Raw genomic sequence first — 128,967 nt, 5'->3', positions numbered from 1 at the left:
AAGTCAAGAGAAAAAAAGTCATAATCTTTCTAGAATAAAGTCGTAATTATTCTTCAGGCAAAATCTCAGATAATCAGTTTCAACCTGTGTCAAGATGAGAAACGTGGAGCATTTCGTTCCATTTAAGGGTGATTTCACACCTATAGTTCGATTGTTTTGGTCTGCAACAAACCAAAATAGACAGCGAAGACCATTGGCATCGGCACCGGAACCCCCGACGAACCAAAATTGGCCCAATTGACGTTTCATCAATGTGTTTATATCTTCTGGTAGAAAAGCGCCAATTTTGACTCGCTATGGAGCAACACGTTCGCACATTGCTACTTGCTCTGATCTTCGTTTATTACATTCTCTGTATTGTCCATTTTTGGCAAAATATCCAATTTGAGAATGAGTCGCGGCTGCGTCTGGAGAACAATCTGCTGATGCACTGGAGTCGGCGAAGACGTATAGCGCGTCATTTCAGGCAGAGGAGACGCGCTATTTTCATGAATGTGGTCGTGCTAACTATGAGACGAAGATTGCTCCAAAGACCTACAAGGTAGACTATGTCCATGGCATTTACTGCAGAATGTGGTTTGGACCCGAGTTCGCGTTCTCACGGGAGGGACCGCACCAGAGTCTGACATTTGGTCAGATTCTGGTGCGGTCTCAGTCTGCTTGATTTGGTGCGGACCCGAGTGCGATTGATGCTTTCACACCAAGGAAAACGAAACAAACTAGAGTTTTTGGTTCGAAATTGATCGTTTGGTGCGCACCAACTGCTGTTGGTGTGAAAGCGCCCTAAGTTCCATTTTGAGCGGGGCCTCACAAACAAAGTGTTTGGAAGAAAGAATCACACAGACTTGGAGACTCTTTTGTGGACTGGCGCAGGAAATGGCTGATAGTGGTCGACTGTAAGGACAGCGCCGGTTACATCTGTGCTCTATTTGATACATTAGATAACAATACAAAAGAATCACATAATAATATGACTTTATTCTCGTAAAACACAACTTTATTCTGGTAAAATTCTGACTTCATTCTCATAGTTCATAATTCTCGAAAGATGAAACTTTTTTGTTTCTTTTCAGTTTGGTCCTAATACTCCATGTTTCCCTGGTCAAACACACCTGATTCAAATGGGCAGCTCTGCTGAAGCCTGATAATGATCCATTTATCTGAATCATGTGTGTTGGAGCAGGGAAACATTTAAAGCTCCTTTGTCAAAATGGTAAAGGAAAAGTGTTCACTTGCTTGTAAAAATGTAAACAAAATAGTTTCTCCAACTTGAGAACTTAAGTGTGGGGAAAAAAGGTAAAAGAAAAGTGCACATTTTTTGACTTGCTAAACTCCAGCATTATATGATCTTGAAAATGTAAGTTTATAATATACAATTATATTAAGTATAAGTACTTTGTGGCAGAAAGAAAAGTATAAGCTTTAGTATTAAAGTATAAGTGTAAGTCTTAGTATTAATGTACTTAGTCTGAGACTTTTGTTTATACTTTTCAGTATAAACCAAATATACTTCACTATACTATTCTAAAGTATATCAAATAGTATATCAAAAGTAAACTTTAAGTATACTGCCTCAGTTTAAGTACAAAATAAGTATACTGGTAGTACACATGACATGAATAAACTACTTTTTGCTAAAGGAGTATCTGCGCCTTGACATCAACTGGCTCTTCAAAAAAAGAACAGACCATAATGTCTACCACTGCAGGCTTCAACTGAAGAGCAGGAGAAACTCAGGGTGAGTTGAAGAAAACCTGCCAGCGAGCAGGTTAGGTTCACGGACTATGTTGCCAGGGTAACTGACTTAGAATTAAGCTGAACTGGGTTTTTGAAACCGAAAAGCCAGCGTTTCCTTTATCTCAGAGTTAACTAACTGAGAGTTTTCACTAAAACCTGCTTTCTGAAACGGGCCCTGCAGTGAGAAACCCTGATTGCAGCTAACGACGACTGAGTTCCATTTAATGTTGCATGTAATCAGTGACACCTGTGCTTCTCCTGCTGAAAATGGCTGCTGTTATTACACCTCTGTACCTGCACAGCTGACCCTATTTAACTGATTAGACCTTGTGTCGAAACACAAGCCAGTGATGGAGTGTTACAAGTGTTACAAGTTGTTGTTTAATATTATGACTTTATTCTCGTAAATTACGACTTTATTGCCAGAAGAGGACTGGGATCACACTGACAAAATGTTCCCATGTGTACTATGGAAACACAGCAGTATCAGCAGAGAGCGATGGACAGGTGTCTTGGGCTAGCTTTACTCGACAACGGTCTGAACACAAACCGCAAAAGTGGCGTTGCGTTCCCACTTTTTATTTCGCGTTTAGACGAGCGTCTTTGGGTGGAAATCTGCACGCACACGGTGACGCAAAAGTGTGTGAAATTTGATGTAGTATGCATGCCAGGTGGCGCTGTGAAGCACTGTCATACAACAACACCAGGAGCGTGCGCGTGGGAGTCGCCCACAGTCGAAAACCAAAACATTAACTCGGCGTAATTGCTGAAATGACTCCTGGATAGGTATCAGAGCAGCTAAGGCAACTTGAATGTCCGACTGATGGATAATAATTCAACATGTTTGTTGTTGTTTGTCTGTACTGCACATGGATCTGATCCGTCAACACGTACAGGAGGATAGCCAGCATGAGCAGCTCAGAGCACACTTTTGCATTTTCAACCCTTCAGACGGGAACGCGACGGTGGAGAGTTTTTAAGATTTCCACTCTGGAGGGTGGGTTAATTTTTTTTTTGCGTTTTTAAGCCCCAAAAACGCTGTCGCCGTCTAAACGAAAGTCACATCTGATAAAATATTTGGTCGGTTTCACCCGGGAGCGTTGTTGTGTAAAGTCAGCCTTGGTCCCTCCAGGAGATGTTATCCTGCCCAAATGGCTACTGGAGAAGAGGGAGATGCTGCTGGTATCCACCCGAGGATAGAGGATGACGTGGTGGATCCAAACTGATGGAAGGGAGAATCCCAGCAGAATCAACCTATGAACAACCATCAACCACAACCAGCTGGACAATGTTACCAGGGAAATGGAAAGGTGCAACATCTGTGTCCTTGGTGTCGCCGAAACCCATTGGACTGGTCCAGGTTACGTCACCATAACAGGAGGGGAACTAGTTGTCTACACTTTTAGAAATAAAAGTGCTAAGTAGAACCATATACGGTTCTTTGACTTGTCCTCATAGGAGAACCCTTTTTGGCTCCAGGTAGAACCTTTTTATAAAGGTTACACCAAGAACCCCTTTAAAGCCCTTTATTCAGGTAATTAGTGTGTTACCAAGAACCCTTTAAAAACCCTTTATTCTGGAAAGGGTTTTCCAGAAGCAAATGGTTCCAGGTAGAACCTCAGGCCTTGTGGAAGGACCATTTTGGAACCGTTATTTCTAAGGGTGTACCCAGGAGGGGACATTCATAGGGCTGGAGTGGTAGTTATGCTGTCTAAAGCAGCTGCTAGGAGCATGTTAGCCTACAAAGCAATAATCTACAGACTCCTCTATGTGACTCCTTCAACTTATCCTTCATGCATGTGTATGCTCTAACTACAGTCGCCTCGGATGAAGAAGTGGAAGCCTTCTACCAACAACTACAACAGTTGCTACAAGACTGCCCAAGCCAGGACATGGTGATGGTAGTGGGATACTTCAATGCCCAAGTAGGAGCAGACAGAGACCAGAAAGAGGTGTGTGGTCCTTTTGGTCTGGGAACAGCCAACAAGTGCGGGGAGCGCCTAGTGGAATTCTGCCAGGACAATGGATTATTCATCACAAACACTGGCTTCAAGCACCACGTAAAAAGACGCTACACATGGCAGTCACCCGGTGGAAGATACAGGAACCAAATAGACTACCTTCTCATCAACAGTAGATGGAAGAAGTGTGTCACCAACAGCCGATCCTACCCTGGACCTGACTGTGGATCTGATAGAGATGCTGTTATTGCAATTCTAAGGCTCAGGATCAAACGGAATGCCCAGAGGAACAACCTACTAAATATGGCATCACTACAGATACCTGCAGTGTGTGGAAAACTACAACATTGAAGTCATTGAAGTGCTGAACCTGTTGGAAGAAGAAAGAACACCGGATGAGTTATGTACGGATAAAATCAAAGCAGCAAAGACCCTTGGTAAAGCGCCCAGAAGAGTGAATCACCCATGGATAAGCCAAAGAACACTGGACCTTATGGACAGAAGGTGGGAACTGAAAACACACCGCAGCACCACGGTAAACGGTGACCTACACTACAGGGAGCTGGACAGGGAGCGTCCCTTGCTTCCCTCTGGAAGCAAGGGACGACAACGCAAAGTGACTAGAAGAACAGTGTGCTGACATGGAGCAGGGCCTGAAACGCAACAGTACCTTAAGGAAAGCTTACTCCACCATCAAGAAGCTGCAGCGAGGTTTCCAACCAATACAATGAAACATCAAAGCAGAGAACAACTGCATATTAACCAACCTAAAAAGTGTACTTCAAAGATGGAAGGAGTACTGCGAGAAGTTCTACAGTGATAATGCAGATGATGGAGACAACCACAACACACCTGAGGAAGAGGGTAGCTTGTCAGTGTGAGTGTAAGTGATACCTTACCAGAAATCCTGGAGTCAGAGTTGGAAGAAGCGGTCCAACAACTATCAAAAAAAAAGGCAGTAGGTGTAGATGATGTTCCTGCAGAGCTACTGAAGACCGGTAACCCAACAAAAACAACAAATGACAAAACTACTGTGTAACCTCTGCAAGAAGATCAACAGCACTGGACAATGGCCATCTGACTGGGTGAAGTCTGTCTTCATCACTATTCCTCACACTTCCTTCATACTCAGTTTTCTGTTGTATATGTTTAATTTGATTTTCTTAAATAAAAAAACTGTAGTAGTAGAAGTATGCCCTGCTGAAAAACAGGCAGGTAAAAACAAAAGGTATTTGTTTCATTACTCCATATATGTTGACTTATGTTATGCATAACGTGTAGAGATCCAATAAACCGACCGAGAAACAATCTCCTGATATTAAATCATGCTTTTCTCTGAGGCTCCGCCCTGATGCTGCTTAATCACTCCCTAATGAGAAACACCTGTCCTGACAGCCAGAGTGCTTATAAAGCTGCTGACACAGCACTTCAGAAACACTCTGAGTGTGAGAGTGTGTGGGGTTTTCTGATGTGTGTAGTGATGTGTTATGGACCTGGTCCACTAATTGAGTCGGTGATGGAGTGGTACGGGTTGTAACGCCACTGTAGTGCAGGAAACATGTATTCATTTCTCTTTTCTACGTAATAATCTCAGTGGAATTGATCACATTAATGTTGATTCTGTTCAGTCCATCTAAGTCAAAATGACCTACAACCTAATGAATGAAGCTTCTGAGTAAGCTCAGTGGAATTCAGCTGTCTTTAATTTGATTATTTACACCTGTGATTTTCCCTCAATGACACATCCACATGACTCAACACTGACTCAAATCCAGTATCATTCTGCTGAAATCGAATAAAACTGGCAATATATTTTAAAATGGCTACCCGAATGATAGAAGTTAGTACATTTAAATAACAGCATGAACGTCAGAGTCCTATTTTGAAGCTCCTAAAGTAAAAAGTAACTTCTGTCACAGTGCTGTCCTCTGGTGGCTCTGATGAAACACTGCACATTAAAATCTATCAAAAACAACATTATCCAAATGCTAAAAATTCAGTATTGTCTTTTTCTCTGCTACCACATACTGAAACACACACATTAATGAGATTATGTTGCTAATCCTAACCTTTAAAACACACAGTCGATCCCAAACATAAGAAATGAATATCTGGAAAACCTCCGTAGCACCTGTTATTCTAGGTCCACAAACTGTTAGAGGGAAAAAATGAGAACAATATATCATTAAAATGTAAATGTAATGGTTTAAGTTTTTATTTTTTATTGTCCTATCATCTGCAGTACCGTAATGGTCCACCATGGGGCTCACTCCATGAGAACTGCTGCTCCAACATAGTTGTCAGGACAATCATAGAATAAATATGACACATTACTGTCTCACACAAACCTTAACTTAATAACAAAAATGACCACACAGTAACTGTATAACAGCTTTTTTTTTTTACATGTTGTCATTTATTAAATATCAACACATTAAATTAAAAATGACATTTGACCTCACATTTAAAAAAAAACAACAACCCCAACCTTCTGCATTTTACTTTGGATGTTTGTTTTTTCTTCTCTAAAATGCCAGAGTTCAGCTCAGCTGCTACGTAAAGTACTCGCAGACGTGTAAGAAGCTGAACCGTGGCATCAAAATCAGTCATGTCAGTGCATCGTCGTTTTTAAAAAAAGCCTGAGAACAGTCATGGCACACACAGGTGTGAGATTCAGTCTGTTAGATGTGACGAGTGAGGAAAATCAGACGGACACCGAGTGCACGGACAAAAACACTGTTTCTCTTTTTCATTTCTGTGTGAATAAAATAACTGTGCATGTGAGTGAGTTCATATTCGTTTTCTTAAAACATTTTTTAAAATCTCATTTGTTGAAATCCTCTTCACGTCCTAATGGCTTTTAATAAATAAAGTCTAGGGGAGAAAAATCCAGTGTCTGTTGCCCTCTCACTGACCTGATGAGGTATTACACACATGATGTCGCCTACATACATTCATTCATTCATTCATTCATACCATGTTTTCATTTTCAGACGAGCATTACAAATCTGGATCATGTGACCACTCAGGTGCGCTGACCACGAGTATGCTGGTGTAGAAGTAGGATTTTTGGGAAGAGACAAACATTGAGAAGAAACTGAAGATAAAGTGTTAACGGAGCTTTTTCGTTCAATTTCTGTTTCAAAACTGAGCGCTATAAAATGTCAGGGGACAATGGAGAGCAGGTGCATCTGCATCAGAATGTTTGTGTTTTTATACGTAAGTGGATAAATATGGATGTAGCTGTAAAAACAAAGCTGCAGGCAGTGTGTGTGTTCAGTTACCGTGCAGCCCGTGGAGATCAACCAATGTTCGATGATTGATGTCAGGCTGAAACAATTACTCGATTAATCTATTACTAAATGATTCCCTGTTATCAGATTTTTCAGCTTCTTAAATGTGAATGTTTTCCTGATTCTTTGCTCCACGTAAAATGGAAATAATTCAAACGGGAATCATTTTGGTTTGTGGACAAAACAAGACATTTGAGAACATAATTTCCAGGTTTGAAAAACAGTGAAGGAGAAAATGATCACCCATATCTTAATCTGCATCTGATAAAATAGAACTCTTAAATGCTAACATAGTAAAAGAAAAATGTGCTCAACTCCAGTAACTAGTTATTGAAAAACTCTTATAGTCTGTTTCTCCGATGCACCATTTATGACAATTATATACAGTATTTTCAATAAAAACAATGCATAAACTAAATATTTAATATATGAAACTGGTCATTGGAAAACAAAAAAATAAATAAACCTAGGATTTAAAAAGTTTAGTGACTTAGCAACAGGTACTATTATACGTAGTATTAAAAAATGGCAAATATCTGCCTGTTGACTGTCTTTAAGTGAAGAGAATTTCAACAAATAACAAGATTCAGTGTTTTCCCAAACAAATGATGAACTCAAGCTTTGAGATACAGTGAATCCCATAAATCCTTTAAATGTTACTTTTAAACTGAAGGCACAGATTGGGTTTGATTTAAAAGTCTGAAATCAAACTCCAAACACACGATGTTCCGACGACATGAAAGACAACGTTGGTGGCATTAAAACGACTCTCCGGAGAAGTCGTGTGAAAATCGACTAAAAAGTGTTTGTCACAGTCTGCTTTGTTTGTGAGATTTAAAATGTTCTCTCAGTGGTTTTTGTTTTTTATCCTGAGTAAGTCTTTCACTCAGCTGATCCAGAGTCAAATCCCCGCACCAAGTCACGAGGAATCACATTCCTCTCGGTCCAACAATTCTCTGGCGTCTTTGCAAGCCTGTGCCATGCCCACAATGCAGCGCTGCATCAGAGGCTCAGAGGAGCAGCGGCGTGTGCTCTCCCGCCGGCTCCATGCGCTTGGTGAGCTGCCGCGCCCGGGCCAGGAGGCGGTTGGGCAGTGGGGGGAAGTGGTGGCTCGGGTCCAGGACGTTGGTCTTACGGTGCTCACGCTCCTGCATCCACATGAGGTACGGGCTGGGCGGGAAGAACGGCCGAGTGCGCTCGCGGTAGAGCTGCAGGACGATGCCGCACACGCCGAACACCACCCACACTGTGATCATGATGTAGTCTGGGTGAAGGAAGGAGGAAACAAATGAGACCAGGGCTACATCCACACCTATACTACTACTACAATGATCTCTGAGCATTTTAGGTCCCTTTTCAGAGGTATTCTGTGTCCATACTAATACACATACAAATGTGTATCACATGACCATTCAGGTACTAGTACTCATGTACTGGTGTAAACAGGAAGTTGATGCTGTTGTGGAAATTCTCTGCTGCTGGTGAAGAATGAAATGGAATTCTGCTGGCTAAGTTACTTAGCTAGTTATTTTCTTTGCAAAGAAAAGGTCAATCTGCACAAGAGTGATCCTAGCTGGAGAAAAAACCCAGAGCATAGTGTGACCTCCACATTTATACATGAACAACTCCCCTTTTCGCATTCCTCCAATAGACAAAGGAGCCTGCCTTTCCAGGCCGTGTTTTCACACATCTTTGTCTACTGCAGGTATCGGGGAGCCGACTCCCTGCGGATGTTGTAGGAAGGTGCAAGTTCAGTCTAGACATCCTAATTACACAATATACAATACACAATACACAAAAGGACCTGGTATTATGTGTTAGGAAAAGGGTGATGGGCGGTTGTAGCTCTGAGACAAAGAAATTGAATTTGCCATTACAATGCTTTCCTCTGCAGTTGTTCGCTTAGTTTCAATGAGTATAAGTGATGAGTGATGACCATCAGTGATGATTTTGGCTCCGAGCCAAAGTCAAGCCATATCTGGCTCTTAGGGACTTCTTTCTAGCTCCTATGGACTTCTAACTGACCACATAACACCAGCTCTAGCCTTCTACTGGCTTCCTGTCCAATTTAGGATAGGACTATGTCCACCTTATTTATGTGACCTTTTAACTCTCCAAGCTCCAGTCAGAGTGACACGGTCAGCTAATAACCGCTGCTTCTGTATGTTCCGAGATCCAGAAGCAAAAGTAAAGGTGACCCAGCCTTTGCCGTTTGTGGCACACCCAGACTCTGGAACAAACTGCCAACTCATATAGAGACTGCTGGAAATGTCACTCAATATCATGTGGAATGAGAGAATGAACGTGTTTCTTTTCTCTCTTTGATGATTGTTTCATCCTCTTTTAATCCATTTAATTCATTTCCTGATCAAGCCTGCGAAGCACTTTGGTCAACTGGGGTTGTTTTGAAAGTTTTGTTGCTAACTGAAGGCTTAAGCTTCTCTAACACACTTTAAAGCTCACATAGAGTGGTCCTGTTGCACATATATGTTAGTTATGGAGGTCTACATACATACATTAACTTGTTTTATGGTCAAAAACCTCCTAGTTGCTTAAACGAGCCGATAGAAATCCCCTTTTTGACGGTGTTTCCCAGCCGTGAGATTTGAGACTCAACTCTCTCACCCAGAAGACAGAGTCTTGTGATTGGCCTGTATATTCAGCACACCCGCTCTCAGAAGTGCAGCTCCCCCCTCTGGAACTGTGGATGCACTGCTACTCATTATCAAAACATTGATTTAACAATGTTTAAAAATAGCTTCTTCACGACTCCCCGCCGCAGTCCCTTTTATGACTTTGACCCGGAGTCAGACCCAGAGTCAGAAGACACTGTCGCTCGTGAAACACCTCCACAACGGACTTTATTCTTCTTCTGTGGTTCAATGTACGCAACCGGATGTATCCGGACTAGTGCCCGGAGCAGGAGGATCTGCTGTTCCGGAGAATCGATGTTTACGTAACCGGACCGGGTTTTGTCAGAGATCTTGCTGAGCCCGAGATTACAGATCTCACAGTGTTCTCAGCAATGGCTGAACTGTTTGTTTAGAACCTTCCGGGCTTCTTAAACAAGGTAATGACGCAGATACACACTAAAAAACAGCGTTAATTGGAACTTCCGGTCTAGGTCCTCTTTAAAAGAAAATGGTGAGTTAAGGGATATTGATCTGCAGACACCCAACATGTGTCTGGAGAAGAATTCTCATATGGCTGACGCCCAAGTATTTGAGTTTATTTTATAGCTCTTAAAGTTCACATTATTGATTTCAAGTGTGAACTCACCGATGGTTTGGAACGGCACGTCAGTGAACATGGCACTGAAGTTGTTGTTGAGCAGGCGTTTGAGGATATTCAGTGTGATGAAGGAGAGGCTGGTGTACATGTACGCGTTGACGGCCAGAATCACGGCGTAAGCGCCGACAATTCCACACGTGCTGATGTTACCCTGAAATGTTTGAAAAGCAGAGTCAGGTTTGCTCCTTGAACACAACCGATTTATAAGAAAATGTCAAATACATTTGCAATCATAATAAACTAGCAAGGAAATAAGTAAAATGAACTCTAACAAAACAATGTCACTGCTACAAATCAACCTATAAATGAGGTAAATTTAACATGAGTATTTTCAGAGATATGCTGGCTTGTTTTCTTGCCGTCACATGAGGAAAAACTGACTTGTTTTGTGAGCACAGCTCAGTGAGCACGAGGAATCAGTTAGCTGAGAAATGTCAAAACAAGGACTATTTCTTGGGCAGATACTGGAATCTTTGCATCATAAAACAACATCTTAATATTTGTTTAAGTTCTGTTTAGTGTACACTTTTGTGAAATAGTGAGCTTTAAAGTGAAGCTAAGGTCAGCAGCAGCTCTAGTTTAATACATATGATGGACAGTAAATCTGTTGCCAAGAATATTGAACTTATACAAATAACAACAGTGAAACTACATAAAGATCCAGTGTGTAATACTTAAGATAATTGTACAGTTGTGTTACAGTTGACTTTGCTTTACACAGGCCGCCATCTTGCATCGCCATATTTCTATAGAAGGAAGAAGAAGAAAGTGTATAAATGCGTTACCTCTCTGGGCCAACGCACAAAGAAGAATGGCACAATGATCATGATGCAGCAGAATGTCACCCAGAAAACCACATCTGATTGTCTGAAGACATCAAGGTCACCTGGAGAACGATGGAATACGCCTGTGTTAAAGAACTTTACCATGGATTTGGTGATTTAACGTGGAAAACGAAGCATGACTTCTGTTTGGGGAACACAGAATTTAGTTTTCTTACCCAGAGGAGTGAAGAAGACAGTGGAGGCGATGAGAAAGCCAAGCATCAGGCCGACCACGACGATGCAGGCCATGACGGAACCAAATCGCCACCAGCTCATCACCAGGAGAACCCCGCCCACCACGCCGATCATTGCTGACACAGCCAGGCGAACTGTGCAGGGATGGGCACAAACATTGTTTTTAATTTAGATTACGGTGCAGTGAGTGTGTTACTATACTTCAGCTTTAATTTTGTGAACAGTCAGAAGTAGACTCACGATCATAGTTCAGCTCGGTGGTCCTTGTGATCAGCACAAAGAAGAAAAATGCTGCAAAGCTGAACCCCATGCAGAACAGCTCTGTGGGACAAACAGGAACACGAGACATGAAAGTGACAAAGGCTGTAGATGTTACAGCAGCCTAGGGCTGAGTGTTTCTTTGTTTTATAACTAAAACAAGATTTTTTCAGGTTCTTAAATGTAAACATTTACTGGTTTCTTTGTTTCATTTAACAAAAACACCAATCAACATTCAAGTCTATAAAAGCAGCTGCTGGAAACCACGAGTTGCAGAATAAAATGGTTTTGCACTTGATTGAACTTCTCACGCTGGCATTTATTAAAGAACGACTGGCAGCATCACGGTCATGGGTCGGCATTTGGAACAAATACATTTACGCTTCACACAAGGATCACATGATGGGAAGACCATGCTCAGTCAGCACCAGTAATAATGTTCATTTCTAAATGCATAAAGAAACAGAAAAGCACACACTGGACTGGCTTGGAGAGCCAGAGTTTTGCTTGGTTTCTGTGAGAAAGTTTACATTTACAAACATGACCTGGGGCCTCATTTATAAAACTGTGCGTAGGACCGACGTCAAAATTGGCGTACGCACGAAACACAGAAAGTGCTTACGCACAAAAATAACCTGATTTATAAAGCAGTGCGCATGCACGTCCTACGCCGATTTCCCTTTATAAATCACAATCCACTCTAAATGTGGCGCACCTGTTTGCGGGTCATAACACGCCCATAATTGCCTATAAATATTCAGAGAAACGCCCCTCATAAATATTGATTCATGACTGAAATCATGCCGAAATCAGAGAGAAAGGCCAAGGAACGTAATTTCACCCAATGTGTGAGGTGGAAGTACTTGTCGGGGAGGAGGAAGGCTTTATTGTTTGGTGTTCTAGAGTGGCAGCATGTGGCGGATAATGTCAGTGCTGTTGCCTCAGAAAGTCGGAGTGTGACCGAGGTGAAAAAAAAGTGGTCAGACAAGTAGACGCAAAAAAGCGCCTAGTGTCACAGGCAGAGCGTTTGTGCCACAGACGGGGGAACGGGCCAACCGGAGCTCACCCTGCTGGAGGAAAAACTGGCGGGGAGATCATCGGGGAATCCCTCCTGAGTGGAGTGGTGACGGAGGTGGAGGGGGACATCGATGCAGGTGTCGTGCAATGTAGGTATCCCCGACAGAAAGTGTTGCCGCGGAGGCGGAGAAACAGTGGTGCGCTTGCTTTCACCCAAGTAAATTAAAACAATTGCATTGTTTAATGATTCATTTTATGTATACTTCACATACTACTCTATAACCTCTGGCAAAGATATGGGGGAAACACATTATATCAGACTGTCTGCCATAATTTGTATCCCCCCATATTTTTGGCTAGAATAGAAGAAAGCTGTTCATAAAGAGGTTATAGAGTACTATGTGAAGTATGCATAAAATAAATAATTAAACAATGCAATTGTTTTAATTTACTTTGGTGAAAGCAAGCGCACCACTGTTTCTCCGCCTCCGCGGCCGTGGCCAGGAGAAACTTTCTGTCGGGGATACCTACATTGGCACAACACCTGTCGCCAGAAACCAGAGTGTTGTGAGCACTTGGAGCGGGACTGGCACGGCGTGGTTTCTGCGGGTGCTCCTCTTTGGGCCCAATGCCGCACACAGATCCAAAAACCAGCACGTGGGAGTTGGAAACGGCTCATCAGCCACTCATCACTGTTGGCCAGTGGATCTAGCTCGTCTCAGAAGTTCCGCTCCCTCCGTATCTTTCCGTTTGCCACATCCTCTAACAGTGCCAAAGCAGCCATTGTGCGCCGTGACGCATTGTGAGTACCTGCCTTTATATGCCCATCGATTAGGTATCTGCTACACGTGTGAGAATTACCCTGATATCAGTGTAAACATAATTTGCCCTACTGTTGTGTTACTATTGTCCTAAATCATATGTTTCCTGTGCACTCCAGGGAGTTTGTTTGTTTGTTCATTGTAGAATTTTTTTTTTTTTATCCATTTCTTGCAAATAAACTGTTCATATATGAGAGGTAATATAACTATTTATTTTACATGATCAGTTTTCACACAGTTTCTCCTGTTTCTTTTTCTGCCATCAGTGGCGCAGTTTCTCCTTACCCCAGGTATGTGCGTACGCATGGGTCAGAGTTGGCGTGGAGGACCGCACATATTCCCGTCAAGTCCTCTTTTTATAAATCTCAAGGTTTGCGTAGAGAGTGGTGTACTTTCTTTTGTGCGTACGCAACGTTTATAAATGAGGCCCCTGGCCTTTTCCTCATGATCCTAATCCAGCTGTACTAAAAAAAAAATCACTTTGCTATCGCTGGTAATTTGAACCATAACTTACATTTCAGAAAAATGAATATAAATGTTATCAGCTGCATTAAAAAAAAAAAAAAAAAACTCCTTACCACACTTGAAGAATCGGTGTCCAAAAAAGCAGACAAACAGCCCCACCAAGCCAGTGATGGTGAAAAACACTTTTGTTGATGCTTTTCCTATAAAAGTAAAAAAATAATGATAATATAAATCAAAATGACCAACTGTTTTCAGAACAATGCAGCTCAAGTTCGATCAAATGATGCAGATCTGGTTCAGTTTAGGGTTAGGGTTCCAAAAGGGTCCTTCTACAAGGGCTGAGGTTCTACCTGGAACCATTTGCTTCTGAAAAACCCTTTTCCAAAGAAAGGTTTTTTTCAAGGGTTCTTGGTAACACTAATGGTTCCAGTCAGAACAATTTTGATCCAGAGAACACTTTAAAACCCCTTTCCTGAATAAAGGGTTTTAAAAGGGAACCTTTCTGAGGGTTCCACCTAGAGCCAAAAAGTGTTCTCCTATGACGACAAGCCGAAGAACCTTATATGGGTCTACTTAGCACTTTTATTAAGAGTGTATGTTGACAGCATGCAAAACCATGAAACACATTCATTATCTGGCAGTTAGCATAGCTGTTAGCCACGAATGTTTCAGACCTTATTTTTTTAAAAACTTACAACAGTGCTAAATATGCAATAATATAATATTGAAAATCCAACATAAAGCCATTAGATTGAAAGTGGCTTTAGGGGCTCACCCAGAGTTTGACAGCCATCCAGGGTAGAAGCAAAGCTGCAGGCATAGGTGTGAACAGGGATGTATGAGGCTGAAGTGTTCCACAGTGGGTCTCTGACAATGACCGAGTAAATGATGCCCTGGCCCGGGATGGAGTTGAACACCACCCTGCTCATATCTGATGACAACAGTGTCATGACCTGCAGGGAGACTGTGTGATTAAAAAAACGGACGGGCTGTGTGTCAGCTGACCCGACACTGCACGGTTTAATCACGTGTGCGTTTAAGCTGCTTACGTGTTTGCCGTTCTCCATCATGCCACCGATGTCAGCCACGGCCTGAATGCCACTGAACAGGCTGCGCTCCGATAGGTCGTTCTCGGGCAGGAAGTACTGGTAGATGTCATAGTGCAGACGCCAGCGCGTGTTGGCTCCTGTGGATTCATCGCAGAGTGGAGGAGTGCTGCCTCTGATGGAGAGCAGGGACAGAAGGGACAGTCAGGAAATCTTCACCTTTCTTTCACCTCCATTTTGCGACTGCTTCTGTCTGAGAGAATCTTTTCCAACTGAGCGAGACAGTGAGCCTTTCACTCACTGTACGTCAGCAGTGAGTGAGAGGCTCACTGTCTCGCTCATATGCACTTAACTCACTAAACAAAGAAAGTATTAGAAATCTAAGTGAGTTGACAATGGTCCATGACTCCTCTCCTGAGCTGATTACCAGAAACTGCTCCACTATAGTGAACAAGTGTGTCTACAAAATGTAATATGATGAGTTGCTGTCTAATGTCAGCTAATTTACACAAGAAAAAGACAGCAAATGTAAAAAGATTGAAAAGGATATCATACGTTTCTTATGAGGTGTCGTTCTATGTAATTCAGTGGTTTCTTGGTGCAAAGTGAGGTGTTCCACTTTGATTCAGTTCACACAATGACTTCACACAGGAAATGAATGTAGTTCAGAAGAAGAAGTAGTGAAGAGAAAAAGTAGTGAAGAGAAAAAAAGTGAATTACAAACTTAAGCTCTTCCAAAAGGCAGAGAAGGTGTATAATCTCAGAAAGACCTTTTCCAGATTAAATAAAACTTTTAAAAACTACCCAGCATTAAACATGTTTCTGTATCATCAGCTGATACTAAAAATATGAAGGCAGTCAGCTACAATGAAACAAATGGACTTTTACTCACACAACAAGTGACGCAAACAGCACTTAATGACAAAGCCAGTATTTGTCCAAATCTCTTAAGGTGATGACCTGAAAACTAAATCTGCCATGCACGCCGTTTATAAAGTTTCTAAAAAGCAAACACAAAAGCCCTCAAAACATTTGCAGCTGAGAACAAACCCAGCATTCGTACATGTGCTGTGACCACAAAGAAATCCACTCATAAGACACCGAGCTGGTGAAACGGTGATGAAGAGCTGAAAGCTATGGAAAACATGTCAACAGAGTCTGTGCAGCTACCGATTGACGCTATAGAACACAATTCCCATAAGTGAAGGAGGCATTTGATTATTTAGGACACTCATCCTAAATGAGAATGAAGCAAGAGTTCAACAACAGCAGAGAAGGAGGAGCAAGTGAGGCAGTTTGTGGTTTGTCAACAGGTCCTAGCAGATATACAGTGATGTTCAAAAGTTTGGGGTCACCTATACAATTGTTTTATGTTTTCCATTAAAATCACACTTATTCATCAAAAGGGTTGCAAAATGGGTCAAAAATATAGTCAAGACATTGACAAGATTAGAAATAATGATTTCTGTTCAAAATAATAATTTTTCCCTTCAAACTGCTTTCGTCAAAGAAACAAAACTGTTTTCAGCTGTGCTAACATCATTGCAGAAGGGTTTTCAAGGGTTTTCTAATCATCCAATAGCCTTCTAACGCGATTAGCAAACACAAAGTACCATTAGAACACTGGAAATGGGCCTCACCTATGTACATATTCCATTAAAAACCAGACGTTTGCAGCTAGAATAGTCGATGATAGTGATTCATTTAATGTTATATTCCTTAAAAAAAATAGCTTTTCCTTCAAAAATAAGGACATTTCTAAGTGACCTCAAACTTTTGAAAACTGTAGTGCATACAGTATCGAGTAAAATATTTTTACTGCAGTTTTAGCAATGCAATAATGACCATACAGTATAATTATTTATGGTTGGAAACATGTATGCAGTTTAAAAATAACACATTTTTCATAAAAAACCCTGTTTCCACGGAGTAAATACAATGATATTGGTAAAAATAATAATAAAAATAATGTGATTGTCCTGCTATTTCAATGCCAATGGTTTGACAGACATAAAGTAAAAACAACAAAGCTGTTGGTGCACTGTATGCGTAAAGAGTCATTGCTTCCTCCAGCTAAACAGGCCTAACAGGAAGTTGGGTAAGTCCATGTGGTGCATTACCTCTCATATCCTGTGTTTGCAGGGGCAAAATGAATTGTGGTCTCATAGAGGTTGTAGTGAACGTAGAGATTTGGGTCGACGTCCAGGTTGGACTCCATGTTGCAAGCTCCAGGCACCGGGTCTGCAAGCAGGTGAAACAGACATTTATCATCAGCTGTGTCAGTGGAGGACGAGAAGACGGAAGAAGAAAGAAGAAAGAGAATACGGCATGTCTGTCTCACCACACAAGGAAGAGGCCAGAAATGTGGGTAACCAACTTCAGACGTGTGTCAAAAATAGCAGGTCTTACAAAACAACATGCATCATCCTTGTTCATGATTTTTCATGCAAGTGGATTTTTTTTTTTTTTTAAATCAGACATGGCATTAACATCTGTACAGACTGATCTGAACACATGTGGACATCTTTAAGTGTATATATGAATGCTCACAATCCTTCCTAAATGTGTCCTCAGATCTGAATGCAAAAACCACATTCAGAAGTGGTTTGGTGGCATATTTAAGGCCGACCCCTCAAATGACCTCTGAACTGAAGCAGTTTACCAGTATTTGTAACACTAATCAGCGCTTATATTAAGAGATGCAACTATCGATTATTTTCACAATTAATCGCTTGGTCCATAAAATGTCCAAACATTAAAAAATGTTGATCAGTGTTTGTCAAACCTGCAAATTATGATGTTCGGAAATGTCTTTTTTGTCCACAAACCAAAATGATTCAGTTTTAATTATTTCTTTGTTGTATGGAGCAAAGAATCTAGAAAACATTCACATTTAAGAAGCTAAAACAATCAGAAATCTTCAAACGGATTAATCGATCATCAAAATAGTTGACAATTAATTTAGTAATCGATTAATAATCCAATATATTGATTTATTTGTTGCCGCCTCCACAATATTAACACTGATCACCGAGTGATTTATTTTTGTCTGATTGTTGAAATTTCATTTCATGTTACAGTCGCTTGAGTAGAGATTTCATTCACTCAATCAGCGCTCCTTTTTTTTCTCTCATGCTCAACACTCACACACACAAACACATTGAGGCTGACACATCTGTACAATCAGAGTGTTTAAAAACCTAATTTTGTTCTGATGAGCATCATGTCAGTGTGTATTTGAATAACGGGGCAAATCCAAATAAAATATCATGTGGACGCACAAGACACATCCAGGGCACATTTTCTGTCAGCTGTGAAGAGCTGTACCTACATTATTTAGACCAGATCTCTCAGGATAGATGTAAATACCAGGTCCAGACAGGGCCTAAAACCCACCAGTGCTAGAGAGGGGTAGAATGACCCCGATGCTTGCCACAGTGTCACTGTTGGGAGAAAACAGGAACAGCGAGAGGGATATTTGGGCGGGCAGCAGAGATGAGAGGAGGCCAGAGTCCACTGCTGTCATAGAGAGATCCAGACTTGGCAACTGAAACACACGCACACACACACATAATAAATATAGAGCAAAGGTTTGTCAGCAGACAAAGCACAAACAAAGCACACGTGAACTTTTCTTTATGACCGGGATCGCTTAACAAACATGCAATTGTGACACGATCATGTGCAGCTGTACTCTCTAAGACCTCACCACATGCTAATGTGTTAGCGTGCTGATCAGTGGCAGTTGCTGGTCTTTGAAACAGGCAAATTTTGTGTTGTCCCATATAGAGAAGTTGTTTTAATGTGGAGGTGGCTATGGAATGAGAAAATCATCCGAGGCAGTTGAATCACTGTGATAAACAGCTCATTCTGTATAAACTAGAGATGCAGTCTAATCGCGTAAATTTAGTAGTGAAATGTAAATACAACACAGTACATATTTGATTACATTTTAGAGCAATCGCCAATGATGCTAATGTTTTAGCAACAGGCTTTAATGTTTACAAATGTTTACAGTGTTCAAAGTACAGCACGGGCGAATGGGAATGTCACTCAGTCATAAACCGCAGCACTGGACTGATTCAAAATAAGGACAAAGTAAAGATTTATCACAGCTTAAGCAGCTATGATTGACGATAAAACTCTGTTCTCTCACCATATCACGACACACTCGGGTCTTTGTTCCAGCCTACACCCTCCACAGACTGTGATAGTGACAGTGTCAACAAGTGCTGCAGTGCATGTGAACACAAAGGTTCAGCAGAAGCTTGACTTCAAAGGATAAGTTTAGTATCTTTCTTCAGCTCAACAAAACCAATAACGAAGACCAAAACAATCAATGAACAGCTCTAACTAACTAGTAACAGTAACCCTGACATTTTATGTTCCAATCCAATCTTATTGAAAAGCACTCATAAAACAATACATTGCCAAAATGTTGCACAGTAACAACATGGGTTTGGCAAAAGGCTGTACAGTAAAAATATTAAAATTCACATAACATGTAAAACACAAGTTAAAAAAAGTATAACAAGCCAATGATTTCTTAGTTTTTCTTATTTTGCTGCATTAAAGAGCTCTTTCTTATGACTAAAAACATGCATATTATTGCACAAGCAGGAACTCCACTTTCATGAAAACACAGCTTTGGATTTTGGCTCACTTACAGTGCATCATCCTGCTGTTAAATGTCCAGCTGTGTCCAAATGCTGATTCAGTAAGTTTTAGGAAAACACTTACACTTACTCTTGTATTTATGGCTGAAAACTACTGAGGACTGGTATTGAGGCACTATGGGATGAACAAACAAGCTGTTAGTTAGTTATGTCTGTTTGTCTTTGAGCAACATTTGATCAAAAAGGAAGAAATTATGAGATTTCAGTGGTGACCCACCACACTCTTAGAAATAAACGTGCTAAGTAGAACCGTATAAGGTTCTTTGCCTTGTCCTCATAGGGTTCTCCTATGACATAGGAGAAGCCTTTTTGGTTCCAGGTGGTTTTAAAGGGTTCGCTGGATCAAAATGGTTGTTACTGGAACCATTAGTGGAACCCTTGAAAAAGAAATGGTTACAGGTAGAACTCAGCCCTTGTAGAAGAACACTTTCTTATTTCTAAGAGTGCAGATATGTATCCAGACTCAGGATAAGACAGGATTTGAACACAAATTGAATTGCACAGCTTTTTTGTGCACAACCTTAAAAAATTGCATCAAATTCAAAGTCAAACATAATGACATATCAACAATTGAACCTAACGTGTTCTTGATGTGTGTTTATGACAGAAGGAGTCAAACACTGAAGTGTGTTTAATAATAAATAATATAATACATTTGTTTGTACTTCTTATCTGTACTTTGCTACATTATTGTCTGTGTTAATATGTAATTATCAAGAGAACATGATCCGACAGATCGAAAAGCTGTGTATGTGCGTGTGTGCGCACAGGAAATAAAGGAGGTCGATATAGATCTGTTAACAAAGTCAGAATGGACATATAGAGTCTTGACTCCACTGAACATACAATAACTCTGTTGTGTCACACTCATCTTCTTCAGCGTGGGCAGTGTCAATATTCGCTGTGGTCGCAACTGAATCCAACGCAACACAGAGCAAACACCGACTTCACACCATGAGAAATCACAAGAGTGTAGTAAAGACGGTAGTTATTAGTCGCCACTAGGTACAGCAGTGATTCAACACACAAGACAAACTTTTGTATTTCCATTATAAAATACAGATAAGTAGATCTGACAAAAATCCTGTTGAAATAACGTGCCAGTCAGCATGGACACGAGAGTCAAAATATAGACAACAAACATCTCTCTTGCATTGGTACCTTGTGGTTGACAGCTTTGAGAGTGATTGTGATAAAATAAAAAGGAACAGGGAAGTTAAACAGATAACGCTTACAATCTAAGGAAAGTGAAGTATTTCATTTTGTTTCTCCTTCATGTTTTTTGACCACATAAAAAAAGATTGCAGTCACATGATTTTTGTTTTTTTGTTTTCTTTTCTGCTATTTCAAACAGAAGAAAGCAAATTGAATAAGTCTAGGTGCCCGTCAGGGCGGCTCGGACTCGAGATTGCTGGGACCATGGCCAGAAGGTTGTTTTCCTCTGGGTTGCCCCTGTCCGCTGCTCATGACCAGTAAACTGTACATCAGCTGACTGCCACTGCTCTCACAGGGTCAGACGACTCCGCTCACAAAGCCTTATTCATCCATCGGGCTTAAACCAACTCCCTGATTATACTATGAAGCATGCGTTTAATAAACACACTTTTTGTCTGCGAATAACACATCTTAAAACTGCCATCAACCCGACATCGTCCACAAGCCAACGATATTGTAGTGTCAGCCTCAGTGCAATCTGTGAAACCACACTGTTACACAGACAGTTATCTCAGCTGTTGATATCAGCACTCTCATCACAGCTTAACAGAGGTTTATCTACAGCCTGTATGTTCACAATCACAAGTACAACCACCCATGAACAAATACTTACCCAATCTAAAGAAAAACACTAAAACTTAATCTGAAAAAAACCCCACAAAAAGTCCTGTAGGCCAGAGCGTCTAATTCAATTAAGTGGCCTAACAAATCAATGTAGGCATTAGAAAAAAGCAGAAGAAGCAGCAGTTCACCTTAACTCAACATTTGTTAACATCATAAGCTGCTTTCAGACACTACAATCCAGGTATTTTCACCAAATTGTTTGTGAGAACACAAATGCCAGGTGATTCTAATGGGGCTGGCTCCATACTGAGGGTTTTGCAAAAGGAAATTCACAGATGTCACTTGAAACCACACACATATTGGACAATAACAGTTTCAATCACACTGGTGACCACTCACATGTGCTGTTCTTAACCTTCTATCTTCCTTTAAATAGGAATATCTTTTAGAGGATTATTTAAAACCATAATAATACTATGACTCATAGTGACTGTTAGTCTGTGTCCTGAAAAGATTTGATTAAGTATTACTGCGTATCCATCAGATCAATGCTGTAGAATAAGTGAGGAAAGTGAGCACTTTCTCACCCTGTTGTAGGAGAGCGTGACGTTGTGGTGCTGTGTGTGAAACTGCAGAGTGATGAAAGCCACCTCCGGAGGAATCCTGGACACCACGGCCTGCACCGTCTCATTCTGGGAGATGTTCACGTTCTGGAACGTTCCCGGCAGGAAAACTACCCTGTCTGTGAAAGAATGAAAAAAAATGCAACAAAGGTTAACTTGATTGTAACGTGTAGCATACAGATAAACCAATTAGCTAATACGCCCTTGTGTCTCTACCTCCACAACAAGCTGTGGTCAGGGCAATAAAAATGTTGAGATAATGACAGAGTAATAAGATCATCAGCAGTTTATTAAATCAGTTATTATGAAACAACCAATTAAAATAACTCCCGCCAGATTCTAAACTTAACTGCAGAACAGGCTGGTCAAATGTCAAACCAGGGCAGATGATACCATTAGAATATTTCTCTCCTTCTCACATGATCTTTTCAAAGATAACAAAGTCTAACTGTTGCCCAGCCTGTGGATGCGGATTTTATTCAGTATAACAGATTAGAACAGATCTTTAGAAGTCTTTAACACGGCAAGATACGGTGTTAAGCTTGGTGGAGGTATGCACTCATCCAGGGCCATTTTATAAACATTCTTACAGTGTTTTTTTGAAAAAAATTACAAAAACTACAATATTAAAATCATTAAAACATTCATGAGTCCCATCTGAATTACAACACAATCTTCAGATGTCATGTGCAAAATCACTGCCCCTGGCCGTTTGATGCAGAACTTTCAATGGTAATCTACTTTCATCAAAGCTATTATTCTTTACCGTTTTATATAAGACAGAAAATGATTAATTAACTATGGATGAATTCATTAATAAGCATTAAGTTTCTTTTTAAAAGTGGAAAATGTATTAAAAGCCCTGACATTTGATCTGTTTGCGCCATCGGGGCCTCAGATGATCTATGTTGAAACAGCAATAACACAAGAGTTCAATCAGGACAGATAAATAAACACAAGGGCAAATGTACATAGTACTCAGAGGGGTATTTCCCACAGCATGAATTAGTAACTTGGCCTGATCAGTTTTTAAACCTAGTCATCGGTGTGACACTGCACTTTCCCCGCTGTTTATCTCGTAGTGTTCACCCTGATTTATTTGAGTGTTTATTATCTTGTAATAGTGACAAGCACAGCACAGAACTTTCACAACACAACCTATGGACCCCATCTAAAATACCTACAACTGATTTCTACTTTTACTTCTCACCATGTGATGTTGACAGGGTTCATACATCACTGTAGTATAGTATTTGTCTGAAGACTTCCATTCTTCTGTTACATGTATGAAGCGGTAGATAATGGATGGATGGATGGATGTTCTGCACAGATGGGATCACATGTATGGTCTCTCATACGGACAGAATGAGTTTGTATGAATATTATAGCTGAGGAACTAATGCATACGATTTGATGATGGTGACACGTGCTTTCCAACACAAGCACTTTTTTTGCTGGTCATTCTATAAAACAAGAATTATCTGCCACTTCATTATTTAGACATGCGCATGATTTACACATACATGATACATGTTTATTACAGTATAGTACAGTACAGCATTGTTTTGGCAGTGCTGATATAATTATCGGTCACTTTATTGGCATACACATAGACTTAGAGCAATAGCATGACCCTGGTTCTCTTAAAACTAATAAATGTTATTGTTTGTCCCGTTTCATGTCGTTAAATATCTGCTGAGAAATAAAGTTCATTACACCAGGCTTATTCATAACATGTTGCATGAGGTCACAGCTTGTTAATATACAAGACCAACTTTCAGTCACATCATTTTCATCCGAATGCAACTGACCACAGTATGTTTGCAAATCTAAACACAACAAAGCTAATGGTGATGGAGTCACATACATGTGCTATACAAGTGATATGCATTTGTGCCCTGAAGTAGTATTTTTATACTGCTTCCTGTATGTGGATATGTGCACATATCCTCTGAAATGCTGTCAGTCAACCTTTATCTGTTATCTTTTAATGTTTCCTCTATCACCCTGCCACGGACTGCTGATACAAACGAGCTTGTGAAGCTAAATTTAGCATATTTACTGATAATATCCCTATATACATATACATATATATACATATATATAAATACACATATACAATACTGTGCAGAAGTCTTAGGTCACCATTAGATGTGTTGTTTTAGCAATGCTATAACGACAATAGAGGATCATTATTTCTCTTTCACTTTACTGGAACACATCCAGAAAATATGTATGCAGTTTTTGTTGTTTAAAAAAAAAAAAAAAAACATTCCAGAAAAACAAAACAACAAAAAAACATCATCTACAGGTGTCAGGTATTTAACATGATCTCCCCTTACACTTGAACAATAACACAGCTCTGTTAATACCGGAGTGGAACCTTAATTTATGTTACTGGTAAATCCTGTGTTTGTCCTACCATTTCATTTAAAGAAATATCTGCTGTAAAAAAAACATCTGTTAGAATCTGACAGACAAACAACAGAGCACTTTTGCACAGAACTGTATATATATTTATATACATATAAATGTATATATTGACATATATAGTATTTTGAACAGATGGTGAGAAGGGTACCACTCTGTGATTGGGACCACAGAAACGAGATGACAAACTCATCCATTCAATTGTTGAGGAATGGCCAAATGTTTCCTCTTGAAAGATTGCATCAGTGTCATCAGTGCGTTTTGCATTCCCAAAATGTGTCATCTGTTAGTTCTGAGGCTACCCCCACTTTTCAAACAGTCAATGGGGAGTGGAAACAGTGAATGTGTGTTGTGAACAAATATTTTTACAAAGACAAGCTGAACGTGTCCATTTGTTACAGTGACTGTATCATCACCTCACTTGGCTCTTGCCACCTCTCACTTTACTAATATATAGAATATTATGTATGTTATAAATATAATCATTAAATGTACATTGAATGTAATGCAAGTAATTTAGCGGATTAATTTTATCTTGCACATTTTTTTTTACAACACTGAATGTCTGTTTCCTTTCACGTGATTACAAATCCAGATGTTGTTAAACTGACTCACATATCTCTGGCTGACTTTCAGCGGAATATTAAAGCCGTGAGGCTGAGTGAGTTGTCGAGATTGACAGAAGCTGTTGGCTGTGCTATAATGTGACGTTCCATCCATGTTGCAGTGCTTTGAGTTGTATCCGCCACCGTAGTGGGGCTATGGGTTTGTGATATGTATACATTTATACGCATAGTTGACGCTAGCTAGCTAAAATGAAAATAAAACATTTAGCTACACAACGAGGCTAATGACGCTTCAGTGATTTCAGTGAACGCACATTAACGCTGAGCACAAGAGAGTGTCTCTCCATTTCCTATTCAACAGCACGCCTCATATCCATGTGTTTAAACGAGTAAAACATACAAATGAGAAGTTAAAAAGTTGAAGTTAGAGATTTTTAGCAACTCACTTTCCACTTGAGCGTTAACTTCACCTATCGAGTGAAGCAGGAGCAGCAGCAGCGGAGACCAAGTCCAAAGAGACATTTCCCTCTTTACTTCGTTTACTCTACCAGAAGACGCTTCACTCTGTCGGTCACAGAAGTCATTGATAACCCGACATTCTCTTGTGTTTGGACATTAGTTCCTGCAAAGAAAAGAGCGGCATACTGACAGAGCGGAGACAGCGCCTGCAACACAGGACTGACAGACACTACAGTCCGACACAGACTCACGCGAGAATCACGCCCTTTTGTCTCGCGATGGTTCCTCCTCCTGTCCTCTCCTGACACCAGTATTCCCCAAACTTTTCATATAGGGGACATAAATCACATAAATAGTGACAAGATCAAATTAATCGATCATTGACTGATAAGTTACTTTAAAGCAGTACAAAACACTGCTGAATTTTAAGAGATTTAGAGAGAGAACCGTTGGCTATTAAAAGCAAACAATATAATGTGGGAGGGATACTTCATATTATGACTCTTCGCCGTTTCTATTCCTGTTTTATAGTTGCTGTGGCCAATATACAACTAACATGGGAATAGTGAAAGTGAGAAGTGAAGCACTTGGTTGCCCAAGAAAAAAACAAAGACTGCTGTGTAACACATCTGAAATCAAATTACACCCATATTAAAGTAGAGACAATTTCATGTTTATGGATTTATTTTACCTCAAGCCCTTCTTTTACTCATTCACACTTTAAAAGTTTGCAGGCACCACAATTCCGTGCATGCTGGCAAAACAAGCAAACATAACACAAGTACCAACAATAATTTAAAAAAAGAAAAGAAAGAAAAACGTGTGCACACTGGTTCTGTCTGAATCACCAGACAGGAATGCAACACTGTAGCATAATGCAGTATTATGCAGTCAGGGAATGGGGAAGATCTTTGTTTTAGAGTCTTTCGGGAGAAGGAGAAGTGGTTTGTGGCAACAGAATGTACATAACTGTACACAATAGTGGCAGCAGATGGATGGGGAAGGGGGGCTGGGCAGTGATCTGGGCTCTAACTTTTCCGTAAGCTGACATCGGCGCTGGTCAGCAGCGGCGACAGCGACGTGCTCTCTGAAGCGTCTTCTCTCTTCAGAACAAGGAAAGCCTCACGACTGATTCCCAGCAGCTCTCGAAGTCCAGTGTTCTCTAGCTAAAACACAGACACAGAACCTGAATCATGACTGAACAGTAGCAACACTACTTCATAATATCTTATAACAAGTGCATTAGTGGATCACACAAAGTTTGTGTAGGTTTGGACTCACATACTGTATATGCAAATTTACTTCTCACTGAGGGGGAAAAAAAACACACTAAATACAACTGCTAGCTGCTGTATTATGCATGTCCTCAAGTTTAATTTAATGGCTCAAATTGTCATGTGAAATGTGTGGCTTGTAATGTCAACCCACAGGTTATCATTAAGGTTTAGTTTATTAAATGTATTTGTATCAAGGACGGTGTACATAGTACATTAATCTCAGTAAAAGAAAATATAGCTACCAGCTGGTCTTTTAGCTTTACTGCTCCCATTTTCTCTCAGTTGTCAGAGTGTACTCTGTCCAACCACTACATTACAAACAGACAAAGATAGCAACTAGTCTGTGAAATATGATGATTGTACATTCTGCAAAAAACTATTTCCTTAATTATTAATCCATTGTAGAAATTGTTTTTTCCTTACCTTGTATTCGTCACATCAATTATTTATTTATTTTTGATAACTAGGCTCATGTTTTTGGACTTGTTCTCTGTGACTGTGCAGTAGGAACATTTGCTTTTACCTCTAGTTGTTTAATCCTCTCCTCATCTTCACATATACGCCCCTCGTCCACCTCTATTGCCTTCCTCATCACAGAGGCCATCTCATTGATCTTGTCTATGTGTGCTTGCATTTCCTAAAAAGGGTAAAGAGTAAAACATCAATATAAGATAAAAGACCAGAAGTGTCTCTGACTTGTACACAAAAACACGCAGTTGAAATGTTATGTGCTATTTACAGTATAATTAGAAAGTTGAGAGAAAATAGGGCTGGTGTTATAACAGTAATTTACAAAATTATTAGTCATCAATAGCAAAAGCTGGTCTTGACTAACCGTGGTGTGCTGCTCCTTCAGCTGGCTTACAATAGTGGGGTCCTCCCTCTTGCTGGCCATAAGAAGCCTGAACACCTGCTCCCTGTATTTGGTCATGATGAGCTCTAACGCAGACTGATGTTCCTCCAACGATGTCCGTAGTTCTGCAGAAAGAGTGAATCGAGGTTTGGTTTCAGAGGGATACAACAGTGAGGAAAAAATAAATACTATCTATTACAAAACCAAGAAATGTCTACTCTTATACTTGAATAGAAAGTGACCAGTATGATAGAGCTACACCTGCATTATATGGTAAAATAAAAAAATAATATTGCCATTATCTTGACAGGTTTTGCAATATAATACAAAATTCATAAGTTTTTTGAAATTTTTTGGAGTCAGTTAAACAATTTCTCTGGTTCTTCGGTTTCCTACCACAGTCCAAATACATGCAGATTTGGGATTAGGCAAATTGAACACTCTAAATTGACCGTAGGTGTTAGAGTGTGAGTGAATGGTTGTTTGTCTCTATGTGGCCCTGTGATGGACTGGTGAACTGTCCAGGGTGTACCCTGCATTTCGCTTTATGTCAGCTGGGATTGGCATCAGTGCGCCCCGTGACCCTCGATGTGGAGGATAAATCGGTAGAAAATGAATGAATGATAACAAACAAATGCAATATTTTATGAAAGATGAAATGTATAGTTAAACTTCTAACCACAGAACAACAACTCTCACTATATAAACTGTTCATGTTAAAAAAAAATAAAAAATAAAAAATCAGCAACATGAAGCCAAAGTCCATGTGCAGACCTTTATTTTCCTGCTGGAGATCTCTGATTTGACGATTTTCCTGTTGGATTCCAAGGACCAAGCTGGAACGAGGCCGATGTCGTGCAACTTGGTTCAGTGAATCAATCTCCTCCTGGTACTGTAAACAAGAAATAAACAAACTAAATTCCAGTGAACAAGTGATAGTGGAAAATGTTTTACTTTTTTTTCAAACAGATTTCACTCCATTTATTGCCAGCATCATGTGACACCCTACCTGTTTCATAGCCTCCACTCGCTTATTGAGGGATGTTGTCTGTTCGATTAACATCTCAGCAGCATTGTCATGGTTACGAAGCCTTTCCACTAAAGATTTGGCATCTGCCAAGACGTTCTCCAAGGTACAGTTCATGCCTGAGAAAAGATAAGTCATTATTATGAGGACCTATGAAGGTTTATTGACAACAGCATTCTAGATTTAGTAAAGAGGGGTGCGCTCATGGTGACTGCAATAATTATAAACTCAACCCTTAGACGCAACAATTATCTGCATTATAAATGATCAGTATTGTAGTATGTCATAACGTTATCTTATCTTCTATCACAGAAGAGTCGTTTTCTGACCTCAGGTTAAGATTGACACTAAATTAAACATCTTTAAACATCATACTACACTGTGAACAGTATGCATTATAAACGATATAATGTGTTCTACTCACAAACTTACGTAAAATACAGAGAACTGACCAAAGATACATTGAACGCTTATATGCTAATTGGCTATATTGCTAATCTCGACACACCTTATGACAGCTTCTGCGTTAAGCTTGCATTACTGTGTTGTAGGTGATATAACCAGTAAATTGAGGTCGGGACTTCTGTTCGCGATAGCAAGTGTAAAGGCAAACACACACTTCGATTCAGTAAACCAACATGAAGTAACATTTTATCAAGTCTATGCTATTGTTGCTGATCACTAACCACATTCAGTCATTTAAGGCATATGTTATATACATGATGGTCTAACAACTCAAGTACAATGCAAAGGGTTTAAATATAAGGACACTGATTAAAGAATAAAGTGCGTTACCTGGAGAACTCAAAGTGCAAGACATGAGGATTTAGTTAGCCCGCTGCTTCCTGTTGATGTTTGGCAGCTAGCATTAGCTAAAGACTAACATTAGTCCTCTCCGTGGTTAATAATTTAGCGCTTTTCACTTTTAAAGCATTCTAATAACTGAGCAGGTTAACTTATTTAGTGGAACGCTCTTCTTGTTAGTTGTAAAGACGGGTTTGAGCTGCTACAACTCTTGACAGCTTATCTAAGCAATGAAAAGTAGATACAACGCTTCCAAACGCCGTCAAATTCTGCTGGCAGGACATTCTCGCGACAACGATAGTGAGATCTGGCTAAAACATAAAAAAAAAAAAAATGGCGGACAGGGTAACGCAGCTCCAAGACGCTGTCAATTCGGTAAGGAGTTTTTGCTGTTTTTAAAACGTTAGCGCAGTTTAATGACCAGCAACTTAAAAACAAACCACAATGGTTTCTATCACTTGAAGGTCGTAGCTACTGTGAAGCGGTATGTCCCATAGGTATCACTATTAACCCGCTAACGTGTTACATCACTGGCTGGGGGTAACGATAGGGGCCTGTTTCATGAAACAAGATCACTTTTACATAACGTTGCACAGTACTGAGCAGTTTCAAAACCTACTAACCAACTCTGCATACTATTGTGTTCAGCTTGCAGATCAGTTTTGTAATGCCATCGGCGTCCTGCAACAATGTGCGCCTCCTGCATCCTTCAGTAACATCCAGACAGCCATCAACAAGGATCAGCCCGCAAACCCAACCGAAGGTGCGTTATTATTCTCTCCTTTAAAGCTATGATGTAGTTTCTTCCTTGTTGTGTGATTTAATCTAATTTGCCAGAAATAAAAATCACTTAGATTATGCAAATTGTACTGTTCGGTGTCACAATCTGAAACAATATGGTTTTGAAAAAAAGCCACATTACAAAAAACATCATACACCAAAAATATCTAATTGATTGCTGAACTGAAATCACACATTTTTGCAACCTCAGCCATCCTAGATGAACAATCACAGTTGGTATGTTATTGATGAGTTGACCGCTAAAGAAAAAAAAATGCTTTTACACCTTACTCCATTAAATCAGAACATAGCTAAATATTTTTATCCCAAACATATGATATCATGTATGGTATGTTCATGCATTCTCAATTTAATTCCTTACTGCTGCATTTACACACACAAGTTATCTTCTCCGATTAACTTGCTCTGTAATGTTTGTATTTTAGAGTTCCACTTCTTCTCCTGATATCACTGCTTTACCTGTTGCTAGATACGTAAAAACGATAAGATGTAGGTTGTCATCTGTAGCCATATTTCGCAATTGAGGAATAAACACAATCTTACTCTGCTGCGTACCCTTTCATATTGTTGTTTAAAATAGTTTTGAGTGACACAAGTCATTCCTCGTACCTCTTAACTCAAATTTTTGAATTCACTGTGCAGAATATGCCCAACTGTTCGCGGCCCTGATTGCCAGAACAGCAAAAGACGTGGATGTACTAATTGACTCTCTGCCCAGTGAGGAATCCACGGCAGCTCTGCAGGTCAGTCTTCACACAAACATGCTCGACTCTCATTTTTATCTGCACATTATCCTTAAAATGTCAGTGGCAGTCCATCACAGAGAGACAATTACAAGTTCAACATTTCTGCAATTTCTCCTGTAATGTTTGATTTATGTGAAACTTTTCTTAGTATGTTCAAATTCCCAAAAATCTTTTACATGACCAGAAGAACAAACAAAAGCTCAGTTTGTATTTATAGTGTTTAGTCTGCAGAGGGAGCCAAATGAGGGTTTGGACAGTTTCTCTCTGCATTGATGGTTCTAGCTCTGTGAACCAGTGATTGGTGGTGGTTAGTCTATTTTCTATGGAGGGATGGAAACCTAGATCCTACACATGCAATCATGAACTTACAAAATATACTCAATAATCAATCAGTTTACTTTTTACAGAATGTATGTACAATAGTTTCAGAATATTATGTTTTTTTTGTTCAGGGTTAGAATGGTTACTGTGCTGTGCTGTTTCTTTTGCTGAAAATAGAAATATGCATTGGTTCAAATGAAAATGATCCTTGTGCACCAACTGGGGAAACATGCAACTAACATGACTCAGTGGTTGAACAAATATTAGAATACCTGTGTTTCACCCTACATGTAGAGAGTTTAACTTTTTTTTATAAATCACAACAACAATGATTCCTTTCTATCCAAGTTTCTCCGTATCAGGGGACAGTGAGCCAGCACAGAAAGATGACTACAAAGAAAGGTATTAATAAAACACAGGAATGGTGTTAAACTCTTTCACTGTACTGTATCAATACACTGAGTTTGGGAAACCTTCCCTGGGGCCACATTACAAAAATCATCATCTGAATCCTATTATATGTATATGTATATATACATATACATATACATATACATATACATATACATATACATATACATATACATATATATGTATACATATAATATATGTATATAATTTACAATAGGGTTCTTCAAGCTTTATGTGCTCGGGCCCTAGTAAATAAATTACATTGGGGAAAAATAATTCTTTGTTCAATAAGAATTGGTATGAGCTTATTATTTGGGTCTGTGTGGCACAGGAAATATAGAGACAGAGGAATGGATTTCAATCAAACATAGATTAAGGATAAAACTGTCCTGTCGAGAGATTAATGGTTTGCATCTATATAGCTTTTCTAGTCTTGATGACCATTCAAAGCTGCTTTACACTACAGTTTTTGCCTTTCACTCCCACGTTTATACATCACATCACACATAAACATCTATGTGCTCATCTCACTCATCTTTCATACCCATTCACATGCAACGTATAGACTAGCAAGATGAAGGACAGCTCGCTCTACCACTGAGATACCGTCACCCTTGAATGTGTGGTGCTTTAAGTATTACACATGCCACATTTACTGTGTGAAATGTACTGCGTGAGTAATGCGTTTCCTGAATGGGTTGTTTGTTCACTTAAAAACAAAAAAAATTCTACCTACAGTTTTAAGTGTAAGTGGGAAGGTTCAAGTATAAGTGGGAAAATCATGATTTAAACATACAAAATCATTAATGCTGGTATGAATTGGCAAAAAAGTCAAGTCACATCAACTTTATTTCTAGAGCACATTTAAAAACAACCGAGGTTGACCAAAGTGCTTTACAGTGCACATGCACAGCAACATAAAATCAATAAAAAAAACTTAAAAAATAAAATAGTTTAATAAAATAGTAAAAAGATCAAATCTAGATTGGAAGTATCTGAGTTGACCATTCTTATTCTGAAGTGAAGGCCAAAGAGAAGAGATGGGTCTTTAAATCTGCCCCCATCATTGAAAATTTCAAATCACTTTTGAATTCCATGGATAACTGGTTCCTAAATTTAGGGTCAGCTACAGAAAAGGGCCGATCACCCCGAGTTTTTAATCTGGATTTTGGCACATCTAAACCAGCCTGTTATTAGACCTCGGAATGGGGTGTGAAGAAAAAGAAGTAAGATGGTGCCAAACCGTTGAAAGCTTTAAAACCAATATTAAAGGTGCCATATGTAAGAATGTGGCCAAAAACGGTTATTACACTTAAATTCAAAATACAAAGGTTTTTTAGGTTTCGTTGTCTCCGGCATGTAACTGGTAACCCGTGGTTGCTCGGCAGCTGAGACTCTACTGACTGGTAGACAGCGGAAGGTGGTGCCACATGCCAAAACATGATTTCAAAACATAAACATGATTTGCAGTCTGCAAAAGATTTTTTTTAATGTGAATATTTTGTCTGAACTGTTGTTGTTGGTGAGTTCAGTTTGTTATATGAACATTATTCCTGAGTCTCTGTGACATATTAGCAGGATTTTACGGCCAGTTGCTTGAGATTTATTACATAATGCACTTTTAAAAAAAAAGACAACCTTAGTTTTCCTATTAATGGGTAAAATTATTTAATTATAGATGCAGTTATTGCCACATATTTAGATAATTAAATCAGAATAAATATGTAGCCTTGTTTTATTAGACAAATAAATGTACATTTTAAAAGCATTGGTTATTCACTGACAAAAAAAGATTATTGTAAATGAATGTGTGACTGTGATCTCCCATCAGGCAGCCAGTCTGCGACAGCTGGAAGAGGAGAACCACGAGGCAGCAGCTCGCCTGGAGGAAGTGGTTTACCGTGGTGATATGTTGCTGGAGAAGATCCAGAGTGCTCTGGCTGACATAGCCCAATCTCAACTCCGCACGCGAAATGGTGCCCTAAGTCAGCCTTCAGCGGCTGAATCCTGACCCACACCATGCACAAAACATATAGGACTCTATTTTGTACCATCGGAGAATCAACTGCTTGCCTGAAAACATTCAAACCCATACTGAAAGTGTCTGAATACATGTTTAAATGTGTAAGAGATTCTTAGCAGGTGTAGGAAAAGTAAGGCTAGTTACACAATTGATGCATATGCTGTGCGTCTCTATTTTTATTTAGGCACACGTGTTAACTCAATACTGGCCGGGTGACTCTTTCTTCACAATTTTGCCATCTTTATATGTTTCATACGCCCAAAAAGTAAAAGCACTCCACATATCAGTTCTGTTTCCATTAACAAAAATTCAACTCAACATTTTATTATGAAATATAAGCAGCACTGACTGATGTGGTTTCATACCGAGGAGTGTTTTCTTTTATGTAGGTACAGAGGAGTATTTGGAGTCTTTAACATTTTGTATTTCAAAATCAAATTCATAGCGGAAGCTGCACAGAAGCCCTGCAGCATTTGAGCTGGAGACATGCTCTCGGTTTGAATGACAGATGAGGCGAGTCTCACACATGGATGGAGAGGAGTAAGAACATACAAATAGTGTTTCATCCTATTTCCTCATCTTCCTCGTCTACTTTTGTATGTTTTACAGACAGTATATGCTGTAAATCAAGTTTTAATCTGTTTTTGGATGAAATTTTAATTGTTGCTCTCAATAGTGACAACTGTTTTCTGTAATTTTTTTGCTGCTTCTTTATGTAAATAAAACTTTTGGCAAACATTGCGCACATCATTTTTGTAAACAATACATTTTCAGTTCAATTACACAATTGAACGGAACCATAGGCAATTTAAATCGAACCCCTTTTAATAATGATCTGTTAAAATAGGAAATATTGTTTGCATTTATTTATTATAAAATCCTGAGATGTCCCATGCAGGGATGTATTTGAAAACATAAAAACAACACCTGTACATTGGCTATTGATGTCGTTCCCACATATCAACAGATGTGCTGCTGCCTTGGCTTCGTGGTCTGGGGGGTTTCGAGAGTGAACTTTGCAAAGTGTAGGCTGCAGGCCAGAGAGCCCATAGCACAAATCTAAATATAGTTGCTGTGTCACACAGCTCAGTCGGTGCCATTGATGTGAGAAAATAGAGAAATGTAAAAACTGCCTTGTCTGTAAGACACCACACCCAGAAGTGTCAGACAACAGGATACGCCCACCTTTGCATGATGTCAACACTGGTTTTAACAGTAAAAGCATTTAACCTGCTCAAAAAAGGAGAGAAAGGAGTATATTAATTTGTCACTGCATCCACATAGATCTCTCCACAAGGAAATTCCAAATAAGTTGAATATGTTCAGCAGAAGCCTGCCATGTTGGGATGATTGACGGTAACAAGCCATCTGATCTAAATTTGAAACATTCACCACAGGAGTGGGCAGGGACCCCCCCCCCCCACAGAGATCTTTAAACTCTTTCACAAAAGGTTTATAGCTTGTAGTGTTTTTGTCACTGTTTATTTTACATGTATTACAGTTTAGGCCCTCTGCACAGCAGCCATTTTAACCGGACACAACAAATAGTCAAATTTATGATTTACCTATTTAGCTTCCTAGGTTTCAGGGCGTATGCTCGTTCAATGTCACACTGTCCTGTCTTACATGCAATGAACAGACCCATCATTCATACAGTATGGTCAGTAACACCTGTCCTTATTTTCAAATGGCTGCTGTGCTGCTGCTACTACTGTTTTTATATTTAAATAACATACATTTGAATATACAATAATCACATTTATTTTGCTCAATGTCTCATGTTTAGGTCTATAAGTTTAAAACCTGCCATCTGTGTCTTGATAGCAATGTGACCTTTTATTGACCTTAGATATCCTTATTGTACCTCATAGGACATTCGCTTTTACCTATTGAAATCATTTTAATAAATGCAAAATATAAAAAATAAATGTGCACCACAATCATAGTAGCTTTTTATTAAGGGTTTGCAACGAGAATAATGAGTAGAAATATCGCTAGTATATTCTCATCTCATTGCTGCAAGTGCTTCACACATAAACCCGACCTCAAAATGCAACCCCTATCATTGGTCGAGCCACATGTCAATCATTATTCCATCCTACACCCGATTGGCCAGTGGATACAAACGGACCCTTTCCTCGACGCTGATTGGCTCATCGCCACGTCGATCACAAAGCTACGCCGTTGCGTTTCCCAGAACGTGTGATGATAGCAGCGGTCCCAGGAAGCAGCGCTGCCTATTTCATGTTTATAACGATAAAGACGGGAGAAGCGTTGGGTTTCGAGGTCAGGGGTTACGAATAAAGACGGCAAAATATTTTGGAATAATTTCAGGTTGGCTTGTCGTGGACGTCAGAGGAATTTTGTGATGGTTTGGCGTTAATATCGGCGGTGTATACTGTTTAGCCTGACTGGTGTGTGTTTGTATAAAGGGTTTCGCCAGTTAACGGGTCCGTGTAGCTGCACATTAGGCAGAAAAACACGGAATAACATTAATATTTCTTCACCTGTGTCGTGTCTGGCGGCGAGCCAATAATTGACTCTGGAGCAGGACACGGAGGTAAGTGAACACATTTTCTCCCCAGAAGCTGTTTACTTTTATGCGGTCGTGTTTTAATTTGTCGATGTAACGAAAGATGCCAGACGACAGACACGTAGCAGAGAAAATAGCTAGCTAACAGAACCTAGCGTTAGTCTCACCCGTTATCTGTGTGTGAAATGTAAAGAGACGCGCAGCGAGTCTTATCTACCGTCTGTCATCATGTCGGGCAGCAGTGGCGGAGCTAGAGGTGGCAGAGAAGTGTCAGCAGAGGTGGACACTTCTCTACCACTGGACATACCACTGTCATGAAGCTACAGACCGTTTTTAAATCATGAGACTGCAGGGTAGCACTGAAAAATCTGTACATGTATTAAGTTTTGTCCACTCAATAATGAAATGCGTGTATTTCATGTGGTACTGACCTTGATGGTACATGGAATTAATGTACGTTTTGTAATGCATCCAAAAAGTAATCTAGTACAAAAAGTACAGGCCGTGTTTTCATTATTACCAATTGAAAAACATAGAGTTTAAAGGTGAAGTAAGTAGTTTATAGTGACATCTAGAGCAGAGGCTGAAATTTACAACAACAAACTGCTCCTCTGCTTACCCCCTCCCTTCCCTGAGTGCTACGGTATCCTCAGCCGGTCAAATGTCGTCCTCATCGTCTTTCTCCGTGGTGCGGGCGTACGTTCCTTTATCCGCTGTAAAATACGCGTGGTCCTCCTTTCTAAACGCGTAAAAAGATCCGCTCTCAGCCTCGTCTTGGCGCTCGAATTGTTCTCTCGGGTTTGTCTATACAGGCTCCCGTAGAAACATGGCGTCGTGGCAATGCAATAGCGGCCCGCGAACATGTTATTTTACATGACTTTTTGAAACACTACGAAAATGAAACAAAAACTACTATACAGGGACTAGACAATGCAGGAGCACATAATATGTATACAAAAGTGGATTTTGGGTCATCTAAACCCATCAATACTACACAGTGTCCCTTTAAGATAGGTTCCCATGTAAAGTTTTGACAAATCTGTACATTAAAATGTGCCTTTACCTGTTTCCGTCAAAGCGATTATTTAAATTTAGGCTACTGAGAGAAGCAGTAGGACCACAAAGTGCCATAGCTGTTGATATGATGTGCTTTTCATTACTGCTTCAATTTGTAAGTGTAATGTTTGCTAATTGTGCTAAGTCAAGGAATATTTTTAATTGATTTTCAATTGTAGCAAAACGCGTCAGTGGGAGGCACATTGCAGTCCCGTGGTTTCTAAGGCCACATTTATACATAGCAGGGTATTTAGAGAAACAAATATTTCCCCCTCTCCGTTTTTCAAAAATAACATTGTGCAACAACATCGTTTTCAAAAAAGTTGTCATTTACATCAACCCGCATAAATACGCTGTCGAGTGCCGCCAAACCTATGGGCGGCAGTGTAGGGAGAAGGATAAAGCCATGCAAGCCAATCAGAATCCTCAGAATCAACAACAACGAATAACACGAGCGACTTCTAAACAAACTGTAAACATAGGGCGCTCACATGACGTCACTTTCTGGCGCATAATGTGACGCTTGAGAACCTAAAAACCCAGTTTCTCTCAGTTGACACAACAACACATAACCAGCTTTCTCAGGAATCTCCACTTTTGCCGGAGTTTTTAGAAATTGTTTTCTGTGATTAAAAATGGGGGTTTTTGTATAAATGAGAGGCCAAACCGCATGGAGATAACTGTTGTTTTCCCTTCGTTTAAACGGAAAGACAGGCATCAACCATAGAAAAACCCTAATTGGTTGACCTCTTACTATGAGGTGTGTGTGTAAATCTCCACCAGTCAGCTCCAAGTGTAGTTGAGTACCTCAGAAATGCAGATATATGCCACAGTGACATAGCTACCAGTTTTAATGTTGTGGATGATCAATTATTTCCATAGTAAAATGTTTAGAGGGGTATTATGGAATTACCGATACACACTCTTCTATAGAATTCCCATTATGTGCATGTTTAATGCCTTTTATGATATTATTAAGCAGGCTTTTGAATTTTGTTAGTGCGCATGCTTATGTGCCCCCATTCCTCATGTGGGTGTCATGACTGAGTCCATTCATTCAGGATGGAAAGAGTTTCCTGTCCAGTTACTCAAAGGGTGGAGTGTGTCTGTAGGTTTCCACACATGTGTAAACTGAAACAAACGGAGAAACACCAAAAAGTTCCACTCCAAAGCTTCTGCCTTGAGTTTACTTCATTTCAAATGCATAGATTCAAACCTAACTACAAGCATTCCACACCTGTATTTAGAGTCTCAGTCTGAGTGTGCTAAAATGTTACGATCTCAAAATAGTTGGAGCTTATTCAAAGGCAGTTACAAGCATAGTTATTTGTAGTTAGCCATAGATGGACTGAGTATTGAAAAGTCACATTTTGACCCCAAAATTTGAGTCATGACTATATGTAGATTATAGATTGTCAGGTTTGAACCCACTTTATTCTCTAAATAATGAGGTTACTTTTGTATTGCTGTCCTCACTAGAACATAGTGATGTAGTCTTGTTTGTAGTCTAACTGAATCATGTTAGTCTGAGCTCAAGGCCCAGCCTGCTCAGCTGTGATGTAACACCTTTGAACTGTTCAAATGTCGTTTCATTTTCCACTTTGGTTGGAAAAATGTGCTTCAAACTCCGTCAGACTCATGACTTAACTGTGTGCATCAATTGGTCTTTTATTCTGAAGACCAGTATGTCACAATAGGAAGAACACAGTTGTAACTCTTGAAATAAATGATGGCTGAGTTCCATTTAATTGCCTTCTGATGTAGACCACTGTCACAGCAAAATATTTTTAGTTATCAACAGCTAAAACACTGGTGTGACTGGTGACAAAGGCTGCAGTATATTTTTACGATTTTTGACTGTGCAATCTTCCATGGAAATTAAAGCATCTAGCTCATGCACAACTGTGTTGCAAATTAAATTAAATTTGTCACAATCGTTTATTTCCCCCACTGCCCAAGTAGTAGTAGTAGTAGCACAAGGAACAAACCACTAACTGACATGTGGTTTTATTTGTCACTACAACAATTCTACGTCTCAGAAAACTCAGGGATTCATGCTTCTTGCCCCTGCCCACCCCTGTGCTGTCCCTGTATTCACTCCTTCAGTGAGGTCTGACAGTATTGCTTGACAGAGAGCACCTCAAACAGCTCGAATCTGAGCTCACAGGTACATGATTCTTTATCCCTCTTCAACCCATGTCTGATTCCACTCCTATGCGATTTAATGTATATGCTGGAGTTAGTGATATAACCTGCTTATCTCTACATGCCCAATTTATAGCTGTAATGGTATTGGTATGTGGAGGGTCCACAGGAACTGTCATTAGTCCACTTGTGCTGATTTGCATTTATTTTATTGATTGATAGTGTTGTGTTGTGTTTTAAATTGAGCTTCCTTTGAGTGGTGTACTGAAGGAAATTTTCTCACAGCGCTCTGCCCTAACCTCTTGGAGAGCACAGCCTGCTAGAAGTGATTCAGTTATTTTTCCTCAGAAGTAAGGAAGTGTTTTGTTGTTGTGAGATCACTGGGGCCGGGATGGGAAAATGGCTGGTGTTTTAGACGAAACATTGCTCCTATCTCCAGGCTGCAGGGCTGTTTTTATCTCTGTGTGATCTAATCAAGCCCATTCATACCTTTCTCTAAAGCTAAAAATGTTTGGATAATGAATTGTCCACATCCACCCTCTTCCTCTTTCCCTGTGTTACCCTGTTGGTAGCCTTAGAAAATAGTATTTTATACTTAAGACAACGGGCTTGCTTCTGGGAGGCTGCCATCTTTCTGCAACATGTTTCTGCAGTAGCCTGAATGGTCATGTTTCTCGTTTTGAATCGGAAGCTTACTCCACAAATGAAGAAAAATGGCCCCATCCACATACCCCCAAGGCATAAATAATTGGAGAAGAAAGAGTGAATGGCAGAGAAAGCAGAAAAGTGAATAGAGTTATCAAAGTGTTTCCATCCTTTCTGGAATGTGAGGGCCACTGTAGTTCCCTGACATGCATGGGAATGGGACGGCTGAGTGTTGCACTCTGCAGTTTTACCTTTACATGTCACTAATTCTTACACACTGGACCCTTTTAAAGAAGAAGATTAGCTCTCTCCACATACTAAAGGGCAGAAGTGCTTCTTTGATGTGATGCAGTGTTCTTGCTCTGATTTTTCATCTTTTCAGCGGACAACATTTCCATCCATCCATCCATTATCTACCTCTTTATCCTTTACCGGAGGGTCGCGGGGGGTGCTGTACCTATCTCAGCTGACATAGGGCGATAGGTGGGGTACACCCTGGACAGTTCATCAGTCCATCAGTCCATCACAGGGCCACATATAGAGACAAACAACCATTCACTCATGCTCTCACATCTACTGTCAATTTAGAGTGACCAATTCACCTAATCCCCATATTGCATTTGTTTGGACTGTGGGAGGAAGCCGGAGAACCCAGAGAAAAACCATGCACCCTTGTTTCAGACAACATTTCTAGGATCTTTTTTTGGTTTGATATTATCCACTGAAAGATTCACAGGAATGCCTACTGAAAAATATGTGTGGACATAGCACGCTGCATTTCTTGTTATGATACACTGCACAGACCATGAGCCAAACATAGCATGATTCCCTGTCTATGTTAGGCGATCACAATAATATTTCTGTCCCAAGGATCTGACTCTTCTTAATGTGTGCTCAGGCGATCTGCTCCAGAGAGGCACTCACTGAAATGTAAAAATGGATTCCTTTTACCATGTGTAGCGGTTCATTTAGAATCGACATTTAAATCAAGACTCTTTTACATCATCAGGTCAGACAGAGTGACTTTCTATGTTCAGCACAGAGTGAAATATCAGATACTTTGAACCAAGAGTACCTGGCTGGTACATACCATTTGTCTAGATGCAAGCATTCAAATTCAAAACATTTTTGTACAACATATTCCAAATCCGTAAAATTAATGTTGTTGTAAAAATCGCAGACTAGGGGTCTAATTGGTTGGGTTGATAGTGGCCGATATTATAAATTGCCAGTTGGTTGCCTTGATTTCTAAAGACTATCATTGGTCATATAAAAACAGATATGGGTGGACTGACGATTGAAGGGAAAAAAGACTGGAATCTTCAGAAAATGGCAAAATGATGTTCATCAGCACATTCTTGAAATAGGCTGTACTTGTTTGTTGCACAGTTTTATGGTAGCTGTCAATAAAATGTCCCTGCCAAGTTTTGCTGCTGTTGTGAGGCAGCAGTGATTTCAAAAGTGCAAAACTGTTGAGCAACACTACCCCAGGAAAGTGAAAGTTGGTGTGTGTAGTGTAGCTAAAGTTTGCAAGCATTTGATAACGTCAACTACTGGTCATATCACACCAAGTAAGGCTGCAGCAATAAAAACCCCACCCCGAGTGTATTGGGCGTGTTTTATTGGTAATGAATTGAACTTTGGTAATTGGATAAGTGTTTGGATAGTTCCGTGTAGTCTTCTTCACTGGCTGATGAAAAGCATATTGTTGAGGACTGAATCTTTCTGTCTATTTTTTTTAATTGACGATCAACTCCTCAATATTCTCATCATGCTAGTTGAAGCAGTGTCTGGACTGATAAGCTCTTCTTCTTCAGGATAGTGTGGCCATGACGGGAGGGACTGCAGCCGCCCTTCCCATGAGCAACCACACCAGAGAGAGAGTGACTGTGGCAAAGCTGACGCTGGAAAACTTCTACAGCACTCTGCTCACCCAGCACGAGGAGCGGGAGATGAGGTAAAACCCTGCTTTCACAGCCGTCAGTGAACACAACCCTCATACTACACATAAACACAGCTGACCCATCCCACCTAAGGCTCTTTATCAGGAACATTTCAGGTTTATGTTATTGGCTATTGTACAAACACTTCAAAATACATAACACATACCAGTCCCTGCCAGGTTCACTCGTTGAGTGTCGCTACTTCATATCTTCTTGCGGTGAATGAATGAGGGAAACTTGGGTGGAAGTTACCTGGCCGAGGAAGAGGGCGTTTACAGCGGGATAATGGCAGCGAAAACTACATTAAGAGATGATCCATCCACATTTGATACATAGACTTGCACTTTGTTCTCTATGTTGTGAATAAATGGAGAAATCCTGCACTTTTTTTGTTTTCTTCAGTTAGACATCGTGATGTATCGCCATATAATTGTCTTTCAATTTATCGATTATCACAGAATCATTGTATCGCGGTCCATGTATTGCGTATCATATTGTGAGGTACCCTGTGATTTCCACCCCTACTATCAACTGCTATGAGTTCAAGACTACTTATCACAGTAATCTCGTGATGCAACTCATGCAGGGAGTGTAGCCAGACATGGCTGCTGAGAAAGTCTGTCTGTTTCGTACTTACAAAACAGCTGATAATTGTTATGTTGCATATGTAACTAGAATACAATGCGACTGTGGGGAAAAAGTCTGTTGATCGGTCTTAGTCAGGAAGTGAGGCAGCAGCTCTGTCGCTGAGTCACTCTGTCTGAATCCTTTGACTGTTTGCATATGCTAACGATGCACGCCGGTTGAGAACAATTATTATTATTTTATTATTTATTTACATTGTGTGTGAAGCAGGGATGGGGGCGTGGCATCATGATGGAGACCCTACATGAAACTGGAACTCCTGCAAAATTCAATAGCTGCTTCATTTACATTTCTCAAGTAGATATTGTGTTACTGCAAGCTTATTGTACTTTTAATCAAATAAATCTAAAAGTCAAGTGATTAAAGTTTGCATTGATTTGATTCCCAATCAAGATAAACTGGTCGGAATTGCTAATACATATTTAAACATTTGATAATTTATCACAATTAACTGTTGAGCTGATTAATCATGATCGACAAAATATATACACTACCGTTCAAAAGTTTAGGGTCACCTATACAATTTTTCCAAATTCTCCATTAAAAGTCACACTTTTAATCATCAAAAGAGTTGCAAAATGAATAGAAAATATAGTCAAGACATTGACAAGATTAGAAATAATGATTCTTATTCCAAATAATAATTTTGCCCTTCAAACTTTGCTTTCGTCAAAGAACCAGCAAAACTGTTTTCAGCTGTGCTAACATCATTGCACAAGGGTTTTCAAGGGTTTTCTAATAGCCTTCTAACGCAATTAGGAAACACAATGTACCATTAGAACACTGGAAATGGGCCTCTGTACACCTATGTACATATTCCATTAAAAACCAGACGTTTGCAGCTAGAATAGTCGTTTACCACATTGACAATGTATAGTAGGGATGGGACTTTCTGTCGACAAATCGATCGACAATCGACACGTGCGCACCTCGACAAAAAAATTACGAGTAAAAAAAGTTGAAGTGTCACAAACACGTAAAGTTCACAACCACGGAGGTTAAAGAAGCTGTGCACGAAAAGATGATCCTGCTGTCCAGCTTCCCTGCGCTCTGACACGAGGTCACCGGCTCGTTCTCTCAGTGGCTGTGCGCACGTCCAAGCGTGTGTGTGTGCGTACTGTGCGAACAAGGTTGCGCTTAAGTTTAGGACGGGGGTGGGGGACATAACACATGCGCTACACAAATGAAGACGGCATCTCACCCAGTCAGGATCACTGTACTTCACTCTGGTGGACACCTAACGAGCGCAGGTTCAAAATCCTGAGCCGTCAGCGAGTGGCGACACACACGTTCCAGCGGAGAGTCCGCTTTTTTTTCTTCCTTTTTTTGCCCCTCATTTTTATTATCGCTGTTCTGATGGTCAATAAAAAGTAGTACAGTGTAGAATAGTTTACACCCCCGCATTGCTGCTGTTGAGGCTGCTGTAAAAAAAAAAAAAAATAAGTAGACAAAAAATTCGACACGTGGACCTCGACAATCGACTCTAAAAATGTGTGAAATTCCCATCCCTAATGTATAGAGTGTATTTCTGATTCATTTAAAGGTGCCATGTGTAAGAATGTGGCCAAAAACGGTTACTACATTCAAATTCTAAATACAGAGGTCTTTTAGGTTTCGTTTTCTGACGTAACTGGCAACCCGTGGTTGCTCGGCAGCTGAGACTCTACTGACTGCAATGATTGGTAGACGGCAGTAGGTGGCGCCACATGCCAATACGTAATTTCAAAACATAAACATGATTTGCAGTCTGCAAAATATTTTTTTTATTCAAATATTTTGGCTGTACTGTTGTTGTTGGTGAGTTCAGTTTGTTATATGAACATTATTCCTGAGTCTGTGACATAGTAGGAGGATTTTATGGCCAGTTGCTTTAGATTTATTACAGTATGCACCTTTAATGTTATGTTAATTGAAAAAAAGTGTTTTTCCTTCAAAAATAAGGACATTTCTCAGTGACCCCAAACTTTTGAACAGTATATATATCATTTTTTTACAGGCATATTCAAGAGTTTTACCACAGTCCAGCCAGTCACATGTAAATTCAGCTGTTGCTTTATGTATCAGATATCACACCAGACACCAGTGTAAAGCTAACAATGCAGAGGTGTTTCATCACAGGTGTGTGAACACAGCAAAGAGCATCTAATAATCTGCCTCCTGTGCTCTCATGTTACCTGAGAGCTGATCTCTGGTGCAGGTAACATGGTTGATTTCCATGGCTGTATAAACTGAGAGAAGATTAATTTTCAGTGTTTGTACTGTATGTTCCCACTTACAAATGTCTCCTTCTGCAGTCACTGTTTTATTTATATTTTTATATGAATGATGTTTTATAAATAATTATAGGCAGAAAAAGTTGGAGAAGGCAATGGAAGACGAGGGTTTACCAGACGAGGAGGTACAACTTTTCCTTTATTTCTCTTTTTGTCTCACTTACAAATCTCATATTTTTTTCTATATCACCATGACATTTTTTAAACATCTGAGGGTTTTTTTGTGTTTTGCAGAAAGTAATGCGGCGCTCCCAGCATGCCCGCAAGGAGACAGAGTTTTTGCGACTCAAAAGGACGCGATTAGGCTTGGATGACTTTGAGTCCCTCAAAGTGATTGGACGGGGTGCTTTTGGAGAGGTACATTAAAACTATTAATTGAAGAAATGTTGCTGGTGCATGTGTTGAAAACTCAAAGGTATCAGGATTGGGTGTCTGTGCCTTTTCAGGACATGTTTTTTCTCCTCCTGCAGGTACGTTTGGTGCAGAAAAAAGATACAGGCCACATCTATGCCATGAAGATTTTGAGAAAAGCCGACATGCTGGAAAAGGAGCAGGTAAGCATTTGTCAGTGCTTTTGTTCCAGCTATGTTTACAAGGCACCTTGTTAGAACCACTGCTGCACCTGCCGTTATGTTGTGTGCAGTCTTAATTTGTCCACCCCCTTTCTGTAGGTTGCTCATATCCGGGCAGAGAGGGATATTCTAGTGGAGGCAGACGGAGCCTGGGTGGTCAAGATGTTCTACAGCTTCCAGGATAAGAGGAACCTTTATCTTATCATGGAGTTCCTGCCTGGAGGTATGTTTACACCAGTCGACTTCAAATAGCCTCTGTGGCACACTGTCGGGGGTCCATGAAAAGCTTCTTGTTACGATTCCACCTGCACCTTCTCCTCAATTTTATTATTAGTGTTGTTTTTGTGGCTGCTGCTCTTTCCCCTCTCCTCTGACTCTGCAGGGGGCGTGGCTGACCCAGTTCCCAGACACCGGTGATCGTTTGCACCTGCGCGGCTCCTCCTCACCTGCACCAGATGTGTAATCAGCGGGGCTTAAAGGCGGAGCCATTTCTCCTCACCGGTGTCAGATCGTTTTCGAACGTACATGGGTAAAGTCATGCTGCCAGCTCTCTCGCTGTACTTACCTCACAAGAATACTTACCCGTTCGTCTCCGCTCCAGGTCGTCACGTCTCCTGCTGGTCTTCAACTCCCTGGCTGTTCCGGTCTCCCTATTCTCCTGGGATCTCCTGTGCCACGTTCGTGAGTTGTTTCCACTCTGGATTTCCGCCGACCTGCCGAGTCACCCCCGCAGTAGCTGCAAGGACAATTTTCCTCCTTTCTCTCCACCTATCCCCTATCGCTTCCCACTTTTGGGAAGTCGTTTTATGTTATACGTTTGTTAATAAATTTATATTGTTTTGAAATAGCTTTCCGTCTCCGTCTGCTTTCGGGTCCACGCCACTTAATCATTACATAACGATCTGACCAACATGGACCCGGCGGACTTTGACGCATTAAAACAGGCTATTTCCGCCCAGGGCGCACTCATCGGGCGCCATAGTCAGATGCTTGCCGAAATCTCCCTTTCACTCCGCGAACTTTCGGCTAATGCTGCTAGGTCGGCTAACCCTCCCGTAGCCTCCGCCACGTCCGTTTCCGCTAGCACGGAGCGGGTAGTTGCGGCTAGTAGCGCTAACTTAGCCACTTCCGCTAGTTCGTCGCGGGAACCTTTTGTCCCCATTCCCGAACGATTCTCCGGGGAGATTGGTAAATGCACAAGCTTCCTTTTTCAATGCTCGCTAGTCTTTAGCCTTCAACCACGCACCTACCCCGATGACAACGCCAAGATAGCCTTCGTGGTAAATTTGTTGTCGGGGCGAGCCGCCCAGTGGGCAACGGCCACGCTATCGCACGCAGCTCCCGCTTCCGTTAGCTACTCGTCGTTCACCACCCAGTTGTGCAAGGTTTTCGATCACTCTCCTCGGGAGTCCGACATCTCCACCAAATTAATCAACACTGAACAGGGCAATTCGTCGGTGGCCGATTTTTCTATTCAGTTCCGCATTCACGCTGCGGAGAGTTCGTGGAACGACGCGGCGCTGCGCGCTATGTTCGTTAGAAATCTGAATAGAGAAATACGCGATGAACTAGCAACACGGAACGACGCCCACGATTTAGATTCACTCATTGCCTTGTGTATCATGCTCGATAACCGCATCCAGGAGAGGGATCGAGAGAGAACGGCGAGTAGCCGGCGCGTCACTAGCCACTCACGTCCCCACAATCCGGTTCCCATTCCTCTGCCCCCTTTTTCTACCTTTCCTGGTTCACCTGAACCGATGCAGCTGGGGCGTACTCGACTCACCTCCGCGGAGCGGACGGTGAGGGTGAGAAGCGGGGCCTGCCTCTACTGCGGCGAACTGGGCCATCAACGGGCAAACTGTCCAGTACGGCCAAAAGACTAAGTCCGCCAACACACGCAGGAGTGTTGGCGGGCGGTGCCGTTTCCTGTCCCGCAAAGAAGCGCGTGATCCTCCCTGGTCAACTCCGGTGGGACCAGAAGTCGGTCACGCTTTCCTGTCTGGTCGATTCAGGCGCGGACGACTGTTTCCTGGACTTAGACACTGCCCTCCAGGCCGGGATCCCCACGATCCCGCTCGAGACTCCGAAGGAGATCCACGACCTCGACGGCAAGATCCTGGCCACAGTCACTCATCGCACCAGACCCATCGCCCTGGTCCTGTCCGGCAACCACCACGAGCTGCTTCAATTGTTCCTGATTCCTTCGTCTTCCTCCCCGATCGTGCTGGGCCTGCCCTGGTTGGCGCTCCACAATCCCCGGTTCGACTGGTCGTCTGGGCAACTCTCCAGCTGGAGCGTTCCATGTCACTCCCGCTGCCTCCGCTCAGCACTGCCCGCTCCTTCGACCTCTCCGGTTCCGGTTCCCAAGCCACCAGACCTTTCCACGATTCCGGCGGCGTACCACGACCTCGGGGAGGTGTTCTCCAAGGACTTGGCTCTCTCTCTTCCTCCCCACCGACCATACGACTGCGGCATTGACCTGCTTCCGGGGTCCACATTACCTTCCCGACGGCTGTACAATCTATCCCAGACCGAACGCTCATGCATGGAGGAATACGTCAACCAGTCTCTGGCCGCTGGTCTCATTCGTCCCTCTTCATCCCCTGTCGGAGCCGGTTTCTTCTTTGTCCAGAAGAAGGATGGTACCCTGCGCCCTTGTATCGACTATCGTGGTCTCAATGAGATCACGGTCCACAACAAATATGCTCTGCCGCTTATGGACGCTGCCTTCAGTCCCCTGTGCAAGGCTAAAGTTTTCTCCAAACTCGACCTTCGCAACGCGTACCATCTGGTTCGTATCAGGGAGGGAGACGAGTGGAAGACCGCCTTCAACACGCCTATGGGTCATTTTGAATACCTGGTCATGCCGTTTGGATTAACGAACGCTCCAGCAGTCTTTCAGCACCTAGTCAACGACATTCTGCGTGACATGCTGGACAAATTCCTGTTCGTGTATTTGGATGACATCCTCATCTTCTCGGAGTCCGAGCAGGAACACGTCCAGCATGTCCGCATGGTGCTGCAAAGACTGCTGGAGAACAAACTATATGCCAAGGCAGAGAAGTGCGTCTTCCACGCATCATCAGTTCCTTTCCTTGGGTTTATTATCGACCAGGGTAAGCTGTCTCCAGACCCGGCCAAGATCAGCGCGGTGAGGGACTGGCCGACCCCCTCCAACCGGAAGCAGCTGCAGCGGTTCCTAGGGTTCGCGAACTTCTACCGGCGATTCATCCGGGACTACAGCAAGGTGGCTGGACCCCTCACTCGACTCACCTCTCCGCTGCAATCATTCTGCTGGTCCGATGACGCCGAGAATTCCTTCCAGAGACTCAAGGTACTGTTCACGTCCGCACCAATCCTCTCCCACCCTGACTCTTCCCTACAGTTTGTCGTCGAGGTCGACGCCTCCGACACTGGAGTTGGAGCCGTTCTTTCGCAACGCTCGCCTGCCGACCAAAAACTGCACCCATGCGCTTTCTTCAGCCGACGCCTTTCCCCTGCCGAGGCGAACTATGACGTGGGGAACAGGGAGCTGCTGGCGGTCGTGTTGGCACTCCAGGAATGGCGACATTGGTTGGAAGGTGCGTCTTTTCCATTTATCGTTTGGACAGACCATAAAAATTTATCTTATTTACGAGACGCTAAACGTCTCAACTCCAGACAGGCACGTTGGGCCCTGTTCCTGGGGAGATTTGTGTTTACCCTCACCTTCCGACCTGGGTCAAGGAACGTTAAACCAGACGCATTATCTCGACTATTCTCACCTGATCCACCTTCTCTGTCTCCCGAGCCAATCATTCCCCCAGCCTGCATCGTGGGAGCTGCTTCCTGGCCGGTGGAGGAGAGGGTCCGTCTGGCCCAACGAGAGGAACCAGACCCAGGAAACGGTCCTCCCAACCGGCTCTTCGTCCCGGGCGCGGCACGATCTGAGGTATTACAGTGGGCACATGGCTCTAAGCTCACATGTCATCCCGGCCACAATCGCACTCTCCGGTTCCTCCGCCAGCGATTTTGGTGGTCCTCCATGCCTCAGGACACTGCCGAGTTCATCCGAGCCTGTCCCGTCTGTGCCCGAGGGAAGACCTCGAACCGCCCTCCAGCTGGTCTCCTGCAGCCGCTCTCCATCCCACGTCGTCCCTGGTCCCACATTGCGGTGGACTTCGTTACCGGTCTACCACCGTCTCGCCTAAACACCACGGTCCTGACGGTGGTGGACCGGTTTTCGAAGTCCGTCCACTATATACCGCTCACCAAGCTCCCAACTGCCATCGAGACGGGGGACCTCCTAGTCGAACACGTCTTCAGACTCCACGGGTTCCCGCAGGACATCGTCTCAGACAGAGGGCCTCAGTTCGCTTCCCAGGTCTGGAAGGCGTTCTGCTCGGCGCTGGGGGCGTCCACCAGCCTCACGTCGGGCTATCACCCCCAGTCTAACGGCCAAACAGAACGGGCCAACCAGAGCATGGAGAGTGCCCTTCGTTGTGTCGCCGCCCGCCACCCCGCCTCCTGGAGTTCCATGCTTCCATGGGTGGAATACGCGCACAATTCCCTGGTCTCCGCTTCTACCGGCATCTCTCCATTCATGGCGACCCTGGGCTACCAACCACCCCTCTTCGACTTCCAGGAGGAGGAGGTCGCCGTTCCTTCTGTCCAGACCTACCTTCGCCGGTGCCACGCGGTGTGGAGACAGGTCCGGTCATCCCTTCAACGATCTTCCATCCAGAGCCAGAGGCAGGCCAATCGCCACCGCATCCCGGCTCCAGACTATCGCCCAGGACAAAAGGTATGGCTGTCCTCTAAAGACCTTCCCCTGCAGGTCGAGTCCCGGAAGTTGGCACCTCGTTTCATTGGGCCGTTCATCATCGAGCGGATGGTCAACAGGTCCGCCGCCCGCCTGAAGCTTCCTAGAGCTTTACGAGTCCACCCGACCTTCCACGTCTCACTCCTAAAACCAGTGGAGGAGTCGGACCTGGTCCCACCCTCCAACCCTCCTCCTCCACCCAGGTTTATCGACGGGGGGGAGGCCTACACAGCCAGGCGTATCCTGGACAGCCGACGCAGGGGCCGGGGTCACCAGTACCTCGTCGACTGGAAGGGGTACGGCCCGGAGGAGAGATCTTGGGTCCCACGCCATTTCATCCTGGACAAAGACTTGATGAGGGACTTCCATCGGACCCACCCGGATAAGCCTGGCCTAGCGCCAGGAGGCGCTCTTTGAGGGGGAGGTACTGTTACGATTCCACCTGCACCTTCTCCTCAATTTTATTATTAGTGTTGTTTTTGTGGCTGCTGCTCTTTCCCCTCTCCTCTGACTCTGCAGGGGGCGTGGCTGACCCAGTTCCCAGACACCGGTGATCGTTTGCACCTGCGCGGCTCCTCCTCACCTGCACCAGATGTGTAATCAGCGGGGCTTAAAGGCGGAGCCATTTCTCCTCACCGGTGTCAGATCGTTTTCGAACGTACATGGGTAAAGTCATGCTGCCAGCTCTCTCGCTGTACTTACCTCACAAGAATACTTACCCGTTCGTCTCCGCTCCAGGTCGTCACGTCTCCTGCTGGTCTTCAACTCCCTGGCTGTTCCGGTCTCCCTATTCTCCTGGGATCTCCTGTGCCACGTTCGTGAGTTGTTTCCACTCTGGATTTCCGCCGACCTGCCGAGTCACCCCCGCAGTAGCTGCAAGGACAATTTTCCTCCTTTCTCTCCACCTATCCCCTATCGCTTCCCACTTTTGGGAAGTCGTTTTATGTTATACGTTTGTTAATAAATTTATATTGTTTTGAAATAGCTTTCCGTCTCCGTCTGCTTTCGGGTCCACGCCACTTAATCATTACACTTCTGGATTAATCAATTGAAATTATATATGGTGGTACTCATAATTCTTTCACCCACACTCTCGTCTTCTACCGCCTTATCCTCTAAATGAGGGTCACAGCTGACATAGAGACAAATAACCATTCACTCACACTCTCATGCCTACGGTCAATTTAGAGTGACCAATTTACCTAATCCCCATATCGCATGTTTTTGGACTGTGGGAGAAAACAGGAGAACCTGAAGAAAACGCACACATACACAGGGAGGTCATCATAATTCATTAATTTTAGTCCATAAAATATCACATAAAATGATCACACTAATGAAACTGTTATTTCCACTCAAACCCATTAAATGATTGTCAAAATGGCAGTTAATTTAGTAGTAGATTAAGATATAGTGTTCATTTCTATGATATTTTTTAAAAAGCTTCAGAGTACAACAATTAGTAAATTAATTTCCATGTTTCAAATGTTTCACTTGTTAATAGATTACTTTCTAACCAAACAATTTATAGTTAAATAATGAGTAGGATCTTCTTGAAGATCCTTGGCAAAAAAAAAACAGAATTTTCCTAGTGAAATGTACATTATATTATCACTTGATATACTCTGAAATAAAAGTACTGAACATATAGAATACAAGAATTTAAAGAAAATCATAATATTCAAAAGTGATGACCTTTGATCTTGTTACCAGGCGACATGATGACCTTGCTGATGAAGAAGGACACTCTCTCAGAAGAAGCCACCCAGTTCTATATCGCAGAGACAGTTTTGGCCATTGACTCCATCCACCAGCTGGGCTTCATCCACAGAGACATCAAACCTGACAACCTGCTGCTGGACTCCAGGGTGAGACCACACACTTAGCTTATAGTACATGTTCCCTTTGCACTGTGAATTTCTGCAGATGATCAAACATCTCTTTGCTCCCAGGGCCATGTGAAGCTGTCAGACTTCGGCCTGTGTACAGGACTGAAGAAGGCTCACCGCACTGAATTCTACAGGAACCTGACGCACAACCCACCCAGTGATTTCTGTTAGTCAATCATATAATATCTAAGTTTACTTGCACTGTAATACACTTCAGAGGCATGCTGCTTTTATCACACTGAAAACATGTACTCCAAACTGCTCATGCTCGTCCTGTGTGTTCTTCCTTGCAGCCTTTCAAAATATGAACTCCAAGAGGAAAGCAGAAACCTGGAAGAAGAACCGCAGGCAGCTGGTAAGGATGTGACATTTTACTATGATGAAGCTGGTGTTTCATGTGTTTCACATGTTTGCACACATTAATAACGTGTTTTTCTTTTTTAACCAAGTCCTCTAATAAAAAAAAACAGTAAAAATCTGTGTAAGATTAGGGAGAATCAGTGACATCTAATGGTGGGACTGTGGAGTGCAGGGGTTATATATAAAAGCCTTATGCTATGCTATGAAAACCAGCCAAATGTATGGGTAGTATATTCAATTTCTGCCAATAAAGACGACTACGTCTTACACACTGGACTGTTAAATTGTAACACAACTTTCTTTGTCAAAGCTTTACTTTCCAAACTGTGACTGTGTGTGACTTTTAGGCCTATTCCACTGTGGGGACGCCTGACTACATTGCTCCTGAGGTCTTCATGCAGACGGGTTACAACAAGCTGTGTGACTGGTGGTCTCTGGGTGTCATCATGTATGAAATGCTCATTGGTAAGCAGTCAGTTGTCTGAATGTGTTTTTCACTTGGAAAAACTAAAAGAATAGAAACCACCAGGTTGCTGTACACAGGAACAGTGCACCTCAGAGAATATGTTTTATCGTCTCTCTTCAGGTTACCCGCCATTCTGCTCAGAGACGCCACAGGAGACGTACAGGAAGGTGATGAACTGGAAGGAAACTCTTGTCTTCCCACCTGAAGTCCCCATCTCAGAGAGGGCCAAAGACTTGATATTAAGGTGTTTATATTTAACAGATATAGCAGTTATTCAGCACTTTGACAGGATAAATACTGTACTTCGTGATCCCGCTTGCCCCTGCACTGCTGCTGTATATAATTAAAGCTCCCTCAGTAAGGTCTGGTCGTATTACTTGACAGAGCCCATTTCAGAGGAAGGAAGCAGCATACAAATAGCTTTACATCGTTTCTGTGCATGAAGACCGATCAAAATCATGATGAACTACAGCTTTAAGATGACTTTTTCTGTCAACAACGTGTGTGCAATGTGTATATTTATATCCGCGAGAAACGTGCGCGGATATTATGGAATCGGTCCTGCGCGTCCGTTTCCGCGTCCGCAGATTTTAGCCGTTAACGCGATAACTGGAAAGGCGTTTGAGATTACATTTTCTTATTTTTTTTATGGGTCACATACCCCCTGTAGATGATCCCTATTGATTTTGAGCTGTCTACCATTATTATTAATTAATGAATTAGTTAATTAATGAATTAATTAATTCATTAATTCATTAATGAATTAATGAATTAATTAATTATATAAAAAACATATTTTCACCTGTATCTTCCAAAGTATTGCAGGTATTGGCTTCAAATTTTGCATGGGCATCACATACCACCTGAGAATTATCCCTATCTTTGTAGCTTTATTAGTCATTAGCAAATTAATTAATTTATTATGCTAAAAACACATTTTCGGCTTTAACTTCCAGACTGATGGAGATATTGCCTTCAAATGTTGTACAATGATTCATGTAACAAATATCTACAAGTACAATCATTATTACTTTGGCTATGATTGGTAATAGTTACATAATAAGTTAACTGGTTAACTTATTAGTGAACACAGAAAAAATAGTTAAGGCATTTTTTCTTTATTATTGAGCTCATTTGGACACATTGAGGATATCATGGGTTTATTTAGCACTTATTCATAATATTTATTACATTATAATATACATTTATTAATTATCATATAAAACATGTTAATACAAATTTAATAAACATAGTGTATGCTTTTTCATGAAATTTGGACATATGGCAGGTGTGGTTAGCATTTTAATATTCATAATATTTAACAAGGTATAATCTAGAGAGAAATTAGAGAGAAATTCAGGTATTCTGTGTTCAATATCGAGTTTATATGGATACTTTGAACATGTATAAAGTGTCGGCCCCCGACAGCGTAGGATAGTTTCAGCCTGCTCTGTGTGTGTGTTTCAGGTATTGTGCTGATGCTGAGAACAGGATTGGAGCAGTGAGCGTCGAGGAGATCAAGAGTCATCAGTTCTTTGAGTCAGTGGACTGGGAGCACATCAGGTACAGGAAGCATTTTCTTCTGTCCTTCTTTTCAACAACCAAGGCTCCTCCAGGAGTTCTTCCTCAGTCCTTGATCCGTCCATGATTCCCTCTGTCCTGCCTCCACAGGGAGCGGCCAGCGGCCATCTCCATTGAAATCAAGAGCATTGACGACACCTCTAACTTTGATGACTTCCCTGAATCAGACATCCTTCAGCCAGGTCTGTCTTGTAAAGTAATTTGCATCATTATTGTGAAACCTTAATTGATTTTCAACCTATTGAGCCATGTATCCTCCATTGAAAATATATATTTTTGTTTTTGTTTTTGTACAGCCAACGCAACAGAGCCAGACTTTAAATCAAAGGACTGGGTGTTCCTCAACTACACTTACAAGCGATTCGAAGGTTTGACACAGCGAGGCACCATCCCCACATACATGAAGGCAGGCAAGGCCTGATGTGCTCACATGTGGAGACAGTGGTGTGGACAAAGAAAAAGAAAAACACAGACGTTTTTACGGACACAGGGTCGGGCCCTGGAGCCCTGCTGGTGCTGAAGGCTGCACTGTTAGCCTCTCAGTCTAAATTTAAGCTTCATCACAAGTTATCTACTGTAGGTCTGCTCAGCCGCTGCAAGAACACCCAAGAGCATTACCGCATTACCTCGGTTGTTTATATCGTATACCTGTGCTGTTTTAGCCATAGCTCTCAGGCCACTTCACTAACTAGGACACTAACTCGACATATCTGCATGTTCAGCAGCATATTGCTTCTGGAGAGATCCCCCCCCCCCACCTTGAAAACAAATCACTGCTTTGACATCTTTGCATTAATATGTTTTAACACTAATGGTCAAATTACCTCTGATGCAATTATTTATCGATGTTGAAGACTTGCTCTAAACACTGTAGTTAAACTCTGGATAATTAGTAAGAACAGAAACCCATCTCATCATAATATCTGCTCATTTAAAGGAAACTTCCAGCATGATTTCTAGTGTTTTTACCTCTGTTTCAGTTCACAAAAAAATCACGAATATCAGTTTTGGTCAAGAGATGCTAAGCTCGTGATCAGGTAACTGGCAGCACAACTTCTTCCAACTTAGTTTTCAGTTAAAGTGCAGCTGGTGGTCAGGAGAATGTGTGGGATGACAGAAGTATTGGTGTCGTTTTCATTTAAAGAAGAGCAGTGTCGGTTCAGACTAGAACACCTCCATCATAAAAAGATGCTTTGATCTGCTAACTTTTTTATAATCTTGTGAATTACTTTTCATTGGCCAGTCTTTTATTGGCACTCAGCCAATTGCTGCTTTGCTTTGATAAGCGAATGTTACCGTTGTGGTACAGTAAAATAAACATGTTCAACTTTAAACCTGATAAACACGGGCATGTTGGTGTCATCATAGAGAGTGCTTTACTGTGCCAAGGTAAGCATTTAGCTAAAAGAACCATTATGTCCTAGTGCAGCCTCAAGGACATGCTAGCATCTGTCGTATACTCACCTTTGTTAGCATCTGTGTCAGTGTGGCTGGTATAGTTTTCACTCTGTGTGTGCAATAATGCCAATAAGTGCTCCTGGAAACACCCACGGTAGTAGGAACTACCACAGAGGTGATTTTGATTATCTGTCCATCTGTGGTCACTCATGATACACTCATAAAACGTAAATGTAAGTCAAGCTAATCAAGGGTTATTGTGGTCGAGTGCTGTGCGATGTGGTCGGTGATTGCTGAATGGCTGAGGTTGAATTTAAAAATGTCTGGTTTGTCTGACTGACTGAACCTAAATACTGTTATGAAAGTGATATTGAAAAGGTCTAGGACAGTAATAGTTGAGTAAAAACTCAAATCATGCTGGAAATGTTCTTTAACCATGATGGTTGGTGACACAGCTCCGTGGGGCAACTCCTCCTGTGGTGTTGCTGTTCTCGGACCATATGTGGATGGAGTTTAATCTCTGGGTTTCTGTCACATTGCCAAACAAATTGCAGTGTGTCACTTCCCTTTTAGAGCCAATGGGTGTGTTTAGATCGGGGTCGTACCTTTGTTCCCCGGGTCCTATGTTGCCCGTTTTTCCCAAAAAAGGTCCTATGTTTCCCACTTTGTGGAAGCCTGGGTGTGGAGCTCCAGGGTAAAGGGTAAGGGTTAGGGTTGGGGTTGGGGTAAGGGTAAGGGGTAGGGTCCTATGTTCCCCGGGTCCTTTTGGGTGAAAGCGGGGAACATAGGACCCTTTTTTAGAAAAAGGGTCCTATGTTCCCCGGTCACATACAAACCGGGGAACATAGGACCCTTTGGGTGAACCAGGGAACATAGGGACCCTTTCTCTAAAAAAGGGTCCCTATGTTCCCCGGTCACATACATACCCGGGGAATATAGATATGGTCTAGTTTAGATCAGTGCTAGCATAAATTATATTTCGCAGTTTTAATAGTAATCTGTCCAACAACCTAGTCGCTTCCTTCTAAGACAGAAGAAACATGTTAAGTGCCTTGTAATATCTAACCCGATCTTTTAGAGATGTTATCAGAACTAAAACAGAACAATGTTGACTTGAATCAGAAATCATAATAATAATAATAATAATAATAAGTTATGGTGGGAAAAAAATAACTCTGTCTGATGAGACATATTTACAACGTCCTCAAAATGATAAAAGATGTGCAGAGACAAAGGCAGTTGAGAGAAGCTGTTTTTTATTGTTTGAAACTTGTAAAAAAGCTATGACATCAAAGCAAGCGCAGTGAACTAAGCGTCTTTGTTTGGTAAGACCAGGTCAATGTGATGTATAGCTTGTGGTTTATGTCTTCGAGGTTCCTAAATGTCTTAGTTGATGTTGAATTTGTTTTCCATTAGCTGTTGAGTTTTTTTCCTCCAAAAGAAACAACGAAAGAAATCCGCTCCGAGTCGTCTCGACACACCGTGCTAAAAATACTTACCAAAGAACTCTGACCGTCACATGTAGCCGTCGCTTAACTGCACTTAACTTCAAACTACCTGTTCAAAAAAACTTCTCACAAGAAAGACGTCCTTGGTCATGGAATAATTTTTGTTTTTTGTCAACACATCTGTTGAGTGTTCTGTTGACGTACACGCAGGGACAGGACACACACTGATTACTTACCCACTTTTAACCATTTAACTGTTGCAATCACAGGAATCCCACATGAAGCTGTCTATTGAGTTGTTTATGGTGGAATTGTTTTAGCAAGTTGAAAAATAAGTGTTGTATTATCATATCATGTCTACCAGCCCCTGTTTTCATACATGTAATCTGTTTTATTTCAATCTTAAGTAGTCCTGCTGAAAACCTGTTTATTCACCAACGAGACTGACCAATAATGTCCAAGTTATGCTCGACTGAGGGGAGAGAGACGTGTGTCTTTGTTTTCATTTATTTATTTTCACGTTTTCATTGGAAGGTGTTGATAAATCCGATTTTGTGATAATGTCCGCCGTATTTTAAGTTTATGAGTTATGTGTTTGCTTTCCCTTGAGTTGAAAGGAGCGTCAATTTAGGATTGCACTTTTGTAAAGTTGATGGAGTAACAAGAAAAGAGATTTTGAAAAAAGGTCAATATAATAAGATATCCTACAATGTCCTACTTGGCCGACAGTAATAACTCCCTTGAAGAAAAATCTGATCCTAAAGGGATAGTACATAATTTTTGAAGTGGGCTTGTATAAAGGGTTGTATGAAGTACATGTAAACTACTGTAATAGTCCAATTTTAGCTGGACTAACACATTTTCATCATGTAAACATACTGACTATGTTGAAGTACCTCAAATTTAAATCTAAACATGACAGATAATGTCTGGAAAAATAATAGTCAAACAATCTGGATCATTTGGGATATAAGACAAACCTATCTGGCAATTGTGCTGTCGCCATAGATTCATGGTTGCGTGTAATCAGTGAAACACTCTTGATAAAGACTGGGTTGAAAAAAACGGTGCTTTCTTTTGTGAGGTGATGTCTGGGTATGTATGGGTAGCCGTTTTAACATTTAATAGCTAGACTGGATATGTATTACAGATAGCTGTAATTCAATTCATCCTATCCACAATGACATTCTTCCTATCCACAATGTCTTTCTTGGAAATGATCGATTACAAATGACGTCACTTCAGTGCGGTTTCATTACAATTACCATAAATGTTATTCTTCCTATCCGCAATTGTCATTTCAGATATCGGAAATGGGAGTTTCTCCTTGTTAGAATTCTTTTGTCGAAATCCAGAATGTCATTGTGGATATCGGAACTTGAAAGCCCAATACACATGAATGGCAAAAGAGACGTAATTTGTCCGAGGAAGAATGTCATTGTGGATATCTGAAATGACAATTGCGGATAGGAAGACTGTCATTGTGGATATCTGAAATGACAATTGCGGATAGGAAGAATGTCATTGTGGATATCTGATTATATTATTATTATTATTTTTGACTAGGAATAATTGAATTACATATATCTGTAATACATATCCAGTCTAGCTATTAAATGTTAAAACGGCTTGCCATAGATCTGTGATGTAAGAGAGAACTTGTTACACTTGGTGTAATCAAAAACATGTGCACATAAAAGGAAAGAGGGTTAATCCACGCAATTCTATGTGTATACAGGATGACTTGAACTCCATTACTGTGCCACTTTATCAGAACGTAGCTCAATGATGGTGACATTCAATTTTCCACAAGTTTTATCATCTAATTACAACAATGACACTTTTCACCCTGTGTGTTGTTACTGATATAATTACATCACATAACCTGTCATTTTAGAGAGTATATTGAAATGCATCTGGGCTAATCCTGAAAAAAGTGTCAGAAACTCCAAAGCACCATTGTTTTGCTGACAACAAAAAAAATCTCCCCTCACGACAGAGCAAGAATTCAAACTGTCCGCAGGGTGAAGGAGGAACAACTCAATAATATGTTCATTCACAATGGCAAGTTTTTCAGTAGATGAAGTGCTAAAAAATAATAAAATCAGATACTCACAATCCTAACACTCTGAGGTTTCCTTTTTATTATAATTATTGGGGATGGATTTAAACATGGCTGAATGGACCACACCCCCTAGTGGGCTGTAAAGGCACTGCAGGTACTAGGAGCTTTGAGGGGTCATTAAAAACCTAAAATAGTTCCCTGTTCATTATTGTGGATGGATTTGGATAAATTATTGATAATTAATACATTTTGCTTTCTAACATGACTTAATGTGTGTTGTCAACAACTTTTGTAGTATAGATATGCAGAGACCTGATTCAAATCTAAATGGGATGTGTAAAGTTTGGGAATGGCTGTTCTAAATTGACACCACATTTTACCATTAAAACATTTTCAGAATGTTAATCCAACAATCTTGTTCTGCATATTCTAATAATTATCGTAATCAATATTAGCAATATCTTTTCAATCCCTGATTGAGACAATGACGAATCAAGTGATGCAATTTGATTGTGAAAAGATGCTTGAAATCTAAATGATTTATTCAACCAAACCTGAATAAGTTTTTTTTTGTTTTTTTTAACACATTCACTAAAAATTATTAAAATTCAAAATAATAGAGTAAAGTCAAATTTTTTCATGAAACATTGTGTTTTCTTTAATAATCACTCAATTGTTTGTTTTTTAACTTGAACATCTAACTGAATACTAAAGATATGTATTATTCTCTTCAAGTGTTTTGTTGTTTTTCCTGTAGGAACCCCCAAATGGCCACTAGAGGAAGCTCTTAGTGCAAATCAGTGCGGCTCCTGTGAGAAGAGCATGAATGGGATCGCAGCTGTTGACAAACCTGTTCAATCCCCACGATTTGTGCTACACATTTAAATGCATAAAATCACATTTAAATGCGAACAACTGGAAAAAAAACACTTTTATTTTTCTTCTTTTTTTTTTTGTAAGTATAATTATCACTTTTTGTCACACACACATAATAATTATACTTTTGCAGCACGTGGTTACACCATACTCATAAACCCCGCTTAACATGCATGATATATTCAAACCAAACCAACCACTACTGTACATTTACACGTGCATTAATTACACGAGGTGTACAGCCTACACTTTAAATGTGATGTTTGTGCAACACACAGATACAATGAGGGCACCTACATGTCAACATGGCCACGTGTTCTCACGTGTGGTCCCTGTCACTGGACATATGGTTACGTGGCTGAATGACCAACAATTCATTTCCTCCCCCACCACACAAACAAAAAATCTACTTGTGTTAACCGGGTTTCTCTTAATCCCTTATCTCGATTAAGGAAACCAGGTTTCTGGTTTACATTAAGAAAGCAGGTTACCGGAGAAAGCCGACAACACCCGAGTGAGTGGGGGTGACGTTGCCGTGTCACGACCCTGTTATTTTCAAAACATCCGCGAAGCATCAATTACACACACACACGGTTATCTGATGATGTCATATCAAAATCACTGTTACTTCAAATTATGTATGAGAAAAAGTTTATTTATTATCCATACTGGATAAATAATAAAATATACGAGCGTAAAAACAAGCAGCAGCAACAAAAAAATAAAATAATATTTGTTAATAATCAAAGCAACACAAATATTTGTGTTGACTGGCTGCTTGCTCATTAATAAAGTCTTTATTCATGTTTTTTTTCGGCTTGTGTTTCCTGTGATATTATCATGCTTCCGGGGTCGCCAACTGCACGAGGACACTACGTTCTCAACAAACGGGCTTTAAATGGGTTAACGAGCCAACCGTCGACACGTGACCTTCGAGTTATATAATATATAGGTCAACACGTTTCTCGCTGGCACGTGCGGTCTTCCTTCTTACATAAAGTCTCGTGCAAAGGTCTCAAATTACACTATGTAGGTAAGCGCCACAGATCGTAAACGCTTGGAAAGATGGATCACTTCGACTTATTTCTGTTGTGGGGGAAATTGGGACAGCATCACACATTGGAAAACAGTTTAAAAGTTGGAAAGGCCATTATTTTCTGCCTCACATGAGAGTTTTATTTATTTAACTCTTTATGCCAAGTTAGAGCAAAAGTACACCAAGTTTTTTGTGTTTTTTTTGTATTTACCCAGCATAAATGCTGAGCTAATTCAAATTGCATGAATTGGTGACATTGTGGATGCCAAAAAGCAACACAGACAGAGGAGAAGACATTTCTGTGACAAAGGCACAAAATATCACACACACACACACACACACACACACACACACACACACACACACACACACACACACACACACACACACACACACACACACACACACACACACACAATTTAGATTCAATTTAATTCTAACAACTTTATTATTCTGTTGAGGACTTAATTTGTGTAAACGCAGTGTTTGCCATACACATCACATCAACACCTCAACTAAGGCTGCAATGATTAATTTTTCAGCTTCTTAAGAAATGGTTTGTGGACAAAACAGGACAGGTTTGGTAAACACTGTTCAACATTTTCTCACATTTTACACACCACATGTACTCGATTGAGAAAATAGTCGACAGATTAATCAATTATGCAAATAATAATCAGTCACAGTCCTAACCTCAACATATAGCACAGAGTAATCTATATATTTACTACGTTTATTGAATCATGATGGCACACGTTAATCAACAAATCAGGAGGTGTGTTTTCAGCCAATATTTGAATAGAATAATAAAAGTATGAATTAATATTAAACATGTGATATGCAAAATACCATTGATTATTTACAGCACCTCATCAACTTTCTGTATTCAACAGAGAAATAAATACTCACAATAATACTCCTTAAAAACTACTGGTCCTAAAACACTGTGTTACAGTGGTGTTGTATGTTGTATGGGTCTTCTAACTGTAGTTTAATACAAACATTATCTTAATGTTTGTGTTTAACTGTAGATTAAATACTAGGAAATGAGGACAAAGTGAGAGGTCTTCGCTTTGTTGAGTCCACTCTGTATTTGGAGCACTCATCGTAATATTCTGTTAGTTAGAAAATGTTGTGTTGAGTGAAAATATGTCGTTTAAGTGTGTGAACTGTCTGAAAGCAGCTTTTCTTGTTAAACACGCACATAAATTAACCAGGTAAGACAAAAAAAGGTCATAGTGGAGGAGACAAGTGTGTGAGCTGTTCCCTTTTCTCCGTGTTTACTATGGGTGTCTCGGTCTCTGCCTCCACAACAATGAAAAAGAAAGATGAAAAAAAACTATAGCTGGAGAAGAAGGAGGAGGAGGAGAAGAGGAGAGGAGGGTGTCGGAAAAAAATGAAGTCAATTATACAACGCGCCGGCTCTCTTCCGCAGCCTCCTCCTCTCATCACCTCCACTACTACAGCTGCTGGTTCCACACTCGCCGCGGCGCTCGGTAGCCTTCAGCGGACACCGGCTCCTGTCCGTCGGCATGTCGGCCCGTGGCTCTGAGGGGACGGCGGACCAGAGGCCAGTGGGTAGGTGCACTTTAATAACTATTATGCACAATAATGTGCTTATTTCTGTCATATTTGTTCAACTTCACGGGTGTTTTATTTGTTTCTTCTGTTTTACACTAGAGTGGGGGGAGAGAAAAAAAATCAAAGTAGGGATATCAATTTTGTAAAAGTAGTTCCAACTTAAATACGCACAAACTCACAAACACTCACATTGTAAGTAACACGCTTTCGTGCTAATTTGTTTGTTTATTCAACTTTAAAGTGACATTGAATTGATGACAACACACACGCGGTTAGTCCTGTAGTAACAGTAGTAGCGACTATGACGGCAGCACCCAGCCTAAAGTACCGGTAACTTGCCAACCTGTTGTCCCCATGTTACCCACCGGCTACCGGTGAAGCAGCACCGTGGCCGCGCATAGCGTCTACGGTGGTGGAATCCTCTCCATTCATCAATCTGTAATACGTGCTCGTGTCCGACGGGACGCGCGCGGAGGGTTGCCCTGTTCCATGTCTGTGTCGTGTGGAAAGGGAGGGGGTGGGGGTGTCGTCACGTGATGTTCCATTGCCGTCATAAAATATATCAAACCAGGACCATATCGTTCTCTTCGCCGTGGCCGAAGTGTTCCCGCGTTCTGTTTGTACTTCTTTAAGGTGTCCTCGTGCAGCCTAGTTTGGCACTTGGTTCCATAAGGTTTGTCAGAGTGTCACGAGTACACTGTGGCTTTTCGGCTTCGTCCAAAACTAGGTCAGTAGATCAGTGGAGCAGCGCTGCCTCCACCGTCCAGCAGAGGGCGTAGTGGTCATAGGAGCCAGGAGCTCCACAGTCATGTCAGCACACTAAACTCCAGCAGAGTTTTCTCTGAATGCTAAAATATTTTTTGTGTCAAAAATTTCAAAACACTGTTATCAAAAGTCTCCATATATATTTTGTCTTCCCTACAAATGCATACACGTGTGTAATATATATATATATTTTAACTGTTTTAACCCTAAAATCTGACTATATACATATATATAAACTATATGCAAAACAAATAATGCCCGTTTAATGTAAGCAATTCATAGAGAAAGATGTCAAAGAAAAAAAATATATGCCTATAGTTTATATTTATTCATATTTTATCATGACAGCCTTTTAGGGTTATCATTCATCTTAACAGCACATAGTGTTTTCGCACAAACTGCTTTAATCCACATCTTAATTCCAGATGTTTTTAATCCATTGGCTCAAACAAACCTCACTGAAATCCAGAATTGTTTAAAATATGCTATTGAAAAATGTCCAGGAACTACTTTTTGTGTGAATGCATAGCAGAAGACAAACTTTCATCTAGTCTCATATTGTGAGGCTATTGATTATTGTCTATATGCTTTGAAAGTCCTGTATTAGTTCCTATACTGTATATTTGTAACCCCCTGCCTGAAAACGGCATTTGCTTATGCAGTGTATAATTATGCATATGTAATCATGTATTGAAGAAAACCCTGCCTATACTATATACATTATCTTTAATGACTGTAATTCAATCAGAACTAATCTACAACATATGCTGAATTATAACTGTTATAATATAAAACTGCCCTCTCATTTACATTTATCCAGAAGCATGGCTGTGTTCCTAGAATTTAGTATAAATGTCTTACGTGGCTCAGATGTCACTAAAAACAAATATATCACACCATATTGATGTCATACTGAGGTGTGAAGACACACGTCCTCCTGAGTATCTTTGTGTGGCCCAGTTTTTCAAAGGTAACCCGTAGCGTAGCTACGAGGGTTTTTCCAAAGAGAATACTCCCTCGGCTCCTGTATGTACAGATATCACCTTTTAATAACCTTTAATCGTCAGAGTTCTCTGAACCTGCAACAACGTAGACAGAAATACAGTTCACTGAATGAGAACACGACACTGCTGCTGTCACAGGAGAAGCAAAGGCAGAGAAACACATGTGCAATAGTGACACAGAAATGTGTTAAAAAACAGACTGAACAGTGAATAGTTTTCACTGTGTAGCCATAAACACACTAAATGCTGTTTAAACGGACAGTGTCATGAAAGAGCAATATAATATGAAATTGCTACTATATGTGTGTATGTTTTTAGAGTTTTCTACATATATTTTGAACAAAATATTTTTGATTAACAGATGTGGCAGTGGTAGGCACTGGAAATGTGCACTTGCAATGACAATAAAGCTGTTCAGTGAATTGTTTTTCAAATGAAATTGACAAAATGACAATACAATAATCTCAAATACTGCACTTTTATCATTCTATTTGTCCTTTGTGTGTTTTGTGGTAATGCTCCATCTTGTTTTAAAAAACAGCAAATACTGAATTTGAGGCTTGATAAAATAAAATATATATATAAAGATGAAATTGGGCTTTTGGAAAGGTAATCAGTGTATTGTGCTGGCCGCGTGAAAAACCATTGAATGCAGAATGTAGAATGAAAAGATGCGCACGAAACTTAAATAATATATATACATATATATGTATATTTGTATATATGTATATACTGTATGTATATATATTAATTAATTCATTCATTAATTAATTAATTAATGAATTAATTAATAAAACTACTATTCTCTGACAAGAATAAAACTATCAAATTAGATAGATGGGTAAATAGAAGCACAGTTGTTTATTTTCAGGTCCTTATAGTTTGTTGTGGGATTAAATGTTAAATTAAATTGATGCTATTTCTGCTCTGATATTAAATCGGGTATGTATTATATATATATTCCAAATTAGGTCAATAAGTTATTCAAGTGTTCTTAATTGCATGCCTATTAAAAAATAAGGGCTTGGCTAAAATGAAGTGCATGTAGGTCATCTCGTGAGGGCTTTCATTAGCTCACACTCTTTTTGTTTCACTAATGCAGTACATCATCAGCCGCCCCACTGGCTCAGCCTCTCATCAGCATTCATGTCATAAAGCGATGCCTGCGGCTCTCGTGTGCCTCGCCGTGTTTATCTATTAGTGCATCTCTTAGCTACAGAGCATGTTTCAGCCTCTCAGGCGGTCACAGGTGCCCGGTGAGCATTTCCTGGAACATATATGGGAACGGTGTGACGTTGTAATAAGTGAGCAGTGAAGAGCTGTGGGTGGGTGAGATGGATAGTCGGCACGTGCTCTCACCCACGCTGCAATTATGTGTCAGCGATGACCCACTAAACCTCTCTGTGAAATGATGCTGTCATTTAAAGATGCAGTATGGAACTATGGATGTCCTTTTTTTTAACAGTAAAATTCACTTATGATGTTTTTAGTCTTACTCCAACCTATTTGTAGCTGTCTTGCTTTACGAGTGCAATGTGGCTGTTGCCTCTATCTGTCCTGACATACAATTAATCACTTCCTGTGTGTAGGGTGAAAATGTCTCCCCATACTTTGTTATTCTAAAAACAAACAGACCCAGAGACAGTTCTGTGGAGCTGATGGACTTAATCAGCTTTGTGTGAAGTCATTTGGCAATGGTTTAAATGTAACAGGTTTTTGTTTATAATAGTATATATTTTTAAAGTTACACACTGCAGCTTTAAGTTCACTTCTTTAAAAACTTCATGTGTTTGACTTGAATAAAATAAAGACATTTGCATATTCATTTTAAAATCCCCACAGCACTGTGTATAAAAGTGGAACAGAACACTTTCAAAAAACTCACTATGTTTGCATTATTCCTTGATACATCTGTATCTTACACGTGCCTACTACTACACTGGGGCTGCTGGTGAAGTGAATGGTGTGAATCACAAAAATAAATTCCTTAACCAAAGGAAAACAGGCAATGGATGCTGATCAGCAAAAAAAAGTTAAAAAGAAGGAGCTGAACTATCATTGTCTGAAGAAAATCAAAGAAAAAAATAACACCTTGCCTAAAATAACCCTATTCAACTAAAACAAAATACATATGGGAACAGCAGCCATCACCTAGTGTTTTCTAAACATAAAATAACCTACAGAGATGTGTCTATAAAATCAGAAAAACCTGATTTCCTTAACCAAAAAACAAACAAACAAATTTTTCTAAGCACAAATGTAAATCACAGAGATTACGAAGCACTCTCAGTCTGAATGAAGAAAGGGGCAGTTTGTGGTTTCCTCCTTCCATGGGCTTGATCACGGTCCTGTCCACACAAAGATTCAGCCCACTCGGTCCAATGGCAGACGAGGAACCACACAGCCTACTTTGCTTACTGAAAAAACTAACCATTAATAATCTGTCATTTATTTTTTTATTTTATATACAGAATATAGTTTTGCTCCATAAAATGTAAATCAGCGTTTCTCAAACCTGGAAATGATGATGTTTTCAGATATAACTCTAATATAACCTCATTTAATCTATGAAAAAGTTGAGGAAGAATATTAAAGTCGATTCAAAAACACGAAAAGCCACTGAGTTTTTCTCTGTTCTAGATAAGCACAAAACCAGGAGACACACATTCATTATTAAAAGTTTGCTTCTTCTTCCTCTTCTCATCGTTTCCAGCAGGCTGCACACACTGAGAGCTACAACGCCGCCCTTCACAGCATCGTCTGTCACTATTATGCCAGTTAGTCATAGTCAAGATTGACATTGAAAAGCACTTTTTTTTTGGCCCAAATGGATGTCACAGTTTTCTGATCCTCGGGAGAGAAAAGTAGGTCAATGTTACAGCATGATGTAAGTGTTAGGTTAGATGATCTTCGAAAACCCCGTTTACTCTCACGTGCCTTTCAAAGTGACAAACAGAGGATGCAGCTGGAGGTCTGATGATGTATAATGGCTGCATGAGACAATGACTGCAGCAGATGACCAGACTGAACTCAGTGTGTGTGTGTGTGTGTGTGGGTGTGTCTAAGAGAAGAATGTTGGCTGTCCTGCACTCAGAAAAAGTTTTTTTTAAAAACAGTTATGGGTCAACTTTTAAATGCCTTATGCCCTATTTTGCTGAGCGAGTCTTTGGGAAATAACTGCTCCTCGCTCTTGACTGTTTGTATTGTGTTGTGGACAAAACATTATTGCAAACACTAGTGGAATTTTTTTCCAGGTTGTCACCAAACTTTGCCCAAAATTACATGAGTTTTAAAAAATAAATGATATTTCAGGGGTAAAAATTAACTAACTATGATGACAAGCATTTACTTTTGTACACAGTGAAATCAATTAATTTGGTTCTGTTCTGGCAAAGGAAGGGCATAAATTTAACAACTTCAGTCTCATTTGAATATTTAATTTCCAAATTTAAATACTACTTCATTGGATGAATGATAACATTTTAATTACAGAATTACTAAAAACTTAAAGGTGCATTATGTAATAAATCTAAAGCAACTGATCGTAAAATCCTGCTAATATGTCACAGAGACTCCAAAGCCAAAATATTCACATTAAAAAAATCTTTTGCAGAATGCAAGCCATGTTTAGAAATCATGTTTTGGCATGTGGTGCCACCTACCGCCGTCTACCAATCATTGCAGTCAGTAAATTCTCAGCTGCCGAGCAACCACGGGTTGCCAGTTACAGTACGTCTGAGCTACAATGGTGGAGAAAACGTAACCTAAAATACCTCTGTATTTTGAATTTGAGTGTAGTAACCGTTTTTGGCCACATGCTTACATACGGCGCCTTTGATTCTTCACTTTGGAAAAAAAAGATTGTATGCTATTTATTGTGTATTTTTTTAAATTCTTAAAGAGCATTCAGTTTATTATTAGGTTCCTCGTACACTACAGTGACGAGGAACCTATTGTAATTGTAAAGACGCGTACACAACAGTGACGAGGTACACAACAGTGACGAGGTACACAACAGTGACGAGGGTAGGGACCTCGTACACAACAGTGATGAGGAGCCTAGATTTAAATTGAAATTGTAAAAATTATTATTATTATTATTTTCCGACGAAGAACTCGAATTTCACCCCCTAAACGTGCTTGAAAACGGACAAAAAAAGTTGCACGCACATCAGAACTCGCAAAAAATTTGATAAAATAATAGACTTGTGACAAACCAATGCAAAATGGCTCAGTAGCGCCCCCACAGGTCAGGTCCCTATGGAGCTGGAAAAAGTTTAGTTGCGCCCAAGTACTTGAAAATCGGTGGGTATATTGCCCGGCCCGAGATGAACAAAAATTCCTCCTGTTATTATTATTATTGACACAAAATTTAGATTTTTAAATTATAGTTTCTCAGCATCTAATCATATATTATTTTCATTATCAATGAGTGTTTGATCCAATGGTAATTTAAGTAGGCTGAGCAAACTGGGTGCGAGGACCCGATTGTTCTTCAAGGAATTCTTATTTTTCACTGCGGGGAATCTTGAATTTGACCCGCTATCCGATAAAATAATGGACTTGTGAAAAACTATTGCAAAATGGCTCAGTAGCGCCCCCACAGGTCAAACGCCTACGGAGCGGGTGGAAATTTAGTTGGGAACCTTGTCCGGCTCTTGACAACTCAACAGGAAGTCGGTCATTTAGGATTTGTCGTATGTCTTGGCGTTTCGCAAGTTTCGTAACTGAACTTGCTAGTTTTGCGGATTCAAAAGGGCGTGGCCACCGAGTGCGCTATAACTTTGCCATGCATAAAACAATTGCCATGAAACTTCATAGGCGACATGACACCCCGCCCCTGAACATGTCTGCGAATTTGACCCAAACGCGATGTCGGCCATCTTGGCTTTGTTCTTCTCCCACCCAAAGAGACTCTGTATTATTATGTCTTTTTTTCTCTTTCTATATTTACATCATTACAGTGTTCTAATGCATCTCTGACGTGCTATTACATCAAATGAATTAAAGGTGAAGTAAGTAGTTTATAGTGCCATCTAGAGGAGAGGCTGAAATTTACAACAAAGAACTGCTCCTCTGCTCACCCCCTCCCTTCCCTGAGCGCTACGGTATCCTCAGCCGGTCAAATGTCGTCCTCGTCGTCTTTCTCCGTGTCAGACAGACAAACTGTATTTTTGTTAATGTCACAGTTGTGCATTTGTCGATCCAACAGATTCATTTTCAGTTATTAAACTGAACTAATTAAAATTGAAATGAAAATAACTTTTTATTGTCTGCTGTGTATCTGTAAACAAACCTTGCAGATGAGTTCCTTCATGGTGATTTATGAACAGTGCATCTGTCACACTGACGGATCTCAAGGTTGACATATTTATTTTCAGTCTCTCACGACTATGTGACTACGCTCCTTTTCATGTACCAGAGGAGCCAGGTCCGAGCCAAATGGGATCGTCAATGCCAGCTGTCGAGTTGCCAAGGAAACGAAAGGGAGTTGTGGAGGAGAGATCAGACGCCCAGCTACAGTAAGAGGAGTGATGCAATTCTGCTTTATGTTGGAAAAACAAACACCTTTATATTACTATACATCCCTCCTCTTAACACTCACTCAGTGTCCATGCACTCTTACAGGGAAAGCCTTGACTTCCAAATGGACGACGACCTCAGCAGGTACATACACACACACACACACTGTGGTCTGAGAGGATTCAAGCAAACAGTTCTTTCTTTTGCTTAAATTCAAACATTTCTTTCTTTGCAGATCTGAAGGAGAGGATCAGCAAGTCAAAATGAAATGCTTCAGGTGATTCTACTATTCAGTGTTTTTTACTTCACCCCATATTGTTTTTAGTGGCCCTGTGTGTTGTGCTTCCGCACTTACACTTGCCAATATGACTAACAGAGGCCGACAGAGGCTTGTAGCGTGAATGGGGTGAAGTCTGCCTGATTGCCTTGTTTTAAAGGGACCATATTACAATATATATATATAGATATATATTATAATATATATATAATCAACTTTTTAATCATTTAAATCCTTATATTTGGTACTCTGGAAGCCCTATCAGTCGGCAAAGTGTGAAAAAAAAATAACTCACTCATGTTTTTGTGGTCCTCTTCAGTCTAAGTACAGGAGATAAAACACGCAATGTTGACTTCCGCACACATTGAGACGTCACAATGCACAATTGTTGTCTCACGGAGCTCTTCTTTGTCCGTAAAACACGCAAGAGTGCTGGCGAGGGCAACAGTATCCGAAAATCGGAAGTTCGCTAAGTCTGCGAAAAGTTCTGTTCTTGGCTCCACAGTGCAGCACAGAGTTCTACATAAACTTCCAGCCTCAGTGGATTTATCTGTTCAGTGGATACATGTTATATATAACATCAATGTGCCTGCTAGAGCCTGCAATTGATCACTTTTCCAAATGCTAACTGCTGTTAGCTCCCAGTAGCCTCTATGGCTGATGTCATTTCCTGTCGCTTAAGTTTCGTTTTACTTTTTTTTAGGTGGACCTAAAGAGATACGACTAAACAGAGCGTTCTGAACAGGGCTGTTTTGGCAGGGTGATTGAACTGCTGTGGTGCTTCATCCTTATGGTATTTTAACCAAAGCATGTCACAGACATGTTCATTAGGACACCAGGGAACTAGGTTAACTTTGATAAATAGGGCATAATATGTCCCCTTTAATGTGAGATGTCTGTGTGTGTAATTACATAGGATTAGATTAGAGATTGTTCACAGAAGATGCAGTACTGAGCAAAAACAATGACTTTATTTTAAAGTTAACAACAGTGTGATAGCTGAATAATTCATCCCGTTTCTGAATCCACTCAAAAACAATATGGATTGTGATGTAAAGACATCATTGCTTTAACCTTATGTTTGTGAAATGATTCTAAACAAGTGCATAGTGGTCTAAAACAACCAATTAAGTTGTTTCTTTAAAAATATAAAATGCTAATTTAAAATTCAAATGCAAATACATTAACACTCAATTCATAGAAACCTGTATTTTTTTTTTATCAGACCTTGCCTTTTAATGAAGGCACTTTCTTTGTCATCTCTGCTATAACTTAAGTGACAAACATCAGAGTGAAGATGGAAATATTCAGTATTACTAGTCAGCCAGTGTGTTGTCTTTGTTGTTTCACTATTGTGTGTATTTTGAACTAATGGATGACTATAATATTCACCCCTGATTGCTGTGCGTCACACACAACGCACAAGCAAACCAAGTTAGAGCCAGTTTTGATTGAAAGGCACCTACTGGCAGAACCCACATACTGTCCATTTAACTTATCACTCAGGAAGGAACAAAACAATCTAACATTGTCTAAAATTTTATTGGCATCATTTATTGTGATATTTTTGTCCACAGGGAGCCTCATCGCCAGATTGAGAAGCGGCGCAGGGATAAAATGAACACTCTCATTGACGAGCTGTCCGCGATGATCCCCGCCTGTCAGCCTGTGACTCGACGAATTGACAAACTCACTGTGCTGCGAAAGGCTGTCCAACACTTGAAAACCCTTAAAGGTGATTCCGACTGAGTCTGCAGTCCTTCATATTATTACAATATCATTATCTGTCGTTATTTAGTTCCTATCGCCTCCATTTTTCATCAGATTTCAACAATTCATATTCATATAATTTATAAGTCTTTTGCTGTGGTTTCCAGCTGGGACGAGCAGCGCCTTCACAGACACCAGCTACAAGCCTTCCATTGTGTCTCACGATGACCTCGAGCACCTTCTGCTCAGCGTAGGTGCTGATGTGTGACCCACAAAACCTCCAGCACCTTGTCTGTCTACACGTAAACACACCGTATCTTTTTTGTCTTCCAGGCTGCAGACAGTTTCCTGTTAGTTGTTAGTTGTGAACGAGCCAAAATCCTGTTCCTCTCCGAGTCCGTCTCCAAGATCCTCAACTTAAGTCGGGTATGAAGCGCTGATGTCGTGCTGCATCACTCACTGATGTTATATATGGCATTTGAGAGAGGTTAACTCAGGACTTTTTGTTTTCTCTGTTTTCAATATGTTAACAGATTGAAGCAAAAAGCATGAACGGAAAAAAAATAGTCCAGTAATTGAATAGAAACTGCTTTGAAACCACAGACTTCCTCCAACACTTAAAATGTATTAACCCCCTAAATTATAATGGTTTGTCTTTAACCCTTTCACAAGATTTTCAGTGGTCTTCAGAAAGAAAGAAATGGAAAGACATTTTTTTTTGTTAGAGTTCTTTCTACGCTTTTGGTATATACACTTGTTGTGATACACACCTTTTAAACCTGATAAACCACTGCTGCGTAATAATTTGGTGAGAGCGACTCAAATATAATCCCGGGTCAAGTTCTCTGAATAAAGGGCTTGTTGGGGGTTAGATCACAGATGCATGTTTTAAAGGCGCTTGGATGAGCATCAGTAAAGGCTGAAGATGTTAAAAGGCCAGTAGGCTTATTCTCGCTCTCTCATGCCAGAAAATGTGTGAGCTATGGTCAGGAAACTCCCTCACAAGTAGAGTTGAGTTGCCTTTGTCTTGTCATTTTGAAGTTTGGAGATTGCTGGTTTTAAAGGGAAACATCTATGACCTACTTAAAAAAAAATGTGCCATTTTGCCTACATCCAAGTTGCATGCTACTCAAACTCTGTTGGCATGAGTGATGGATGGTGGACTTTTTCAAGGAAATGACCCAGAACCTGCTGAGTGCCAGAAGCGATTTCTGTCAACAGACCAGAGAAGTTGCTCATTAATCAGCACAGTCATGATTTTAATGAGAGTTCAGGTTAAATTGACTTTACTTTGATTGACTTCTAATGGCAAGATTGACACTTGACAATACGCAAAAAAACAAAACCGAGAAGAACCAGCAACTACCAGATCTAACCACCATTAGTACAGTTCTGCATTAACAATACGCTTTTTCATTTATCCAGTTAGATTTGTAAAACAGTGTAATATTCCCACCTAATTTCACAGTTTTGGGAAATCCATATAGAGGTTTCAACCTCTGAGCTCAGCACCGCTAGAGTCTTCACACAAAGAATAAGTCATAATAGAAGTCTGCAGATTTAGCAAACATATGAGCTGTTTTATTGAAGCTCCGAGAACACTGCAAAGTCTGACATCATAATCAAAGTCACATCTATATATATATATAAATATACATAGATATTTTAGAAGTCAGTTTATAGTGTTTGGTTGCTAGAATGATATCCACACATGCTCTATATTCTCGAGCACAGTTTTCAGCAGGGAAACCTGTATTGTGTTGCACCTCGCATGGTAAGATTAATGACTTTGGGTGGTGTATGTAGGGCTGATGTATGAAAGGCGAGGCATCTCCATATCTGCTGTGTTACATTTTCGTACAATGTGAAAGAATATGAAACTGAGCAAGCAGCACATGGTGAGAGCAAACTGAGACGATCAATTTAAACTAATTTATGAGGATGGCGAGTCCCCTCCAGGTCAAGGGCTGGGGTACCTCAGGGCACGATACTCAATCTACATTGTTCATTGTTAATTGGACACTCCATATAGGGCACATCAAGTTAGTGATGGGATCGGCAGTTCATTTGAGTGTACTGAATCACTTGAATCAGTTCATTTAAAATGATTCGTTCAAAAGATTCATTCTTTGAATCGTTCAGTGCTAAGCAGGAGCCCAGTGCCCTGCTACGTGACTCACCTCCTCCCTGAGTGCAGTACGTTCGCGCCGCGGGTCATAGAGTGAGTGACAGCGCGAACAAGTCTATGTCCTCAGCCACAGTTCTCCACTTCTCTGTGTCTCAGTTCGTTCGCGAGATTCACGTCCACAGCCATAGTTCACCAGCTCTCTCTGTGTGTCAGTTTGTTTGCGAATCAAGACTGAGTCAGTGTACTGACGACACGAACGAATCACAGCAGCACGGCACACACAGTTCTTCTTACTAGTCACTCCCTCCCCGCTCGGTGCACGTTGGCTGGCGTCGTTTGCCGAAGATTCACAAGTGAGTGACGGCGTCGGCAAACGACTTCACGAGGGATTCACAGAACGCGGCAGTTCCACTCCGGCCGCCACGATCGCTGCTGAGTTCAACTGAACTAAGAAAGGAGCGAATCAGTTCATGAATTGATCCCAGTCAGTTCGTTCGCTCAAATGATTCGTACTTTCAAACGAATCACTCCTGACTGACACAACACTGCATCAAGTGTACTCCTTTGTCTTGCGTCCCAAGCCTGTTTGAATGGGAGTGTTGCGTCTGCAAGGGTATCCGTGTAAAAAAATCTCTGGCAAATGAGATGTGCGGATCATCAGGGAGCAGCTGAAAGAGAATAATGAATAAATAAATTGGGAAGGTGAGTCAATAAACATGAGTTGCTGGTGTTCACAGTTGGAGCTGATCGGGCAGAGTCTGTTTGACTTCATTCACCACAAAGACATCAACAAGGTGAAGGAGCAGCTGTCGTCCTCTGACCTGCATCCTCGCCAACGCCTCATAGATGCGGCGAGTAAGTCTCATGGTCACGCCATTCACGTCTGTCTTCATGTGGAAGAGGTTGGAAGTTGGTTGGCATGTTCACTAATGCTGTGTCTCTGTAGCCGGAGCTCAGGTGCAGGCCGACGCCCCCATCAGGGCCTCTCTGTCCACTGGGGCTCGACGTTCCTTCTTCTGTCGCATGAAGCACAGTCGGGTAGCTGGGAAGCACGAAGACAAACGCCCACTGCCGACTACTTCCAAGAAGAAAGGTGAGCACACGCAGAGATTCATACTGACTTTATTCTTACTCAGACTGTTTCCAGATCGGGATGTTTGCAGGAGTTGCTGAAATGTATATTCCTGTTGACATGTTACTGACGAACATAATAATTTGCAGCAGGTTTACGGCTGTAAAAACTTAAAAAAGAACGTTCTAATCTGATTCCGACTCTGAGCAAACACTTCCAAACGATTATCTGTTTGACTCCACTTCAAATACCAGATGGATTGGTACTTTACTGCTGAGGGATTTACAAGCTTTTCTGCTGTTTTCCATTCTTTTATTCTGAGGTGATTACGTTCACAGGAACAACAGCACTGTGTCAACAATAATATACTATAGTTTCTGTGGGTGGAGCCTGTTTCTCTGTCTGGGCTTTAGTGATCAAGATAACTTTGTAGTTCTGTTTATTTAGCAGCTGCCTGAACTGTAAAGTCATGCATCTCCTGTACAACAGTGATTATTTCCTCACAGGAACTTACTGTATGAGCATATTGTAGAGATTTCACAAATCTGGATTTGTGTCAGACACACACACTGAAACTATTCAACTTTGTGACCATTGTCACGTTCAGACTTAGTGAACCTGTTTGTAGAAGGAAGAGTGTGGAAAAAGAGTCAGATATTTGAATAATGAGGTCGCTGTTACAGACAGCTACGAGCCAAATGTAAACAAATGTAGTGGAAGATGTGTTCTGGGCCTTGATTGCTTAAGAGCAAACAGACTGATAACGATCTGGTGGACAATGGGTGTAACCCATTACAAAGTAAGTCTCAAGACGATGAGATCTCAAATACAATGGAAACACAAACACAAGGCGATAACGACATGAAGTACTGTTCTTTGTTTTCCATCACCCATCTTTCATTGCTCAGGCTCCATAAATTTAAATAAACAAGTATATGCAGACTGCCTGAAAATTGTCATAACTTTTCTCAATGTGGGTCAGTTGTACTGATGATGCCCTCATGGAAAGAATTCAGGGTTTGATCAGGACTTTTTTTTTCTAACTCGGAAACGTGCCACAATTTTGTCCTCCACAGGAAGTAGGTCAGTGTTACATCATTATATAACCAAGAAGAACCAAGATGCTGCAAACACAAACTCTCACTGTAGAAGTATGGTGGTGGAAACAGGACGTATGGCAGCACTCAGTGGCAAACATCAGCAACTGCACCACAGCATGGTTAAACTGCCTGCTCTGTCACACATTAATAATTTATCCTCACATTTTTAATAAAGGTTAAATGAAAGGATACATTTTTGGTAAGTGGTTGTTCTTTTCATGTTGCAATCAGGAAAGATTAAATGACATTACAGTCTTATCTTTTTTTTTTTTTTAAGTCTACAGTGGTGCAACTAATTCAAACAAAGTAATGTATACTTTTTAAAAAAATATTGAAATTAACTAATTTAAAATGGAAAATAATAATTATTTTAAAAAGCAATTATTAACAGCAAAATGTAAAAGTTTTTTGTTTTTTTTACAAGGGAGCCTGTATGTTTCTGTAAAAAAGAAAAAATTTCAAGGCAACTTGCTGCAATCAATTTTTGAGTTTACAGCCCAACAAAAGAAAGTTAGTTTTTTAAAAAAGTTCCCTCAACTAGTATTATTTTGTTAGACAAACTTGTAAGTTAGAGTTGTGCCAACTCAAAATTCTCAATTTTATTTTTTAATACATTTTTTACATTATCTTAACTAGATTGGTTAGCCAAACTGTTTGAACAGAGAATTTTGAGTTGGCACAACTCAAGAGTTTTCTCAACTTTTTATTTTTTATTTTTTTTTACAGTGTATTGTATTATTCAAAACTACTTTTTGGAAAATCAAACCATTGATTAATTATGTATCTTTCTTTCTTTTGCCTCTTTATACATTTATACATACACATATATTAGGGCTGCACGATCAACATTTATTTTCTGACATTTTATGGACCAAACTATTACTCCATTAATCAAGAAAACGAGGCATAAGCCTGCTTAAGGCCCCATGACCACCAGGGGGCCCCCTAGAGCATATCTTTATTTTTTATTTATTTTTTATTGTTTGTACATGACAATAACAGTGAGTCTTTTGCACATTTTACATAGTTTTCATTCAACTAGTTTTCAACTAGATTTAATTACTTGTTTGTTTTATTCAATACTGTCTTCTGTGCATTTGCACTTATTTGTGAATTAGTCCTGCTGTTTTTTGTTTTATTTTTAGTTATTTTTATTTTTACTTTGATATTTAATGATAAAATTATTCTTTTTATTATAGTTTTTTGTAGCTATTTAATTATTGCACTTTTGCACCTTGCGTTTAAAAAACAAACAAAAAAAACAATCAATGATGTAAGACTGCAGTTACCACTAACACATTTAACAAACAATGTTTTCGTTGGTGCCCACAGACACGTACAGATACTGTACCCTGCACTGCACTGGATACATGCGCAGTTGGCTGAGCAGCCAGATGGACACAGAGGGCGACACTGAGAAGGAAACCTCAAACTTGACCTGTCTGGTGATGGTGTGCCGCCTCCACCCTCACGTACCCCACCACCCTTCCAAAGAGCTCAAGGTCAATCCCACTGAGTTCGTCACCCGCTGTGCGATCGACGGCAAGTTCACTTTTGTAGACCAACAGTGAGTTTCACAATTCAAACTTACATGCATTTGTACCGTATCTCCCTGTGTGATGAGGCATGGATTTGGTTATTAGTAGATGGCTCCGCTGAGAAAGGAATGGCCAGGGCAGGTTGTGCTGATTTGGCATCTGAGCGTCGTACAGCGTGACTTTGGTGGAGATAATCTTTTTTGTCTTTGCCGTTGTTTCTCAGAAGGAGGTGTGCGTCTTGATGACATCACATGAAAGTCTCCTCTCATTTTTGGGGACGTAATGTCACACCACAAATATGGTGAATCATTTTATCAAATATCAAGTGTTAACATGTACGAGTGGCACGTTTTGATGCCTTCATCCCACTGTTAGTGTTCTTGAGCGGCACAAACCTGAGAGGCAGCCAGAGACGCACAGGAAGCAAGGGGGCGACTAAAAGCCCGTCTTAATTCTCTTTCTCTCTTCACAGAGCCACGACTGTCATTGGTTATCTGCCGCAGGAACTTCTGGGCACCTCGTGTTATGAGTACTTCCACCAGGACGACCTGCAGCACCTCTCAGAGAAACACAGGCAAGGTGATGGAGCAAAGTCTATACTGCTCAGATACAAATGAGTGACATAAGTGATAACTCAAAGGTGACATATGTTCATAGCAACCTTTAGTGTTTTAAACTGTTACTGCAATCCCAGAATCTCCATAAAGCATATTAAACTGCCTTCTCAGTCTGACTGTCTGACTCCTGACTAGCCCCGTTAGCTTCTCCATTTTATTAGCCTCAATGGCAATCTCAATGGTTTATGTCCCCCAAAAACATCTTTTAAAACTCTCTCCAGCAGCATTTTGAGAGCGGGCACAACTTCAGAACAACCTACTGAAATAAGAAAAGAAACTAGAAAAGCACTTGGAGAGCGCATACCACCACCAAGGCAGCTCAGTACCTACAAAATACACCCTGCCGCAGCACCTCGGTCAGGCAGCGAGTTTTGTAACCAGTGATCCTGTCTACGGATCACGGCCAAAATGTAATCACTTTAATCACAATTGTTTCTGGTCCCATTGCAGACATTTACTGAAAATGTAATCCGTCCGTGACTTTTCGAGTCAGACAGACAGACAAACAAACCCCGGCGAAAACATAAACCTCCTTGGCGGTGTAAAAGTAAAAGTGAAAAAAGAATAGTAAAGCAAACGGATGCAGCGACAACAGGCGTGTGCACTCATGAATTATAAAAACAAGAAATAGAGACACTGCACTTATACCCGCTGTTACACTGTGTTCACAAACATAGCTGTCCCACCGTCTTTCAAGGCTTTTTTAGTTCAGTATCATTCATTCATAATGTGTGTTTCCCCCCCGGGGGAGGAATAAAGTCATTGAATTCAGTATTTGACAATCGACAATATGACAATTAGCAGCTAGCTGCCCTCTGCTCACTTTGCTGGTATCCTATGAGCTGCATTATTGGGTGTGTGGCGTTGGGTGGTGCAACACCAAACACCAAACTGAAACAAAAACAGCGTCCGTGGCGCACAAATAAATGTACTGGCTGCTCCAGTGATGTCAGTAAAGCTAGTATACGTTCCCATAATCTCTAATGACATATCATGGTCATTTTAATATTATGGATTTCTTACGCTTTTACCCTCTTCTACACGGTTGCCCCCGGGATCGGGGGCAGCGTCAGACGCAGCGACAAAAGCGTCATAAAAGCTCATATAAACCATTCTTGTGTTCACGAATGTCCGCACAAATGTGTCATATGCATTTATGTCCTTTTGACTCGCTAATGAAGTGATTCACACGCATTTGGAGACCATGGTCAGATTCTACCGGCTTAGAGGTTTAAAACGAGCTGTCAATCACCCTAATTGACCAAGGTAAGCCAGAGCTATAGCGCTGCGTAACTGAAGATGCTGCAGAGCCACAGAGTTATCACGCACCGCACAGGAAGCATCGAGTTATCATACTTATTTTTTTTTTTTTTTTCAAAACAAGTTCTTTTTAGATCTGTAGTGACATATAAATAAAATTAGATTGTTTTTTCAATAATTTGATACCTCGAAATCTCAAATGGCAGATGGTCTCAGATGGTGCCAAACTGTGCCAAAAGTGAGAACGCCCAGACATCTCTTTAATAAAACCTCTGTAATTTCACTCTGCTTCATTTCAGCAGCATCAGACTTTGCACAGCTCATGTCACATGTTGTTACATGATCTCCATGTGTTTTTAAGATCCTACTGCATATTTTAAAGGTGATATTTGCTTTAAAATGCAATATTTCTTTAGGCGAGAGAAAAAAAATCCTTCAGTTATGCTGTGTTCCATGTACATTTACTCTGACACAGTGGCATCTACAGTGAAACTTACTGGTGGAATCTCACAAGTGTTATCTTCATTTTGATACCAAGATAATCCACATAGAGCTTGTAACTGCAGAGGTTTACTCTATTTAGTTTGGGCATGTCATTTTTGAGCAGGGACTCCAAAAAGAGGGTCAGGGAAGAAGTGGTTACGGGTAACTATAAGGGCGAGGAGTTGAATGCAGTAGCTGATGTTTGCAGCACATGCTAAGAAAATGTGCTTTTCTAAAGAACAGTAGGCCCGCCTAATTTTTTTTCTAAAGCTCTGACCACACAGCTGTATAACAGCATGTTTCTCCCTCCTTGATTTTGTGATGACACCTGTTTCCTATCTCTTAACAGTTCTTCGATGCAAAGAGAAGATTGAGACACAGTGCTACAAGTTCAAAACAAAATATGGCTCCTATGTTTCACTCCAAAGTCAGTGGTTTAGTTTCACAAATCCATGGACCAAAGAAGTTGAGTTTATTGTGTCTGCAAACAGGGTTATCTCGTAAGTATTGCCATCCATCACCATTTTATTTAAAGAAGGTGGCATTATGTATTCTGTTCTGTATGCTTTACATATATTTATAACTTCCAAAACCTTGTACTTTTTTTGGAAAAACAGCATATTTAATGCATTAAGCAGTATATATACTCCTTTGCACCAGCAGGGGGCCTGGTCACACAAAAGATGATGAGGAGGGAGGTGGTTCTAAAGCACTTCAGGGTAAGAAGGATATACAATATATATTCACATTTATCTCTTGTCCATGTATGTAAGTTGTGTTTTTTTATTTTGCTTCCACAGAAGTCACAAAGCAAATACCCATAATTCCTGGCCTTTCCAGTGGATCGGGGACAATGATCTACGCAGGCAGTATAGGGACCCAAATAGCAAATGAGCTCACAGACTCCTACAGGTGCAGTCTTTGTATATGTACCATTGTGTAGGAACGGGTGATATCTCACTCCACTTTTCCACAGACAAACTGCGGTGACCTTTTGACTACCAGAAAGGATGTCGTCTTGATTTATGTAGGATTCAAAAGTGAAATGCATGTTCTTATTGGTTTGTCCATTTTGGGCTGCTGTAGAAACATGGCAGCGCAAGATATTGGCCACAGTATGCAAGACCCTTGCCTAAAGTGAAATCTATTTTGTAAGCCTTCCAATGATTTTTACTTATGGTGATTAAACTTTTTTTTTTACCAATAAATCATCCTTAACGTTACACACTGGACATTTAAAAGGATAATATCCATAGCCATTTAGATATGAATGAACAATATCGAACAATATGTCAAATGTGATACTTTAATTGTGTGTCTGACCGTCTCTGTTGAGCGTCCCCTAACATGTTCAGTGAGGACTCTGGGTGTCTTTTTCCTCAGGCAATGAATCCTCCTGCAATAGGAGTCTTTCCCCACCAGAGGGTGTAGCATGTTTTCTTTTTTTGTTATAACTCTCCCGAATTAGTTTCAGCTGTAAATATGGCATTTTATTGTGAGATGAAGACACACACACACACACACACACGAGAACCGGTATACACAGTCCTATGCTGCTCTATTTGGGTCTTATCTTGTGCTTTGAAAAGAAATAATCCTCTCTCTGCACAACACATACTCCATATAGGAACATTTAGTCCAGCCGTGTTCTGACTGAGAAAGCTTCTTTCTGCTTATAATAACTTCCGGACCTTTGACACATTCATTTCTGCCACTATCACAGTGTTGATCAGTGAGCAGTGTTTTTCTGCTGCACTCTGAAGGAGAAGCTGTAAGTGGAATTAAATCCACCTGAGCGTCATGTGATCGCAGGCTTCAGTAGATTCCCAAATTTGACCTCTGTGTGAGACCTTCTTAAATATTCAATCGTCTATTTACAGGGCAAATGTTGTTTTCTTATATATTTTCTCTTTTCACAAATGTTAAATATGTTTTTTTAGACATATATACATAAAGGTTGTTTTGTTTGCTGCTGTGTGTTTTGAGCAGAGTGAACTCCTCTCCATCAAGCGGAGCATCCAGTCCGTTTGGTCCAGTCCAGGAGAAATATTTACTGGTTTCCCCTCAAACCAGCAGGACTGTGAGTGACCAGAATTATTGCACATTTACTTTCGAGCAAATGCAACTCTGGTAGTTTCCATTTGTGTTTGAATTTGGCTAGGTAAAGTTCCCCAGTTCATTTTGCCAAAATTTGTTGCTCTGTTTGTTGCTGTGGTTTGTGTGAATGAGAGCTACACTGTACATTTACAAGTAATGATGACACGGGAGGTTTTCAGCCAAGCAGGCACATATGACCAGACAGTGCAGTAGTATAAAGAGGTAATGGTGCGTGTAATAAAACAAGGCACATAGAATTATTCTACTGTGCCACTTAAAGAACAATCTGGTGGTGAGTGTCTTATACTGGGTTGACTGGAGATGTAGAGCAGCTGAGTGAACCAGGTGAGGGGGTGAATGGAAAAGTACTGAGTGGAAATGGTTTGAGGTGAGCATGAATGAGGAGTTGAGAAGTAGCTTAAACTGGAGAGTATGATTCTATGATATTATGTCAACTATTGTAATATTGCTGTCCATGTAGACATAGTCATTGTCAACAATGTGTTTACTTTGGGTTGCATTTTTTTTTTTCTTTTAGTTATCCAGTGGAGACGACACAACAGGCAGTTTATCACAGTCTCAGTCTGACTCCAGGATGGCGTTGGGAGCTAGCAGCGCAACCTCTGAAAGTACAGGTACTGTCAGCATGCCATTATATATGTGTGTGTGTATACATATGTGTGTGTATATATACATATATGTATATATACATTTCTAATATCTAATGATATGCTAATGGTTGGAAGATGAATACACATGATGGCATTGCAGCTGATAAAATCCTGTGGGAATGGGTTATAAATAAGAATTAAAGGGAAAGACAAGGGGAAATTAATACATTTAAAGGGGACTTGTTATGCAAAATCAACTTTAAATCCTTATATTTGGGACTCTTGAGGCCCTATTAGTAGGCAAAGTGTGAAAAAAAGATGACTCACTCATGTTTTTGTGGTCCTCCTCAGTCTAAGTACAGGAGATAAAACATGCAGTGTTGACTTCCGCACTCATTGGGACGTCACAATGTGCTAATTTCCTGGAATTGTTGTCTTGTGGAGTCTGCTTTGTCAGTAAAACACGCAAGAGTGCTGGCGAGGGCAATGGTATCCGAAAAACGGAAGTCCACGAAAAGTTCTATTCTTGGCTACACAGTGCAGCACAGAGTCCTACACAAACTTCCAGCATCAGAGGATTTATCTGTCCAGTGGAGACAATGTGCCTGCTAGAGCCTGCAAATGATCACTTTTCCAAATGCTAACTGCTGTTAGCTCCCAGCAGCCTCTGTGGCTGATGTAATTTCCTGTCCCTTAAGTTTCGTTTTACTTTTTTTTTAAGGTGGACCTAAAGAGATACTACTTTACAGAGCGTTCTGAACAGGGCTGTTTTGGCAGGGTGATTGAACTGCTGTGGTGCTTCATTCTTATGGTATTTTGACCAAAGCATGTCACAGACATGTTCATTAGGACACCAGGGAACTAGTTAAACTTAGAGAAATAGGGTATAATATGACCCCTTTAAAGCAAATCATTCAGATGCATAATATTCAGCAGTATTCAGAAACATTGTTTTCTTTGGTCTCTGCCACACAGGTGAACCATCCCAGTTGTCAGACTTGGACAATATGCTGGTGCCAGGCATGAGCAACTTCACCAACGACGAGGCAGCCATGGCGGTCATCATGAGCCTGCTGGAGACGGACGTAAACATGGGTCAGTCTGAAGCCTTTGAGGACTTACACTGGCCTTTCTAGAAGGCAAAAACACAACACTGTCCACCACCACATGTGCTTTTTGTGCCATTTTCTTGCCATTTGGCTCTTCACTCATTCACATTTGTGACTGACTGGTCTGGCACCACCAAAATCACTGGTCTTAAGAAAGGCTGGCTGCAGACACAAGATGGCAGACCTCAGACATGGAGGACCAGACACTCCAGTGTGGACGATGCTGTCTGTCATGGTGAGTTGTCTAATGTCATGTAATACCACTGATGATGATTATACTTGCAGCTGGTTTAAGTCCCAACAACAAGTTGTTCAAAAGTTTAAATAGAATCACAGAAATGAAAAGAATAAAAACATTAAAACTTGAACACCCTCAACCAACTTGAACAAAAATAATTAATATACATAACCACTAACTCCTGACTATGTGATATGTTTCCTCTGGCAGGTCGTCGAGTCTCACTTCAAAATCTCTGAAATAATCATTTTAAGTTAAAGTGATAGTTCGGAAATTTGGACATAAGACCTATTTTCCAACTCAGCCGGTGTGATGGAGACATCTGGAGACGTTTTCAAGAAATTTCATTCAGTTCTTCTAGTTGCCGAGTTCGCTGATGCTATGGCTAGCACAAGTCAATGATACAAGTTAGCATGGCATTAAAAACACTCATACTGACTCCACAGTGCACCCGAGGCAAATCGATTGTAACGGCAGACTATCGATGTACATATCTGTGATGATAGAATAATATTTGAAACAAAACTAATGTCGCATCGCATGAATTATTGAGGGACTGCTTTCTTCTTCCTGTCCCTTAATGAAACTTAAGGGACAGGAAATGACATCAGCCACAGAAGCTACTGGGAGCAGCAGTTAGCGTTTGGAAAAGTGATCATTTGCAGGCTCTAGCAGGCACATTGCCGTCATATATTACATGTATCCACTGGACAGATAAATCCTCTGAGGGTGGAAGTTTGTGTAGAACTCTGTGCTGCACTGTGGAGCCAAGAATAGAACTTTTCGCGGACTTCCGGTTTTCGGATACCGTTGCCCTCGCCAGCACTCTCGCGTGATTTACGGACAAATCGGAGCTCCGCGAGACAACAATTCCAGGAAATTAGCGCATTGTGACGTCCCAATGAGTGTGGAAGTCAACATCGCGTGTTTTATCTCCTCTACTTAGACTGAAGAGGACCACAAAAACATGAGTGAGTCATCTTTTTTCAACCTTTGGTGACTGGTAGGACCTCCAGAGTCCCAAATGTAAGGATTTAAATGATTAAAAAGTTGATTTTGCATAATATGGGACCTTTAACACAACTATCGTTTACGAACGTCGGCCAAGCAGCTGTCAAACATGCAGACTTAAACAGAATCAGTGAATGATCACAAACTATAAACCCAAGAGTAACAATTTATTCATGTTCATTTTCCTTGTGTACAACATCCAGCTGTTAAAAAAACATGTGGTGTAAGTTTTACATCAGGACTACCTACTACTAAATAATACTTGAATTATTATTATTAAGCAGTTTTATTATTTTGGTCTAAGGACGACTTTATTCTTTTTTGATTCACAAAATTAAAAAGAAACAAAAAAAACAAAAAAACCCCAGATAAACCAGAGGAGCACCAGCTGAAATCTAAAAGAAGTGAACAGCACATTTCTAGACTCTCCTTAACATTAGTTAAGTGTTTGTTTCCACACTGAATGCACCCTGAAGGACACACTGAAACCTAACAGTTCTGTGAAGGACATCCACTGTCCACTCCTGGTAGACACTGAAATGTAGACACTGTGAATGTAAGGACATCCAGTGTTAACAAGGCACAAACAAGTATTTTTTAATTAATAACTTTCTTTGACGAAGAAGTGTTTGTGTCTCCTTTGCGCTACTGTTGCCCTAAAAGTACTTACCTTCCACTGCACAGAAATTATCCATTGCAATGAAGGAGCCAATTATGGTGCTATCTATTATTGAGTAACCCATTACCATAAAAGCTATTCTGGATGTAGTCTGTAGAGAGGTAGTGCACAGAAATCAATTGGAACACAAGCAGTGCGTTCACAAGTGAAGGTTGAGGGTCTGAGCAAATGGCCATGAATGATGTACAGTATATTATGAAGCTATTTATTTCCTCACAGCCAGACGTTTGATGCCAGCTTTGTGTTGTTGACCAAAATAAAAGGCAAAATAAATTTTTATCACAGCACAAACCTCTGATATCAACTGTGTGAGGGTGGATTTTAGTGTGAAACCCAGTGACTGGCCTTCATATGTAACCTCTGGTTTGAATCACTGGTTCCTCTATTTTGTGATTGATTGTGTTGCCTTGAACACACGCTGTCTCAGCACATGGTTTGATTGTGGATCAAGCCCTCTGTGCTTTCATTGACGTAAAAAAAAAGAAAAAAAAAAGTATTGGTCATGGACATTATTTTGCTGTTGCCATCAGTGCCACTTGAAACGGACACTAAAAGCATATTGAACATGCCCTGCCTAAGACAAAATATATTTGTTTGTTTTGATATTTGTATGTGCATCCTGTCTGTGTATCTGCTGTAACAAGGGATGGAGGTAGATTTTTGAAAGTAAACATTTTTTTTTTTTCTTAAAACTGTCTTAAATTTCTTTTGTCATGTGAAACTTTTTCAAGAAGCAGGAACCAGTATATATTACAGTATACCTAAATATGATACTATTGTGTAAAACAGGGATTTTTAGGATTAAGCATGGTTACTGCAATGCCGAAAATTTTAAAACATGAGTGTCAAAGATTCTGGAAGACCGAAATAATACAGAGTTGCACTTATATTCAGTGTTATATTGTGGTCTTGTATAGGCAACTGTTCCACCATTTGCTTTTTATTTTAGGTGGATATTGAAAGGAATCAACAGCAGATAATTAGTAAATGATGCGAGTGGAAGTGAGGCTTTTTAGTCGTATTCTGGGTAACTATATGGGTAATTGATAACATTGATAGGTAACATTGCAGCATTTCTGACCCATAGCTGCAGCTCACTGTGTTATTGGGTGGTTATCACTGCAGCCAGTATTTGTTTGTTTCCCTCATCTCTGATGACCTATCATTTTTATTATACAGTACTTCACAAATGTATACAATTTATTCACTCAAAAGAAAAACATATCTAATGGAAGCAGAAAGTATCAAACTAAAAAAAACTACAGCGACCCTAATAAATGCACAGGAGTCACGGCCCAGTTTAAAATCTGAAAATCCTTTTGCAGCCGACCAAAGCATTTAAACACAGCTATAATCAACACACGAGAGGTTAATCTAGTTAATCTAAGTCCTCTAGGTTAATTAAAAGGTCAGATAAAGGAAGAGTCAAAGGTAATTTAAAGTTCAAGCGTGTATTATTGAGGAGGATTTACTCGCAGTGATTAAATATACTATATATATATATATCGGTTAGTATATATGTTAACTTTTCAAAATGAAAAATACGTTACAGCTATTAGTAGCTTAATTACAAGACTGACAATCGAAAGCTATTTATTTATTTATTTATTTATTTATATAATGACCACCTGCAGTACCTTTTAAAGCCCAACAGGGGGGTGAGCCCCAGGCAGTTTGTAAATCTTTTTTAAGATACATTTGTTTTCATTAGCAGGCTTTAGTGTCGTGAATGTTCTTATCGTTCCAATCTGGGTCCAGCTGCACTCACAGTGCCCTCTGGTGGACTAAGCAGTAATTACACTAGATGGTCTGACACACTGACCGTGAGCCAGGGTTCTCAAACTTGCCCGTCAGACGATGTGTTGCGGCCCTACACTTATTTTGAAATTATTAAATTCAACATTTAATTATATATAAGGTTGTCTAGTGTTTTAAAAACATGTACATGCTGATTTCATGTTTTAATTCAGTTTTATTTATGTCTGTTTTTGTTTACAGAATCATTTTGCAATTTTTTTTTGCAATATTTCTACAGCCTGATGGAATATCAAAATATAATCTTAATTTCTAATCACTAAACCGTTAATTTTCCTTCAATTGTTTTTTCATGTGACCCGGCCCCTCCTGACCAGACTAGAAGTGCTTGACTACATATTTGCATATTTCAGATTAAGCTTTAATAGATCCACTCAGACTCACCACCACTTTATAAGGTATCATCCAATCCATCCCAACTTTATTTGTAAAGCACTACAGTGACCCAAAGCGCTGTACAGAAGAATAAATAAAAGACAGAAAAAATAAATGCTAGAATAGCTCACAAGAGGCGATAAGATGCATCCAAAATTTATAAGACAATTAAAAAGACGTAAAAACGTAGATGAAAAACAATCAAATAAATGAATAAAACAAAACCGTGTGCAAAGGCAGATCATTCCTTTTAAGTAAAGTCCAGTAAAGTGTCTAGTGTATAAGAGTATAATCCTGCCTCCATGCCTGAATACATCGCTTGACAAATAGTGGAACAGGTGTACCTAATAAAGTGGCCAGGTGAGCGTATCGCTCTATTTATCCAATTTCTCTCCTGCCCTACTGACGCAGCACAATTGTCTCGCCTTGGAGAAATAGAACATGGGGCCTATGAAGACGCCAAACCTGGGGAATAAACTGGATAATTCATATATATTACAGATGTCTAAAGGTGTTATGCCTTTGATGGTAAAGTATATTTCGAGGGGAACCAGCGCCAGGAGTGGAAGGTAAGAAATGACTGCAGGCACAACCACAATCAGTACATTATACACGGCCTGTCTCTTCACTGCTGACTCTGGGCCTCGGTTTGCATGTGTGGTGTGGGCAGGGCTCTTCTGCATCAGTGACCAGATCATTCCCCCAAGGCAGGCGAGCATTATGATGAAGAGACAGAGGACGATGATGGTGACGGATGTCAAGATCATGCCAATACTTTTCAGTGCAACTGAAAATATAAAAATTGCAACATTAAAATACTCAACCTTATATTTGATCAGTGTTTGTATGAGAACATTCACTTTAAAGCTGTAGTATGCAACCTTTAAATATAAATAATTGTTATTATTTAAGTCGGGGGTTCTCAAAGTTTTGATACCCGAGGGCCAAGTTAGGAACCCAACATTGGACTGAGGGCCACCAAAGAAAAAAAAGAGGAAAAAAAACCAGAAAGAAATCCCATTTGTCATCATTTTAATGACCAGATTGCAGTTCTCCAGTTTAGCGTTAAGTAATATAAGCGTTAATATAATAACACTTTATAATTTACTGGGTAATTACCCAGTATTTTGGCCATTGTTCTTACTTTCTAATTACAGGTTAATACCAAGTAACACATTTCTGTTACCATATATTTACTGGGTAAATAGCTAGTAATTACACTAAAATTCCCCATATAGAAACCAGGTAAATACCCAGTATTTTTGTTTACACTTATTGGTCTGTATCCAGTAATGTCCAATAAACATTTAACAAGCTTAGTAGCTCCTGGATTAAAACTATCAACTGTAATTCATTGCGGGGCCGCCAGAAATGTTTCTGCGGGCCGCCATTGAACCGCAGAAGAAGAATAACGTCCGTTGTGGAGGTGTTTCTGACTCTGGGTCTGACTCCGGGTCAAAGTCATAAAAGGGACTGCGGCGGGGAGTCGTGAAGAAGCTATTTTTAAACACTGTTAAAACAATGTTTTGACAAAGAGTAGCAGTGCATCCACCGTTCCAGAAGGGGGAGCTGTGCTTCTGGGAGCGGGTGTGCTGATTATGTCACCTCCGGGTTGAGAGAGTTAAGTCTCAAGTCTCGCGGCTGGGAAACACCGTCAGAAAAGAGGATTTAAATCGGCTCGTTTACAGCAACTAGGAGGTTTTTGACCATAAAAACAAGTTAATGTATGTAAGTAGACCTCCATATATGTGCAACAGGACCACTATATGTGACCTTTAAGATCTATCTTAAAATGAATCGGAACAGGAGCGATATGCTCTCGGCGCTCTGTCCCTGTCAAAAGGCGATCGGCGGCATTTTGAACAACCTGTAAGTGCTGAAGAGACGACTGATCGAGACCAGCATAGAGTTACAGTAGTCTATACTAAAGTCATGAATTGTCCTCTTTGACAAGGAGTCTTAATTGGAAGAACTGAGCTTCTCGTGAAGCTGAGAACTCAGCATTGCGTGATTTGACAACAGCTGGAATGTAGTGGACAGTTATTTATAATTAAAGGTTACACAATACAGTTGTACCTTTTATATAGATTGAACTATTTTGTAGCACACTAACTGTACTTTTGTGATTCATCCACTTACTTGTCCCCACAATGAAGAACAAGGTGACTCCCCACACCGCAAGGCTAACGGCCACCCGGTACTCCCACTTCCTCACTCTTATGTACAGCACTGGTTTCACCACTGCCAGGTATCGCTCCACGCACATGCAGGTCAACAGCAGGGGGCAGCCAATGGTGTTGAATATACTGCAGGTGTCTGCTATCCTGTCCTCTAGACGTGTGTCTGAAAAGTAAATTGACACGGGATTATGTAAGATGCAAATCATAGACTGTATTTCTCACCATACAGTTCCAGCACAGCTTGATTCTAGGCGGTATGGTGTCGTCTTCCGTTACCATCGTCCCTGCTCCATGTGGGCGGGTTCGACATGGCACGGCTGCATGAAACTGCCGTGATGTCGTTTTATACGCGACACAAGCAAACTAGTGACGGGCACAGCAGTTCTTCTTACAGTTTACTGAATCATTAGAACCGGTTAATTAGAACAATTAGTTCAGTACTTCCTGCATAACCCGAGCACAGACGCCGTTTGACACAGTCACTGAATTGTCTGTGACATGCTTTGGTCAAAATACCATAAGGATGAAGCACCACAGCAGTTCAATCACCCTGCCAAAACAGCCCTGTTCAGAACGCTCTGTTTAGTAGTATCTCTTTAGGTCAACCTTAAAAAAAAGTAAAATGAAACTTAAGGGACAAGAAATGACATCAGCCACAGAGGCTACTGGGAGCTAACAGCAGTTAGCGTTTGGAAAAGTGATCATTTGCAGGCTCTAGCAGGCACATTGCCCTCATATATAACATGTACCCACTGGACAGATAAATCCTCTGAGGCTGGAAGTTTGTGTAGAACTCTATGCTGCACTGTGGAGCCAAGAATAGAACTTTTCACTCGGTTGGTTTTCTCTCGTGTGTTTTACGGACAAATCGGAGCTCCGTGAGACAACAATTCCAGGAATTTAGTGCATTGTGACGTCCCAAAGAGCGCGGAATTAAACATCGCTTGTTTTATCTCCTGTACTTAGACTGAGGAGGACCACAAAAACATGAGTAAGTCATTTTTTTCACACTTTGGCGACTTTGATAGCACCTCCAGAGTCCCAAATATAAGGACTTAAATGATTAAAAAGTTGATTTTGCATAATATGGGACCTTTAACCTGATAAAGTCATGCACCGCTTTTCTGCATGGAGTTTGCATGTTCTCCCTGTGTGTGCGTGGGTTTTCTACAGGTTCTCCAATTTCCTCCCTTAGTCCAAAAACATGCAGATTTGGGGATTAGGCAAATTGAACACTCTAAATAGACTGTGTGTGAGTGTGAGTGTGAATGGTTGTTTGTCTCTGTGGCCCTGTGATGTAATGGTGACCTGTAAAGGGTGAAGCTACTTTTAGCCCTCTGGCACTAACATAGTGGTGTGATGTGTGTCCAAAGAGAGTCAGTGTGGACCATCGTAGAAATGAGCACCCTAACTCCATGGATGTGGAAAGTATGACCAAGGCCTAAGAATTAGAATAAACATGAAGTCTCACCCAAAAGGTGAGGTGGCCTTTGCTTGCAAGTAGATCTTGTGAGTTGACCCTAGCAGCTTTGTTAAACTGATTTATAATTTTTAAAGATGGACCAAGGCTCAGCTGGAGCAGCATTGTCCTGTAAAAAAATAGCCTGTGCAACATATTCTTCTGTTGTAAATCTCAGCATTTACTGGAGCTACATGAGAGTTTGTACTTGGCTCATTGGTCAACCATGGTGTCCTAATATCCTCACCTGTTTCATTTACATGCCATTCCGTTCTTGGTAGCATAGCGAGGCCCGTCATGGGTACTGTGCATATGTACATAAGATTCATCGCAACAACATTCAAACCCAGAACCTGAAAGATAAAGGCAGCGGTTAATGAAATATAAGAAAACGTTAAAAAGCGATGATGTTCTCGAATATCTTGTTTTGTCCACAAACCAAAAACGATTCAGTTTGAAGGATTTCTTTGTTATATGGAGCAAAGAAATTAAGAAAATATTCACATTTAAGAAGCTGAAACAACCAGAAATTTTGTTTTAACAATATATATATTAATTGATATAATTGTGTCAATTCAGAAGTAACAACAGGCCGTTAACCTGTAGATTAGCTTCTATTAGCTCCCCCCAAAATCCCTTGAAGAGCCCTTGACCACCTCAAAGCTTTGTACCTACCATTGAGGCAGAGATCGATTTCCTTTCCTTTAGAAACAGCAACAGCAAGGCGGAATTAGACGCCAACCCTGTTATCAGGAAGAATATGTCGGCGGCAAACCAGGCATCATTCCAACCGATTCTGTGACAGTGGTTTGCGATCCTTCTATAATCTAAAATCTCTCCATACATGATCTCTGAAACTGTCAGGAGGTGAAGCTGGAAATCTCTGACGGCGTCAAAACAAATTGCCCTCTCTCTCCCGCTCTCTTGCAGCCAGTGGTCACTGACTCTCTTTAACAAGAACTTTAAAGGGCACATGCAAAACAAAACGAGCAGGTGTTGATTTTTCTACGCTTGAATGCAAAGAAGTATACAATTCATGTAAAGTATGTTCTTAGCACAAATTTATTTAACGATTTCCATGTGCCAGGTGTTTTCTGTGTCTTTCTTATGAGAAAAAAGTCAGAATTCTAGCTTTTATCTAAAGGTTTGCATTGTTAGAACTCATTTTGACTTGAGCATAACGGATACTCGTTTATATTTCAAATGTACGTACTACAGCTTTAATAAAATAATATTGATGAAACAAATACCAGGTACTAGGTAACTATGCTGGGAAAATGTTAAAAGAACACTTAATCCCTGTGAGCAAAACTGGTTCTTGCCATTCAGGTCTGAGGAAGGCTTTTTTTCCAGATGTCTTATTATTGCCTTAGAAAATGGATGAATACCACCAGGAGCGGAGCCTGTTAAAGCGGAACTAGACCGGAATTTCCAATGAACGCTGTTTTTTAGTGTGTATCTGCGTCATTACCTTATTTATGAAGCCCTGAAGTTTCTAAACAAACAGTTCAGCCACTGCTGAGAACGCTGTGTTTTATTGTAATCTCGGGCTCAGCGAGATCTCTGAAAATCGCGTTATAGTTACGTAAACAGCGGTTCTCCTGAACAGCAGATCCTCCTGCTCCAGGCACATCCGGTTGCGTACATTGAACCGCAGAAGAAGAATAACGTCCGATGTGGAGGTGTTTCACGAGCGACAGTGTCTTCTGACTCTGGGTCTGACTCCGGGTCAAAGTCATAAAGGGACTGAGGCGGGGAGTCGTGAAGAAGCTATTTTTAAACATTGTTAAAACAATGTTTTGATAATGAGGAGCAGTGCATCCAGAAGGGGGAGCTGTGCTTCTGAGAGCGGGTGTGCTGATTATGTCACTTCCGGGTACTGGCCAATCACAACACAGTCTGTCTTCTCAGGCGAGATTTATGTCTGAAATAGTGCGGCTGACAAGTGCTTCAAAAAGGACAGATTTCTATCCGCTCGTTTCCAGCAACTAGGAGGTTTTTGACCATAAAAACAAGTTAATGTACGTAAGTAGACCTCCATAACTAACATATATGTGCAACAGGACCACTCTATGTGAGCTTTAATGGTTCTCATTGTGCTTTTCAGTCTCTTTGAGCGTCTTTGAAAGAAAATGGACGAACAAACTTTAAACTTTAAAGTCATTTGCTTTCCCGTCAGCGTACCTTGCTGTCACTCTGTCACTCAAGCTCGCATGCGCACAGAAGCCACTCTGTCTCCACCACACGTCAGTGTCACTCACTCTGCAGGCAAAGTAGTCTTCTCATTTTTCAGCTGTTGCGTCACAGTGATAAATTAGCTCCTTTCAGACGAGCACACGATGAAAACACGAGCCGAGTCGACTGTTGACCTAAACTATACTCTCTTTATTAAGCTTTTATGGCAGTTTCCTTAATATACAACAAACAGCAAAAGAAAGGTCTCCAATCCTTCAAGAACATGTAAAGTGCTTTGAAAAAAAAAAAAATTGTGTTTCTACTCGTGTTACAAAAGTCTCATATTTAGAGTGTAAAGTAAAGCTACAATAAAGGGAGCCTTGCAGAGAGTTTCTGATTTAAATGCTTGCAGAATCCAGATGGATAACAAAGGTTTAGGTTTTAAAAAAGAGGGCATTTTTCCTCCATTTCCTCACTCAGTATGTACAAACCAGTGCATGTTCTGCGTTCCCTGATAAAGCTTTCTTTTTAGTTCTTATACAATGTTTTTAAAATGACATATTTCCATGATTTCCTGACCTTGATGGATTAAATGAGTGAATAGCGGATTTGAAGCCAGTCATTGATTCATATTTTCTTATATATTTAAATATGTTTTTATACCCATTTGAGGCTTGAATCGACAGAATGTTAAACCACAACAAAAGATCGAAAAGTGACAAATGACAGAATGAGTTTAAAATGCGCAGAAACAGCACAGAATAGGTTCCATTCCAGTCCAACAGTAGAATTTTATATGACACAGTGTGTTTGCTTCACAGAAATCCTCATGGTGAAACACTCTCTCACTCATGAGAATCAGTTTAATTGAATTAATACAACTCCCCGTGTCCCTTTGTCAACAGGCTACATGAGGCATCCTTGCAAGTTCTCTCCGTAGAATTCCGTGTGCAGTATCAAAACAAAGTTCCTGATCAAGTCCAAGCTGCAAGCATGCAGTAAAACACTGCTGCCCGTGCTCTAACATCATGTCCATTCCTGCATGTTCCCTTCATGTCTGCTTACATTTGCAGCCGTCTGTGGGAGAAAACATGGATTAAGAAAAGACGCCCTGTGTTTTAAGAAAAAAACACTTTATTCCTGTTTTCTTTCAACAGGACTGACTGACAGGACAGAGCCTTGTAAATAAAGACGTAAAAGACGTAGCTACTGCCATGGCCGCTGTGGTATGGGGTTGGGGTTTGGGTAAATGGGTGCTGGTGCCGCGTGGGAGTAGACTGGCACAGCCGTGATGGGGTTCGGCGGGTACGTCGGGGTTGGGTACTGCGCCATGACGTGAGGCTGGCTGTCGGTGGCTGCGTGCACAGGTGAGGAGGCGGCAGACGAGGAGGACGGGAGGTGGAGGTAGAGAGGAGCAGATGGCGCCGATGGAGCGGAAGGCGCTGTGGGAGTCGGGACCCTCTGCAGGACGACGTGCGGGTACAGTTGAGACTCGGAGCGGTAGAGGCCGGGCAGGGAGGCTTTCAGCAGACTCTCCTGACTCCTGTGTCAGAGAGAGAGAGAGAGATGAAATCTCACACAAAGAATACAAGGACACAGCAAAGAGGGCAAGAAATCGCCACTGATAGAATGGATTGTGAGGTCAAGAACACGTGCAGAACTCATGGCAGCAGCACTTTCATTTTAGTATTAAAGGACTCATATTATATCCTATTTCTCCAAGTTAACCTATAGTTCCCTCGTGACCTAATGAACATGTCTGTGACATGCTTTAGTAAAAATACCTTAAGGATGAAGCACCACAGCAGTTCAATCACCCTGTTCAGAATGTTTGGTGTGTGCCTGTCTCTTTAAATGCAAATGAGACCAGTAACCTATGTCATCGTCACTGAGGCTCCAGCAGCTAACAGCAGTTAGCATTTGGAAAAGTGATCATTTGCCGACTCTTGCCGACACATTGCAGTCATATATAAAATGTATCCACTGGACACGTAAATCCTCTGAGGCTGAACGTTTGTGTAGAACTCTGTGCTGCACTGTGCAGCCAAGAATAGAACATTTCACAGACTTCCGCTCTTCCGGATACTTTTGCCCTCGCCTGCATTCCAGTCGCGTTTTTTAGGGACAAAGCGGAGCTCCGTGAGACAAAAATTCCAGGAATGTCTCATTGTGACGTAGCAATGAGCTCGCAAGCAACATCGCGTGTTTTATCTCCTGTACTTAGACTGAGGCGGACCACAAAAACATGAGCGAGTCATCTTTTTTCACACTTTGCTTACTCATAGGGCCTCCAGAGTCTCAAAATGTAAGGATTTATTAAAAAGGTGATTTTGCATAATATGTCTCCTTTAATAGAACTGCAGCCATGTATATGCAAATACTTGGAAGCTACGCCACTTAACAAAAACTGACATTATGTGCAACACCTCAGCAAAATGTTAAAACTTATTTTTTTTTTTTTAAATCTATAATTTTTGAATACAGATATGTTACCTCTGATATCCTCTGTTCTCATATCCACTGAGGCCTCCTGTCAGGTAGAGGGGGCTGTCTGGAGCCAGACGGGGGTTCATCCTCTGTGACAGGTGGAAGATCTTAGGAGGAGGGAAGGATTCCCACGCACCCTCCTCTCTGTCCAGCCAGCACTCGCTGCGACGGGCTGAGTGTTTCTCTCTGCGCCTGTGGAGACACAGAGAGAGAACCTCATCAGCTGACTGCTCTTTATCCAAGAGAACAAACAAAGAATTTTATTGGGGCCAAATCATTTGCTGGGCTAAAAGGGACCATCACTTTTGGCATCTACCTGCTCCGTCCCTCCTTCTTGGCCCGGTCACGGCTGGATCGTTCTTGCAGGCAACAGATGAGGAAGGACAAGGACATGGCGAGGATGACGATGCCGCTCACCACTGAAGCCAGCACGGCCACTCTCAGGCCACGGTCCTCTGGTCTGGGGATTGCTAACGGTAGGGAAAACGACTTGGATTTAGAGACTTTAGAGGACGCAAATCTGACTTGGTTTTAAAAACCACAGACACAACACACTTTGTAAACGATTTCCAATCTTTTAATCCGGAGAAAGCACAGACTTAGACGACCAAGTCGAGACGCAGGAGCACACACTTCAGGGAGGAGATTCCAGGGAGGAGATTTGGGATCTCACAGAAACCGTGACGTGACTTCAGAACGTAAACAATAAATCGCTATTCAGTTGTAAATATCAAACATGTTTATCGGGAAGACTGCGTCTGTTCACTACAGGATAATTTAGCCAGATAATCTGTTCAAATCAGCCTAAAATGTGAAGTCACCAGGGCCAGATTGGGACCGAAATCTGGCCACTTACCCTCTAGTGTGAGACAGGCTTTATTTCGTTTTTTGTCTCCCATTTGTCATTTTGGCCCTTACCATTTTTTCCTTGAACGACTGAAACACAATTTTCTTTCTGGCTATGGTGTGAGTCTGGTACACTACCGTTCAAAAGTTTGGGGTCACTCAGAAGTGTCTTTATTTTTGAAGGAAAAGCACTTTTTTTCAATGAATCTAACATTAAATGAATCAGAAATACACTCTATACATTGTTAATGTGGTAAACGACTATTCTAGATAAACGTCTGGTTTTTAATGGAATATGTACATGGTGTATAGGTGTATAATCACGTTAGAAGTCTATTGGATGATTAGAGAACCCTTGAAAACCCTTGAAAACCCTTGTGCAATGATGTTAGCACAGCTGAAAACAGTTTTGCTGGTTCTTTGACGAAAGGGCAAAATTATTATTTTGAATAAAAATCATTATCTCTAATCTTGTCAATGTCTTGACTTTATTTTCTATTCATTTTTTTCTACTCTTTTGATGAATAAAAGTGTGATTTTTAATGGAAAACACCAAAAAATTGTATAGGTGACCCCAAACTTTTGAACGGTAGTGTGTGTCTTGTCTATGTTCTTCCCTTTCTGCCTTTTGTGAATGGAGTGAAAAGCTTCCCTGAGCAAAAACAATGTGCTTTTACATGTAAGCTGCGACCACATTTCATGCCATAAACTGGAGAAATCACTCCAGGCACAGGAGTCTGATTATTGTTGCTCTTATACATCATAATACGATTATATCCATGTATGCCACAAAGCAAGAATTCGCCTGCTATCCCTGCTCACCTTCACAGACAGGTAGGTAGTTGCTCCACTGTGGCTTCCCTTTCCTGACACTGCAGTAGATTTTGTCACTGCCAACCAGCTGGTAGCCCTCTCTGCACCAGAAGGCCAACACACTGCCGATGGACACTCCTGTGCCGCCTTCAACGTAGAAGGAACCTCGACGTGGCGGCAGGACCGGGGTGCATGACAGACCTGAGGAGGGAGGAGACGACTCGGCAGTTTACCCATCAATACATCAACAGATAACCACATCCATAAGTGAGGAGATTGTCTCTAATGTCTCTGTGCTCATGTAGCAGATTTAAACTCAGTCAAGTCACTCTTTACTTTTACCATCGTCATTGTTTCGTCTTCTCGACGCAGCGTGGAAGTGTCTGTTCTGACATTATCTCTTCCTCTGAGTAGACACCAAGCGAGGGAATGATGGAAAGCTCTATTTTTATCCCCCTTATGCTACAATAACCCTGATACCTCGGAGAGGTTTCATGATACAGCAGCTGTTGTACAAGAGTGCTGCAGGGATTTCTGAAGCTCTGAGGAAATCTCATCAGCATAAACCTACAGCACCGCGCTAACTGTGCTGAACATCCCTTATCTGAGGTGTACTCCTACGCGGTATAGGTCAAAATTACCAAATGCGGACCAATAAAGGGATTTCTTGGTCTTGGAGTTATTTCGTCCTTTACTTGGGTCAACTTTCCAGACACAACAGTCCACAACACTTCGACATAAAAACAGTTACTCCTTTAAATTCACAGTTCATCATATTTTTAGCCACGTTTGAAGTGTAAATAGCTCTAGAAGTTGAACGATCCATGCAACAGTCTGAATCAAAAGAACGCCATTTTTGGCATCTTGTATTTATAGACTTGCACAGTATACACAAGGCGATATTACACGTGTGTTAGGTTTGCTAAAATGATGTTTTAATGAGTAACGGCATGTGGAGGGCTTTGCTGTGTCAGTATTAGTGTAATCTGTGAGTGAGTGAGAGACAGAGAGAGAGATGTCATCCTTGTATAAAACCCTGTGATCGTACAGGCTGCACTCTGCTGATTAGGAGTGACAGATGGGAGGATTTCTGCAGAGGCAGAGACAGAGAGAGAGAGAGAGGATCCCATCATCCTGTGTGAAGATGACAGCAACACAGACACATGCATAATGGGAAACAAGGCTTTTCAAAGTGGACACTAAAAGCCATTCTGTACCTCAGTCAGAGGCCAGATGATGTCACAACATCAATGATTTATTCCATTAAAATACGGCTTCATTAAACATATCATCACCTATACTCATTAAAGGGATTGAATTGTAGCACTGGTCATTGAAAAAATACAGACATGGACATTCTTTCATTAATTTAAATGGATTTTAAAATCAAATCCAGCACATATACTTTTTTAACCCAAACTGGTGCAAGACAAAGGAAGAGTGTAAGGCCCCGTCCCAATACCTCCCCCTAAAATTTCCACTTGGTTTTGCCCTCAACCGTAAATTCCCATCATCAAGGGAAGTGGTATTGGGACGCCACTACATGCAAATTAGCGTAGTGAACGTTAACGAACGTGCTAACCTACGTCACATGTTGACAATTCTACCGGTGGAGCGTGCTACTATTTTCATTCAGGAAAAATGCCGGCTGATCCAGTTATTGTGTTGCCTGTTGCTTTGGCTATTTGTTATTCTCCGTCCTCGTAAACGCTATATCTCGAATGTGATTGAAATCTGACAAGTCCTGGGTATTCGTGTTCAAGTGAACGCCGGTACACACATCCAAAACACTGATAAAACTACCCAGATGTAGCAGAGCTAGCTAGCGGCTGGTATGTGAGTTGGTGTGAACACCAGGGATTATCCTGTCATCTGTTTTGAGGACTGAAAATCACAGTTAGCATTCGCTAACGTACTTTTTATCTGTCATTTGACTAAACTTTAGCTTGTCATGAATTATATTTAGCCAGTCCAATTAGCGATTGTTTAATATGCTTATTTTCACTTCCACATTAAGATTCTATAGGGTAACAAGCTGTGAACACAGACTTTGTGCTTGTGTTTCTATAGTTTGTGTATTTCCTGTTCTTTTTTGCAGCTTTCCTTTCCTCTGTGTCTGTTCAGCTTTACTTCCTGCCCTCGTGTGTTTCCCTGATTAGACACACCTGTTGCTAACTGTTCACACCTGTGTCGTAAGCTCACCTTCCCTGTGTTTCCCTGTCAGTTTGTCTTGTGTGCCCCTAGTTCAGTTTATTTAAGGTTTGTTGCCTAGTGAACAAATCTATTTCATGTTTGCTGAATGTTTTTGGACTCAGGTCTGCTGATGCCTGTGCTGAAGACTGTTTTTTTTTTAAATCCTGGCCTGACTTGAGTCCTACACTTAGGTCCTTGTCTTGTGTCAGACCTAACACGTGGTGCACCACCTGAAACTCCAACCATACGCTGTGCCCACTGACCAATGGGATGCCAGCTGTGTGTGTGACGGCGGGCGCCGTGGCGACCGAGCGGTGAGTGAACAGCGATCGTGTGAAGGCATGTTCTCCAGCTGAGCCAACTCTCAGTGGACTGAGAGTTGAAACGCAGCAATTTGTGTGCTAAAATGCTCAGTCGAGCTGAGAATGATGAGCTCTAGTGATAATTATTGTATTCTTTTAACCCTTTAACCCTTGTATGTATATATATATACATATGTATATATGTATATATATATATTTTATACCCTACAGTATTCCAGATACAGTCCTCTACCAAACGGTTGAGACGTCTGTTAACTGCAATTTCTTGACCAATATTACTCACTCACAAATATTTTTGGTGGCTGTACAACAGTACAAATCTTTTTTGACCTATTGGAACACTGAAAAGAGCATGAGCATTGCTTAGCTACACCAAACGGTAGAGATGTGACTTAGAGTGTGGTCCACCAAATGGTTGCAAATACCTTTAAAGCACAGGTCTCAAACTGGCGACCCAATCAATTACATGCGGCCCCCAACTTAATATCATGTTATAATGAAAACATGGCCCATGACATCACCGTCTTTTAAACACAGTGTGTAGCTGAGGCACAGCTGCCAGCGAGGTGATAGAATTTAATGTTTGCTAGCAATGTTATTTATAACAGTAATAATAAGACATTTGGTCATAATTATCCCATTATTAAATGTATCATATACAACATTCAATTACATACACTTGTTAGGGCTCCTGGTACAAATTTTAATTACAGTTGGCCCCCGGGTCATTTGAGTTTGAGACCCCTGCTTTAAAGGGTTAATGCATCATCTGCATTTAACAAATTCGGCACGCTATCCATGGACGTATTCTATGCTTCTTCTGGAAAGTGAAGTGAAATGAAACACGCATGCATGCACACACGCACACACATGCACACACACACCTGCCAAAGAAAGAAGTCTTTGCCACTAAAAGCAGATAAAATATTTAGTTTGTCTTTTCAGACTGCAAGAGCTTTTTTTTTTTTGGCTTTTCTCATCATCGTTGCTGTAAACCTAGAGATGCTGAGGTAACGCTGACCTGTGAGTGAACATGCTCTCGTAAACAAAGTAAACTAACCAGTGTGAGACACAAAACCCTTGGTGGAGAGTGAGAGATTAAACATGTGCCACGTCTCAGAAGTTGTGTACATGCACATTCATGTCATTACAGCGGGGGACATTGGTTCCTAAGCACAGAGGATTGACTTGTGTGTGTTTTTGAGTCTGTGCTGTATTTGTTCGGCCCTGTTGATCCGTCCTCATTCACAAAGCCTCTGTCATTGTGAAAGCTTTGAGTTGCCAGTCACAGAGTTCAGCTTCCATACACCTCCGGACAATCCAACCTGGCAACCCAACACTATCACCCAAGCATCTGTTGTATTCTTCCCTGAATTCCCTCCCTGCTCATCTCTGTCAGTGGGGAGCACTCGGAAGAGTTTGTGATTAAATAAAGATTAAGCTCTTTCTGCATTAAAGATTCAAACACACTCACATGCACAGAAAGAGTGAACACAATATTCACTGGATTGTACCTATATCGAGAATGTGTGAAGTTGCATATGGATTTGACATAATGGATGCACAAGAATTAAGCCCATGAAGCCCACCCATGAGATGAGAAGAGTTGTCTAACTCCAGCAGTAATGCAACATCATGATTAAGTTAAAACCATAGAAGAAGAAATTCTGTTGGATGGAGTATACACGACCGTTCAAAAGTTTGGGCTCACTTAGAAATGTCCTTATTTTTGAAGGAAAATCACTTTTTTTTCAATGAACATAATATTAAATGAATCATAAACACACTCTATACATTGTTAATGTGGTAAACGACTATTCTAGCTGCAAACGTCTGGTTTTTAATGAAATATGTACATAGGTGTATAGATTTCCAGTGTTCTAATGGTACATTGTGTTTGCTAATCGCGTTAGAAGGCGATTGGATGATTAGAAAAACCTTGAAAACCCTTGTGTAATCACGTTAGCACAGCTGAAAACAGTTTTAATGGAAAACACAAAACAATAGTATAGGTGACCCCTAACGTTTATCTATAGCTTAGCACAGGCTAATTTAAAAATCTGTCCTTGTGGAAACATTTACAGGAACAAGAGAGATCATGTCTGGGTTAAGGCCTGTTGAGTTGAGGGCAACCTTATACAGTATGTGGTCATTTTCTTTTCATTTTTAACTAACTCCATTTCAAATAAGACGCAGTCATGTGACACATAATTCATATAGAAAGAGTCATTAGTGCAGCTTTGATGCTCTCGTCCTCGGGTGTGATGAGTTTGAAGCAGCTGTGTCAGCTTTTTGAGTGATGAGCACCGGGTGGAAGGAGAGATTCACCCTCCTGTGGTTGGTCAGTTTTCTCTGGACACAGTGTTGAACACAGTCATGTCATTTATGCTTATGTTAGTGTCACATTCTTCTGTCGTCTCTTTTCTGCAGCTGCTCTCATGCGATCTGAACTCGCTGCTTTCTTCTCTCCATCAGTGCATCTATTTCTGTGGCATCACAACAGATTACCTAATCCCCCTGACGCTCTCTCAGCGAGTGTCCCCGTGCAAACACATAAAGACACAAGTGTTTGACTCACTCTAGTGCTAACTGTGGATTTTGTGCACTTTTTTTTCCCCATACATATTTTGTTTTTCATTTATTTGGTCATGACTTTATTCTGACTGTACAGAAACAAGAGACACAAGCTGACAGCTGATAGTATTTGACCAGATAATCTGTCTCATTAACCTAAGACGCACTGACACTACTGACATTAGTGACATCACTTTCACATCGTCGTGGAGAACAGACGTGGTAGAGCTTTAAACATGTTTGAAATAAGAAAGACTATTGGGAGAGAAACTTTTGGACAGAAAACATTGTTGAAAGTTGCATCAAAGAGAATTCTACTTCTTGTTTTCGTAGCTGTCTCGACAGCATTTGAAGTTAAGACAGCTATAACTCACCAAAGCAGTTTTTCTTCAAGACATGAACTTCACAAAATGCTGGGAAAAGAAATGGGTCGGGGACACTGTCTCTGGACGTATCTGGTTCAGATGCTATCACAAAAGGAAAGTTGCTGGAACATTTAGGCGAGAGTCGATCTGGAAATTAAATGACTCAGCTGGCAGGAAAAGTTCCAGAATATGCACGTCTGAAAACAGTGTGTAGTTTGGGAGGTGTTATTGGAGGAATGAAGCATTGCCATACTCGTCATTATTTACGCTTATCTAAATACAGGATAGGACAAAGTATCGCTGCTGATTTCCTGAATTGATTTAATTCTGACTCTCATGGTCTTTATTCAATTTATTTCATTCAATATTGATTTATTTAGAGATATTTCATTTTCCATACCAATTTTGCTTGACCTTTTTCCACCGAACTAAGAAAACAGAAGTGCAAATGCAGAATGCACTTTTTATTTCATATGACTAAACGGTGCATCCCTGCAGCACAGTTGGTGATAATTCAAATTCTAACTTGTTAAAGTTCAACGTGTCCAGCCTACAAACGCCACAGACATTTTATTTTGATTTTCTTAGTCATCCCCTGCTGTCTGACAAACCTGTATAAACAGGAAGTGATGTCACATCACGTGACCCTTCTGAGGAAGACCACAGGAAGTGATCGAAACATGTCGAGGTCATCAAAAATGATTTCTCTGTCTGACTGAACTAAGCAAAACTATTGAGGTCACGCGAGGTCAAGTCTTGTGCGATTATGTGATCGAAAAATTAATATGAAACAACTTTTTTTTTTAACCCAGCCCAATTACTAGATGATAATTATGAAAGATAATTTATTCCAAATGATCGACTGATCGTGTTGATGCCAACCCCCCCATGGGATGGGACATTTAAGGCGTATGTGTTTTTTTACATTCATTCCTCCTGTTCCTTAGTAGTCGTCTCTCTGTGTGTGCGAACCATCATGGCAGTGAGAGAAAACTCATTTCACTTCAGACTCTTCCCTCAGTGTCTTTGTTTGGACTGCGGTGCTACTTTTTAGCCGTGGGAAGGTAATAATGAAGTTGATTCACTGCCAGCAGCCATATTGGATTGACAGCAGGAGACAGAAGAAAGTCTTTGTGTGAAGCTCACCAAGTCCTCGCTGTTCAGGGGTGAGGACTGTGTGTGTGTCTGTGTTGTTGACAGAAATACCATTGGCTTTGCAGGTGCATGGTGTGTGTGTGTGTACCCTGGCATGTCGTGTCCCTGCAGAGGGCCATCTGCAAAAATGCAGGCAGTACCTTTTTTCAAGGTTAGATCTTTGCTCAAATGCTGCTGCATTTTGTTCTTATGATTGAGACAAACCAGTCTGCTCTTATAAATGAAATCATAGATAGTTTTCAATGCATTTGTGAAGAAAACAAACAAAATAACCAGCAGCTCAGCCTCTACCTGAATGTTTGCATCTATACGTGCGTGTGTTTCATCGTGTGTCATCGGCAGGGTTTCTTCCACTATAAATAGCTGGTAATAGACAAAGGTAATTGGCTTTGCTTGTCGGTTAATCAGATTAAAGGCATTGTAACCTTATACGTTTAGGCTTTTGGCTGACCATCTTATCTAAAGAGACTCGGGTTGAAGAATAAGCAGCTTATTGTCAGCATAAAGTAGATGCTGTATTTAAAACTGATTGGTATTTATTATTCCAGAGGAAGAAATAGTTAAGAATATTTAGCCAGTGGGAAAACAAGAACTTGTTTGCAGTTGCTGCCCAAAAATTGTCAACAAGAGACTTAAAGGGACAATATGTAGTATTTATGGGTTTATATTACCCAAAATCCACTTTTGTATACATATTATGTGCTCCTGCATTGTCTAGTCACTGTATAATATTCTTTGTTTCATTTTCGTAGTGTTTCAAAAAGTAATTTAAAATAACATGGTCGCGGGCCGCGGTTGCATAGCCACTGTTAGCAGAGAGATGCCATGTTTCTGCCGGAGCCTGTAAGGACAAACGCGAGAGAACAAATCAAGCGTCTCTTTACTTGTAGCGGAAGTCCCGCCTCCTCTCTCTCCGCTTCGTCTTCTACGGCCGCGCTAGCTCGCCCTCTCCCTCGCCTCACGAACCTCATCTGCTGACACGGAGAAAGACGACGAGGACGACATTTGACCAGCTGCGGACACCGTAGCACTCAGGGAAGGGAGGGGGTGAGCAGAGCAGCAGGTCTTTGTTGTAAATGTCAGCCTCTCCTCTAGATGGCACTATAAACTACTTACTTCCCCTTTAAAGACACATTTGTGAATGATCAGTGGCGGCACCTATTGAACCCCATTCAATAGGTGCATAAAGCAAGACAGTATTAACGTGTTGTTAGATGATTAACAGTCCTTCTTGTGTCCACTAGATGGCAACTTGAAAAACAAATATTATTTACATGAATCTAATGTATGATGTAAAATAGCATAACAGGACACAAGATGTGTCCAGCAACCACATAAAGACAGGGGCAGCATATTAAGTCTAAGTCTAAGTCTTAAGTATTTATTAACTGACCAAGGATCAAGAGCTTTCACAACCTTTACCAGAAACATACAACAAACATATGACAAGATAGTGCAGTCAAATTATTCATTAAGTGTAAAGGAAAGTGCAGAATTTGATCTTTAGATGTGTTGATATTATGCATCTTACAATACTCTCTTACACAAAACAGTCCGATTGTCTGATTTGCGTGAAGTTTAACCTGCAGTTAAACCCGGAGCGATACAAACATCAACAACGTTAGCAAACAAGCTAACGAACGTCGCCTCAAACGACTGCTGTCCGCTGCTGTGAGCCATAAACAGCTAACACGTATGGAAGTGTGAACTCCGTGTCACTGGTCAAACTACGTGTACTTATCAGTTCATGCTGGGACTGATTAAACGAGCACAATCCTCCGTGTATTTTTAAAACGGTGAGCTTCGCTTCGCTGAGAACGCCGCAAGCAGAGAGACGTGAAGTGAAGAGAAGATATCCCTTCCTCTCTTTGCTCAATTTACATATGACGCAAGCACGTTAGTGCATGCACATAAATCCTCATTAAAAATGCGTTGGAGGGTATGTTTTTCGAAAAAAACTTTTTTAACATGAGAGTCAATGGGAGAATTTTCGGGCGATTCTCCACGATTCTCTGATGATTCTGATTGGACAATGACAGATAATATGTCTAGAACACTGATAATAACTACTTTTGCTGGCAGAGACTGCTGAAAGGAACGCTAGTACTAAGGATCTTTGGAATTGCTGAGGAAAAAAAAATTCTCCTCCTGGTTGGGAGGGCGTCGCCAAAATCGTCCCTATACACCGTCCACCCCTGTGAATGAGAGACATGAGGATTCACTGCGTTAAGAAGAGGCAGACTGACTGTCTGCTCAGTAACTGATCCACGTACAGTATAGACCTCATTCACTCTCTCTCTCAAGGTTAATAGGTTGTGATACTGTGTTAATGTTAAGACTAACGGCTCTTCAAAAGCTGAAATAACCGCTCACTAGCAGCTCGCCAACACCATAACGGGATTGAGCCCAACCAGATAAATGTACACCTGCTCGAGCAGTGCACGCGCAGTGAGTTTTGGATTTGGTACTTTCTAAAAGTTGTAAAAGTCACAGATATCCCTGTATAATTCTGAATATACCAATAAATAACGATACATAATTCAGTGTTATTGCTGATTGAGTTCTATTTGTTTTGGGAATTCACTTGATGGTTTGTTGAATCACAAAGTTTTTAAATAACTCATACGTTTTTGTATATCACACAACCATTGACACTGTGCACGAGTGCTGAAACAGGAAGTGGATGCACTCCTATGTAGTTGTTCGCTTTTCCGAAAAAACTACTAATGAGAAGCAACAATGACAAAAAAATAAGAGAATGGATTTATGTCGTTAGGCAAACAATAAAGCGAAACCACTGATGCCAGTCACTCATCATCTCCATTTCTGCTTCTCCACATTAAAATGCTATGAGGCGCCGATTGTAAAGTCGCGCATGCTAAAATAAACAGCAACTGTTTGCCACATTTAGCAAAAAAACATGTATAAAAAACATGTGAATTTTTTAAATGTTAGATTTGACCAGATTTACAGCAATATTTTAGGATTTTGTGATATTTACTTCTCTTGTGAAAATATAATTTCAATGTTTAATCTGAATAAAAAATCTAAATATACATGTTAAATGTTAGATATAAATGTTAAATATAAATATAAATGCTAAATATAAAGTATGTTCAAGTTTATTTCCCCCACTAGGGTGGTTTTAATGCGTTATTTGATTGTATAAACACAGCCTGACCTCCTCGAGCTTTTATTTTGGTACATCCGGTTACTGGCAGTGCGAATTTTCATATTAGCTAAACATTGAGTTTCAAACGAAACATTTAGATTTAACATTTAGATTTTGATTTTTTATTCAGATTAAACATTGAAATTATATTTTCACAAGAGAAGTAAATATCAAAAAATTCACAAATATTGCTGTAAATCTGGTCAAAACTAACATTAAAAAAACATGTTTTTTATATATGTTTTTTTGCTAAATGTGGCAAAAAGTTGCTGTTTATTTTAGCATGCGCAACTTTACAATCGGCGCCTCATAAAATGCTGCCAAACTAAAATGGAGCCAGCAGTGTTTCCTGATATCTCCAAACTCCAAGAAGAGTGGACAGCAGATGTAGAACATGTAGATGCCGTAGCAAGGTGAAACCTCACAGAGCCGTTTCATGCACAGATGAAATGCCATGGAATAATGGATATTGTTAGTATATGCTGTTTAAAAGCAAGGTGATACTGTAAGAACAAAATGAACTCATGTGAATTGAGTTCAAACATCAGTCATGATATCCCATAAAGAAGATACTGTCCACAAAATAGGGAGAGGAACATGCAGAGTAAGTCATAAATGTGTATAAATGCAGTCCAGAGTCAAATGAGGAGCACCTGAAAACACAGTAATCAATAGAAGGACACTGATCAGTTTACTTCCAGGAACAGCAGGCAGCGCGGGAGTCACACAGATATTGGCCAAGTCTAAAAGCTCAGGTTTGATCCGTCCACTGCAGGAGACTTAACCTTCACACATCTGCTTAATTACTTTGATCGATAATGAAGCGGTGCCTTCAAAGCTCGGGGTAGAAGAGATGGATAGAATGGCTCCTGTTGACCTCTGAAGTTTCACCTCAACACATTTACATACTGACTAAATGACTGCGATATAGTCTCTTTCCTTTGCAACCAGTAGAAATAAGGTTTCACACGTTCCTCTTTATGTTTTCTGTTTTCCATGCCGAGACCTGGCCCAACTTTTGTTATTTCAGAATAAAAGCAGCTGTAACACACAGAAATAGATCACAAATGCATAGACATAACTACAAGGACGTGGATATTATTAAAAAATACTGCATATAAAAACATGCATTCATTTTGATTTAAATGGCATATGAAAGTTTTAGAGGAACACAAGCAAAAGTAGGGAATAAAATAGGGGAAAATGGCAGAATAAGCTTCACTAAACATAATTATATCTTTGCAAACTTATCCAATCGAACCCTGTCAGTTTAAAGTTAAAAATGTTCACTCAATGGCTGCTTTATCCATGTTTTGCGCTCAAAAGATCAACATGCACAACAAATGAGTAAATTTAGTGTTTTATTTACTTACTTTGACCTATAAATGACAAGTGAGACCGGGTTTTATACTCAGTCAAACAATCTTAAAATATCGCGCACAAAAAAGGAAACAAAGTGAAGCTTTTATTTCGTCATATCACTGGAAAAAGGTAGTTTATACTCTTTCTTTCTCCCACTCTCTCTCTCTCTCACACACACACTTTGCTTTTGGGGAAGGACTTTTAATTTTTAAAAACTCTCACATAAAACTGGGTCTGTTGAAATTGCATGTATGTGGTGTGATGTGGAAAAGCCACCTGGTTACACGTGCGTGTGTGTGTGCGTGCGTGTACTATTAGAGTATAAAGTGCTTATTCCTGCTCTGTCAGACACACGTGCTGTAATGAAACAAGCGACTGTGTAGTTTATTCCCTAAACCTTTAAGAAGATTGTTGTTGTTGTTTTGGCCAGTGCATTTCTGATCTGTGTATGTGTGTGTATGTGTGTGTGTGTGTGTGAATTATGACTGTATTAAGCATGTGAGGCTTGTGTTTCGTCTCATGCAATAGGCTGTTTCTGAAAACACGTGAGGATATGAGCCTTGTGAGTGAGGAGAGAGAGGCGGCTCACTGACATGATGATAGACTGTGGAAAAGGAAAAAGGAAACAAGAAGAGAGAGAGAGAGACTGTGTGAGACAAATTAAGTGATGGGGAAGAAAAGGCAATCAGCTAAAAAATGCAGATGAGCCTGGAGGAACACTGGAGAAAATAAACAGGGGAACTAAGGAGTGACCTATAGACGGAGAGGGAGGAAGAAGAAAGAGAGAGAGAGAGAGAGAGAGAGTGAGAGAGAGAGGGGGAGAATGGATGAGAAGAGAAGGGCAGCTCGTGCACCAGTGGTGGTGTGGTCATGTGAGCAACTTCAGCCTGGGCATTATAGAGTGTCTTTAACTGCAACTGCTGGTATGTGCATTGACTAAAACGCAGAAAAATGCACACAATTTGTGAGCAATCACAAGTCAGCGGTGAATGGACAAAAGGTAGAATGACTGAAGCTCGTGCTTCTATGCTTGTGAAGAACGTATTGTCAAAGGTCGTTCTTAAGCCCTTAATCTTACTTTAACACAATAACCATTAAAATCAAACACTTAAAGGGATAGTTCAGTTTTTGGTTTTTTTCGGGCATCTGTACCGGATGCCCCCTGGACGCCTCCCTCGGGATAAGCGTAAGAAGATGGATGGATGAGTGGCATGAGGTATGCACATCCAGGATATACACTTTTACCTTTGGGGAGACTGTATAGATCGATCAAACGTACTCTACATCCAATCGGCACAAGCTCTCCTTTCTCCCATCTTCTATAACATTTCTTCAAAAATGACCTGCTCAGTGACTGTTAGACCCCGAGTTTTTTATTGTCACTTCAGTATTGTTTTTAGTGGCTCTGTCGATCTGTCTGTCACTTGCCAATATGACCAGCAGAGGCCGCCAGAGTCTTGTTGCGTGACTGGGGGTGAAGTCATCTCTGATTGCCTTGTTTTTAAGTGTATTTTAATATCAGTTATTTTTATCTCGTTTATTGGCTCCCCAGTTTCATGTTTTATAAATTCTGAATGTTTTTATTGAATATCAATAAAACTGTAAACTCATTGCACTCAGGGAACCGAATGCACTCTGACAACACTTCAATAAATTGCTGCTGCTTCAGAACAATGGAATGACGTACACAGCACTGCAGTCCAAGAAAGTTGAACTTGAATCCTGAAGGTATAGTGTCACACTGTCATACTAACATCGCCGAAAAAGTTCATGAAATGAATAATGAGTGACAACGAGATACGTAACTCGTGGGCATGAAGGAATGACTAGTGACTCAAGTTAGTAATTGTTTGAACGTCTGGGATCAATAAGTTGAAGTGAGGTAGACGATCTTCGTCTTCATCTATGAGCAGCTGCCTGTGAGATGAGAGTGCAGCGACCATGTGCGCGTGTATCTCAACCTTTGCTTGGACCTCAAACACACACATTTACCATTATTTAGCACCGTAACAATATATATATATATATTTATATACAGTCTGGTCCATAAATATTGAGACATGGACACAATGCTCTTCTTTTTGGCTCTACACACCACTACAATAGATTTGAAATGAAACAAATGTGCTTTAACTGCACACTTTCAGCTTTAATTTGAGGGTATTTACATCCAAATCAGGTGAACGATGTAGGAAATACAATACTTTCTATATGTGCCTCCCACTTTTTAGTAATGGGACAATTGACTGAAAAGCTATTTCATTGACATGTGTGGGCTATTCACCTGATTTGGATGTAAATGCCCTCAAATTAAAGCTGAACGTGTGCAGTTAAAGCACAACCTGTTCGTTTCATTTCAAATCCATCGTAGTGGTGTATAGAGCCAAAAAGAAGAGAATTGTGTCCATGTCTCAATATTTTTGGACCTGACTGTATATATGCACAAACTTACCGAGTGATTTCACACACCTACTGTACAGAATAAGAGCAAAAGCTGGGCCAGATGTTTGCATGACTGTCACAGTCAATCTACAAAAGATTTTTGCATCTCTGCTTAAAATAAAAGCTTTTAAAAAAAGCCTTGAATGATTCCGTGCAACATGCAAATAATCACCAGAATAACTTTTCAAAAGTAATTTCTTTTAGCCCAAATCAGATTTCTTATGAGCCTACTTTAAGAGTTGACAACACTCTTAAACAAACTAATCAGAATAGCACCTTCAAATTGGAGCTTCACTCTGGTTTAAGGCCAGGTTGTGATGCAGTGACTGAGTTAAAGTGTTTTTCTTTATTATCAACTTGTAGCAGCAAAAGAACAGTATGTGATGTTGACAAAATCCTCAGCTGTCCTAGATGAGTTCATGTGTGTGAGAAGTTGAGCAGCAAAACCAACTGCCATTTATTATTTAGTTTACTTGAACATTTTCCCATTTAAAGGAAAAACGATATATAGTAATTATTGTAGAAATTGCAAAATTAGTGATGCTGCTTCTATTTTTCCTTTGTTTGTAAGATTCATCCAATACTTGAAACTTTGGACCTACTAACCTGTGTAGTTGCTGGTGATGCTCTGCGTCTGTATCTCTGTCACAGTCCCTGTCGCTGCCTTTGTTGGAGTCTCAGCTTCAGTCTGCAGATCTGGCTGCAGCTGGATTGTTGTAGCAGTCCATTCCTCTGGCACTGACTCTGTGTTGTTGCTCTGTGTGTCCTGTGTGCTCAGTGTGGAGCCTTCAGCCACGACCAGTGCACAGAGCAGGGGCTCGAACAGCAGCAGCAGCAGCAGCATCCAGAGGTGGGAGCTGGAGCTGGTGCTTTGGTTGGTGCAAGCCACTTTTGGACTCATTGGGGTCAGATAACGAAGAGAAGTTCTGTTAAAGGAGAAGGTCAAAGCCTCATGGTCCAGTTTTGTATTGGGTCAAAATATGGTGGAGGAATGCTTCAGGGAAAAGTTTGCTTCTTCTCAGTCCTCATTCTTGTTGTCCTCGCCTCACTTTTCTGAACTTTTCTGTGCTCTCTCTGAATCCCTGTCTTCTTCAAGACACTTGTCTTTCTCTTCTGTCGTTTTTGTTTCCCTCACTCCCTTGGTGGAAACAGAGAAAAAATCCTGCCGTTGTTGCTCATGATGCTGCTGTGCTGCATGGAGGTAAGAGAGAGAAAAAAGGGATGAAGTGAGGCAGCATGAGTGTGTGGGTGCATATAAGGTATAGATCCAGCTGCAATCTGCTTCCTCTCTGCTCACTTGTTTTCCCTCCAGCCTCCTCCTTTTGGTCTGGCTCTCTCATGCTCTCGCTGCTCCCTCGCTCTGCTGCTCTCTCCCTCCCTGATCTCCAGCTGACTGAGCTCTTGCATAACAGAAACTCATTCGCTGAGCTGTGCTGAGCTGTAACTCATGCTGCCTTAAGTCCTGATCTTCCAGGTCCCCACCCTTCCCGTCCCTGCTTCCCTTACCCGTGTGTTCCACTTTACTCGGTGTACAGGTAGTTTAAGGTTTCACTTACATCGATTTACTACTGAATCACTGCCTCATGGGAGGTCACACACTGAGGTCAGGTCCACTTTACCAGGCTTCACTAACACTGACCACTCAGCAGAATAATCCCACAGAATGACAGTCCTGCTCCTCCTGCTCTACACTGTTTATTGTTTTTATTGTTGCTATTTCAGTTGGCATGACTGCCTCCTATCTTCATCCTGCGAATATTCCTTGCTTTGAACCAGGACTCTCAAGTTTGGCACGTAGAGTGGAGTGAGAATGTCAAAGAGACATTTGACCCTAAATTGGAAAATTTGGGTTTTGGAACAGGGGCCCACGGTTGGTGTTGTGGTTAGCGCTCTCCCCTTTGCAGCAAGAAGATCAGGGTTCCTGGGTTCAAGCCCCGGTTGGAACAAATTCGAGCCCCGTTTGGAGCAAGGGTCTTTCTGCATCCCGCCCATCGCCCTATGTCAGCTGAGATAAACAGCACCCTCTGTGACCCCCTGTGGAGAAAGTTCACTGGTTGCTAACGTTTGTGTGTCGGGTCCGCTCAGTAAAGGAAGGTCAGAGTGGACCGGCAGCACGTCTATTTCTGGAGGATAACCCTAACCCTTCAGCACGAGCGGTAGAGGAATTAGGAGAATAAAACGTCCGGTTTACTTTTCAGAATAAAACATCCCGTGTTGACACCATGTCGTATTTCACTTAACCACATCCTAGAAAGAATCCTTCAACCTCTGCTTGCTCCTGTTTATTCGGTGGGTAGTAAATACTGCTCTGTTTGTTGTGTTTACAACATTTACAGTGTATTTCCGTGAGAGAAGAACCCCCAAAAAAACCTAGTCTGGCGACCCTAGCTGTGCAGCCGTGCGGAAGCAAGGCCCTGGTATACTTCTGCGCACAGCGTGCGGACCCAACATGCATCGCGCAGCCTGCGTGTGCAGCCCAGGTTTTGGAATCGACTGCAAAGAGGGCAAAGGTATTTCTGCCTCTCCGGTAGGTGCAGTATTAAGCCCCACTCACCGAGCAGAAAAAACATTTACAGAAGTAGTTGTCAAGGATAGTCATCCGAGTCTCGACCTGGTGACCCTTGAACCGGCCGACACCCCGACTGATGAGCCACTCAAACCAGACGTGTCCGATGGAGCTGTAGCATCGTTCTCTTCTTCTTTGGTAAGAATGCGTCCTATTCCCTGCATCCAGACTTGTACCGCCACCCGATGGTGAAGTCAGATACTACAGGACCCCAACGCGTGAGTATACCACGGTCTGCGCAATGTGATGCGCAGCAGAGTGCGCGGAAGTATACCAGAGCTTTGCAGCGTTTCCATTCTGCAACCAGTGTATTTACTTGGCAACAAGAAACACTATTTTCTGATTGGCTGTTAGGTTGCCAATTCAAGATAGCTGTATGTATAGCCTTTGTTGGTCACATAGAGACATTGGTTGACATTGCTACAAGCTCCTACCTCCTGGAAACTCTTCAGGACAGGCAGTGCACTCCGTCTGCTTCTGTCCAGCCTGTTGTCCTCGCTGTTTAATCTGAGGACAGAAGCAGAATGCAATGTGAGTCACAAGTAAAACAGTAGAACACTCAGCCTTTGCAAAGCCATTCAGTAAAATGTGAGGTTATTTTACTGAGTTTTTTTTTCACATTGATTGTTTTCAAAAAGGTGAGTAAATATACTGTAATTAATCTTTTTTTTTTTTAACTTAACTCAAGATTTATGTAAACTGTCCATATTTTCAGAGAAAAATGCCAATAAAACATACCCAAAGTAAATGACGAATTGCTCCACAATAGTAAGGTCCGCACAATAACATTGAGTCTTTTGCACATTTTACATAGTTTTCAACTAGTTAATACATTTTATTCTTTAACCAGTTTTTTATCTTGTTGAAGTCCCATCTCTTTCTTTCTGATTTAAGTACTTGTTTGTTTTATTCAATACTGTCTTCTGTGCATTTGCGCTTATTTGTGAGTTACTGAGGTGCTGTTTTACCATGTTATTTGACTTTTGTCGATAGTTATTTTTATTTTGATATTTAATGGATTATTTTTAGGGCCACACGGTTGGCGTAGTTAGTGGTTAGCTGGTGTGAAAGTGTGGTTGTTTGTCTCTGTATGTGTCCCTGCGATGAACTGGCAAACTGTCCAGGGGTGTACCCAGCCATCACCTATGTTGGCTGAGATTGGCACAGCATCCCCCACGACCCTACAGTGGAGGATAAAAGTGGTAGATAATGGATGGACGGATAGTTTTTTTGCAGCTCTTCAATTGTTGTTGCACTTTTGCACCTTGCAATTTAAAAAAAACAAACTAGAAAGTTACCGTCAAGGTTAGAATAAATTGTTTTATTTTGTTACTTTTTATTAGGACTGACACTGTATTCACCTCTTAGTGTTAGTGCCATTTTGAATACGAAGTGAAAATCAACACAAGACCATTCTTCTGATTTTCGCTACCACTTTATGGTGAAAACATGTCAGGCTGGTAAGAATAGTCATTTCCTGTCTCTTTGCAGCCTTGAGAAGAAAGAACTGAATGAATAAAAGCGATCAGTTTGGATGATGTTGAAATAGCAAGAGTGTTACATAGGTGCTATAAAAACATTCCACTGTCTGTGTGTGAAGATATAGGACTGCAAGTATCTGTGAGGCACTCGTATAGATTCAGTTTAAAGTGGAGTCAGTGTGTCCTGAGTGTAAGGGGAACTTGCTGACAGAACTATTCGATTGTCTTAGTGTCTCCACAGACCAGTGAACAGCATTAGGTCGAATCTCAAAGTGTTGTGTAGACTTCTGCATAAAGGAAGTGGATCGGTTTATTGAGCCGCCTTTTTGGACACGAGTTTAAAGCAGAGACACAAAAACAAACGTTGTTAACATTTACTCGTAATGAATGAATCTCGTCTTCACTTCTCCTCTACACGCTCACATGGTAAGAAAGAGATAAGAAGTTTAGCTCGCCTCTCTTTGACAAACACTCACTGCAGCTGTTGTGTATTTCACAATTATTTAAACTTCACAAGATTACACAATCTTCTATAGAGTTAATTTCAAGTCAGAATGAAAAATTATTTGTCAGTTCCTCCTGTTATTCATCCGGATTAAGCTTGAGTAATCCATGTTTTCACTGGTGTAATGAAGTGAAACCAGATTTTGTAGAGATTTTTTTGCATAATTATGTGAAAATTAACTCATATCCAGTAAAAGTTGTTTGTTTGTTTTTGCTTCAGAATAAATATCCTCATATTTCTACTCCCCACTGCAGATCGTGCTGTGGTCACTGCTGTCTGGGAAACGAGCCAAGAGTCCAGCTACGGGGCTTAGCTGGTGTTGTGTAAATATTTTGCACACTTGTACCTCAGCAGTACAAACTGAACTCACAAAATAAGCATTTACTCTGCAGGGCTGACTTGACTGGTTAGGAACAAAACTACACTTCAGTGCAAACGCACCTGAAAATTCTGTTCCCCCCTATTTCTAGCACTTGGACATTGTGTCACAATCCTTCAAGTGGTGATCTTATACAAACTTATTTAGCCTGAGCTGAAATATGAACTGCCAGGGCCTTTGACTGTACACTCAACAGTAAATTACTGGCTGCTAGTTGCATCACTTACACAGCAAATGACATGTGCATTTATACTAGGTTACTGTGTAAAACTTCAGCTATACTGCATTACTAAATGTAATAATATTACAACACAGTTACAGTATGCCATATATGAATGTGATTTAGCAGTAGTGTCTTGTATAGAAACTACATTTAACTGTACTAGTGCAGTGCCCGTGCAAAATCTGTTTTTGTGTTTAGTTGTAGTAGTAGTAGTTGTTGCTTTGGTGTGTTTGAGTGCTCATTGTTACTATTACACAGCAAAAGTTCAGTGCCCATGAAACCGAGATTACTGTGTGAAGATTCAGTGGAAGATCTCGACTGGAGCAGGTGTACTTTAGGAGGGGGAAGGGCAATTAGAGCCTCTGCCACTTGTTGTCTGTAGCTGGTTGTGCTTTGCATGCGTGGGATTCTGAAACGTCCTCAAATTCAGGACCATTATCGCTCGTTTAAATTTGGGACCTTGCAGTCGGTATTTGTTTGTACAAAGTCTAAAGACTGTCCAAAGTAGGCAGCCCAGCCTAGTCCGTTTATTGCACATCATGTTTTTCATAGTTTTGAATAGCCACTGCATACCTGTGTCTGTTGGCGTGCTGTTGCAAAATCCGCTGACTCATTGTAATGCAAGCAAAGTTTTTATTGTTGAGGTCAGACATAATAATCACCCACACATCTTGCACTCTCTTAGCTTTTCACCCACAGATTTCTTTTTCTGCCAAGAAAAAGCCCTCTTATCCTCTCAGCTAGCCCACAATGCTGTGTGAGTGCGAGGGGGAGTGGCTACAGTAGAGCAGTGAAAGCCAATGTGTGTTTCTTTTACAGATATAGTTATGATCAGTGTTGGGGAGTAACGAATTACATGTAACGACATTACGTAATTTAATTACAAAATGTACGTAATTGTAATCAGTTACATTACTGGGAGAAAATATGTAATTAAATTACAGTTGCTTTTGGAAATTTCAATGATTACAACTTAAGTTACATTTGAAAAATCGCCACAAAAGCTCGGAGTTTTTTCCTCCCCATGGATTCATGTTTGTTTTTAGTTTTTTTCAAATCAACATCCTCCTTCCAAAACTGACGCTTGTGATTGGCTCTCTCTGGTCATGTGCCATTCGACTCAACCGACAAACCGTACGGCGGCAGTCAGACTCAGCAGTGATAATGTGCGCACAAGATGTTCCTGGGCTGGAAATACAAAAAACACTTCATACAGACAGAGCAGAACCGGGTCCCGACCAGTTTAATCATAACATCGACTATAAAAGCGCCGCTGTTTCACTATTGAACTCATTTACAGCTGGCGTCACCTTTACTTTGAAAGTCCAGTGGAGCTGGATCAGAACAGAGCATTTGTACGGAGGGAGAGATCGCGCTGATCCGCTGCTGTTTACTTTCTCTGTGAGCGTGTTCGCCTACAGATGTTCAGCTGCTCAGCGTCAGGAGGTCATTTATTAGTCTATAGACTATTTACCTTTATATACAGTCACCACTGAAAGAAGTTGTGCGCTCACAGCAGGACAGATAATTTAACTTAATGTGGCCATGAATAAATTAATTGTTTCGCCTGTTATGTGTTGCCCAAACACAAATCTTGAGTAGGTCTACTCTGTTTTCTCACATTTAAAAAGGTCTTTGTACAGAGACAACATGAGATTTGCTTGTAGCTAAAGCACCTAAAAAACCCACCGTTACCTATTTTCATACGCACACCCAGCCTCGCTTTCAATAAAACACACACTGGCATTTTATAATTGTGATCAGTGAAACAATGAAAACAATATAAAACACAGTTTACTCTAGTTTTGCTAGAGTTTGCTCTAAAGGTTCATATTAAAAAGAAGCTCAATGTAGATCTGTCAGAAATTAAAATCAGCCTCTTGTCATATTTGCAGCAACACTGTTGCTTCAGGCTTTTTTGTATCGCTCATACTCTCTCCATTAAAACAACCTGCTCCTCTTGGCTGAAATCAGCCCATTGTCGCTCCATTTAGTGAGGAAGTGAGCCTCCTTCAGAGTACAGGCCTAAAGTCAGACTCATATAACATATGGTTAAAAAAGAGTCTTTTATTATGTTGTTTTTATATAGTCTTAAGTACTGCTGAAAGGTTTATCACACTATAGGTCTTAAAATGTGAAAATGGTTAACAGTTAAGAGATTTCATTCAAAATTAGGAAAAGTAATCAAATGTCATCAAATGTAATTAGTTGCATTACTTTTATAAAGTAATTGAAATAATTACACTACTATTACATTTTCAACAGGGTAACTTGTAATTGTAACCAACTAAATTTACAAAGTAATCTTCCCAACACTGGTTATGATATAGTTATATATATATATTACGTTATAGTATGACATCTTTTTCATTACTTATCCAATCAACGTCAAACTTGGCACTGCACTTAGGGTAAATTCCAATTCCTATCTTAACCCTCAGTCTTGACCCTCAATCTCAAAAATATGCGCTCCCTCTAGTGCAAGTGCTGTCCCGATTCTCAGAAAAATTAAGTTGAGGGGCAAGTTTAAGGGCTGTATCGCCCTCAATATTGAGATTTTCCGAGACCACCCTTGGGAGCAAGGGCTACCCAGAATGCATTGCTTGTTTTGCCATAACAAAGATGCCGCCGAAAGCAGTGAAACGAGTATGCTACAAATTAAAGGTCACATAGAGTGGTCCTGTTGCACATATATGTTAGTTATGGAGGTCTACTTACATATATTAACTTGTTTTTATGGTCAAAAACCTCCTAGTTGCTGTAAACTAGCCCATAGAAATCCTCTTTTCTGAGAGTGTTTTTCAGCCGCGATGTTTCAGAGTGAACTTTCACCCCCAGAAGACAGAGTCTTGTGATTGGCCAGTACTATCCAGCACATCCGTTCTCAGAAGCGCAGCGCCCCCCTCTGGAACGGCGGATGCACTGCTCCTCATTATCAAAACATTGTTTTAACAGTGTTTAAAAATAGCTTCTTCACGACTCCCCGCCTCAGTCCCATTTATGAGTTTAAACCGGAGTCAGACCCAGAGTCAGAAGACACTGTTGCTCGTGAAACACCTCCACAACGGACGTTATTCTTCTTCTGCGGTTCAATGTACGCAACCGGATGTGCCCGGACTACCGCCCGGAGCAGGACAATCGGTTGTTCAGGAGAACCGCTGCTTACGTAACTATTACGGGATTTTCAGTGATCTCGTTGAGCCCCGAGATTACAATAAAACACAACGTTCTCAGCAATGGCTGAACTGTTTGTTTCGAACCGTCAGGGCTTCATAAACAAGGTAATGACGCAGATACACACCAAAAAAAACAGCGATAATAGGAACTTCCGGTCTAGTTCCGCTTTAAGTATTTTCTTTGTTAATAGAGATATGAAAATGATGAAAACCATTGTATTATCTTAGTTTAGACCCATATTATGGATTACTGACGTCATTGTTGCGTAACATTTATTTTTATTTTACTATCTTTGGTCAATAGCTGGCCGGTGCGGACAAGCGATCGTTTGCTATGGTTTACTTTTCAATAAGCCGTGGTGTGTGGTAACAACCTAATAACTTGACTGACAAACGGATCGTAATAAATAATCGTGATGTAAATGTGTTCTTCTTCTTCTTTTTTTAGAGTTGACAGACTGGACGCATCTTTCACGTTATTCTGCCCCCTACAGTCTGAAGACGTATCTGCATTTAAGGGTTGTCCCATTTCTAAGTGACAAAATAAATTTTCCTCTAATAGCTATGCTTAATTAAAAAGTAAAACACAAAAATATAGTAATTACTGTATAAGGATATAAGAATTTAATTTATTGTGAAATTTACATTTAAATCCTGTGGGGGAAAAAAAAGGTTGCCGTCAACCTTACTCTGCATGTCTGAGTGTTGGCACAATCACGTGATGTGTGTGTGTCTAATGTGGGACTAGACTACACTGTATATGTCAGGGGTGGATGCTCAGGTGTAATATGATGACCGCTCTATGCTGATAGCTCTGTCGTGAGAAAAGTCAGCGCAAAGTCATGAATAATCGATGCAAACGGGACCAGAAATAGTAGATAGAGAAAAGGAAAGAGAGCAATTTAAGAGTGAGGGAGGAGCAGACAGTGTGAGCGATTACAAGACAGCAGGAAAGACGGTGAGGAACTGGGAAAAGAAAGACGGATAAAGTGAGGTCCAGCACTTTTAGCCGCCATTTATCAAATGCCCAGTGTCTTAATGGGGACATGGTGGGCTCTCCTGCTGCAGACTACATTATTTACAACCACAGCTTTGCCAAAGTGGACACACGGAAGCCTTCAAAGAAATGATCCAAGATTTTATTTTAAGCTATCAAATTCTGACTGCACTAGGCAGAGTTTTTATGGTAAAGGAAAGAAAAAAACAATCACAACATTTATCCTGAGGTGTAAATCAGAGATTTAGATAAAGATTTTCAAAAGATGAATATATACTTCAAAGCTACACTTTCTACACTGTTTACCTCTAAAAGCAACAGGACAAGTAGGTAAATGCATTACAACAAAACACGTGGAACTTTCTTTGTTTAGAGTTTGGCGCAGAAGTCTCTTTGTTTATGATATTTAATATCTTGTATATTTAATCTTTAAACTGATTTTTTTAAGGTGCATTATGTAATAAAGCAACTGCCCATAAAATCCTCCTAATATGTCACAGAGACTCAGGAATAATGTTCATATAACAAACTGAACTCACCAACAACAACAGTACAGCCAAAATATTTGCATTAAAAAATATATTTTGCAGACTGCAAATTATGTTTATGTTTTGAAATCATGTTTTGGCATGTGGCGCCACCTACCGCCGTCTACCAATCATTGCAGTCAGTAGAGTCTCAGCTGCCGAGCAACCACGGGTTGTCAGTTACGTCAGAAAACCAAACCTAAAAGACCTCTGTATTTTGAATTTGAACGTAGTAACCGTTTTTGGCCACATTCTTACATATGGCACCTTTAAGTCTTTTGAATTATATTTACATCTCATGGCTGTGCCTTGTCTGAAATGTTTAATCTGAATCTAACATAAAACACCTTTTAAAGATCACCAAGGAACACAGTTGACTTTTATTTGACCTACAAAAACAGTTAGCTCTGGACAGTCTTATTTCTTGGCTGACACAGTTATGTCCAAGTTTCCCCTGAAACCTCATCTTCCCACCGAGCTGTGCCGAGACAGATCCAGGTTAGCTCAGACCTGACTGTGGTGTGGATGTTTTCATCAAACTTGTAGCAGGGAAGCAATTTGCCCTTTTAATTGTTTTAATTTTAATTGTTAATCTTTCTTTCAGTTCCTTCTAATTTTAAATTATATTTTATATTTTTTAAATTATTTGACATTAACTACATTCAGCACGCAATATTAATTATGTAAAAGCCACAATAGTCCATAGTGTAGTCATGTAGGGTACTGTATAATGAATTATATGATACAATAATCTGATTTGATGAAATCATTACATATATTATCATTACTGTCTTGATTCAGTGTACTTAACTGTTGATATTATCTTAAATATCGTCTTTTTTTAGCGTAGCATCTGTATCATATGCACTCTTCACAGACTGACCCCAGTCAGACGGCAATTATCGGCAGCTTGCATAAACAGCACAATCAATTATATATAGTGACTTTAATATGCTACCAGCAGTATTTCTAAGATGCATCAATAAATTATTGCTTCATCAATTATGAAACACGCTATAGGTTAACTAGTGCAGACACACTGTAGCCTCCCACTGTGCATATACTGTCAGCAGCCTCTGATTATAATATATGCTGAATGTCATGTTGTATATGTGTAACAGGGATAATACACAAAAACATGAGCCTAATATAAAACATTACACTCTTTTGTGTCATTATTCATATTAAATGTTTGACGATAGATGTAAACCCTTTAACAGCGAGCGTATCGCAGATGACGCGTTTGCACAGGGCCAGATGTAATTGTCATACAGAATAAATGTAACCAAATGTAAAATAAAGGTAACTACTTCATAACATATTGCTAAATAACTTTCTGTATTTATTACTTATTCAAGTTACAAATATGATGCATTATTGATGTAATCTGGTCCACAATGATGTTCTTGACAAACTAAAAAGTCTGTATCTGGTCGGGGCAGACCTGCTCACACACCTTCAGCATGCACTGCTTCAAAAACGCACCCTCAGAAAAAGACTTTGAAGTGTGGGTGATTTCTTCAGCCACAGTAAAGCTAGCTTTCACTGCAGCATCGTTTTTGTTTTGGCTTTTGTGAACACATTCTGCTGCGATCACTCGTCGCATGATGCATATATAATTATACACTGCGATCTAGTGCCATGATGCCGTCACTAGGTAGCGCAATCGCCATGCATTGTGGGAAATGTGGGAAAAATGTATGGTCAATGCACGCCTTAAAGCAGCATAGACCTTTTTAACACAGATTTTTAAGACCAATTACCAATCACTCGCGGGCCACATAAAATGACGTGGCGGGCCACATCTGGCCCCCGGGCCTTAAGTTTGACACGTGTGTTTGCACAAGCACGCGTTGCGTTGCAATAATTACGCGACACTTTGTGCTATCGGAATAATACCAACATTTCCTGTAAGCTGAGAAGTTGCAAGTAAAAGTCAACACGTGGTTATTACGGTAATTTCACTTTGCTGTTCAAATTTAAAGTTTAGCATGCAAAAAATCTGCTGTACGTGTACATCTAGTGTTTTTGTTCTACATAAAACTTTTTTTTTAATTAAAAAAAACATTTTTTAATAAATACACTACTTTAACAGGCAGTAAATTGTAAATAACTGACAGATACTGACTGTTATTCTGGAGAAATGGGCAAAAGCATTCACTCATTTTCTGGCCCTTTTATGGTTAAAATAAGCATTTTAAAAAGTCCTGATAAGTTCTTTGGCTGGAACAAGTTTCTGATAGTTTGAGCATGAAACAGACTTACAGTATTATCAGCCAGACGGAGATCTGTTTTTGATCAGTAATAATAAAGTAACATGTGCAGTGTACTTAGTGTGAGGATTATTAAACATAAGAAGTTGATCACTATATACACACAGCCTCATTTCTGGTGCCATATCTTAGAGCCCATTAAACACTGTTATTACACAATCTGGACACACTGACACGCACGCATGATTCTTGTATTTGTATTTGTATATAGTCCACGTTATTTGCATGTTTGTGTTTGTAGCACTGCATCATATAAAGCCCGATAACCTCAGAGTGACACAGGACTGAAGGACTTTCCTCTGATAAGAGGTTAACGAAGGACAGGACAGCTCTGCTCACCAGGGTTCAAGTAATCTGCAGCAGCAGCTCAAACGACTAAGATCTGGGGGAAAAAAAATCTTCTGAGAAATCAAGGGATGATGAAAACTGGCTTTGGCAAAGGCAACTTTGATTGGCTCAGAGTTTGAAACAGGATTCACTCCAGCTTTGATGAGACTGGTCTGAAACTTCCATTTTGAAGCCTCCAGAATCCAGAAAGATACTAATTTGTTTGACTTTGTTTTTTAAATTAATTACTTTTAATTCGTTTTTTAGAGTGGATTTGCTAGTTTTTGTTTTGTTTTACTTTTTATAATATTTGCCAGGTGCAAGATTCAAAAGGGTGATCATAAGTATTGTGTCTCAAATACAACCTTTCAAAATTGCTGGCAGAGAAATAATAAATACACTTCATATGAACCTGTAAGGATTATGTATGAGATAAATTTACAAGATGAAAACTTAACACAGTTCCACTACAATTTTTATTAGTTTTAATTTGTTTTGCCAACGCACAACTCAGTTTCAGTTAGTTATCGGGTAGTTTTTATTTTATTTCAGTTTTTTTTCACTTTTAGTTTTTCATTAGCTATAATAACATTGGTGCCATATTGACATTTTCACATGCAACCAGACACTTATGGATGATACCAGCTGTCAGAGTCGGCCCCCTGGTGGCTATTCACTATAATTTCACTTCCTATATGGCTTCAGCAGGGAACAGAAAGACTATGTCCATTTTTCTTGTCTCTGGTCTTGACACAAAACAAATCACTTCCTTTATGTCTTCACTATACTGAGAAACAGTGGAGCTGACGGACTTAATCAGCATTGACTGAACTCACACGGTGATGCTTATGTTTTAATTAACAACAATCTCAGTTTTCAGTTTCAAAAAGGATTAAACCCAGCTTCATAAATTATTAAATTTTATTCTTCATTCATTGTTCAGAATGTGAGGATCCGTCGCTGAATTCCAGCTGAGCTCATGCCTCTTTCTTCTGCTCCTCGACCAGTTACTGTCACTATTTTAGCTCTTTATACAACACCTCTCGCTACATCATCATCATCATCATCATCATCATCATCCACAGTAAACAACTCTCTGCACAGTGGGGTGCTGCTGCTGCGACTGAAGCATCTCAACTGATTGGATTTAGTCCTACTTTAATTTTAAAGTAAGAGTTTTGCTTCTCACAGTTTCTTCTTCTTCTGATTTGTGTTTTGTGACAAATCACATCGAGACATAGAGGGGGATTTGGAGAGCAGGTATAGGTCAACTCAGGAGTGAAGGGCGGAAGGTTCAAACTCCCTGGACCATCTGGGAAATAATCCTCCATCAGGAACCAGTGACTCTTGACTTGACCTTTTAGCACTTCTCTTTTACAGATCGTTTATGAAAGAAGTTACACTGACTACACTATGTGGTCGACTCATTTAGGTGAGAATGAGAGCTTAAATGTAGAGGAAACTGGGCTGTCACAGCAGTACGAGATGGTGAATCTTGAATAAAAGAAGAAGACACACAAACACACACACACATTCTTGTACTTGCTGCATACTGAGGACTGGGTTGCTGACAAAGTGAAGACCAGCATTTCCATTTTATAAATCAACACAATTACAAATATCTACTTCATGAATGACATCTACAAAGAATTACTGGTTGCATTACCATTTTTGACCAAAATGTTTGGTCCAAAATTTGACAAAAGCATATACTATGTCGCCCAGAATAAAAAAAAAAAAGGAAAGACGTTTTTTTGTACAAAATTTGACAAAAACATCATACTATACTATATTGTCCAAAATTTGAAAAAAAAAATGACAAAAAACAAATGGACCCAAAATTTTACCCAAAATTTTACAAAAACGTCATACTATACTGTCATCCAAAATTTGAAAAAAAAATTGACCCAAAAATTTTCATCCAAAATTTGACAAAAACGTCATACTATACTGTCGTCCAAAATGTAAAAAAATCTTTGACAAAAAAATGTTGGTCCAAAATTTGACAAAAAGGTCCAAAATTTGATTGTTTTCTTTTTTTTTTGACAAATTGAGCATGTTATAGCAACCTAAGAAAGTGATTTCAATCAAAACAAAGTGAGGACCGGCCAAAATGTCCTCACTCTGTAAAAATGACCTCACTTTGTTGGTTAAAAACCCTCAAGTACAAGAACACACACACACACACACACATACACAGAAAGAGGTCACAGCTCAGAGAGTTTAAGTCAGATCTGAGCTCGGGTCGACTCCCTGCAGCTTTGCTGTTCATTTGGAAGACGAGCAACAGTGGCAGATTAGAAACAAGCAGCCAGACAGATAAACAGGAGAACATGCAGCAACGCTCCTCCAGACTCTGAGACCCCCTGTAGCTCGTCTGAGCTTCCACTTGATCTATGCTGCAGGACGTGGCTGCAGTAACCATCAATAACCACTAAGACAGTGATGAGTTGCTATTGTTCTGAGAAAAGAGTGGATGAGAGGAAAAGCGACCTGGTGACTTCTGAAGTTAGGAAAGATGTTCTAGATTTTATTCTTGTTATTAGTTCTTAATATTTGTTCCTTTTTTTTAAATTAGCAACTTACATTCCTAATCACCCTGGCGCCCATAATTTGTCTACAGAGTGCTCCTCATTATATCTTTGTTGAACCTAACCTCCCCAAGGTCAACTCGAGGTATCAGCAGAGAAAGGCGTCAGACATCTTCACCTGACGTCTTTTCTCCTCTCCTCCATTGTCAGAATCTCCACGACACGGCCCACCACTTCACCCTTTAAGGTACGCACCAAGAAAAATGTATTTATATTGTAATTATTTTTATTTTATTTACTTATGATAACAGTAACGTGAAATTAGACCCTACAGTATTTCAGATACAGGCCTCTACCAAATGGTTGAGACGTCTGTTCATAATAAACCTGGTTTGCATAATTTATAAAGTACAACATTCAGAACAAGTCACATTAAGTGTTAGTGAGTTCAGCTTGATGCATTTTTCAATGAGATATAGTGACTTAAAGTGTGGTCGACCAAAAGGGTTAATATCAAGTTAAAATGATTTATGTCTGTATTTTTTGTGTTTGTGTGTGCGTGTGCGTGTGTGCGTGTGCATGTGCGTGTGCGTGTGCGTGTGTGTGTGTATTTTCTGGATGCGATTTTAGGTCTTTTACTAAGATTTAATCCAGAGAAGTCCACCCTTCCATCAACAGAGATGAGGATGATTCATGGAGAGCTAAAAAAACAAAACAAAAAAACATGATTTATTTTTTAACTTTAAGTTTAAAGCATTAGTCTGCAAATTTAATGTATCTAAAAAATAATCAAATGTTTAATAATCATCAATAATGTCTCATTTTTATTCTATAAAATAATGGTTGTCTCAGTAATATACTGCAGTTGAGAGCTGTACAGGGATACAGCACTCTCTTGTGGTTGTCATGTGTCACTGCACTTATTATATGCCATCAAAAAGATTTACATTGATGCACTATGTGTGAACTGTCATTCTTTTATCCTCAGTTTCTGCCCAACTGAAAAATAATTTCACCTACATTTTACCCACTGAACCTTTTTAACTAATGAGGTGAGGAAAACATTGCTGAGTCATGTTAACAACATGCAGCACCACAACTGTGTGGACAGCTCCCTCTCAGCCTCAGCACCGTTTCTGATCAGCACTATTCAACATGTGAAGAACATGGGTCTGACTATAATGATACATGAGGTCCTCTCTTAGGCACAATGCAAATGACTCTACAGTTAGTGTTATTGAGCCATTTCTTCAGCTTCATGTTATGTTTATTAGCTTCTTAAAACTTGTGTCTGTGGCATGTTATAAAAATGCAAAGAACATTGTAAATATATATTTTTTAAGTCCTGAATGTTCTGGAAGCAACAAAACAAAAACAAAACAAAAGTGGAAGATAATAATAATAATTTTATATACAGCAGAAACACTATCCCTGATGATGACTCAGCATTCACAAATAATAAAGAAAAAAACCCCCTCAGAATGGAAAGTAGGTCCAACGATAATGCACTTTCATTCCCAGAGTCATTACAATGTCATGAAAACACACAGACACACACACACAGACACACACACACACACACACACACACACACACACACACACACACACACACACACACACACACACACACACACACACACACACACACACACACACACACACACACACACACACACACTTTGTGAAGTGCAAAGTCACTGACGAGGTTTCACGGATTTAAGAGAAAAAGAGGTTTACAGAGAATTACTTTACAGGCATTGGGTTACACAAGGTCCACTTAAGAATACACACAAACTAAAGTCATATCCTGACATTTGTGTGTGTGTTGTAAGAAGGATGAGTGCAATCATGGCCATTAAATTGTAACTCTACCCTCTTCACATGTCTGATTTGAATAAATCCAATTTCTTCCTTGCCGTCGCACATCGCAGAAGTTTGGGTGGATAATCCCAATAAATGTCTCTTTGGTTTCATCGAGCAGCCTTTTTATACATATTGCTGG

At 40.5% G+C, this 128,967-nt stretch overlaps 6 protein-coding genes across 6 annotated transcripts; 3 read left to right on the top strand and 3 right to left on the bottom strand.

Moving 5' to 3' along the window:
• Positions 1-7,953: 7,953 nt before the first annotated feature.
• tm7sf3 (transmembrane 7 superfamily member 3) lies at positions 7,954-25,504 on the bottom strand (the record flags this gene model as incomplete). The annotated part of the gene is made up of 12 exons (XM_083906927.1): positions 7,954-8,255; positions 10,271-10,433; positions 11,068-11,168; positions 11,283-11,435; positions 11,542-11,622; positions 13,976-14,062; positions 14,638-14,815; positions 14,912-15,083; positions 17,029-17,149; positions 18,305-18,455; positions 21,951-22,105; positions 25,429-25,504. 12 exons carry the CDS (start codon positions 25,502-25,504, stop codon positions 8,002-8,004), a joined length of 1,692 nt encoding a protein of 563 aa, XP_083763053.1. The 3' UTR covers positions 7,954-8,001.
• A 752-nt stretch (positions 25,505-26,256) lies between these two features.
• fgfr1op2 (FGFR1 oncogene partner 2) lies at positions 26,257-29,608 on the bottom strand. Its single transcript, XM_083907271.1, has 6 exons — positions 29,394-29,608; positions 28,581-28,717; positions 28,346-28,463; positions 27,554-27,696; positions 27,242-27,355; positions 26,257-26,607 (listed from the first exon to the last, which is right to left on the bottom strand). Exons 1-6 carry the CDS (start codon positions 29,416-29,418, stop codon positions 26,470-26,472), a joined length of 675 nt encoding a protein of 224 aa, XP_083763397.1. The 5' UTR covers positions 29,419-29,608; the 3' UTR covers positions 26,257-26,469.
• Positions 29,609-29,729: 121 nt separating this feature from the next.
• Positions 29,730-34,435, top strand: med21 (mediator complex subunit 21). Its single transcript, XM_083906875.1, has 4 exons — positions 29,730-29,777; positions 30,051-30,165; positions 30,846-30,946; positions 33,513-34,435. Exons 1-4 carry the CDS (start codon positions 29,736-29,738, stop codon positions 33,690-33,692), a joined length of 438 nt encoding a protein of 145 aa, XP_083763001.1. The 5' UTR covers positions 29,730-29,735; the 3' UTR covers positions 33,693-34,435.
• A 1,543-nt stretch (positions 34,436-35,978) lies between these two features.
• On the top strand, positions 35,979-56,553 carry LOC310941699 (serine/threonine-protein kinase 38-like). The gene is made up of 14 exons (XM_083906909.1): positions 35,979-36,264; positions 41,901-42,040; positions 45,018-45,069; positions 45,179-45,301; positions 45,415-45,498; positions 45,616-45,739; positions 52,034-52,188; positions 52,273-52,375; positions 52,503-52,564; positions 52,917-53,034; positions 53,156-53,279; positions 54,503-54,598; positions 54,707-54,798; positions 54,913-56,553. Exons 2-14 carry the CDS (start codon positions 41,913-41,915, stop codon positions 55,035-55,037), a joined length of 1,386 nt encoding a protein of 461 aa, XP_083763035.1. The 5' UTR covers positions 35,979-36,264; positions 41,901-41,912; the 3' UTR covers positions 55,038-56,553.
• Positions 56,554-62,835: 6,282 nt separating this feature from the next.
• Positions 62,836-84,341, top strand: LOC310941986 (basic helix-loop-helix ARNT-like protein 2; the record flags this gene model as incomplete). The annotated part of the gene is given in 18 exon segments (XM_083907255.1): positions 62,836-62,942; positions 62,944-63,017; positions 70,212-70,311; positions 70,418-70,456; positions 70,548-70,589; positions 72,167-72,324; positions 72,467-72,549; positions 72,633-72,725; positions 75,165-75,282; positions 75,374-75,520; positions 77,932-78,166; positions 78,610-78,716; positions 80,847-80,997; positions 81,161-81,216; positions 81,298-81,409; positions 82,487-82,577; positions 83,133-83,229; positions 84,181-84,341. Coding segments are annotated over 18 exon segments (1,971 nt in total).
• Positions 84,342-95,452: 11,111 nt separating this feature from the next.
• LOC310941794 (uncharacterized protein) lies at positions 95,453-112,879 on the bottom strand (the record flags this gene model as incomplete). Its single annotated transcript, XM_083907042.1, has 5 exons — positions 95,453-95,789; positions 96,740-96,925; positions 97,050-97,203; positions 98,402-98,593; positions 112,585-112,879. 5 exons carry the CDS (start codon positions 112,877-112,879, stop codon positions 95,453-95,455), a joined length of 1,164 nt encoding a protein of 387 aa, XP_083763168.1.
• Positions 112,880-128,967: the final 16,088 nt, after the last annotated feature.

Source organism: Microchirus variegatus, assembly GCF_963457635.1.
Source record: "Microchirus variegatus genome assembly, chromosome: 20".
Taxonomy (NCBI): domain Eukaryota; kingdom Metazoa; phylum Chordata; class Actinopteri; order Pleuronectiformes; family Soleidae; genus Microchirus; species Microchirus variegatus.
The sequence above is the reverse complement of the archived record's forward strand: the minus strand, read 5'-3'. Positions and strand labels throughout refer to the sequence as shown.

Bases quoted from the DNA above. Each gene is read 5' to 3' on its own strand.
- fgfr1op2 (XM_083907271.1), bottom strand. From the start codon at position 29,418: ATGTCTTGCACTTTGAGTTCTCCAG. The intron at 28,718-29,393 runs GTAACGCACTTT...ATCTTTTCTCAG, and splicing joins TTGCACTTTGAGTTCTCCAG to GCATGAACTGTACCTTGGAG. The intron at 27,356-27,553 runs GTTAGTCAAGAC...TACCCTTTTTAG, and splicing joins TGAAGGAGCAGCACACCACG to GAAATGCAAGCACACATAGA.
- med21 (XM_083906875.1), top strand. From the start codon at position 29,736: ATGGCGGACAGGGTAACGCAGCTCCAAGACGCTGTCAATTCG. The intron at 29,778-30,050 runs GTAAGGAGTTTT...TATTGTGTTCAG, and splicing joins TCCAAGACGCTGTCAATTCG to CTTGCAGATCAGTTTTGTAA. The intron at 30,947-33,512 runs GTCAGTCTTCAC...ATCTCCCATCAG, and splicing joins AATCCACGGCAGCTCTGCAG to GCAGCCAGTCTGCGACAGCT.
- LOC310941699 (XM_083906909.1), top strand. From the start codon at position 41,913: ATGACGGGAGGGACTGCAGCCGCCCTTCCCATGAGCAACCACACCAGA. The intron at 45,070-45,178 runs GTACAACTTTTC...TGTGTTTTGCAG, and splicing joins AGGGTTTACCAGACGAGGAG to AAAGTAATGCGGCGCTCCCA. The intron at 53,280-54,502 runs GTGTTTATATTT...TGTGTGTTTCAG, and splicing joins GCCAAAGACTTGATATTAAG to GTATTGTGCTGATGCTGAGA.